At 35.3% G+C, this 124,412-nt stretch overlaps 10 protein-coding genes, 3 long non-coding RNA genes and 2 pseudogenes across 30 annotated transcripts in view; 9 read left to right on the top strand and 6 right to left on the bottom strand.

Annotated features, from left to right (window-relative positions):
* The window catches only part of LOC121236779 (EP1-like glycoprotein 2), a 1,645-nt gene extending 565 nt beyond the window's left edge, over nucleotides 1-1,080 (bottom strand). Inside the window, exon 1 of the mRNA XM_041133227.1 lies at nucleotides 1-1,080. This exon is cut by the window's left edge and continues 565 nt beyond it. Coding sequence (XP_040989161.1) covers nucleotides 1-1,020 — 1,020 coding nt within the window. The 5' untranslated portion in view covers nucleotides 1,021-1,080.
* Nucleotides 1,081-12,093: 11,013 nt separating this feature from the next.
* LOC121236780 (epidermis-specific secreted glycoprotein EP1-like) lies at nucleotides 12,094-13,648 on the top strand. The gene has a single exon (XM_041133228.1). The coding sequence runs from the start codon at nucleotides 12,115-12,117 to the stop codon at nucleotides 13,426-13,428; it is 1,314 nt and encodes a 437-aa protein (XP_040989162.1). The 5' UTR covers nucleotides 12,094-12,114; the 3' UTR covers nucleotides 13,429-13,648.
* A 10,895-nt stretch (nucleotides 13,649-24,543) lies between these two features.
* On the top strand, nucleotides 24,544-31,048 carry LOC121236781 (phosphoenolpyruvate carboxylase, housekeeping isozyme-like). Of its 3 annotated transcripts, none has more exons than XM_041133231.1 (11): nucleotides 24,544-24,713; nucleotides 25,021-25,208; nucleotides 25,752-26,143; nucleotides 26,424-26,508; nucleotides 26,851-27,073; nucleotides 27,333-27,436; nucleotides 27,558-27,645; nucleotides 28,175-28,329; nucleotides 28,779-29,777; nucleotides 29,877-30,263; nucleotides 30,395-31,048. In XM_041133231.1, exons 2-11 carry the CDS (start codon nucleotides 25,041-25,043, stop codon nucleotides 30,689-30,691), a joined length of 2,898 nt encoding a protein of 965 aa, XP_040989165.1. In that variant the 5' UTR covers nucleotides 24,544-24,713; nucleotides 25,021-25,040; the 3' UTR covers nucleotides 30,692-31,048. The 3 variants fall into 3 exon arrangements, with proteins under 3 accessions (XP_040989165.1, XP_040989166.1, XP_040989163.1); XM_041133232.1 differs by having other exon boundaries at nucleotides 24,614-24,713; nucleotides 24,862-25,208; XM_041133229.1 differs by having other exon boundaries at nucleotides 24,614-25,208.
* Nucleotides 31,049-37,406: 6,358 nt separating this feature from the next.
* LOC121236686 lies at nucleotides 37,407-40,338 on the top strand (annotated as a pseudogene).
* A 1,592-nt stretch (nucleotides 40,339-41,930) lies between these two features.
* On the top strand, nucleotides 41,931-52,652 carry LOC121236783 (ubiquitin-conjugating enzyme E2 36). 2 transcript variants are annotated; one of them, XM_041133234.1, is made up of 8 exons: nucleotides 41,931-42,100; nucleotides 42,390-42,417; nucleotides 42,599-42,685; nucleotides 43,518-43,576; nucleotides 51,408-51,449; nucleotides 51,545-51,618; nucleotides 52,151-52,327; nucleotides 52,360-52,652. In XM_041133234.1, the coding sequence occupies exons 1-8, from the start codon at nucleotides 42,065-42,067 to the stop codon at nucleotides 52,436-52,438; spliced, it is 582 nt and encodes a 193-aa protein (XP_040989168.1). In that variant the 5' UTR covers nucleotides 41,931-42,064; the 3' UTR covers nucleotides 52,439-52,652. The 2 variants fall into 2 exon arrangements, with proteins under 2 accessions (XP_040989168.1, XP_040989169.1); XM_041133235.1 differs by having other exon boundaries at nucleotides 41,935-42,100; nucleotides 52,151-52,248; nucleotides 52,370-52,652.
* On the bottom strand, nucleotides 43,699-60,567 carry LOC121236784. The gene is made up of 3 exons (XR_005934806.1): nucleotides 60,425-60,567; nucleotides 53,218-53,224; nucleotides 43,699-43,711 (listed from the first exon to the last, which is right to left on the bottom strand). It is a non-coding gene; the product is annotated as an uncharacterized LOC121236784 (long non-coding RNA).
* LOC121236782 (TPR repeat-containing thioredoxin TTL1-like) lies at nucleotides 56,547-60,431 on the bottom strand. 2 transcript variants are annotated; one of them, XR_005934805.1, is made up of 8 exons: nucleotides 59,470-60,431; nucleotides 58,690-58,885; nucleotides 58,407-58,591; nucleotides 57,991-58,324; nucleotides 57,703-57,907; nucleotides 57,499-57,605; nucleotides 57,022-57,371; nucleotides 56,547-56,888 (listed from the first exon to the last, which is right to left on the bottom strand). XR_005934805.1 is itself a non-coding variant. In XM_041133233.1 (7 exons), exons 1-7 carry the CDS (start codon nucleotides 60,405-60,407, stop codon nucleotides 57,219-57,221), a joined length of 2,118 nt encoding a protein of 705 aa, XP_040989167.1. In that variant the 5' UTR covers nucleotides 60,408-60,431; the 3' UTR covers nucleotides 56,547-57,218. The 2 variants fall into 2 exon arrangements, 1 of the variants encoding a protein (XP_040989167.1); XM_041133233.1 differs by having other exon boundaries at nucleotides 56,547-57,371.
* Nucleotides 60,568-70,113: 9,546 nt separating the features above from the next.
* On the bottom strand, nucleotides 70,114-73,761 carry LOC121236785 (probable beta-1,3-galactosyltransferase 14). The gene is given in 8 exon segments (XM_041133236.1): nucleotides 70,114-70,477; nucleotides 70,997-71,139; nucleotides 71,534-71,647; nucleotides 72,082-72,181; nucleotides 72,289-72,371; nucleotides 72,456-72,608; nucleotides 73,214-73,316; nucleotides 73,319-73,761. Coding segments are annotated over 8 exon segments (1,017 nt in total). The 5' UTR covers nucleotides 73,554-73,761; the 3' UTR covers nucleotides 70,114-70,391.
* Nucleotides 73,762-79,410: 5,649 nt separating this feature from the next.
* On the top strand, nucleotides 79,411-83,927 carry LOC121236786 (cold-responsive protein kinase 1-like). 7 transcript variants are annotated; one of them, XM_041133242.1, is made up of 8 exons: nucleotides 79,416-79,726; nucleotides 79,954-80,046; nucleotides 80,328-80,449; nucleotides 81,594-81,709; nucleotides 81,801-82,011; nucleotides 82,089-82,326; nucleotides 82,591-82,741; nucleotides 83,389-83,927. In XM_041133242.1, the coding sequence occupies exons 3-8, from the start codon at nucleotides 80,377-80,379 to the stop codon at nucleotides 83,782-83,784; spliced, it is 1,185 nt and encodes a 394-aa protein (XP_040989176.1). In that variant the 5' UTR covers nucleotides 79,416-79,726; nucleotides 79,954-80,046; nucleotides 80,328-80,376; the 3' UTR covers nucleotides 83,785-83,927. The 7 variants fall into 7 exon arrangements, with proteins under 7 accessions (XP_040989177.1, XP_040989176.1, XP_040989172.1 ...); XM_041133238.1 differs by having other exon boundaries at nucleotides 79,417-79,726; nucleotides 79,954-80,068; nucleotides 80,300-80,449; XM_041133241.1 differs by having other exon boundaries at nucleotides 79,417-79,726; nucleotides 79,954-80,068.
* Nucleotides 80,310-80,837, bottom strand: LOC121236790. Its single transcript, XR_005934809.1, has 2 exons — nucleotides 80,708-80,837; nucleotides 80,310-80,500 (listed from the first exon to the last, which is right to left on the bottom strand). It is a non-coding gene; the product is annotated as an uncharacterized LOC121236790 (long non-coding RNA).
* An 858-nt stretch (nucleotides 83,928-84,785) lies between the features above and the next one.
* Nucleotides 84,786-85,464, top strand: LOC121236789. The gene is made up of 2 exons (XR_005934808.1): nucleotides 84,786-85,267; nucleotides 85,363-85,464. It is a non-coding gene; the product is annotated as an uncharacterized LOC121236789 (long non-coding RNA).
* Nucleotides 85,465-86,188: 724 nt separating this feature from the next.
* Nucleotides 86,189-88,008, bottom strand: LOC121236788 (annotated as a pseudogene).
* A 2,073-nt stretch (nucleotides 88,009-90,081) lies between these two features.
* LOC121236792 (UBP1-associated protein 2C-like) lies at nucleotides 90,082-92,984 on the top strand. The gene is given in 4 exon segments (XM_041133244.1): nucleotides 90,082-90,850; nucleotides 90,853-91,506; nucleotides 92,601-92,637; nucleotides 92,744-92,984. Coding segments are annotated over 2 exon segments (1,305 nt in total). The 5' UTR covers nucleotides 90,082-90,198; the 3' UTR covers nucleotide 91,506; nucleotides 92,601-92,637; nucleotides 92,744-92,984.
* A 2,596-nt stretch (nucleotides 92,985-95,580) lies between these two features.
* On the top strand, nucleotides 95,581-101,493 carry LOC121236793. 8 transcript variants are annotated; one of them, XM_041133245.1, is made up of 7 exons: nucleotides 95,581-97,211; nucleotides 98,985-99,084; nucleotides 99,370-99,832; nucleotides 100,023-100,235; nucleotides 100,314-100,400; nucleotides 100,719-100,880; nucleotides 101,022-101,493. In XM_041133245.1, exons 2-6 carry the CDS (start codon nucleotides 98,992-98,994, stop codon nucleotides 100,736-100,738), a joined length of 876 nt encoding a protein of 291 aa, XP_040989179.1. In that variant the 5' UTR covers nucleotides 95,581-97,211; nucleotides 98,985-98,991; the 3' UTR covers nucleotides 100,739-100,880; nucleotides 101,022-101,493. The 8 variants fall into 8 exon arrangements, with proteins under 8 accessions (XP_040989179.1, XP_040989180.1, XP_040989183.1 ...); XM_041133246.1 differs by having other exon boundaries at nucleotides 101,055-101,493; XM_041133249.1 differs by having other exon boundaries at nucleotides 101,067-101,493.
* A 1,078-nt stretch (nucleotides 101,494-102,571) lies between these two features.
* On the top strand, nucleotides 102,572-106,527 carry LOC121236794 (malate dehydrogenase, mitochondrial-like). The gene is made up of 7 exons (XM_041133254.1): nucleotides 102,572-102,924; nucleotides 103,459-103,632; nucleotides 103,953-104,121; nucleotides 104,502-104,563; nucleotides 104,740-104,861; nucleotides 105,319-105,436; nucleotides 106,112-106,527. The coding sequence occupies exons 1-7, from the start codon at nucleotides 102,661-102,663 to the stop codon at nucleotides 106,250-106,252; spliced, it is 1,050 nt and encodes a 349-aa protein (XP_040989188.1). The 5' UTR covers nucleotides 102,572-102,660; the 3' UTR covers nucleotides 106,253-106,527.
* Nucleotides 106,528-124,412: the final 17,885 nt, after the last annotated feature.

The raw sequence follows: 124,412 nt of genomic DNA on the forward strand, positions 1-124,412 counted from the left end.
AAAGCTCTCTTCCCACCTTAAGATACGCACTTCGTTATAGTAAGTCATGGCCTTGAGATTACCATCAGAGCCAAGCCTCAAGAATGAATACGTTGCGTTGTAATTGCGCTGATTAAGAAAGATTTCTTGTCCATTGCCAATAGGACGTACTTGTAGGAGGCGACGCCGGCCAGCCGGTGGTGGTGGAGCATTAGTGTCTTGGTTTGTAGTAAGGACTAGCTGATAGCCGGTAGCGTTTTCATTCTCAGGCACTGCATCAAAAGTTACAGTACTCCCATAGTCACTGCCTATCCATCCCCCATATGTAAGAAGCTGACCCGAGTTGTTTAGAAACATGGTGAGCCCATTGTGGTCAAGAACAATACTATATGGCCCGTCCGAGGGGTCCATGTCGGATTTCCGGCTAACGAGCTTGTTCCGGCCGTTGATTCTTAGAGACTGTCCGATTAGAAGAGTATCAGTAGGATGATCGAAGCTTTGCCATATAAATCTTCCGTTCTTGTCGTGAAGCACCAAGTTCCCATTAGGGAGTAACTTGAAGCCAGTGACGCCCTTATTGGCGGTGTTGGTTTGCCACGCCACGCGTCCATCTACGTCGGCGAGCACCATGTTTCCGTCCCTCCCGAAAGAGAGTGTGGCGTTTTCGCGAACCGGATGGTTGCGGTTGGCATCCCAGACCCACCGCATTAAGCTTTCGTCGCGTGAAATACCTGCTCTAATGGCTAATATGTAGGCATCCGGGGTGGTGTTGTAGAAGCAGAGCCGGAAGGGGACGGTAAAGAAGCTGTAAACCTCAGTTTCAAATGTACGGTAGCTTGCGTCGTATTCGATAATATACCATCCAAACTCACCTTGGTTTATGATTTTGAAGGTTTGGTTTGCAGGGACTTGGCCATGAGTGGCGAAGGCCAAGAAGCCAATTATGAGCAAGAAGCGAATTAGGAGAAAGCGGGGAGAAAGAGTGGCCATCTTAGTCAATTTGTTACGATACTTTTGATCAGCTAGCATATATGCATGCATATATATATATATATATAAAGATTTAAGTGTAGTTGTTTTCTAAGAGGGTAGGTGTGTCTGATAAATATGAATTAATGCACGAGGAGACATTATTTCAATTAGCTGTCAGCAGCATGCAATATGGTACGTACGTACAGATCAGACCATTAATTTGCATCGGACCATGTCAATTTAAAGCTTATCCACCAAACTATATATTTATATATAGATTAGGTTGAGTTTGGTGATGAACATGAAAGTACTCGATCAAGTCCATGGCAATCAGGTTCAAAATTACGTGGAGTACGCACTCTTTTAAGTGGGATTCGAACTACTTAAAGCCGGCCTTATAATAATGTCATATAGTCTATAAAAATATAATTATAGCGAAAAACTAAAATAGATCTGAAATATTTAATATTCAATACGGTCTGGGCCTGGCGATCGCCTCCCAAACTTTTTAACAATTCGGCGCCATGAGCATTGAATGAGACTTACAGCTGATCCCTAATAATGTCAGAGAGTCCATTTTTATAACAAGCATCCCAGCCTACGTCAAGGGTCCATTTAGATATCTAGCACGCCAGCCTAGCTAGCTGTCATGTTTGAAACATTAAACTACGAATTCAACTTGTTTTTTCTTTTTCTTTTTTCTTTTTTCTTTTTTTTTTTTAGCTGAGCTTGTGTGAATTAGCACTTAGTAGGAATGGACCAATTAATTCAGTTCCCTTGTGGCAAGTGGACCAAGTGGGTGTCCAACATTTTACAAAAAGAAAAGCCGACACAAAACATGTGGGTGTCCAATGTTTTAGATTTTGAGATGGCTAGTCAGCCAGCCATCAAAAAAGGCTTGGCCGCCTGGGGACACGTATGATAAGGTGGATACAGCTAGCTATATATGGAAACAATCATATCCATTCCCGGCCCCCTCAATCTTCAAAGACGCCAAAACAGACCGTGTCACACATGACATTGCAGTACTGCTTCCCACCATCTTCCTACCTAGCTCGAGTCATTCTCACGTTATCCAGTTTTCAGTCAAACTCCACTATCCGTCGATCTTTACCATTTGAGCCTTATCTGAGGGCTGATCTTGTGATCTGCTATTATAGGATGAATGTTATATACCATATTTTTCTTATTATTAAATAATATTTTATTAGATGGATATTTATTATTTAATAATTATAAATTATCACATCTTATATAATAAAATAAAAATAAAATAATAGTGAGGTGTAAACAGTTTGTCTTATTTCCCGGACGTGAAGCATAATTAATGGGAATGTATATTGATGCTGATAAGTTTGGCTGTATCCTTTCCTTGCAAGTTGGGCTGCTTAAAGTTATCGTTCCTGGATAAGGTGTACGGTCCATTGAATTGACTGTACTATCCTTTACTGCACTGCCTTTACTTCAAACATTAGTCATTAAAAAAAAAAAAAATTTACAAAAATTAATATTGAACTGTTTTGACTGTTGAATTGAATGTCTAAAGTGACTGCGTCGGCTGCTTTAGCCATCATTAGAAGTATTGCTGTGGCTGAGACTGCTCGACCAAAAAGATTCGATCATTTATTTATTTTATAAATAACATCTCTTTAATTATACTCTTTTTTTATCGGTCTAATCCGGTTCAATCGATCCGGTTTAATTTTTTTTTAAATCAATTAATAAAAAAATTATTAAAAATATTAAATTAAATTAAGTGATTTATTAATATAAATTATGTAACGAACTTAATAAAAAAATATTTTATATGATTAATAATAATAAATTAGATAAAAATTATATTATTAATTTATATAATTAGTATATAATTAACTAATTGATATTATATATTAGTTAAATTATAGAATATTAACAAGTGTTAATATATTTAAAATTTTATATTGTTAATAGTGATAGGTTAGATGAAGATATATATAAAATATTGTTAAATTTATAGAATATTAACAAGTATTAATAATATTTAAAATTTTATATTGTTAATTGTACAATTATTATATAAATAATATATATAATATTTTTTTTATTCGGTCGGTCCAGTCCGGTCCGGTCTGAGAAATCTCCACTGCGGGACTGGACCGAAGACCGAAAGTTTTCTATTTATTAGATCGGACCATGCATTTTTTCAGTCCGATCCGGTCCAGACCAAATCAGTCGGTCTGGTCAATTTCTCCGGTCTGGACCGACCGGATTACACCCCTACTTATAAGAAATTCATGATTTTATAACCCAATGATTTCTTTTAGAATAATATCATGTACTTAACTCGTACTTTAACTCGGTTAGAGGTCGAGTGCTACAATTTATTCCTAGATTCTGATTAATTAATTGGCTTTTTAAGAAATCGTATCTTAATCTCTTCTAAATTTAGGGAAAATGGGTCCAACACTTCTTTGTTGGTACAGTGATTTAAAAAACAAAAAATATATCTAACCTCTATTCAAGTAGTTTATGTACCTGCAGACGATTTGACCGATCCTGCTCTAGCACTGCTTCCTAAGAGCAGCGTGTCTACCGATTTCACCATAGCGGCTTTTCGAAATTTTTATAGAAATATTCTCATTTTATTTTATTTTTATCGTTGTAATTTTTTTAAATTTTTATATAAAATATAATAAATAATTCGATTTTTTTAAATCTCAAAATTATAATAATATTAAAAAAATTATTATAATAAAATTTTATTTAATTTTAAACTTTCATTTAAAATTATTTCCCTTTATCTCGCTACCCATTTATATCTTAGACAATTATTTCTTGATCTTGAGTAGTGTCATGCACAAAAGTGCTGTCAAAGTTTTGATATATTTGGAATGTTTGACCGGGAAAAAAAAAATCGTAAAATCTCTTTAATTTGGGTCTTGAGACCCAAATCCTGATCTTGATTTAGTCAAACATTCTGGACAAATTTGACCAGTTTATATTAATTGAGGAAAATATTATTTTTTAGACAAAAACGCATCCACGATCGACCTGATCCGATAGGCCAGAAAATAAAATTTAAAATACCATTTACATCAAGAGTTCTGCACGACGTTGATCACAGTTCCCATTTCAAATCGGTGGGCTGAAAACGGGGAATGTCAGAAAAGCCTTGCCGTTATCATGATTCGTATCCAATCGACACTCCGTAATGGTTTGGATTGAGAATGAATTGGGAACGAATTGAGATGATTTGTAATTAATAAAATAAAAATTAAATTATTTCTTATATTTTATATAAAAATTTAAAAAAATTATTTAATAATTTAAAAAAATTAAATTATTTATTATATTTTATATATAAATTTTAAAAAGTTATAATAATGAGATGATATAAATTGAGATGAGATGAGTTAAAGTGTATTTTTAATACAAATGAGGCCTCAACTCATAACCATTTCATATAGGAAAATATTACTTTGTTCTTTCAACTTATTTCTCATTTTTACATTTCGTGCATTTTAATTTTTTTATTTAATAGTTTAAAAAGTGATTATTAATGTATTAATATTTTGTTATACTTTTTAAAAATAGTTTAAAATGATAAAAAATTTGAAAAAAATAAAAAAGTGATTTTAACCTAACGGTAAATTGCAACGGTCTACTCTAAGTGGTACAGTAGCATAGCTTTTTCATATATAGTAGAGAAATTATAGGACATTATTAAGTAATTATTATATAATTTTTAATATAATATTACTATTTTTAATATTTTTTAATTTAAAAATAAATAATACATAATTAAAAACTTGTGCAATAGGTCTGATGATGCATGTTTTTTATTGATATTGAACTATCTAAAACGTGTGTGTACGGTAGTACGTGGGATGTATGACAAGTGTTTTGTGAAAGGATTTTTCAATGCATTAACTACTATTTATCCTACATTTTACACTGATAATTTTTTTTACATTTTTTTTATAGGATGTAGGGTATGTATAGTGAATAATAATTTAAGAGAAAAATTATTCGTTTGTGAAATGGTTTGAGTGGTAGGTTTTTGAATAATAATAATAATATAAGAAATATCAGTGAGAGGGTTCCATCCACCGTGCAAGCAAGTCTTTGGTAATCTGAAATTTATGTTTTTTGAAAAAAAAATTAATGTTAGATACAGTCATTAGTTGTGCAAGCGTCGCACACTCCATCTAACAAAAAAGGTCCACTATTAAAAAATTAATTTTTTTATACAGGTCTCATATTTACTCATTTTTTTCAAAAACAGCACGCGATGCTTGCGCACTATATAATTATATCTAGCATTACTCTTCTATATTATTAATTATCAATATCTTTATTTAAAATTTGTAATTGATGAATATACAAGATTGAGTATAGCTCGACTAGCATGCTCTAGTAACAAAGAGGGGAATGAAATTGTGGATTATGATCCTCATAAGTGTGTCCAAATTTAATTTATGATATTAAAAGAAGTGAAGAAGTCGCTAAAATTAATCATAATAAATTATATATAGGTACGTTAAAAAGAATTAATGTGTTAGAGAATAATTACTTTATAGATACGGGAATTATAACGATACATTAATTTATATGATACATTAGATCTACTTAAATAAAATACTTTTACACAGCAGCCGTCCCTCCTCCCCCCTCAAAAAACTCAGACTAGAGGAGGAAAGTTGGAGCTTTGGCTCCTTCCTCCATCCTCCCTCATCCCCCATCTCTCTTCTCTCTAGTTTTCTTTTATTTTTGTATGGTTTTGTCTTTATTTTGTTTACAATAAGACAAAATACAGATCTGTTATTTTTCGGAGCTAGATGACCACCACACGCTCCTTCGCAAGATTGCCAAGGCGCCAGTCATTGAGATGGACGAAAAATCTCATCAAACGGAGTGGCGCATGAGCCACACATGGCCCAAAGTGCACGCATGACATCCACGCGCCACTCAAGAGGAGCCCTATCCCCGCCACACACGACTTTTCTAGGACCTAGGCCATTGGTTTATACAGACCTAACGTTCCGTCATACTTCCAGGATGGCACATGTCCCTCATGCGTCATCATAGTCTTGGTGTTTGCATTTTTTATTTCCTCTAAAATTGAAAATATGGGTCTACAACTTTCCAAGTTATAATTCGCTGTTTTCTTATATATCTTTTACGTTTTCTGTCATTTCCTTTGTTTCAGGTTAGAAAACAAACACTATCTCTTGAATTTTTGTCCATAGAGTGTATCATCTACTCCGTTTTAAACAGAGTGTAGGGTTGTTTAATTATGTCTTAGGACAAAATGTGGGATTTATTAAATCTGTCTTAGGACAGAGTGTCGTCTCTTAGACAGTTTGTCTGTAAAGAGTTACAACAATAGACTAGACCATGTCAGTCACAAAGAAATTTGTGTATTAGGGAGCCTTAAAAACAGTATTTTGTATGTCTCAAGTCAAAGTTGTAATATCTTGTTATGAATTAATGGAATTTGTTTTACTAAAAAAATTTTACATCCTAATATATCATATTAAATCATGTCAATTTATATATTTATTTTATAGAATTTCTTTACTGTTAATAATATAAATAATGATTTCGATATCAAAAGTTGTACTTGTATAAAATATAAGTAATGATTTCGATTTCCTACTAATATATGCAGATGATCAATAAGTTTGCATATATAATCGAGAGGTTAAAACATCTTTCCTTTATTACTTTAATAATTTGTTAGCAACAACACATTCCACCGTTTCACAAACTTCTTTTGTTGTGTTTTTTTTTTTTTTTTTTTTTTTACAATAAAATGATATTCTACATCTACTTAAATGATATTTATCCATCTTTAAGCAATGGAAAAAGTTAGGTAGACTGATAGTTCTACCAATAGAATGTACCAATTGGTACATAATTTATATTTTTTAAAAATATTAAAAAATACATAGAATTGATTTTATTTTAAGAAAAAATATATTAAATCATCTATTTTTTTATCATTTCATAATTTGACATTAAATGATAAGTTTACAAGTAAAATATAATAAATAATCTTCAATCATCTATTATCATATTATGAAATGATGAGAGAATAATGAGAAAATAGATGATGAGTAGCATTACTCTTTTCTTCAATATTAATTTTTTTTTTTAATTTTAAAAAAATAAAAAATTTATCAGTAAACCCGTCGATCTCACTAAAATCATCTTCAATTAAAGATTATGGCACCGTTTTCAAAAAAGAAGATTATGGCATCGAAGTTCATTAATAAAAGAAGCGATCCTGTACGAAAGTACCACGATGGACGTTCGTAATTCTCAATTTTCTGTACAATCTTAATTCCCCGATGTAAAAGCTTGAGAGAAACAGTATTTTCTATGTCCATGAGTTTTCTACGAGATTAAGGTCCGTTTGAATTATTGATGAGTTAGATATTTTTAAAAAAATTAAATAAAATATTGTTAGGATATTAATTTTTAATATTATTATTATTTTAAAATTTTAAAAAATTAAATTAAGATTTTAAAAAATTAAATTATTTATTATATTTTATATAAAAATTTAAAAAAATTATAATAATTAAATTACATGAGTTAAATGATTTCTCAAACGGAGCCTAAAACATAACTGTCCTGCTACAGCCAAGACAAAAGCCACCGATCGTCACCGAACATGCTATTATAATTATTTTTTTCATAATTATTTTTTTAAATATATTTTTTTAAACTCAAACATTATTTAAAAATATTTTCTTAAACATTAAGTAAATAAAAAAAAGGCACACCATCGGTGACTTTAGGATAAGCATTGTCCAAAAAAAATATATCCATTATTTTTTATTATTATTTTATAATGTGTCATTAGATGATAGATTTACAAGTAAAATATAATAAATAATTTTTAATCATTTAATGTTATATTATCATTTAAAAATACTTTCTAATTATTAAATAATATATATATGTGTGTGGATACTGCTAGCGGCTCCACTAGTTTATTTAAGTTTATTTTCTTCCATTTTCTTTTTAACATCTTTAGTCATTAAAAAAATATATATATATAATTTTACTAATAATCATCACCACTTATTATTAAATAAAATAATTAAAAAATAAATTTAAAAGACTCAACTAGCATTATCATGTATATATCCACTATTGGTAAATTTTGTTTACGAGTGTACCAGCATTAGTTTTTTTAAATACATAGGTAAAATCACATTTTGTAGAGACCGATTTTACATAATAAAAAAAATTCACACATTTGATTATGTATATCTGAGTTAAATAATAATAAAATATTTTTTTCTAAATTATTTTTTTATATATTTTATAATTAGCATCATTATAAATTCTATCATTTAGTATTTAGAATTTTTTTTTTTAAATTCTATTAGTTGGTGGAGAGAAAGGGAAGAAAGAGAAAAAATATAATAAAATAAGATTTAAAAAAGTTAACAATGCATCTTTATAAAAAGCATTCATAACTATTTAAATTAGATATGCATAATTAATACAAATAAGTATACGGATATACAATATTAGTGCCCTGACAAGGCTAATTAATGCGGGCGCTCTTTTTACGTCAAAAGCTGTAAACTAAAAACTTTTTATTTTAATAAACTGTTTTGATTATTGAATGTCGAAAGTGACTGCGTCGGCTGCTTTTGCTCAGTCCAGTTTGTATTAGAAATGGGTTGTGTTGATTTAAATAAAATATTATTTTTAATATTATTATTATTTTAAAATTTAAAAAAATTAAATTTTTTATTATATTTTATATAAAAATTTAAAAAAATTATAAATATAAGATGGAATGAGTTAAGAAGAGATCCGAAACCAACTAAGAGTGTTTTTTTTTTTTTTGAAATAAAAGTATTGATGTAGCGGAGAGTTGCTTGACAAAAAAAAAAATTCGATCATTTATTTAGTGTGGTGACCTCCGGTACAAATTTTATATTTTTTTATTCTTCTTTTTCATATTTCTTAAATAGTTTTAAAAAATAAAAAAAATATATCAATAATAACTTTCTTAATCATTAAATAAATTTTTTTAAAAGAAAAATTAAATACATAAACAGTTAAAATAAGGGACAAACTCACAGAGCATACCAACATTTTTCTTATTTTTTATAAATAGAAAATTTATATTCATTATCTTCATGTTATACATTATACATGATTTTTCTAATTTTTTTTTTCTTACCAAATTATAGTATGCGAATGATGAATGGAATAACTCAATTAATTTAAGAGGAATAAAATAAAATAAAATAAAAATATATATATAATGTATAGTGTGTTAGAGAATGAGTAACCAAACCTCTTCTAAATAATCTCTCTTTAATTATAATCTTTTTTATCTTGAACTCATGCACGTTACTAAAAACATTTTTTTAGCCTTTTGTTGTTTGATTGTGATCGGCTAGCAATATTAATATAGATTAATGTTAAAGTATGCAAATTTTGCACTCTTTATTTAAAAAAAAATAGTAGAATTCACTATAAAAATTATATCTATTTCAAATGAATTATAGATTTATTTAATTTTTTTTTAAATGAGTGCTATTTACATATTTGAAGACTACAATTTATTTCCTATTAATATATACAGATGATTTGTAAGTTTGCATATATAATTGTGAGGTTAAAAACATTTTTCCTTTATTACTTTAATAACTTGTAAGAATTTGTTAGCAACAACACATCTCCAATGTTTACAAACTTGTTTTGTTGTGTTTTTTTTTTTTTTTTGACAATAAAGTCACAAGAAAATATCCATTGAAAACAATTTATTCCACAAAGCTGTGGGTTCAAGATAGAATCAAGCTCGTACTCATGTTTTACGATGGCTGGCTACAAATGGCCAAGCTTATAAGAAAGTCATGATTTTATAACCCAATGATTTGTTTTAGAACAATATCATGTACTTAACTCATCCTTTAACTCAGTTTAGAGGTTGAGTGCTACAATTAATTCCTAGATTCTGATTAATTAATTGGCTTTTTAAGAAATCGTATCTTAATCTCTTCTTAATTTAGGGAAAATGGGTCCAACACTTTTTTGGTTGTATTAGTGATTTAAAAAATAAAAAACACACCAATATATGTTTGGATGTTGAGATGAGTTGAATTGAATTGTGAATAGTAATATTTTGTAAATTCCATTGAGATGAGTTTAACTTTTTATATTTAAATGAGTTTAACTTTTGAGTCGGGCTACTGAGAGTAGCTGCTCAATTTGACCTCTAGGCCAAATGTGTGTTTTTATTTTATTTTTTTCATATTTTTTTAACATATTTAAATAATTTTGAAAAAAAAAATCAATACACTAAAAATCATTTTCTTAATTATTAAGTAACAAAAAAATTAAATACACAAGCAGTCAAAGTGAGAGGGCAAACTAACATTTTCTTAACTTTTTAGGCTGAGATGAATTTAACTTTTTAGATTTAAATATATAAAATAGGTTGAAATGATTTTTTTTTTTAATTTTTAATTTTTATTGAAAGTTGAAAAAGTTTTGACTCTTATCAATAATTGATTTGAGATGAGTTGAGTTTGGTTCAACAATCAAACACCACCTATATTTTAGACAATTATTTTTTGATCTTAATTAGTGTCATGCACAAAAGTGTTGTCCGGGTTTTGATGTATTTGGAAGAAAAATGATATTTATTGTCATAAAGCGTACAAGTATCACATTTTTTTTAAAAAAAATTAATAAATATGAAATTTACATAAAAATAATAATTTTTTAATTATAATTTTTTTTTTTAAAGAAATGCACCACGCTATTAATTACTCGAGACCCAAATCCTGATCTGGATCTAGTCAAACATTCTGGACAAATTTGACACGTTTATATTAATTGAGAAAAATATTATTTTTTAATAGAAACATATCGCCATAAAATAAGATTTAAATATCATTTACATCAAGAGTGCACGGCGTTGATCCCAGTTGGCATCTCAAGTCGGTGGGCTGAATTAAACGATGTGGAATGTTAGAAAAGCCTAGTCGTACTTATCGTGATTCGTATTCAATGGACATTCAACAATAATATTATACACCGTCTTCTTATTTTATTTTTATATTATTACGACATATTTATTATTATTAAATTATAAAAAATTATTTAATGATAATAAATATATCACATATTACGTAATTAAATAAAAATATATATATTTGTACTGAGGTGCATCATGTATAGAATTTTCTTAATTTTTATAATAATAATAATAATAAAAGAAATATAAGTGAGAGGGTTTCACCCACCGTGCAAGCAAGTGTCAGCAATTCGACATTATTTTTTTTTGGGTTTTCGATTTTTGATTTTTTTTCAAAAATATAATTTGGTTTTTCAGAAACAATTTTCGAAATTTAGGAAGTGTTTTGAAAAACAAGAACGTTCTTGGGAACACTTAACAAACATATATAACTGAGCATTAGATAAATAACTTATTAACATTTATTCCATATTATTAGTTATTAGTATTTTCATTTAAAATATGTTACAAATGAATATAAAAGATTGAGCACAAAATATATATAGCTCGACTAGTATGTTCTCTGGTAACAATGAAGGGAATGAAACTGTGAATTCTAATCCTTATAAATGTGTCGTAATTTAATTTATAATATTGAAAGAGATGAATAGTTCGTGAAATTAATCATTATAGATGATATACACGTCCATTAAAAAGAAATAATGTATTAGAGAAGAAAGAAAAAACATTTCATAGAGATGAGAATTATAAAAAATATATATTTACTCATTTTTTCTTATAAAGAATATGCAATATTTACATACACTATATCATTTTTTTATATTTATTGTGACATGCAAATAGATTATTATGAGAGAATGATAATAATATGTACAATAATTTTATTATATACAATTACTTTTTATATATTTTTTATACACTTTATTGATATAGCGGAACTTAATATTTATTTTATATTAAAAAAAATATACACCAAATCAAATCATATAAAAATTACGTAAAAATAACTGTACTAAAATTTTAGTATAAAGGTTTTAAAATTTTGAATTCAAAAGTTTTATTTGTATAAAATATATATAGAGTTTAATGACCATATCACCCCGCCTCTTACTATAAATAGAGTCGTGCCTCTCTTCGAAAACATAAAAAGCCACCTTACCTGCAGAATGACAATGACCAAAATGCCTCTGCTTTCCCTCATTCTCTTCTCCCTCCTTTCCTTCATTGCCCAGGCTTCCGTTCCTTCAAATGCAACTTTCAAGTATGTTAACGAAGGAGAACTTGGGCCGTACATTGTCGAGTATGATGGAAACTACCGTGTTCTCCCCGTTTTCAATTCCCCCTTCCAACTCGCCTTCTACAACACCACCCCAAATGCCTTCACGCTCGCATTACGAATGGCCACCACTCGGTCGGAGTCGCTCTTCCGTTGGGTTTGGGAAGCCAACAGAGGCAACCCAGTTGGCGAAAACGCCACCCTGACTTTCGGCACCAACGGCAACCTCGTCTTGGCCGATGCCAATGGCCGTGTCGCTTGGCAGACCAACACGGCCAACAAAGGCGTGGTTGGCTTCAAGCTTTTGCCAAATGGAAACATGGTCCTCCACAACGCCAAGGGCAACTTTGTTTGGCAGAGTTTTGACCACCCAACGGACACTCTCTTGGTGGGTCAAACTCTCAGGGTCGGGGGTCCAACCAAACTCGTGAGCCGGGCTTCTGAAAGGGACAACAAAGACGGACGTTATAGCTTGGTGATGGAGACTAAAGGACTGTCATTATACTATAAGAGCAAGAACTCTCCGAGGCCAATTCTCTACTTCTCATCTTCCGACTGGTTTTTTGTTCAGGAGGGTTACCTGCAAAATGTGACAGTATATTCTTCCCCCGAAACAGATGAGGGTTATGCTTACGAGCTAGGCTTAAAGTACGAAGTAGCCAACTCCACAACCAGTGGGAATAGAATATTGGGTAGGACTAAATACAACGGCACTCTGTCTTTCATCCGTCTCGGAATTGATGGCAATCTTAGGTTCTATACCTACTATGACAAGGTGGATTATCGTGCTTGGGAAGTGACATACACTCTGTTTGATAGAGACTCGACCGAGAGTGAATGCCAATTGCCGGAGCGTTGTGGGAAGTTTGGTCTTTGCGAGGACAACCAATGTGTTGCCTGCCCATTGTCGAATGGGTTGCTGGGTTGGAGTAAGGATTGCAAGCCTGAGAAGCTGACATCTTGTCGGGTGAATGACTTTCACTATTACAAGGTTGGAGGCGTGGATCATTTCATGAGCAAATTCACCACCGGAGAAAGCGTGAGTGAAAAGGATTGCGGCAAGAAATGTTCGATGGACTGCAAATGCTTGGGCTATTTTTACCACAATAAGGATTCCAAATGTTGGATTGCTTATGATCTGAATACCCTAACGAAAGTCGCGAATTCTACACATGTAGGTTATATCAAGGTACCGAATCACTAAGAAGCTAGAACCCAGGAAGAAGATTCGTTAAAAGTTTCTGTGTTATTGCAAAGAATAAAGGGAAGAGTTGGGAAAGATCATCATGTTTTTTGCACTTCGTTTCATCTCCATTGTTCGAAGCTGATCTTGTTTCCCTTTCATGAGGCACATTCAAGATCGGCATTAAGAAAGTTGTATGTTGCAGTTCTCCATCGATGAAAAAATGAGGCTTGTTAATTAATATGGTTTGTTTATTATTATTATCATCTTAATTCAAATGAATTGAGATCACCGACAGACTTCCAAATTATAGTGGTGTCTTAAATAGTGAACTGATTGCAGAGAGGAATAACAGTTCTTAAACAAATGATACGTTATCGATATAAAAAAATGTTATTTTAGGACCTCTGCATTATACATTATTCACATATAATTTAATTTTAAAAAAATAAATTTAAATCTTATAAATCAAATCTATATACGTGATTTAATATTTAAATTATGTACATGTCATGCGAAAAGTTTTAAAATAGCATTGTGAATGGATATGTTTGATCGAGTTGCCTCAAAAGTCAGTGGGCTCTACAAGTCAGTCTATTTTTTTAAAAAATATAGGATTTATAACTGTTCCCACGTGACTCTGATATTTTAACTCCGAAAAAGGTCATTAATTAACAGCTTATTCATGTGATTTCTTACAAATTAAAAAAAGAAAAAGAAAAAAACCTCTTTAGACAAACAAACAAACGTTGGGATTCTAACTTTTCCCAGTCTGGAATTCTAATTATCTCTTCTGCGGCTCAAATACTTTCAAGAAAAACAATAATATGCGGCCCAATACTTACCGCTCAATTTATTTTAAATATATTGATATATTTTTTAATATTTTAAAAATATTTAAATGTATTAAAAAAATATAAATAAAAAAATTACAAAAACAACTAACAGTATAAACGAGCAGGCCCGCTCTACTTTCAAATGGCTAATGGTCAGATACATAATATATAATCGAAAAAGATTGTCAATTCAGACTTCATTTGGGAGTATTGTGCATAAAGTGTAATGAAATGAAACGGAGAGACTATTATATTTAGATGTTTTAAAATAAATGAATTGAAAGAAGAAAAAATAATTTGTTTTCTAATATAATAAAAGGAAATGAAAAGGAATATTTTTCTAATCATATTGTTCCACCTTTTTATAAATGAATCATGAAAAAGCTGTATTTATAACTGGTGAAATACGTAAGATATTATAATTAAGGGACCAGGTTACTCGAACCGAGGATTTTATGGAGGAAGTCATGTACAAGTGCAAATGCATTTATTTAATTATTTTTATACGTCTTTAAATATTTTTAAAAAATAAAAAAAAAATATCAATTCATTATTAGTTAATTTTTTAACTATTAAATAAAACTAAATAAAGAATTATCACTTTTATTGATTTTTTCGGTCAACTTTTATCCATCCATCTATGATTTTCCATTACAAAGTTATAAATAGCAGCTTTTGGCGACCTCGTGCTGTGCACCAGGAAGGATGCCAGCGATCCAGTCCCCCCCTCCCCAATATGGTGCGACAATAGTGGGCTGAATTATTTCCACTGCCATTATGGAAAGCGAGCGTCGATGTTACATGATCAGTACCAGCAAGTACACCACTAGGGAAGATAAACAAGTATATAAAGTGGGTTATATAATATTTATTGAATATGAAATATTCACTCGGAAAATATTTATAAGTGTTATAAGATCTACATTATGCATCTATTTCTCGATGGTAAGTTTTATATTATCAATAAAAACATGACTAAAATATTTTGAATCGGCAATTGGCAATATTTATCCTATGGGTGCAAACAAGTCGAGTTTGAACTATAACTGATATTTAAGCCTTGTTTGTTTAACTTTTTTTTTTATTAAAACTCGAGTTGAGTTCGAACTTTTCATCGAGTTGGATTTTATATTCACAAATAGCTCGATTAATATTCACAAATAGTTCGAGTTGGATTTAATATTCGAACTTGTTCATTAGCTGTTTCATTTAGATGTATTAGATTATTTATATTGTATTTTATAATTTTATCTAAAACTTTTGATAAACAGACTTTGGTTTTTTGCTAATATCTTTATGAAATTTATATATACATATATCAACAATTAGATTTATAAGAACTCAAGTAACATGTTTAATACTAAAAACATAATTTGTTCTAATCTCTCTTAATATTATAAATATTGTCATTATATCTATGTAGATAACACTATCATTAAAAACAATAACAATGAATTTATTTGAGTCGAGTAGAGTTTTATACAAATTATATTATTTAATAATTAATCATAATTTTAACTCATCAAAATAATGGATGGCTTTACTTCGCCATCAAAATAATGGGTAAAAGTGCAAACTCATAGCATTGGGCTAACAAAATGATAGCTAATTAATTTTTGGGCCTCATTGCTTGGATTTCTAGTTTGTTCATTTGTTCAAGGAAAGCGAGCAGCCGAGCATGGTGAAAGTCGGGTTGTATTTATCTCTTCTTTTCCCCGTTTGTATCAGACCATTGGTGTACGAAATAAAAAGGGGAAAAAAAAAAAAAAGAATTTACCAAAAGAAAGACAAGGGAGAGAACATTGGCCTATGAGATTTCCAAACACCATTGAATGCAACCTATAAATATCTCTTCTTTTCAAGGAATTGTAAATTTTGAAATGGTATCATATGATTGAAAGGTATATTTCCCTTGATGTAAATGAAGATGTATGGACCCGGGCCTTTGGCCCGAATTAGCAGCCATGGAACAATTATGGAATTTTTATAGTGTGCAAGCATCGTGTACTCCTTTTAAAAAATAGTTAGATTTTTTATTAAAAAAATATTTTTTATGTGGATCTTATATTTAACTATTTTTTTTAAATGAGTGCGCGAAAGTTATAGAATCTAATATTTTAAATATTATTGAGCGGTGCTACTCTGATGCCCAAGTAGCACCGTTCGGTGTTACGGTTAGTTGTAAAACTAGTTTTTTTTCTCATTTTTTATTCACATTTTTTTAATGTATTTAAATATTTTTAAAAAATAAAAAAATATATCAATATATTTAAAATTACTTTCTTATAAAATAAAAAAAAAATCCGAGTAATCAAACCGAGTGATATGGTTTGGCGGCATAATAGAGTTCGCCAATATTATTTCTCTTATAAAAAAGCCCTCGAAGTACTTTTGAAGAAGTCTTTGGAGACAGCCTCCTGCTCTGGGTTGGACTGTGGGCCCGGTTATGTGTAACATTTTTGCCGGTAATGGCCCAAAAGAAATGATGCGGACAAGCGACAACCTACGTACACCTGGTAACTGATATAATAGACTTTATCCACATGTCAGCAATAGCATAAATAAATACCTTTAAAGAGTCTCCTTTAGCATTTGCTAAGGAAGTTGTCTATTTTCAGTTTAGACGGTCATCTTTAGCGCATAGTGGATCTGCAACCACGCCTCCCATGACCAAATCCCAAAAAACAAACATTATTTTGCCCCTACTACCAACATATGTACTGTACTCTCTATAATTCAAATATCTGGATAAACTATATGTATATATACATATTGAATTTCATTTGTTCTGAGAAACCTGTGTTTAACTAGATGCTAATACCATGCACATTGACTTGTGTTTTATTTCTTTTTATTTGTTTTTTTTCAGTTTTGAATACAATAACGTCCTAATAATTAATTCATTGTGGTCATTTTTACTCTCAAGTCAAAGACCACAGTGCGAAATAAAGATTAAGTAATATTATTCATTATTATTTCATACATCACCTTTTCATCATGATCTTATGATATATACCGATACCTATCAGAAAATTATTTATTAATTTTTTAAAATATGTCAACCATTTTATACCACATTAAAATATGATGCTTAAAAGATGATTAATATATAGCATTTTCCAACTAACAACAAGAATAGACTTCCCATTGATCTCATCATGATGTGCATATATCTATATATCCGTTTTTTCTTCACTTAAATTAAATGCCGTGCGTCACGCGGCTGTGTGCATGTTCGTGCCTCTATAGGCTGCGATCATGCACACTGCAAACTAATTCACATGCACGCAAAGAGGAAAACCGAACAAAAAACAAAGTCACACTTGGAATATCAGTACTATATATATATATATATATAATTGAAATTAAGTCAAATATTATGACGTCCGTGATCCAACCACATGGGCGTCTTAATTAATATTCCTATGCAAAGGTTCCTTTCTCTTGTATATATCCAGCATGGAAGCCTGCCGTGAAAAAAATGGAAGCCTGCAAGATTCATGGCTTTTGAAAACCTGTAAGCTAGCTAGCTACTAGCTAGCTTAGCGGCATAAATCTTGCCCCCAAGCGATCAGACTTTCTCCCTCTCTCTCTCTATATATAATATATGTCTCTTTCAAAACTCAATCTATACCAATTACAAGGGTTTTAGCAGTTAACAAAATCTGGTAAAGATACGGTTTTTTAACTACTCTATTTGTAATAGAGGGTACTATTATATTGAAATTAAAGTTAATTTTAATAAAGTTGAATGCATGATTAGATTAATTAATTAAAAAATAAATTGTAAAAAATTGTAAATATATCATCCATCGATAGGGATGCTACCCGCACCATGGTACGGGGTAGCCCTCCTCCCGTCCCGCATGGGCCGGTGTGGGGTTTTCACTCCCAATCTATGTCTCGAGAGCGGGGGCAGACTCCCAATCCATTCACTCTGCTTATTTCAATAATAGATAACAATCTACTAGATCTAAAAAATTATTCTTAGGTTTAAAGTGATCAAAAATATATTTTTAGACCTAAATTATAAATTTTGATTTATAAAAATGATTATAATTTTAAAATTATGTAATTTTAAAATTTACTAATGTATATTTTGTGTAAGTTATCGTATAATAGGATATATTTTTTATAGATTATCTTCACAATACAAATCTCACACTTAAATAAGTACGAGGCTCTTGTATTACCTTATCAATCTATAAAAAGGTCACCATCATCCCATATAACTCAGGAGTGGTTTGGATTCAGATATGAGTTGAAATAAGTTGAGATGTTTTGTGAATAGTAGAATAAAAGTTGAATTATTTATTATACTTTTTGTGAAAATTTAAAAAAATTGTTTTGAGATTTAAAAAAATTGAATTATTTATTATATTTTATATACAAATTTAAAAAAATTATAATAATAATATAAGATAAGTTAAGATAATTTTAAAGATAAACGAGGCCTTAATATCCTCCCTCTTCCCAACGCTCTTTTGTGATGCAGTGAAAAAAAAAAAAAAAAAAAAAAGGCGCTCAGAAGCTTGATCATCGCATTGGCCTAACTTTGGCTCAAAGTTTGAAAAAAACAAAGAGAAAAAGACTTCATGATGTCGATGGAGGCTCCAGCTCAGATGCATGGCAATTTGCGTCATTGTGTGTGTCAAAACAGTCCTTAATATTTAATTTTTGCAGATAAGGACTGAATTTCTAATATCTCCAAAGTTTCATGCCGAACTAACTCCAGCTGATAAGTCATTTAAGATGAGTACTTATGCGCAGCACCTACCTCGAATTATATAGCTTATCACTTTCCTTATCAATTTATACGTCATAATAACTACATTAATATTTGGGGGGAGGGGTGGCAGCGGGGCCCCGTTCGCCCCGCCCCGCAGAGCAAGACACTTCGGGGGTGGGGGTGTTATGGCCCCAGCCGGATCCCGCCACGTCCTGCATCTAATTTTTATTATATATTAATATATTAATATATATTAAGTAAAATTTTTATTTAATATTTTATGTAAGTTGTAGTGCAGTAAGGTGACCCTTTTATAAATAAGAAATACTATTTTGCCCTCTCATTTGTATCGTTCCTTTTGACTGCTTGGTAAATTTTTATTTATTTTTTACTAAGTGATTAAGGAAATGATTTTAAGTGTATTGATATATTTTTTTAAAAAAAATATTTAAATGTATTAAAAAATATGAAAAGGAAAAAGGAAAAAAAAAATTTTACACTGGGCGGTACGCCTAACGGTCAACACTCTTTATAAATTGCGTTGACAATACGAGCTTCACACCTAAGTAATGTGAGACTCTTGTATTATAGTATAATTTACACAAAATATATAATAACAAATTAAAAAAGTACATAGTTTTTAAACTATAATGATATTTACAATTTAAGTCAAAAAATGTGTTTGATTACTTTTGAACTCATAAATAATTTTTAGACCTAATAGACTGTAATTTATTATTAAAATGGGCAGGGGCAACCCCACCCCAGCCCATGCGGAGCGGGAGGTAGGGATGGGGCTACCCACACCGTATGGTGGGATAGCACCCCTAATTAATATATAAAGTGTCGGATCCAATAGCATGCAAGTTGCAACTCATAAAGGTTTTAATGATATATAATAAGAGTATTATTATAATCACAAAAAAATTACATAGAAATAAATTTAAAAATTGACGTGATTTCATATAGTAATCTATTAGATCTACATTATAATTAAAGTAATTTTATAATCTGATGAACCACATCATGACATATCAATTTATCGGATTAATTTTGTATAATTTATTTGTGATTAGAGTGTTTCCTATAAAAAAGTATATGCAAAAAAGTGCAAAAATTTATTTTTTGTGGGATCTATTTTTTTTTGAAAAAAACGCTTGTACTGCTGTGCAAGATTTATGCATTTGAGATTTGTCCCTAATATTATTCTTTTAGAACCAGTTAAATTTCTCAAAATTTAAATGAAATGAATTTTAATATTGTTGATAAAATTATAACGCTATCACAATGTTGGATAGTTGAATCCTAATTACTACTATTGATATTAAAATTGAGGAGATCATGTCATAGGCGCTATTGCGCATGCATTGCCCATCTAATCAAGACAGTGATGTCCCCGACTGAAAAAAAAAAAAAAAAAAGGAAGAAGAAGAAGAAGAAGAAGATAGTAATGTGAGCTTTCTACCAAAAGAAAAAAAAAAAAAAAAAGAGTCGGTTTTGTGACTGACAGTAAAGAAAATAATAAATATTAATAATATAAGAAAATGTTCAATGCATCACATGAATAATTCACGTTTTTTAAATTATTTTACGTAGCTTTTATTTTTTAATTTTACAATATTCGGCCAGCCTGACAATGCCATTTCATTAAAAAATAGTCATTTTTTTTAACATGTTTGAGTTTTTCATATGATCTGAAATTTTGAATTTTTCATGATAATTACCGTCTTTCATTTTATAAATAATTATTAAATATTGCAAAATAATTATTTCTATATGATCATTATTTTTTTTTTGAATATATATATATGATCGTTATTAATCATGCTAATGGTATCCCAATATAAAAGGCCGAATTCCAAATTATATATATATATATATATATATATATATACACGTCATTGTCTAAAATGGACAGTACCTCAAATCATGCACATGGCATGAGTGGGTTACGTTCATGCGCGCCCATGGAATTAATCTAATTAATCATGTGCTACCATGTGTTGACTTTCTCAATCACATAGGTATGATTACGTAACACATAAATAATAGGCTATTATTTAATGCTTGCTCTTGAATAAGAACTAAAACCCAAATTTCAGTTCTATCGGGTGTTGGTTAATTGATCAAATTAGTTGTATAAGATGCCCACGAAATCATGTCGTCCCAACTACTTTAGGGGGAACATCATGTCGTACCAAAGAAGGTCTCTTATCCCACAACCTTAGGGGAAGATCATGTGTTAAACAACTCTTATGGGATTGGGGATAATTAAAGAATCAAGACACAGGGTCCAATGCATTAATGCTGCGAAACCTTCACATTTCTCTAGTAGAACTCGTCATGTGGCCTTGCTTTGAAGGTGAAATTGTAAAATCAGTGGGGCTACTTTATTTTTTATTTTATTGTTTTGAAATCAACTTCACTTCATTCATAAAAGATAATCAATCAATACATGGTTTTTCTAGATGAATACAGTTTTTAATCCAATCTGGACCATCTTCAAGCCACATGATCTCCTCTTCATAATTAAGTGCATGTCTAGCTAATCTGTGTGCTGCCATGTTTCCTTCTCTTGGGACATACTGAATTCTCCAGCTTGGTCTTCCACTTAGTATGTGCTTAATGTCTTCAATCGTCTAGTCATACTATGCCCAATTCTCTTCATGCTTCTCAACATCTTTGATGACTCACAAAGCATTACCTTCAAATATAAATCGATCCGGTGCGATTTGGTTCGGAGTGATGTATACCCTAACCTCATCTAACCCTACCTCAGAACAAAAAACCAAAGACCTCCATAAAGCATGAACTTCAGCAAGTATTGCACTTTTGACAAAAAATTTTGGCATACACAACGAGGCAATTAATTCCCCATCACTATCCCTTATTACAACTCCAACCCCCCATTTTCATATTCTCCACGTGAATAGCAGCATCTCAATTAACTTTATAAATTTTATTTACAGGTTTTTGCCATTTGGCTCTATTAATCGCACCTTCACTTGCACCAAAATTGCTAATTTTATCATTAGCTTGCATAAGTTCTTCTAATTCAAATCTAACAACAATTAATGAATCAGATTTTCACTTTGTCTCTTCGAATAGTAGATTGTATATTTGTCAACAACAATTATATAAATACGAATAACGTGTGTATTGACATAAAGTCTAGTTTCCAAATGAGATAATCAAGTTCTAAATCCCCTCCCCTATATTAAAAAATAATAATAATGTGATTTTTTGAATAAGACCAAAAAATACATGGATGATTACATCAGAAACTATACCACCAACAAAGATACATGGATGATTACATTCCGAATATTTGAGATAAAAGGATTTATTTACTTTTTTTGCCACCGAGAAAAATGTACAAAAGACTGTAAAATGATTTCTAAGCATCAAGGGAGAAAGAACAATAACAAAGAATAATTCTATTTTAAACCAGAAGTTATTTGATAATTTATAAAAATATTTTTACTTTAAAATATATTATATAAAAAATTATTTAAAATATTATACGTTCATTGTTACTCTAATTAACAAATTTTTCATTAGGCAAAAAAAAAAAAAGGGCAGCCACTCGTACTTAAAAGTGAGAGAGAGAGTATCGACAAACCGACTTTTCACACATAATTATTTTTCAAACCAAAGTTTGAACTTGAAAGATGGTGTATAGTTGATAGTCGGGAGTCGGGACAGAGAAAGGACAATTATTTGTACGGGAGAAAGAACCTAATAATAATAATAATAATTTATTTATATTTCAGGATGGACCCTGCATGTGGGCGCCCATAAGTCAGACGACTCGATTCGCATCAAATAAATAATAATATTCTTATCACTCTTTTATTATTTTTTTAATTTTTTTAAAAAAATAATGATAGCCCTACCTTAATTTACATTCTGAAATATCATTTTTATGATTTACAGTTTAGACATGATTATTAAGATCCATGGAAAATATAACAATCAGCTGAATATTAGCAGGCAAATTAATTGTGATCAAGTATGCAAATTATTCAAAGTGACAATTCAATATATAAATTGATAAAATGGTGGTAATTTAGGAATATATACATGTACACTACTCTCAAACTATTTAGAACTTTTTTTTTTTTTTTTTTGTAATTCTAAACTATTTATAACTTTATATAAAATTAAAGGTAGTTTTATAAAATTGAAAATAATTAACACGATTGATTGCATTGATTGATGGTAGAACATGCTGTAAAATAGTTGTAAATAAGTTATAGATGTATTATTACTCTATAGATTGATAGCGATGATAACAAAAAGTTGAGTTTACAAACATCAACATATTGAAATTATAAAACAAGGAACATCAAATTAACTCCCGAATGAGAAAAATAAATCAAATGGATGGAGTGCAATTCAAACAAGGGCATATTCCAAAAGTAAAGCATTTGATGATTCATGATAGTAGCTTTTTTGTTTTTTAATTTCTTTCATCAATAGCTTATGAAAACAATTCACAGGGGTTGGTGATGAGGATTTAATTACAACTAGATTGCCTTTTTTTTTTTTTTTTTAACAAGGAAAGAAACAACAAATTGATTGGTTGTTTATTTATTTATTTATTTTTGCTCATTTTATTCTTCAACCATTTTTTATTTTTAAATTTAATCCAACAATACGAGCTTATTTATTGCGCCCACCTGTTATTTTGTTTTCAACACTGCCCAATCCTGTCTCTCCAATAATGCCTAGCAATTTATAGTATATAACTTTGCACGTAGTAATGATAAATATGCAACACTTTGATCCAATTTACAACTCTATATCAAATAGAATATATTTACAACTTTATATATATATATAAAGAAGAGTTGTATAAGGTTTTTTATTTTATAAATTTGTCTCTCATTTAAAACAAAACTGTAAACGAATTAAAATGCTATTACTTTTTTATTTTTGATACATGTGGGAGGGAGATTTGATTTTTAGTTCTTTTAACGAAAAATTAAGATGATGCCAATTGATCCAAAGTACCTTAGCAGAGATGCTACTACTCTTATACAAAGGCTGGCCTTGGTTGAAGCCTACACCACTTGTTTTATAGTTTTTGTCCAAAATTTAAGATATATGATGAGAAATATGTAAAGATATCATATTAAAATATTTTAACATTTAATGATTTCGTATAAAATGCATAAAAATATACAAAATTCAAGCATAGATATACAAAGCTCAATCATGTTCAAGTATTTTTTTTAAAAAGATATATATAATATTCGACATAATAATGTTTATTTGTCTATAACCATAAATTTAATTAGCTGGATAATACTCTTTTTGGAACAATGGATAATACTTTGGTGGCGTTAGCAAAACAAATACAATCGTATTTTTCTAGGAAATCCCATCCCGCCTTGATTGCAGTTGTTCTTTCCCTGTGGAAGTCTTATAATTTACAGAATAATTCGACCGTCCAAGAATCTTTGTGAGCATATTCTCTTTCCGAGAAATCCCAAAGCAGAGAGGAGATTCATGGAAGCGAACACACAGAGAGAGGCCTAGTCTGGTTAGACACCTAGTCTGGTTAGACATCGACAAGGACAGGCTTTTACTTTCTATATAAAGTCGCATCCTCTGACCACTTGCATCTCAAAACTCTCTCTCTCTCTCTCGCTCTATCTCGCTCGCTCACTCACTCGGTCCCTGATCCAAGTTTTCGTCGTCTTCTTTTGTATCAAATCTCACTTGCCCAGATTCAGGTACTCCACCATAAACAACTCTGCCGGAATATTTATTTCTGGGTCCCTACGGAAATCACACTTATCTAGAAATTATCTGTTTTTCTTTTTATGTGTGTGTTATCATTCTCGTTTTACTGCATTGACTCTCCTTACACGTGGCCTTTAGCCATCAGATACTTGATTGCATTTCTCTTCTATTTTTATGGGTCACGATCAGAATCCGTGGCTTCTGGCGCTTGATTGAAACGGAGATTTCAGGCTCGCTTTTTTGGGTTTTTGCTTTCTGATTCTATTTGCACGTTTTTTCTTGGTTTTGTGATCAGAGGGTGATCCTGAGAGCGAGCAATGGCGAATCGGAATCTTGAGAAGCTGGCATCAATCGACGCGCAGCTTCGGCTTTTGGTTCCGGGGAAAGTGAGTGAGGATGACAAGCTGATTGAGTATGACGCTCTGCTATTGGATCGATTTCTGGATATTCTCCAAGATTTACATGGGGAGGACCTTAAGGAAACTGTAAGTGATTGATTTTGGCCTTTTTCGATTATTAGTTTATCAGTTTTAGAAGTTCACATTTCATTTTGATCAACGCACGTGAGGTCCAATTATTGAGTTTGCATTGAGAAGTGATAGTTTTTGAGTTTGCATTGAGGTCCAATATCTGCAGCAACATAATGTGGCAGTTTCAACTTTCAACGAGTCCCAAGTCATTATAAGAATCCATTATGTAAAGTAAAATATACATCAGGCTTTTCCAGTTCTGATTTGGTGTGGGGTCGAGGAGCTATTGTTTGTGTTGTCCGTGCTACTGCATATGATTCATTAATGTCACAAGTGGGTAGACCAAGGGCCGTTTAAGAGAGGGTCACACCGATTCTTGTATTTTATCTTTGACATGGAAAGATGGGTGCACGAGGATCTTTTTTTATTTTCTTCCCAAAATTTTAAGTAAACAGACTTGTTTTGTATTTTCAGTTTCTGTAATGAATTATAGCAATTAACCAACAGTGTTATTGATTCTCTCCTTCCTCTCTTTCTCTCTTACTAATATCTGTATAGGTTCAAGAGTGTTACGAGCTTTCTGCCGAATATGAAGGTAACCATGATCCTAAGAAGCTAGAAGAGCTTGGAAGTGTGTTGACAAGCTTGGATCCAGGGGACTCTATTGTTATTGCAAAGTCTTTCTCCCATATGCTTAACTTGGCCAACTTGGCCGAGGCGGTTCAGATTGCTTACCGCAGACGGAACAAGTTGAAAAAGGGAGATTTTGCTGATGAAAACTCTGCAACAACCGAATCAGACCTAGAAGAAACTCTCAAGAGACTGGTGGGGCAATTGAACAAGTCTCCACAAGAAGTTTTTGATGCTCTGAAGAACCAGACTGTGGATCTAGTCTTTACTGCACATCCTACGCAATCAGTTCGTCGGTCTTTACTTCAGAAGCATGGAAGGTTTGTCCACGAGTCATTATAGTAGTATAGTTTTGTGTCCATGAGTTACAACTAGATATTTTAACTTTTCCATCTCCCTCTGGGGTTCTATTTTAAGATATTGGGTGAGCATTCCAACATTCAAACTTCCTTACGTCCTTTAATTTACGTATGAATTCTTTATGAAAAGCCCTATGGTTTACGTCAGGGAAAGAGTACTGAACTTTGCATTCTTGTAGTACTTCTCTTTTTTTTTTTTTTTGTTTTTCCCTAATGTTTTCCCTTTTCTCTTTATGATTAGGATAAGGAATTGTTTGGCCCAATTGTATGCCAAAGACATTACCCCTGATGATAAGCAAGAGCTTGATGAGGCACTTCAAAGGGAGGTGAATATCAGCATCCTTTGAAATTGTTTACTTGCCATCATATTTTGGTGCTAGACATCATATTTTGCTATCACATTTTGCTGTTAGACATGGTTGCACACAATTTTTGGAAGATGGTCTCCGTAATTTACAGCAAACCAATTGATTGCCACATATGTTAATGCCGACAACATGTTAACTCCCTGAAGACTTAAGTTATGGAATGAATTTGAAGGTTAACATGGATTCACATCAGGAAGCTTTTCCACAAAACCGAAAAACAAAAGAAAAAAAGAAGCAAATATTGGCTTATTCAACTGTATTCTTAGTTTTCACTCAATTCTGCTATTTGACATCATGTAGATTCAAGCCGCATTTCGTACGGATGAGATCCGGAGGACCCCTCCGACTCCACAAGATGAGATGAGGGCAGGAATGAGCTACTTCCATGAAACAATCTGGAAGGGTGTTCCAAAGTTTCTACGCCGTGTTGACACAGCTTTGAAGAATCTAGGGATTAATGAACGAGTTCCTTACAATGCCCCACTTATTCAATTTTCATCTTGGATGGGTGGTGATCGTGATGGTAAGATTCTAATAAATTTAGTTCTTTGGGAAGGAGCAAAATGATGAACAGAACACCTTTCAACTATCAAATTTGGAATGGGTTTCAAATTAGTCAGTCTTTAATTACTTTTAATGGTATTAGTTGGAATAATGTTAAAGGACTGTTTTTTTCAATTTGGCAGGTCTAATTAGTTTATTTCAGTTGCAGAAGCTGGATTCTCTCTCTCCCTCTCCCTCTCTCTCTCAGTTTAGTGACCGTTTTAAAAAATTGGATGCAGGTAATCCTAGGGTGACTCCTGAGGTCACAAGGGATGTTTGCTTACTGGCCAGAATGATGGCTGCCAACTTGTACTATTCCCAAATAGAGGATCTTATGTTTGAGGTATTCTACTTCTTGCTATCATCTGTACAGAACTTCATTGCCTTGATTGGGTTACTGTTGCTTATTTATTGTTTACGTACTTGTAATCTGTACCAGCTAATATATGTTCATTCCCTTACAGTTGTCTATGTGGCGCTGCAGTGATGAGCTTCAAGTTCGTGCAGATGAACTCCACAGGTCTTCCAAGAAAGATGCAAAACACTACATAGGTAATCAATCTATGGTCGGGTGTGTTTTTTTCTTGTATATTTTGTATATATGATGCATCAGTTCAAGAAATATAGGTGTTTTCATGTATTTTCCATGTCTGTTAAATCGTAAATGCTGATTCTTTATTGAACTGTCTGTTAAGAGGTAGACTGCAATGCATGAGACCTTTTCTCCTGTCTTTCCTATAAATTCCTTCCATTTGTGGAAGCATAGTTCACTTGAGTGTTTCAATGTTAATTGCCAATCTGAAGCGTATACCAATTTCCTCACGTTTGATCCACAATGTTTCAGCTTTAGTAAAATGGAAGGAACAAATGCAAATAGTGGTTCCCACGATAATGTGCTTTCTAACCATGTCCCTATGATCCAGCTTATTCTTGTTTCAAGTTTATTTCTATCCCTTTGAGACACTCTTTGAAAAATGATTGTAAAACAGCCTTATTGTTAGTGGTAGTGTAGTGAATTTTCAATTAAGGGGCCTGAAATATTTTACTGTTATAGGACTCATTGACTTTTTGTGTAAAACAGAGTTTTGGAAACAAGTTCCTCCCAGTGAACCCTATCGTGTCATTCTTGGTGAAGTGAGGGATAGGCTTTATCAAACACGTGAACGCTCTCGCCATCTGTTAGCCAATGGGTACTCTGACATCCCAGAGGATGCAACTTTCACCAACGTTGAGCAGGTATTTTCCTATAATTGTGTTGCCATCTCAAGTCCTCTTAAACAACCCGGAGTTTAAGGCCCCGTTTGGATATAAGAAGTGTTTTATCTCATCTCATCTCATCATTACAACTTTTTCAAATTTTCACACAAAATATAATAAACAATTCAACTTTTTCAAATCTCAAAACAATAATAATATTAAAAAATAATATTCTAACAATATTTTATTCAATTTTCAACTTTCATCTCAACTCATTATCCAAAAGGCACCTAAATCTTTTATGATATCATCCTGTACTTAATTATTCTTGAGAAGTGAAGAAATGAAAGGAGATATATTAGGTGGATTTGGTACTGAAAATATTTGCTAATAATGCGGTACTCCTTGTGTATGAAGTTTCAAATTGCTTTTTCATGTATTTATTGTTCAATTGGTTTAGATACTGATCTAGTTCAAATTGCATGCAGTTTCTGGAACCTCTTGAGCTATGTTACAGATCACTCTGTGCATGCGGTGACCAGGCAATTGCTGATGGAAGCCTTCTTGACTTCTTGAGGCAAGTGTCAACTTTTGGATTGTCACTTGTGAGACTTGACATTAGGCAAGAGTCAGATCGTCATACTGATGTCATGGATGCCATTACCAAGCACCTGGGAATTGGGTCCTACCGAGACTGGTCAGAAGAAAGTCGACAGGAATGGCTTTTATCTGAACTCGGTGGCAAGCGCCCACTGTTTGGACCCGATCTTCCTAAAACTGAGGAAATCTGTGATGTTCTGGACACATTTCACGTCATAGCAGAACTTCCATCAGACAACTTTGGAGCATATATAATTTCAATGGCAACTGCACCATCTGATGTACTTGCAGTTGAGCTCCTGCAACGTGAATGCCATGTGAAGCAACCATTAAGAGTTGTTCCACTGTTTGAGAAGCTTGCAGACCTGGAGGCTGCTCCTGCTGCTTTAGTTCGGCTATTCTCAGTAGATTGGTATAGAAACCGAATTAATGGGAAACAAGAAGTTATGATCGGCTATTCAGATTCTGGTAAAGATGCAGGACGGTTCTCTGCAGCCTGGCAGTTATATAAGGCTCAAGAGGAGCTTATAAAGGTTGCCAAGCAATATGGTATAAAGCTAACTATGTTCCACGGTCGCGGCGGGACTGTTGGAAGAGGAGGTGGGCCCACCCATCTTGCCATATTGTCTCAACCTCCTGAAACCATTCATGGATCGCTCCGAGTTACTGTTCAAGGTGAAGTTATTGAGCGATCATTTGGAGAGGAGCACTTGTGTTTTAGAACGCTCCAGCGATTCACAGCTGCTACTTTGGAGCATGGTATGCACCCACCTGTTTCTCCTAAACCAGAATGGCGTGCATTGATGGATGAAATGGCCGTCATTGCTACAGAAGAATATCGTTCTATTGTTTTCAACGAACCCCGATTTGTCGAATATTTCCGCCTTGTAAGAATTCTGCACAGATAGCATCAATCTTATTTTCCTGTCAAGCTCGTTATAGACCATCTTTGACTTAATAACCATTGTCTATTTATATATACGTAGGCTACACCAGAGTTGGAATATGGTCGGATGAACATTGGAAGCCGTCCATCGAAGCGTAAGCCAAGCGGAGGTATTGAATCACTCCGTGCAATCCCATGGATTTTTGCCTGGACACAAACAAGGTTTCATCTTCCAGTGTGGCTAGGCTTTGGAGCGGCATTCAAACAAGTCATTCAGAAGGACATTAGGAACCTCCATATGCTGCAGGAGATGTACAATGCATGGCCTTTCTTCAGGGTCACCATTGATTTGGTCGAAATGGTGTTTGCCAAGGGAGATCCAGGAATTGCTGCTTTGTATGACAAGCTCCTTGTTTCAGAGGATCTCTGGAAATTTGGAGAGCGGTTGAGGGTCAATTATGAAGAAACTAAGAGGCTTCTCCTGCAGGTAAATAAATTTGGATAGAATATATTTACACATTTGAGTTTTGTTTACTAGACAATTACATTTCTCCCTATGAGACCTTCCAATGAATTGGTTATAACAAAAACTGAGTTTTCCTTTTCCTGTGCTCTTAGATTGCTGGACACAGGGATCTTCTTGAAGGGGACCCATACTTGAAGCAAAGACTCCGCCTTCGTGATTCCTACATTACTACCCTGAATGTATGCCAAGCCTACACATTGAAGAGAATCAGGGATCCGAACTATAATGTGCAGGTGCGGCCACACATCTCCAAGGAGATTATGGAGACAAGCAAAGCGGCTGACGAACTTGTGAAGCTGAACCCAACAAGCGAATATGCCCCTGGTTTAGAGGATACCCTCATATTGACCATGAAGGGTATTGCTGCAGGCTTGCAGAACACTGGTTAGACTAATGCAGTTCAGTGTTTTCATTTTGCTGTTTTTCTGGACAAAAAGTTTGCGTCGATCCATTAATTATATGCACCAGAGGCTGATGTTCTGTTATTATCCACATCACCATCCAAGTCTGCGTGGCCCCATGAGATGTGATCCAAGTTATTAGTAAAATATTATAAAGCTGTACTCGAATGCTACTAGAGCCAGCAGTTTTATTGTAGCTTTACTAGAGTTGAAGTCGATGGAACTTCATTTTATATGCTTTACTACAAAATGTCCTATGAGCATTGTGCTATATGTGTGTTTTCGGACAATAACATGGTTGTTTTTTTAAACTGGTATTCATAATAAGACACATACTCGTCTAAATTCCAGACGTGTGAATAAGATATAAGAAATGGCCATGATTGTTAGGAATAAGTGGAGCTAAGACTAACACGAAGTATAGTAGCGGAACTAAAACGAAAGAAATTGATGACAATCACACAGAAAGAACATCAAGAATTAAGTGGTTCGACTCAAAATGAGCCTACATCTACTGGTGGGGTCGGTATCGAAGATTTCACTATCAACAGAGATGGAGTACAGATCAATACAACAAAACTTCACAAGGAAGTTATCTCTCAAACTCTCTCTAGACTTCTCTCTCAAGAAAACACTAAACAAGAGCAAAAATGAATTCTAAAGTCCTTGGAAGAGAAGAGGCGCCGTTTGATATTTATAGAAAAAGTGAGAATTCACTTTTGTGAACATTGGCTCGAGCGAACGTCGAGCGAGTGTCAAGCGAACGTAGATATTCTGCACTTCGCTCAAACCAACAATTGTGCGAGAGTCGAGCGAAGCTCTCTGCTAGAACTCGCTCGAGCTGGGTGTCGAGCGAGGGTCGAGCGAAGCTCTCTGACTTGGATATTGCTCGAGCTGAATGTCGAGCGATACTTGAGCTTCTCGAGCGAATGTCGAGCGAAGCTCTCTGTCTGAATTCGCTCGAGCTGAGTGTCGAGCGAATGTTGAGCGAAGCTCTCTGTCTGACTTCGCTCGAGCTGAGTGAACCTCCGCTCGAGCGAACCTACGACACTTGCACTGTTCAATCAGAATTCAAGCCACCTCATAACAAATCTCCACCTTGGCTTGAACTCTGCCAAAACACAAAAAACCTCCGACCACAAAACCAATCCCCACCACCAAATCCCTTACGGGAATAATAAAATGCGAACACCAATCAAGTCCAAACAAAGTTTGAACTTGTATACTGCAACTGGCTTAGTCATCATATCTGCTGGATTCTCTGTAGTAGCAATCTTCAGAATCTGGATAGCACCCTCTATAACAATCTCTCTGAGAAAATGGTACCTGACATCAATGTGCTTTGTTCTTTCATGATACATTTGATTTTTGGTCAAATGTATTGCACTCTGACTGTCACAGAATACTGAGATCCCATCTTGTTGTAAACCCAAATCATTGACCAAGCTTTTCAACCAAATGGCCTCCTTAACAGCCTCTGCTGCTGCCATGTACTCTGCCTCGGTAGTTGATAAAGCAACAGTGGATTGCAGTGTTGCTTTCCAACTGATAGCTGACCCACACAGAGTGAAAACATAACCTGTCAATGATCTTCTTTTATCTAAGTCTCCAGCATAATCTGAATCAACAAAACCAGTAATTTTGGAACTGAGATCGACATCTCTATCAAATATTAACCCAAAGTTCAGGGTTCCCCTCAGATACCTGAGTATCCATTTCACAGCCTGCCAATGAGTCTTACCTGGGTTAGCCATATACCTGCTAACTACGCTCACTGCCTGTGAAATGTCTGGGCGGGTGCAAACCATTGCATACATGATGCTGCCAACTGCACTTGAATAAGGAACACTAGCCATGAACTGTTCCTCTTCAGTTGTCTGAGGAGATAGGCAAGCTGAAAGCTTAAAGTGCGTAGCAAGTGGTGTACTTACTGGTTTGGAATCAAACATCCCAAATCTCTAAAGCACTTTCTCAATATACTTTCCCTGGGACAAGTACAACTTTCCAGCTTTCCTATCTCTGAAGATTTCCATTCCCAAAATCTTCTTCGCAGCACCTAAGTCTTTCATTTCAAACTCATTTCTGAGTTGGGTCTTTAACAAACCTATGTCAGATATGCTTCTAGCAGCAATAAGCATATCATCAACATATAATAGCAAATAAATGAAAGACTTATCAGATAATTCCTTATGATAAACACAACTATCATAGTTACTTCTCAAATAACCATGATCAATCATAAAGGAATCAAACCGCTTATACCATTGCCTTGGCGACTGCTTCAAACCATATAAAGACTTCTTCAATCTGCACACATGATCTTCCTTGTTTTCAACAATGAATCCCTCTGGCTGATGCATGTAAATGGTCTCTTCAAGTTCACCATGTAAGAACGCTGTTTTAACATCAAGTTGTTGTAGCTCTAAGTCATACAATGCTACTAAAGCTAGTAGTAATCTGATCGAACTGTGTTTCACCACTGGAGAGAAGACTTCAGTGAAGTCGATGCCTTCTCTCTGACTGAAGCCGTTAGCAACTAAGCGTGCCTTGTACCTTGCATCTGTATCACCCTGGATTCCCTCTTTTCTTTTGAAAACCCATTTGCAGCCAACAATCTTTACCTTCTTTGGCAACAGACCAAATCCCATGTTTGGTTTTTGTGAAGAGACTCAATCTCTTCAGTCATAGCTGCGCACCACTGTGCAGATTCTACGCTCTTGACAGCTTCTGAATAACTGGAAGGTTCCTGACCAACAATATTCTCTGCCGTAGTAAGAGCATACATAACCATATCTGCATGAGCATACCTCTGAGGTGGTCTAATCTGCCTCCTCTGTCTACCAGTCGCTATACTGTAGTCTTGCTCACCTTGTGCGCCGCTACTTGAATCAGAATCATGCTCATCTTCAATAGCATGATCTTGGGCGCCGTTGGGCAGCCCTTGTGATGCTTCCACCTGAAACTCCACCTGCTTTCTAACATCCTGTTCTTGTCCTGTAGACTCAGAATTCTCCTTCCTCGGACTAAGCATGGATTTTTCATCAAAAGTGACATCCCTACTGATTACAAACTTGGGTGATTTAGGATCAGTACACCACAATCTGAATCCCTTCACCCCACTGGCATACCCAATGAATATGCCCTTCTTTGCCCTTGGCTCAAGTTTTCCATCATTAACATGGAAATATGCAGAACAACCAAAAACTTTCAAATTTGAATAATCAGCAGGAGTATCAGACCATACCTCATTCGGAGTCTTCAAACCAATCGCTGTGGCTGGAGAGCGATTGACCAAGTAACAGGCCGTGTTGATTGCTTCAGCCCAGAAATCCTTAGCCAAGCCTGCATTAGAAAGCATGCTGCGAGCTCTCTCCAAGAGGGTCCTGTTCATCCGTTCAGCTACCCCATTTTGCTGTGGAGTATGTCTAACTGTACGATGTCTGGCAATACCCTCATTTCTGCAGAATTCATCAAACTCACCTCCGCAGAACTCCATACCATTGTCAGTGCGAAGTCGCTTGATTTTCTTGCCCGTCTGATTTTCAATCAAAACTTTCCACTGTTTGAAGTTAACAAATACATCACTTTTCTGCTTCAAAAAGTAGACCCAAACCTTTCGTGAGAAATCATCAATGAACGTAAGCAAATATTGAGCTCCACCTTTTGACGGGACGGAAGATGGGCCCCAAAGATCAGAATGAATGTAGTCCACAGAACTTCTGGTTCTGTGAACCCCTGTAGAGAACTGAACCCTGCACTGTTTGCCAAACACACAGTGTTCACAGAAATCCAGTTTCCCTATCTTCTGATTACATAACAAACCCTGCTTACTCAGAATTGACATTCCCTTTTCACTCATATGACCCAAACGCATATGCCACAAACGAGTGACATCTGTATCTGGATCATCTGAGACTGACACTGCAGCTGCACCTGTCACTGTAGAGCCCTGAAGGAAATAAAGGCCATTTGTCTTATCTCCTTTCATCACAACCATAGAGCCCTTACTGACTCTGATAGCTCCACCTTCACCAGTGTACTTGTAGTCCAGAGAATCAAGAGTACCCAAATAAATAAGATTCTTTTTCAAATCTGGAATGTGTCGAACATTTGACAATGTCCGGACAATTCCATCAAACATCTTGATTCTGACTGAACCAATTCCAGCAATTTTGCAACCCATATTATTCCCTAACAAAACAGAACCTCCGTTGACCGATTCATAGTTAGTGAACCAGTCCCTCTTGGGACACATATGGAAAGTGCAAGTTGAGTCCATGACCCACTTGTCACTAAAGCGACTATTGGAGTCGCTTATTGCTAGAACAAGATCTAGGTCGTTAGACCTATCATCAGCAATACTAACGGCATTAGATGAACTAGTGCCGTCCTCTCTGTTTTTCAATTTTGGACACTCGTTTTTGTAGTGACCAAACTTATGGCAGTAATGACATTTGATGTTTTTCTTACTAACCGTTGTTTGTGAACTGCCCCTGGATTTTCCCTTATTCTTCTCTGAACCCCTGTCATTTGATCTACCCCTGCTTGAGGACCCCTTAACAAACAAGCCACTAGCTTGTTCATTAGTGTTCTTCACACTCAATTTATTCCTCAACTCTTTAGAATTCAAAGCAGACTTTACATCAACCAAGGAAATTGTATTTCTACCATACAACATGGAGTTCACAAAGTTCTCAAAAGATGTGAGTAATGAACATAAAATAATTAACGCTTGATCTTCTTCTTCAAGCTTAATATCTATATTCCTTAGATCCATAATGATTTTATTAAATTCATCTAGGTGTTCAGAAATAAGAGTACCTTCCTTCATTTTGAGAGTGTATAACCGTTGTTTCAAATACAACCGGTTGGTGAGAGATCTCTTCATGTACAGATTCTCAAGTGCCGACCAGAGACCAGTTGCAGTCTCCTCGTCAGCAACCTCTCTTAAAACTCCATCAGATAGTGACAAAAGAATAGTACTGTGTACCTTTTCTTCTTCTTCTTTCTAAGGAGCCGTAGAATCTTCAGATACCAACACTTCTAATACTTTTGACAAGCCCTGTTGTCGCAGTAAAGCCTTCATCTTGATGCGCCATAGACTGAAACTGTTCTGACGGTCAAATTTCTCCACTTCGAACTTAGCCATAGCCATCCCTCCAGATCCTGAGCCAAGCTCTGATACCAGTTTGTTGGGAATAAGTGTAGCTAAGACTAACACGAAGTATAATAGCGGAACTAAAACGAAAGAAATTGATGACAATCACACAGAAAGAACACCAATAATTAAGTGTTCGACTCAAAATGAGCCTACATCCACTGGTGGGGTCGGTATCGAAGATTTCACTATCAACAGAGATGGAGTACAGATCAATACAACAAAACTTCACAAGGAAGTTATCTCTCAAACTCTCTCTAGACTTCTCTCTCAAGAAAACACTAAACAAGAGCAAAAATGAATTCTGAAGTCCTTGGAAGAGAAGATGCGCCGTTTGATATTTATAGGAAAAGTGAGAATTCACTTTTGTGAACATTGGCTCGAGCGAACGTCGAGCGAGTGTCGAGCGAACGTAGATATTCTGTACTTCGCTTAAGCCAACAGTTGTGCGAGAGTCGAGCGAAGCTCTCTGCCAGAACTCGCTCGAGCTGGGTGTTGAGCGAGGGTCGAGCGAAGCTCTCTGACTTGGATATTGCTCGAGCTGAATGTCGAGCGATACTTGAGCGAAGCTCTCTGTCTGAATTCGCTCGAGCTGAATGTCGAGCGAATGTCGAGCGAAGCTCTCTGTCTGAATTCGCTCGAGCTGAGTGTCGAGCGAATGTTGAGCGAAGCTCTCTGTCTGACTTCGCTCGAGCTGAGTGAACATCCGCTCGAGCGAACCTACGACACTTGCACTGTTCAATCAGAATTCAAGCGACCTCATAACAATGATTGTTGGATTGTGGCACCAAGAAACGTACAGTTAGGGTCCCTTATATATATATATATACATATATTTGGGACTAATTACTCTGACCCGATTCACTTTCACCTCTTCGTTTTACCCTCCACTCGGGCCCAAAATCTAATGTAAGAAAAATAGAATATATATATATATTTATATTGCTTATAGGAATTAAACCAAGTACTTTTCGTTTTCTCCTTCGAGTACCATTCCAAACCACTTTTTTAACGTATTCCACGTGACCGTTAAAGTTAAAGGGGCAGCAGAAGATTGACATTTCGTGCAGGGCAAACATGAAGGTACGAGGAAGTCGTGATTGCTTGGAGGGCAAGCATTGGATGAAATTTCAGAGTTAGGTTTCCGTTTCAGTGTCTAGATTATAATGATGTTGCCTACAATGTTTTACATTTCGAAGTTGAATGTAAAACAATGTCTAGATGATAATGATGTTACCTACCATGTTTTACATTTCGAAGTTGAAATGTTTTTACATTTTGAAGTTGAAATGTCAATGTCATACTTAAATCAAAAGGTTCCCTGTTTTAAAATGGAATTCTTCAATGTCAACCAAAGACCACAACAAATGGAAGAAGTCTTTTCCGAGGCTAAACTCTGTTATAAAACACGTCGAGGGAAGAGCTGCAGAGGCAAGAAATCAACAAAAAATCTTTCGGTCAATCCAAAGCAAAAGCTAATTTCATCAATCCACAATCTTTATCATTTGATAGCAAAACCTAACTGTATTATTAAAGCTTTGGAAAATGTTGTCACGCAAAAGGTTGTCTGATCCATCAACAGTTTTGACTGCAGCAGCCTCTTTCGCTGCCACAGCGATGCTTATTCGAAGCATTGCCAATGATTTGATTCCAAATGGACTCCGAAGTTATTTCTCCTCCAGCATCGACAAATTTTCCCGAAAATTCTCTTCAAAACTGACCATCGTCATAGAGGAATTTCAAGGGCATTCGACAAACGAGATGTTTGTGGCAATTTATGCCTACTTGGGCACTAAAGTGACCCCATATATTCAAAGAATCAAAGCGAGCAAAGGTGAGAGGGACACGAAACTAGTGGTCACTGTGGATAGAGATGAAGAGATAGTTGATGTTTATGGAGATGTGCCATTAATTTGGACATTGGTTTGCAAGGAGGTTGAATCACCCGGTATCAGAAATCGGGGTGATCGGAAAGTGTCTCTATCTCTTCGATCTGAAGTGAGATCGTACGAGCTAAACTTCCATCAGAAACATAGAGAAATGGTACTGAATTCATATTTACCATACATTTGGATAGAGCCAAGGTCATTAAAGAAGAAAGCAAGGCTATAAAGCTTCACATAGTTGTTTATGGGCGCTGGGACTCGAGGGTGATTGATCTTGATCACCCAATATTGACAGAATCATCTCTTCTCATATTTTTAGATTACACAAAATCAGAGATTTCTTAATCTTAGGCAACTGTTACAATAGTATAGTTTCCTTATATGTAAATTTCCATAATTAGTTTCATTGTACACTTATATATTTTGTAAAGCAGAATACAAAAATTTATACTGAATTATTCAAACTCGTTTTCCCTCTTGCTTAACATGGTATCAGGCTAGGTTTTGTCTTTTTTTGGCATCACCATGGCTGAATCCTCCAACCCACCTCTCCCTTCCCTCCCTTCCCCTTGTCTTCTTCATCCCTCAGATTCACCAAGCTTAACCCTTGTCAATGGACTCCTAACCGGCGACAACTATCCCAAATGGCAAAAAGCCATGACCCGAGCCCTCAATGCCAAAAACAAACTTAGTTTTGTTGATGGCACTCTCAAAGCTCCTGAACCTAATACACCTGAATACACCCGATGGAACCAAACGAAGGATATGGTTCTTACCTGGATCCTCAATTCCATCAGCCCCTCTCTTGCCAATTCTCTTGAATATCACACCAACCCACGTGATGTTTGGGTGGACCTTTCCTCTCGTTTTTGTCATGGCAATAATGCCAGAATCTACCAACTCAAACGGACTCTATCTCTACTTCCTGATCCTATCATTTATCGTCGTCTTGTTGGTCGTCTCATTTACTTGACCATCGCTCGACCTGACATTGTTTATGCCGTCAACATTCTTAGTCAGTTTATGCATGCTCCTCGTGTTCCCCATATGACTGCTGCTACGCGTGTTCTCCGCTACATCAAAGGGAGCCCCGGCCAAGGCATTTTTTTCTCCTCTTCCAGTATCACTCAGGTTACAGCTTATACTGATTCTGATTGGGCCAGTTGCCCAACCACCCGTCGCTCCACCACAGGCTATTTCATCCAGCTCGGTACCAGTCCAATCTCGTGGCGCACAAAAAAACAGACTACTGTTGCTCGTTCTTCTGCTGAAGCTGAATACCGCGCTATGTCTGTCACCACCTGTGAACTCACCTGGCTAAAGCAACTTCTCACTGATCTTGGCATTCCTCATCCCGAGCCTTTCCATCTCTACTGTGATAATCAGTCTGCATTTCACATTGCTCACAATCCAGTGTTCCATGAACGTACCAAGCATATTGAGATCGATTGCCACATCATTCGCGACAAAATTCGCTCCGGCCTCCTTAAAGCAATTCACACTTCTTCACATGAGCAAATTGCAGATATCTTCATCAAAGCTTTAGGACAAGATCTTTTCCACCATTTCTCATGCAAGTTGGGCATTACGGATCTTCATGCGCCAACTTGAAGGGGAGTATTGACAGAATCATCTCTTCCCATATTTTTAGATTACACAAAATCAGGGATTTCTTAATCTTAGGCAACTGTTACAATAGTATAGTTTCCTTATATGTAAATTTCCATAATTAGTTTCATTGTACACTTATATATTTTGTAAAGCAGAATAAAAAAATATATACTGAATTATTCAAACTCGTTTTCCCTCTTGCTTAACACCAAATGATCTTCAAGACGCTTGCCATGGATTCAGAGCTTAAGATGACATTGATGGATGACTTGAAGAACTTTGTGGAGGGGAAGGAATTATATAAAAGAACTGGGAAAGCTTGGAGACGAGGGTACTTGTTGTATGGTCCTCCTGGCACTAGAAAGTCAAGCTTGATAGCAGCCATGGCTAATCACCTAAATTATGACATCTACGACTTGGATCTAACAGATGTCCAGTTCAATGCTGAGTTAAGATCGTTGTTACTCAGCATGTCGAATCGATCTATTCTTGTAATCTAGGATATTGATTGCAGTATCAATCTGCAGAACCGAGAATCTGAGAGTGAATCTGGTAAAGATAACAAAAATCCGGTGACACTTTCCGGACTCCTCAACTTGATAGATGGACTTTGGTCTTGCTGTGGTGAAGAAAGAATCGTTGTGTTCACGACCAATCACAAAGACAGGCTAGACCCTGCATTGTTGAGACCAGGACGCATGGACATGCACGTTCACATGTCATATTGCACCTTTTCTGCATTCAAGCAGTTAGCCTTCAACTATCATAGAATTTCCCAGCATCAGTTCTTTGAAGCAATTGAAGGGCTTATAGGGGAGGTTAAAGTCACCCCTGCAGAAGTTGCAGGTGAGCTGATGAAGAGCAAAGATGCTGAGTTTTCCCTCCAAGGCCTCATCGAGTTTCTTCAGAAGAAGAAAATCCAAACTGAATGAGCCTGAAACTAAAAAGGATATCAGCGAAGACCATAAGGAAGGCAGAGACAAGCCAGATGGTGAAGGGGAAAAGCTAAATTTAGCTCAAGGATGATGACGAAAATATATAGGAAAAAAACTAGGACTATTTAAACGGCCTCTTCCAATCATTTTAGCAAGAGAGGGAGGTTTCCATGGGTCATTGTATACGAAAATATGACTTATGAAAATAATTTTTTAAAATGTTTGTGAAATAATGAGAGAATCCTTCTTCCTCGAAGGGGGTTTGGTTTATCAATCTACCTCTTGAGAGCACTTGAAAGTGGTATAAAATGTGAATCCAACTTCTGAAAAACTCATGACAGTCTTTGGAAGACTGCCATTCCAAGGCAATGTTTTTCATTCCATTTGCATTTATTTACCTTGCCAACTTCTCTAAAGTCAGATCGCAGCTGGGATATAGAGGGTGCTACCTGCTGCTGCTGCATAGCGTCTTCATGAATTAAGCTAGCTGTATGTTGTTCATATGGTCTCTGGATACAATTGCTGAAATGGACAGGCAAGGGCAACAGTCTATTGACATCTGCTCTAGAATCTTAATTTTAAATGGGTTGTAAAATACTTGTAAGAATATTTATTCCAAGACAATAATTTACTGATCCCAAGACAAGAATCCATCAATTCAACAACCTCAAGGAAGGAAATATCCTAATGCCAAAGTCGGATGCCGGATCGTTGGTCAGCACCATAGATTCCGCGTTTAAGGTTACGATTTGACATGGAAAAGTTTAGGACTTCGGAGTTTGGAGGCAAGGTTTTGCTCCGGTTTGGATGGGAACTGAGATCAGCTATCTCACATAATTATTATAATTTTTTTAAATTTTTATATAAAATATAATAAATAATTCAATATTTTTAAATTTAAAAATAATAATATTATTATAATAATATTTTATTCAACACATTTAGAACTTAATTGAGATGAGTTATAATAGATTATTATTAATAAAAGCATGTGTCTAGTTTTGGTACGAGAAGGTCTGTCTTAGGTTGCATTTAATTGTAAGATTTAGCTGAATTTATTTTAATTTTAAGTTAAATCTAATATCTAAACATCCAACTTTTGAATTACTAAACTTATCTCAATTTAAAACCTCCTTACACAGGAGATCTATAATTTTTTTCAACTTAATACATCTTTATACGTAGAACCCATAACTTTTTTTAACTTTTCATAAAAAGTATTAACTCATTTTAACATTCAAATATAATTTAAACTCAGTTTAGATGGATTTCATATAATTCTCTCTACTATTAAACTCACTATTATTCATAAAAAATTAAACTTAACTTAACATTTAAACGCAACCTCGAAAAGGAAAAAAAGTGTTACGCTTGCGTTTGTGCGGTTTTAATATTCTATTCTTTATTTTTATAAGAATAATGAAGTATTTTATTTTCAAGTAAGAGTATAATAGAGTACACAGTTTATATCATTTAAATAATAAAATTTAATTGATTTACATTACGAATTAAATTATATCACTACGTAGATTTAAAAATAAAATACATAAAAATATTTTAAATTAAAAATTAATAAATCAGATTATAATATTTCATATTTATAATAAAGTAAAATTAACGCCTCAAGTCAGGACTGATGAGGATCGTGATTCGTAACGCCATTTCCTAAAGCATTTCTAAAACAACGACGCACGCACTCTCCGTCTCTCTGACTCTCTCTATCTCGACAGTAAACCCTTTGGCATTTGTGTGCTCTGTAATCGAACTCGACATGGCCAACAGCAATCTACCCAGAAGAATCATCAAGGTTTGTATCTCGATCTTCTCCTCGATTCCTCTCTCAGTTTCTTTGATCTCTCCATCTGCTTGGTACACCAGAAAACCACCGAAAGCTCTCTCTCTTTTCCTTCTGTTTTTGTTTCGTAAAATGAACGACTCCTTTAGACCGAGCTGTAATCTACGATTTCGTCGCTCTGGTTTTTTTTCTCGTTGCTTCCGATCTTCTTCTGCAACTGAACGGAGTTTTAGGGTTTCTCTGTTTGTTTTTGTATCTGATCGTCACTGTATTTGCTCATTTTCTTTTCTTGATCCAACAGGAAACGCAGCGCCTCCTGAGTGAACCAGGTAAGTACTTTCTCTTTCATTTTATAACTGCATCTGTTTATGTTTATCACTCTTGCGTTAAAGTCTGTTCTTTTAATTTTGTTTTACGTTTGAAAACTGTGAAAAAAAATCATAAACTAAATTCCCTTTTGAGGTAATGTAAGGGAAGGGTAACTATCTGAATTCTAATCTATGGTTTCAGCGCCAGGAATTAGTGCATCGCCATCGGAGGACAATATGCGATATTTTAATGTAATGATCCTTGGCCCAACACAGTCTCCGTATGAAGGTAATCAGCTGAACAGCATGCGATTTGGACTTCATAGTTATCTTGGTGTTGTATCTTGGTTGGCAGCGCATTCTTGAAGTTGTCTTAGTTCTTGAGATTGAATGCTGAGAGTATATGAAAGATTTCAATGTTTTTACGTTGTTTTGAGATGTCAAATATGCACCTTTGAATTGAAATATTTCTGGAATTCTATAAAGGTTTTATTTTTGAGGTAATATTTCTACTTTTGATATGAGCTAGTGGTTTTCAAAAACGATACTGGGGCCCTAATTTTTCATCTTCATTTAGAAATTCTAGCTCTATCTAACTATATATAGAGAATTATTTTTGGAAAACTTGTTTCGATGCTCATTTCTTAATCGTCTTAAACTTCAATTACTCTTGCTGGAAAATCTTAGTCATCATCTTAAAAATAGCCCATTATACTCATCAAGCATCCTTCTGCCATAAAAAAAGATCTCCCCCACATTCATTATTTCCTGTACTGCTCTTGTGGAGCAGGTTGTGACTCTCTCTCTCTCTCTCTGTATAAATGCTATTCCGGGTGGTTAAAAGAGACGATGGTTGCTTTTGAGTGATAATTTTCTGCTTGGTGGTAAATAGAAATGAGTAGTGGTGTGGTTTAGAAACGTTGATGATGATCTTTTATCCTGCCTATATGTTTCCTGAACTTTGCATGGTTGGACTTATCATTATCACGCCATTTGGAATGTCAATGAAAACAAAGGAAAAACAAGAATAGATGCAGTTCTTATCTTGTTACTCTGGGAGCCTCAAGTATTATTTACTTTTTTTTAAGACATGATGTGTTCTCATTTACTAAATCATGCAGGAGGAGTTTTCAAGTTGGAACTATTTTTGCCCGAAGAATATCCAATGGCTGCTCCCAAGGTAATTTGATTTGGGAGTCATTTCCATCTGGTGCTTTCTACCTTTATGGGAAGTAGACACTAGTTCAGTCTTCATCAGCCACAACCCTTTGAATTTTGACTTATAAAAAGAAATCATTTATGAAATGTTTCTGTTCTCATTGCACATTTGGCTGTTTCCTTTGGTCGAATATAAAGCACATTTTACCAATAAAAAAAAAATACAGATATTTTTGAGTATACAAAAAGCTAGAACCTTCTGTAAAGTGTAAGTAAATGATTATTGAGTATACAAGTACGATAAGATCCTGCATTGTAATATGCCCCTACAGACTTGAACAAAATTGACTTGACACGTATGTGAAAAATTTGCGTTACTTAAATGATGCTTGTACGAGCCTGGTGCTTTAAACAACACTGAGCTTTAAAACCATAATGTACACCATAGCTTAATTTGCTTAATAACGTGAATTACAAAATATCTGTATTTCACTCGCTCTATCTAGAAGTTATTGAACTAGGATGCCCTTAGATCTTGTATTTACAAAACTATTAATCGATATTCACATGATTTTTAAAACTTGAAAGCAAAGAGGGTATCTAGGATTGGAGGTTTTACCGTCTGTGGGGCTTTCTAGATTGTTTGGCATATATATTCAACATAAAAAACCGTTGGCTAGCTTATGTTGAAGAGCACAAGTCTAGGGCTTTCCTAAAGAAACAGGTTAGCCACTTACCCGAAAAGGGGAAAAACAGGTTAACCTGTTGCTGTCATTTTGACCTGTGATAGCTTTCTAGGCTCTGCACTCTAAACCCATCTGAAAAAAGAGGCAGGAAGATAGGAGCTGAGGGCAGCAGATTGTTTCCATATTTTTGGATGAGCTTGGGTTCGACGCAGCATTTGCTCGAATGCCTGACCGAGGAGCGCCTATCATCTTGGCATAGCACTATGAAATGCATATGCTTCTTACATGAATTATCCTTGTGCTTGTGTTACTGAGACGTGTTTCTTTCTTTTCCTCTATCTGATAACATCTTTACCTTGAAATGCACAATATGATATGATACATGATAAAGAAAGAATCTATGATTCAGATGGTGCTGCTTATGAACTAAGAACATTTTTTAAAGATGAACTATCTAGTGTTTCAAGACTGAATTTGGTACGGTTTGATTTGATAAGCTCACATAAGTTTTAAACCTTTTTTTTTTTAAAAAAAAGGAAGCTCACTTGGGGTTTTTTTTAAGAGGAAAAACCCTCCTGACTTCTAATAATTTTGAATTTTGGTTATTGTCTCACCCTTTCGCTTTAAATATTCCTTTCCTAAATGGGATCCCAAAATGATTAATGCACTGGGCAGGGGCTTATTCAGTTTATAGGCTCGATCTTGAGAAATGACTATGGTTTTTTGTGATGCTTAGAATTCTGTCTTGCTGAACATCTTTTAGATAATATTTTGTGAGTATGCCCATCTTGGTGCCGGTGACTGACATGTGCTATGGGATTGAATTAATGGGTGGCCTGGTTTGTTATGTGGTATAAAAGAAAATTACCGCTGTTGGAGTTTGTTGGTATCACTCAGGAGTCAGGGCTTGGATTGGTATTCTGTGTTCATGTACAGACTACAGTTTTGTGGTGGAATTGAGGTGCTTTATGGTTTCATTTCATGCAAAACAAACTCTAGGGACTAGGCCCATACAGATAGGGTTGGCAGACAGATTAGGTGAAGATTTGCATCCTAGAAGTCACTCCTTTGAGACTCATAGGCTGGACAGTGTATAATTTGTTTCCACTGCAGTGTATGTACTTGGTCTTTGATTGTCATACTTTATCTTCATATCCTTTTGTGTAGTCAGTAGGGGGCCCAGAGAAAATAAGGCTTAAGTAGGTTGACTGTCAGCATTACATCTTATAAGAACATGGATTGCCGTACCTCTAGCTCTAATTTAATAAAGTTGTTGCATGTCAATATATTTCTTCTTATTGTACCCTTTTCATATGTGGTCATGGGGTTTTTGCTGGTTGAGACCAGTGTTTGTTAGCCTAGAGTTTCCAGGATTTTATGAGTAGTAGTTTTGTGATGGGGTCGAGTAGGAATGTTGTTATTGATAAAAAATGTTTTGAGATTATGAAGACGAATGCAAGGTGGTGGAGAATCACCGAGAGCAGTTGTCACGCGGTGAATCACATCTTCATTGAGCAAGACTCCTTGGGGTGGGTGGGTGGGTGGCTGGCATGGTAGAGGAAGGTATAGTTTCAGAGGGCCCCTCTGTTTTCATCAGGTCGCATAGAATTGGTTCTCACGTGTTGGTGATTCAAAGATAACGCAACTCTTATGGGAGTTTCTTCTCCTTATTAGAGCTCGGTCAAGAGAAACGGCACGGCTTACTTGTGATTCCGGAAGGGAGGAAAGGTGTTGGTTGGAGGAATTTTGGTGAGTTGTTGAAGGAAAGTGCTGCAACTGCAACCGCAACCTCCTCTGTTTTGGGAAGGGATAACAGAGGGAACCACCCATGGACGCTGCCTCCTCCACTACCACAGGGGCATGGAGTTTTTTCTTCGTACAAGGAGGCTCTGTCTGGAGCTCCAAAACCTGCAGAGGGGTTAGGTCCTCTGGTGAAGACGCGGCCCTGTGAAGAAGCAAGTGTACGCAGGCCTTTGTCAAGGCCAAGTTTGGAAACTTTGTTACTGTCGTTGGTAGAGATGGAGAAGCAAGTGGGTGGGTTAATTCTAAATATGGGTGTATTAAAACGTTGCGTTGAGGAGGGACTTCAGAGGGAGAAGATTTTTGTGGGGGTCCAGGGTGAAGGCTTCGTTAACCTGTGTTTGAGTATGGGCTTAAGGGGAAGGGAACCGTTTCTGGTGGGCCTCATTTGCAAGCCAAGTCTATCTAGCAGCCCATCGATTTAGCTAAGCCCGTAGCTCAGGGCTCGAAGCCTGCTTGGAGACGCAGGGAAGCCCACGGAGCTAGCCCAGTGTCGTCGCTACCGTTGGTGGCAGGTCAGGCCTCGTCGGTGGAGGCAAGTTCAAAGGTGGCGGTGGCGGGCCCGCCGGTGAGTTCTATGCTACCTAAGGTGGTGTCGGCAGGTTGCAGAGTTGATGATCCGATTCTTAGTACTGCCGGAATCCTCGCATCGGCGACTCAAACGTCGGCATCCCTGAAACAGAACCCGACGACTCAAACGCCGGCAGCCACTGATACGCTTACTTTCACTATGGAAGCCCTCGATGAAGCCAGTGGCCCTGCGCAAGCCTCGTTGGAACACGGGGTCTTTGGTTCGCCTGAATCCTCACTGAAACAGAACCTCACGGTGTCCCTCGCGACGGTGACTCTAACGTTGGCAGCCACTGATATGCCAACCCATTCCACGGAAGTCCTCGATAAGGCCAGCGGCCTTGCGCAAGCTTCGTTGGAACACGGGGTGCTTTCGGAGGGGCCGCCACCTTCTGTGGTGGCATAGACTTTGCCGCCGGTATGTTCTGGCCTACTTCCCGAGCCTCTGGTGACAATTACTCTACCGGTGCCGTCTCATAATCATTTGTTGGATGTAGTTGAACTTTCGGGCCTAGCAGTGGCACAGGCAGAGACGCCAGCTCCTTTTGGGCTGTTTTCTGCTCCCCTAGCTGTGAAAACAGTAGCCATTGCGTCGGAAAAGGTGGTAGAAGAGTTCGGTTTTCTCGAAAATACTGTTTCTTTGGTTTTGTTTACGGCTAACAAGGATGGGGAGGATAAACCTACTCCACTCTATTCCTTTCATCCCAATGTGTCAGACTGGGTTATCCGGAGAGCTATGGACATTAAGCACATGGTAGGAATTTCTTATGGGGATTTTGAAGCTGAATTTATGGCCTTACTTACAGTCGTAGAGGCGGTGAATGCCCAAGCAAAGTCCGACCAATCCTTGGCTTCGGCCAAAAAAAGGGAAAGGGAACTCAAGAGGCTAGATTGGGCAATGAAAGAGGATGGAGGTGAGAAGAGCTCTACTCGGGAGCGTAGTAAGGGGAGGGGGAAAATGGTTGTCCCATGAAGCCAAAAATAATTTCATGGAATGTGAGGGGGCTGCATGATCCTAATAAGCAGCTCCAAGTTAGAAATTTACTTCGCCAGTGGAAAGGGGACATCATATGCTTACAAGAGACTAAATTGGAAGTTATTACTAGACAAGTAATTCGCAGTGTATGGAGAGGACAACATATTGGGTGGTCCTACCTACCATCAAAAGGTGCTTCCGGGGGAGTTTTAATTATGTTTGACACAAGGGTGGTGGAAAGGGTGGAGGAGTGTGTGGGTGATTTCTCGATGTCATGCTCTTTTGTGAACATAGAAGACGGCTTTAAGTGGGCTTTTGCAGGGGTTTATGGCCCTAATCTTGATTCAGAGAGAAGATTTTTGTGGAAAGAACTAGCGGGAGTCATTAGTTGGTGGGAGCTACCGAGTTGCATAGGGGGTGACTTTAATACTTCTCGCTTTCCAAGCGAGAGGTCGGGATCTTCTCGCATCACTCCAGCCACGAGAGATTTCTCTGATTTTATTTCAGAACAGGAGCTCATGGACATTCCATTATCATGAGGCACTTTTACCTGGTCCAACAATCGTGACTGCCCATCATGGTCGAGCACTGATAGATTTTTGCTAACACCCGATTGGGAGTCACACTTTCCGGATGTGGCTTAAAGAAGATTACCCTGTTTATGTTTTGATCACTTCCCTATCATTTTAGATTGTGGAGGCATCCATGGGGGTAGAAGGTATTTTAAATTTGAACATATGTGGCTTAAAACTGATGGTTTTGTAGACAGGGTCAGACATTGGTGGACTTCCTATAGTTTCCAAGGCTCTTCAAGTTTCATTATGGCTAAAAAGTTGAAAGCGCTGAAATAGGACCTGAAGCAGTGAAATGAACAAGTTTTTGGCAATATGCTTCGGCAAAAGTGCTCTCTTTTAGAGGAATTACAGGGTTTGGAAGGTGAGGAGGAGGCTAGATCCCTTTCTGATCTTGACAAAATCCGTAAGAACCAGGTAGTTGCTGATCTTGAAAGGGTTACTTTGATGGAGGAGATTTTATGGAGACAAAAATCAAGGGTACTCTAGCTTAAGGAGGGGGACAAATGCACGAAATTCTTCCACAGGATGGCTAATTCTCACAGGAGGAATAATGCTATTGATACACTGATAGTAGATGGGACAGCTTCTTCAGATCAGACGGTTATCAAAAATCACATTTAACAATACTATCAACAATTATCATCAGAAGAGCATAATTGGAGACCGAGAGTGGATGGGTTGCCTTTTACCACTTTAGATTAGCACAATGCAGGGTGGTTAGAAAGGCCTTTTACAGAAGAGGAAGTGGGCAATGTTATCAGAAGTATGGCAAGTGATAAGGCTCTCGGTCCGGATGGATTTACCCTGGGTTTCTTTCAAGTTTATTGGGAGGTGGTCAAGGAAGATATTATGCAAGTCTTTCTTGAATTTCATTCTAATGCTAGATTTGAAAAGAGCCTCAATGCCACATATTTAGCCCTCATCCCTAAAAAGGTGGGATCTAGGGATGTGAGGGACTATCTCCCCATTAGTCTCGTGAACGAGATGTACAAGATTATTTCCAAAGTGTTAGCAAATAGACTAAGCTCGGTGGTGGAAAAACTAATCTCGAAGCCGCAAAATGTGTTTGTCAAAGGTAGACAAATCCTTGACTTGGTTCTTATTGCAAATGAAGTATTGGATGGTCGACTTAAGTCTAGAGAGCCTGGGCTACTTTGCAAGTTAGACATGGAGAAAGCTTATGATCATGTCAACTAGAAGTTCCTTCTTTATTTACTTGAAAGAAGTGGTTTTAGGGGGAAATGGCAGAAATGGGTAGAATTTTGTATCACTTTAGCTCGTTTCAAATGGCTCTCCGGTGGGTTTCTTCAACTCCTCTCGGGGCCTGAGACAAGGAGATCCGCTCTCCCCTCTACTTTTTTTATTTGTCATGGAAGCTCTCAGCAAGATGATTGAGGGGATGGTGGATGGTGGGTTACTCCATGGTTTTTCGGTAGGGAATGGTGATCTTAACATTTCTCATTTGTTATTTGCTGATGACACTTATTTTTTGTGGTGCACACCTCGGTCAAGTCCAATACTTGAGGGCGTTACTCCTTTGCTTTGCGGTCGTGTCAGGATTGAGCATTAACCTCGCTAAGTCGAAAATAGTGCCAGTGGGGGCCGCCCCCGAAGTGGAGATTTTTGCTTCTACCTTGGGTTGTAAGATATCTTCGCTTCCTATGAATTATCTTGGTTTACCGTTGGGTGCCTCTTTTAAATCTGAGAGAATTTGGAATGATGTAGTCGAAAGGGTGGAGTGCAGATTGGCTGCTTGGAAGAGGCTTTACTTGTCGAAAGGTGGTAGGTTGACTTTGATTAAAAGCACTCTTTATAACTTACCTACCTATTTCTTGTCTTTGTTCTCGCTTCCCACAAAGGTGGCTAATAGAATTGAGAAATTACAAAGGGATTTCTTATGGAGGGGATTGGGGGAAGAGTTCAAATTCCCCTTGGTTAATTGGTCTACAGTTTGTACCCCAATTTCTGGGGGAGGTTTGGGGATTCGTCACTTGCTGAAATTCAATCAAGCTCTCTTGGGTAAGTGGTTGTGGAGGTATCAAAATGAAAGGGAGGCTTTTTGGAGGGCGGTCATAGATTCTCAATTTGGGGAAGCTTGGGGAGGATGGTGTTCGAATGAGGTATGAGGCACTTATGGAGTGGGTTTATGGAAAAAACATTAGGAGTCTTTGGGGGACATTCCGAGAACATGAATATTTTGTTGTAGGCGATGGTTCGCGTGTCCCTTTTTGGTTTGATATATGGTGTGGTAACCATTGTCTACGAGATACTTTCCCTGCCATCTTTGCACTTGCAAGAGTTAAGGAGGCATCGATTGCCTTTCTTCATTCTTCAGCAAATGGCACCCCTCAATGAAATATTGACTTCATTAGGGCAGCCCATGATTGGGAATTGGAGTCTTTTATAGAGTTCTTTGCGGCTTTATATTCTGCAAGTATTCCAGGGGGCTCCGGTGATAAGTTACATTGGAATCATTCTAAGAAAGGTATCTTCTCAGTCAGTTCTTTTTATCAAAAGCTTACGAACTCCGGTTTGTCTATATTCCCGTGGAAGAGTATATGGAAGACGAAAGCTCCTTCAAAAGCAGCCTTCTTTGTCTGGACAGCGTCTTTGGACAAGATTCTCACCATAGATAATTTGAGGAAACGATGAGTCATTATCCTAGATTGGTGTTGTATGTTAAGAAGTAGGGAGAGTCTGTTGATCATCTGCTTTTACACTGTGAGGTGGTTAAGGCTGTATGGGATGATGTCTTCTCAAGAGTCGGACTGTCTTGGGTTATGCCTTGGAGATTGGTGGATTTCCTCGCAAGCTGGACAGGACTTCACGGAGATTCTCAGGTAGCAGCAATTTGGAGATTGGTACCAATATGCTTGTGTTGGTGCATTTGGAGGGAGATAAATGCTAGATGTTTTGATGATCAAGAGAGAACAAGGGATGAGCTTAAATTTTCTTTTTTAAGACATTGTTCTTAAGAGGGGGGGGCTATAGTTTGTAACGGACGTAGTGTCCATGATCTTCTTCTTTCTATTGTTTCCTCTAGCTAGGCTTGTTTTCATGTATACTTCCTGTGTACCTGGGCTATGCCTATTTCTGTGAATATATTCTCTTTGATTACCGATAAAAAAAAAAAATATGTGGTCATGGTTACTGCTGTACATTTGTTTCTGTGATGCTTTCAAGTTTCCATGTTTTCCACTTCTGTGCCTTCACTACTTAAGTGTTTAAACATATTTCATGCAACAGGTCCGATTTCTCACTAAGATATATCATCCCAACATTGACAAGGTAGGCTATACTTTATATTACATTTTTACTCATTTTAGGTGGAAGAAGAAATTATTATATCTTTTGCCTCTTATGGAATAAGTTTCTCAATGCAGCTTGGAAGGATATGCCTTGATATTCTGAAGGACAAATGGAGCCCTGCTCTCCAAATACGAACTGTACTTTTGAGGTATAGATAGCTATGATCTTATCACAATTATCAGAAAGAGTTCTGATTTACTTGTGTTATTTCCGTGGGAATAGCTTAAAAAAAAAAAAAAAAAAAGTCTTTTGGCAGGTCTAGTTTTAAATGAACGGCAAAAGATGATGAAATTGAAAATACATTTAAAGATAGGGGGAACATATGAATATGGATAATTTCCTTTTCTACCATCAGGCAGCCACTAGGGGTGGTGTAGTGGTCTTGGGGTGAACCATATGAACCGGACGTCCTGAGTTCGAAACTCCACATTCACACTTTTGGGGCCATTAGACTAGGGGAATTTCGCGTTGAGTTATCTGATGTGAACAGGAAACTTTTTTGCCAAGGAGCTGTGCATCCTTGGGATTATTTGAGGCTTTGTTCCCCTATACTTGGTGCCAATAAAAAAAAGAAAAGAAACCATTGGGGGATACGGTTTGTATTATATTTTAGCACGTGTTTATGGGAAAAAAATGGAACCAATAATTATTTAGTTTGTTGGCATTGTTTTACTCGTTAGCATTCAAGCACTTCTGAGTGCTCCAAACCCCGATGATCCACTTTCTGAGAACATTGCTAAGCATTGGAAAACAAATGAGGCTGAAGCTGTTGAAACGGGTAATGTTGTTGGTCTCCACTTGGTTTCTTCAAAGATAAGTTTATATTGTAACACCAATTCAGGGAGTCAAATTACTATCTCTCTCCTTCACTGTGTTCTGTTACCCATTGATCCCTGCAGCAAAGGAGTGGACTCGTTTATATGCAAGCGGTGCCTGATGACACGGTGGAAAATCTTTGCTCCCCCTGAATAATAGTATGAAGAAATGTATGCTACTGACTGTTGAATTTAGATGGAAATTTGGAACAATTGATCTTCAAACAATTGGAGTTGCTGGTTAATTGCTTCCTGTTGATGGTTAATTGCTTCTCTCTCACGGAAGCCTTGTGAAACTTGTATGATATATTTGGCCATCAATTTGGCGAAATGTTTTATATATATATATATATATAATATATGTATCCCTAGCAATTTGCTATGGCCGATTATTTTTGCCCTTTCTAAAAGCCTGTAGCTCTGACCCACCGGTGCTACAAAGGCATGACTGATCTTGAATTAAGCTCCATCTGCAGTTTATACTTTTCTGTTGATTCTAATGTCTCCCTCATCTTAAAAAATAAAAGACGAACTTACGGAAATGGCGGTTTCGGTTATTTCATAAAGGATAATAATAAAATAACTACCCCTTTACAATTTCTCTCTTTCATAAGACGTATGAGGATATCAAATTTTGGCATGGCTTGCTGGTTGCTCTTATTGGCTTAACCCACCCCCCGCCCAACACGAGCAAAAAACAAAACAAAACAAAACAAAAAAACAAAAAATCCGAAAAAGAACGAAGTTTATGTCAATCATTGCTGTTATCGCCTACCCAGCAACCAACTCTCGGCGGGCGGATAAAGGGTATTGCTATTAATGACCTCGCCCTACATGGCCTAAAGAATATGAGTGTGCATAAAATCGACAAAAGCAAAATTCCAATATCTCCTTTGTATTGTAGCCCAAATCATTCGCTTCCAAAGTTGCACTCCCTACCTAACTTCCTGCCTGAAGCCATTTCTTCTACAGAAAACGCCATGATAGTTCCCCCCCCACACAAAAAAAAACTCTTTCAAAAAGCATTAGGAGACACTCTGAGTCGGATGCCATGAAACCAATAGTTTCATGCAGCAATGAAACCCTTTCCAAAGCCATTTTCCCTTCAACCCCACCGCTCTTTCTATAATAATTACAAGCTATAGTGTCTTTGAGCATTTAGAGCAATAGGTCATTAGTAAACCAAACTCCGACTAGTTTCACCCACCAATACTTGTTATAAGGAAAATGCAATCCGTAGCACAAGTCTTTACACATCTACGTTATGAATGACAAAACAATTATGCTAGATACAATCGGCTATGCAGAATCGAGACGCAACCGGTTAACATGTCAGCATCTATCTCGAAAGAAGAAAAGAAGTCATCCCATCGTCTCCTCCATCTCAAAAACAATCTCATCTTCCATCTCAAAAGAAGTCCTCCCATCATCTCCATCTCCATCTATTGGGCCCTCTCCCTCCCTCCCTCCCTCCATTTCCATCTCCATCTCCGTGGGACCTCTTCCCTCTCTCCCTATCCATTTTCTTTTCTTCTCCCTCTTCCTTTCCACATTGTACCCTAAATCCATCCATCTCCATCTCTATATCACCTGCGTTTTTTGCTTTTGGGTGTCCATGGAAAAGCTTTTGGACTTTGTTTTCTCTGTTTTTGATATTGGCATTAACTCTGACTTTGGCCTCTTGAACACGAGAACTTGGAATCTGGGAGAAGATTTTAACAAAGCAATCGGGAGCTTGGAGATGGGCTCAATTGGGACGATTTTTCTTTTGGAAATACTCCATGTTTGAATGAGATTTTGGTACTTCTTAATGCTATGGTTACAGTAATTAAAAAAAAAAAAACACAGCATATTTTTTGGCCGAGTAGCAAAGATTTTTTTACAACCCTAGCAAGTGATTTCCAACATGATGGAGCTGATTTTCTGGTGGGTGTTTGTTTATAAGGAGAGGGAAATGAAATGGATGGAGAGAGAGAGAGAGAGAGAGAGAGAGAGAGAGAGAGGTTGGAGGAGAAAGGAGAGGGAATGAAATCAGAGTTGCTTTGTTTGAACGCATCCCATTTGTTTTTCCATAAGAGTTGCTTGTCGTAAAAATAAATCAAGCGATGGATTTCATTGGAATGCCATCGTTTTGGATCATCACCGCTTTATGTGTCCTGTTACATTTATGCAATGGCGCTGTAAATGATGAGGCATTTGTTCATGACTCGGATTCCAAAACAAAATTAGCTGATTCCAGATTTAATGGAGGATATTTTCTGGCTCCATGGCTCTAGATCCGAGTTAGAAGAAGAAGAAGAAGAAAATGCAAAGATGAAGGACTCTGCTTGGGAGGGAGGCTCGAAGGACGCTGAAGAAACATCAGAGGGAAGTTCGTGTGGATTTGTGGGAAGACAAAGGGAGGAAGACGACGAAAATGAAGAAAAAGATGAAGAGGAGGTGGTGGGTCCAAGGACAGAGTGGGCTACGAGGAGAGAAAGTTCGGTGCGTATAAACGGCACGATTTCTTACCACGTAGGCAATGTTTACCCGACGGTTTCTCCAACCAGTTGTATTTAGTATTTTTCATGACAAAATACTTCCGTTTTACACTTCTTGCTTATAATTACTACTTTTAATATGTTGACGTAAAGAGTATCAAAGTTTTATCGTCACCTCTTACCTTAAAAGAAAAGAACACCATTGACACCACAAAATTAATGCAAACAATGTAGTAAGTATGCGAAAAACAAAAATGGCAGAAACATAAAACGCCATTAACCTAAAGAAAGAACCTCAATAACCAGGCCTGAGGTCAAGTGTCCCCGAGACAAAGAAACAGAGCCACAGTAAGCAAAAAACGACAGGTCTTTGCTTGGATAGATAAATGTCCTGTGGTTCCTGGTCAACAACGGCTATATACCAGTCAACAGACTTTATTAGCCCTACACCAACATTTCTTTTTTTATCTATTTTATGTACACCGTACTAACTGTAGCATAGAGTACGGTACCTTACCCTATCCCACGATTCCCACCACCATCCATCACTTCGCATTGGATCTCCTGTCACCTCTGCAACTGCATCTTTCTCTGTTCCTTGCTCCTTACTTTTCTTTTCTTTTTTATCTTTTTATTGACGTGTGGCCCACGTGAGCAGCAAGTTGCTATCTGTTTGACACGCACATACGTGTGGTGCAAAAACATAAAATTAGGAATCCCTATGAGAGCATTCCCAGCCGATTCCCAAAGATACATTTTCCTATAATATGAGGGATTTCGTTAAAAATCTCCCCTCCATCCGATTCCCAATGGTACATTTTCCTATAATATGAGGGATTTAAATAATTACAAAAATATAAAAAAATTAATTTTAAAAATATTATCATACCAGCAAAAAAATTATTTAAATTTTTGTTTAAAATATTCACTAGTAACACTTCAAAACATAAGAAAAAATATTGAGTGGTTAAATTTGTAAATAAAAGTGAGAAAAAAATAATAAAAAAAGAATAGAGAATAAAATGTAGGAATTTTTTAAAATATGAGTAAAATTTAGAAAAATATTTTAGGAAATGCAAATTTTATCTAAATTATAGAAAATTTTAAAGAAAACCGGATGAAAAAGCTCTAAACACTTTGTTCTTTAGCAAATAATCTAATATAAAGTATAGGGGATTGAGTTGGGGGACTCTAATCCAACATCACCCACTTTTTTAGGTCCCTCCTCAATCAACTACGTCATACAATTCTACCCATCACCCGATTTTAAGGTCCACAAAATGGGGCGGTCACCGTCTCCAAAATCACCAGCCAATCAAGTCACACGTATTAGCACCGACCGATTGCACTTTTCTTCTGAGCTTTCTTAATTAATTAAGATACTTCTCTGAGTCTGTATACTTAAATGCCCCCACATGTGAACATCAGCCACCTCACAGCACAGGGATCTCTCTCTCTCTCTCTCTCTCTCTCTCTCTGCCCCCACACTTCAAATCCTCTAATATAATCTTTTTGTAATATAAATTAAATTTTTAGCAAAAAACAAACAGTCAACCTCAAAGAAAAGAGCAATGAATTGTGTCAACAACCAAGTCCGACCTTTAATAAGAAAAAAACAACCAACGTTTGAAGAAACACACTCTTGGCAAAGACCAAGTCGGGTATTTTCCCACTTCCTCACCGTTTTTCCAGAATGCTCCCTACTGAAGGAAAGCTAGAGAGCATTCGGCCATTTGCAGCTCGAATTACAGTGAGCTTGAGAGAATATATTGATGCAGTAATTGTAGGGGAAAAAATGGGAATTTTTTTATTCATGAAATGATTTATAAAGACAATAAACAAAATATAATACCAACATATTCATCCTTCTTTCACTAACCCAAGAATCCTCTGGACATCCAATCTCCTTCATGGCTTCCAATTTCTTTGTATATATATCACCACATATACATGTACATAGATCCTCTTCTACCAGCCAGCCAGTCACCTCTCTCTCTCTCTCTCTCTCTCTCTCCCTCTCTCTCCCTCCCTAAGTGTAGCTAGAGAGCAAATTTAACTAAATGGTACATACTTCTCAACATTGTCTCAGCGAAAGTGGCAGGGGATACAAGACCGAGGCTGGCCTACATGAAAATGAAGTAAAAAGAAGTTCCAAAAAGGAAAGGATGGAAATTACTGGGAGGAAGAACAATGGAACCAGAGAGCAATGAGGAATGAATGAATAAATGAAAACTGCAAAAGGAACTAAGCTACTACCTCTCTGGGTTCCCCTGGCATCGGCTGCTAATGAGATTATTTGTGTTTCTGATTATGTCACAGGAATCTGGTAAACCATTTATGGTGGGAGGACAGATTGAAAGGGCCGTAGCGGATTTCCCACCAAACCCTGGGTTTGGGCAGCAAGAAGAAAATGCAAAATGGGCAGAGAAGCATCACCGTACAGACATTGAGTTCTAAATGCCGTAATGCCTCACCGAGTGTTCCAACACATCACGAGTTGGGCACACAATCTCCTTAACTCGGCTACCATTTTTGTAAATCTTGAATGTTGGTACAATCCTCACATTCTCAGTGCTTGCAACTTCTGGGCTCTTTTCAACATCCACCTATGAACAGACACCAGAAAATGCACGTCAAAATTTCCTCCTTTATCATTCGACTTCCAAGCAGAGTTTTGAGCAGAAGATTTCATTGAAATGCCACATTACCAATCAAGTAGGTGAGTCAATTTACCTTCAGGAAATTAATGGAAGGGTAGCGGCCGCAAAGTGTGTCCATGAAAGGAGATATTTGCTTGCTTTGCAGATCAGAGGCAGATTTGAAATAGACAACAGACACGCCTGCAAATTTAGAATTTAAGAACATCACATGGTATTTCGGACGAGAATGCTTAAAAGATGTTTCTGTTCTTTATACATCCTAGATGAGAAGGGTAACCTGGTAAAGATATTGCAGCTCTAAACTGCTCAAGACCCAAAACTTCTTCCACTTCACCGCCAAACTTCATATTATAAACCTCTTCCCCACGGGATTTCTTCAACGCAACTTGAGCATGGAAAAGTGATTCTGCAACTTCATTGTCATCCGGAAGTTCCCTCCTCAAGACCTCATAATCTCGTACTGCTTCCACCCACTTTTCCAACTGTAATCCGTAATATGCAAATGCGTAAACAATTCCATAAATACCAATTAAAGGATATCGAACGGTGAAGTTGGGCCAATTACCTTGATGTTTGAGGCAGCCCTCCGAAGAAGGGCCTTTGTGTAATTGGGTTGAATACTTAAGGCTTGGTCACAATTTTCGACCGATTTTTCCAACAGCCCGAGCTTAAACAAACAAGCTGCCTTATTGCAATAAAGAACAGAGTTGGAAGGGTCAAGCTTGAGACCCTCCTCATATGCTGAGCAAGCTTCGGTGAACCTCTCAGATTTAAAGAGATCATTGCCCCTTGCACGAGCTCTTGCCACCAACCTAACATTGCTATGCAGCACTGCAACTTCAACATTCCGAGGATCAACCTGTGCAGCCTTCTCAGTAGCTGCTACAGCATTCTCAAACCTGCAATACATCATCCATTCTTACTCATCCACAAAACCCTTTGCCCTCTAATATATGAGGAAAATTAAATTTCTGAACTCACCTTCCCAATGCCATCTCGATCTGACCACGGACAAAATATAGATAAGCCTCAGAAAGCATCCCAAAGAATCTACTCTGTGAGCAGGAGGGGGTACATGGTTCTATTTTGGGAATATTTAATATGCTTGATTCTGCAACATCAATTTGTTGTAGCTTCAAAAGGGCCTCCGCCCTACACATAAAGAGCTGTAAATTCAATTTGAACCAGTTCAGCCATTTATTAATGTGGGCTGCACCAATCTCTTAAACCATGCTAAAGAAATTTTTTACAAATGGGCTTTTACCTGTGGAGAAAAGTCAGCTCCAGCAGCGATTGTAGCATCAACTTCCCTCAGAGCACTTTTCCAATCATTAATCCTCCGAGCATCAGTGCATTTTCTCAAGTGCTTCTCCACTGTCTGCAACTTCTGCAGCTCCATTGGATCTGGCTGCACTCCTGGAATACAAAGGTGCCTCCTGGCATTCTCAACCTGCCCTAACCTGTGAATAATTTAAGTTAAACGGGTATGGCCTAAAATTTGTATGAACAAAAATTAGTTTGCACAATGCCAATCAAAAAAACTTGAATAAACCAGCAAAATTCTAAAATAAAAGGCATTGTGCATTGGCTACCACAGAGAGATAGGTCCCAGTTATATAGGCAATATTAGAACAATCCATTGTCTTGAAACGCAAATATGTTAGGATATTTTACATTGCTTAAAATTTACTTTAGAAGCACAAAGTAGAAATTATCTAATCCAAAGAACGGACTGAATTTCTGGACACTACACAATAAATAAAATCATGGGATTTTCCAAATAAAAAATCACAAAGAACCCATTAATGAAAATAGTCAATTACCAGATTCAAACAAGGTAACTCCAAGCAACTTATCTGCTAACAAAATCAGAACCGACACGCTAAAACAAAACGATCAACGACGGAAGCAAAAACCAACCTAATGCAAATCGCATTCGCATCAGAAAACACCCTAGATCTAACAACATAAGAACAACCCACCGATGCCCACAAAAACCAATCAATCAAAGAAGGCAAAGAACACAACTTGAAACATAACCCACCTAAGAAAAAGAGATGCCAACCGCTGGTGAGCCCTCCCATAATTAGGATCCAACTTCACCGCCTCCTCGCACTCTGTCAACGCCTCTCCTAGCCTCCCTAAAGCCGTCAATGCTGCCGCCCGGTTGCTCCGGTATGCTGCATTGCCCGGCGAAAGCGCAATTGCCCGATCGTACAAGTTCAATGCCTCCCCAAAATGACCACTCTTGTATTGTTCATTCCCAGCCCTCTTCACCTCCTCCGGATCCACACCTACAACTGATCTCCGCCCGTAGTCTCCGCCACCGCTTGACCTCAAATTAGTGGCGTTGATATTTGAGGGCTCTTTGGGGGCGACACCGCCCCGCATTATGCTCCCGTGGCCGTAATTGCCCGACCCGGTACCTAAAACGTCGGCTCTCGAGCTCCGGTTTGGAGTCATGCCTGTCTTGAGGACCTTCCCTGACGGGCAAATGTTGCCAGTGGGAAGGACATTCAGTGCCGGTGAATTCACGGAGCTTTGTGTTTGTGTATGGGTCTGACCCGGGTATTTTATCGTTTGGGTCGCACCAGAATCGGATCTAGTGTAGAGCGATTTGAAATTCCGAGCATTTACGCCGGATCGGATGCTGTCGCCGGCCGTAGGACTGCTCTCGCCAGAGCCAGAAAGCTCGCCGGAGTGGTTGTTGGGACCAGAATCGGATCTTTTTCCAACCGGATTATGCCCATTTCGTCCGGATACCGATCCGGAGGAGCTGGAGCTACTGGTCGTGGTTGTGGTGGTGGCGGTCAGCCCACTGCCTGCAGGTCCGGCGTACCGGGTTCGGAGAGGCGAGACTGGGGAGCCCAGATCAAGCTCTCTGAAATCGGGCTTGTTCGCCTCGAAACTCAGTGAATCCCGGAACCGTTCGTCGAGCGTTTCGAGCCCTAGCTCCGAAATGGTCTTCCCGGGATGCGACATTTTCCCACTAAGCAAACAAAATGAAAACTTTCTTATGTTTTTCCTTCTTCGAAAACTTAACTCTCTTTCTTAGCAATGCGTGAGAATGGACGTACAGAGACACCGAGTTAGAAGAAGAAGTCTTGAAGTGAAGGGAGAGGAAAGAGAGAAAGAGACGAGGATCTCGTGATACAAAAGAAGAAAGCAAAGAATGAATGTGAGACGACTAGAAATCTTTAAAAATTGCCTGTGTGAATTTAGAGAGATTTACCAGAGGGAGAAAGAGAAGAAAGGAGAAGGGAAGAAAGGAAAGAGAAAATCTTTTTAATTTGTTCCCTATTCTTTCTCTCGTCTACACCTGCTACTGCAGCCTTCACGAGACAGACAGGTTTCACTTCTCTCTCGCTCAAAATCTCCTCACTTTGTTTATTATTTCTCTCCCACCATCTCTCCTCCTCCACATTCTTCCTCCACAGTTTACCTTTATTTGTTTGCTCCTACTTTCATATTTTTTCATGCATTGCCATCAAATTTTCCCAATAACGCATTAATGGTAATTGCATTAAATCGTTGTCATCTTGCATATATAAAGCTGTATATATGTGTATTAATATTATAAGATGCCAGGAATCTTTTATTTATTTTATACCAGTTTAGAAGGTTACCCAATTCTCTGTGTTCCCTCTAGTCTCTTGTTTACTACTTATTCTCGTTGAATATTTCCACAACAATGAATTTTCCCTCAATTGGGTAATGCATCCATGAAAGGGATTTTGGAGTTTCAAATCATATCAAAATTACTCATAATTTTCATGGGCTATCTTCTATTTCTTAATCAAATTATCAAAATGGTTACTTTCTCATTCATGATTTCACTTTTTTCACAAATTTTCTCATTTTTTAAGATTTGATTGTGTTTGAGAAACTGATAAGTTCGACATTTTCTGTTATTTTCACAAATTTGTAGATAGACCCATTTGTCATGCAAAAGCTTCCAAAAAAAAAAGAAAAAGGAAAAGAAAAAGAAAAGGAAAAGTCTTTTCCTCTATGGATCCTCCCCCTCCTTGTTTCTTTCTGCACTCTCTAGCAAATATAACGTGTATTTACATCCTCAAATAAATGAGTTTCTTCACCACGTGGCAGTCATACAGATCGGCCTCACACGTGTCACAATTAGGGAGATAACAGATCCGAATAGCGTCAATAAAAACAGTTTGGCTGCGGGGCTTGTTAGTATGATCGATCAGAATCATAACTCTTACGTGTGAGTGGTTCACACCCTATTGTTTTCTCCCAGTTTTGCCTAAAGATTCCTGTACTTCTTTATTTCCAGATTTTTTACCTTCTCACGCAACGCAAGCCAGGGAAAACTCAAGATTTGAGGACCTCCTATACCTATGAAATTACTTTAGTGTCCCTAAGATGTCATCTTAATTACGACGACGACTTTCTATAAGCCCAAGAACGTGAGAGATGTGGCATTGTGGTGGATAAGGATGGGATTGAGGGGTTGTTTTGTTTGGAGAGGAGTGTCTCGACACAAGTAGCTGGCCATGTGCAGGAGGGAGTGGCGTGCCAGCTGGCCCATTCAGCAAACAAAACCTCCTTACTAGGACCTAAAAGGTGGCGTCCAGCTAAGCAAATGACGGCGTCACTATGACTCCCGCTATTCTCTACTCTTTTGGGTGCGTCACGTTATGAGTGAAGTAACGGGCGTTAACGGGGATGGTGACAACCGAGGAGAGACGAGGCGAGTGGTGGCAGAGAAGGGGATAATGATGACCAGGCAATCCAAATCAAGCCAGGTAGATGAAAATTGATTTATTACAAAAATATTTTCCCCGTATTTTGATATTAAAAAAATTCATTTACAAGTCTCTCTTTGTATCCCAAGGATTCTTTGGATTTATAAAATTTTACATCTCATTTTATTTTATTATTATAATTTTATTAAATTTTTACATAAAATAAAATAAAAGATTAAACTTTTTAAAATTTTAAAATAATAATAATATTTTAATTAATTTTTAACTTTTATTTATAACCATCTCATTTCGTTTCACTGTCCAAATCAATTCTAATAATATTTATATTTTAAATTATTAATAATTATGATAAATTTGATAATAAATTTTTATTTTATTTTTTTGATACATTTAGGAATGGGGTTTCGAACTCTAGATTTTTATTTTGAAGATTAAAAATTATGTCAATCAGACCATATACTTTTGACAATTTAGAAAGGTCTTGAATAGTATAGGTTGGTTTAAGAAATAAAATAATCTGCAGCGGTAATTAATATTTTTGAGAATTTTCAGGACAATGTTTTTCATGTGTACAGCATTAATTAGTAATGGATGCATCTGGATCCAATATGTTGTAGCTTGTTGTCGACTTGTTCTTGTAGTTAATTGGAGGTTGTCATGTGCCGCCTTCTTTGTTCTTTTGGCGTTGTATTTGTACAGCTTCTTTATTGCAATTAAATCCATTCATCTACCCTTGAAAAAACAAGCAAGCATCTGAATCTGAATAATTTTATGAATTTACAAAATAAATATAATGATTGCACCCCAAGAAAAAAAAAAAATTATTAATTATTAAGCTTGCCTGTGTTTGAGACCAAATCAAACATACATCACGACTCAAAAACAATACACAAACTTAGGAGCTTAGGATAATTAATGTAATTAATACATTATTATAAGTTAATAATACCTATAATTAATCAGTAATTTTGTGTGCAACCAAACCCTTAACTCTAACGATGAAAAATGATTAAATGCTTTCATATCGAGATGATTAGTGTGTTACTTCGGGAAAAAAAAAACTTGTCACGTCGTATTATTTAATTTCTTTATGAAAAAATTTATTTATCATCTCAACTTTTATCATCTTTACATCATCTTATGATGTGATATTAAATGATAAGTTTATAAATAAAATTTAATAAATAATTTATAATTACTTAATGTCAGATCATAAAATGATAGAAGTTAAAATAATGAATAATATTACTCTTCTTTGCTTGCTTGTAGCTGACGTTCAGCATCGCTGATTCTCCGAAGAAAATATTAATAAATATATGGAAATAAGAAGACCAACGTCATGATCCTTATTGAGTTGAGCAGTATTTTCTTGAAACCCAATTTTCAGTGCTTAGCTTTTAGATAAAAATAAATTTTATATAATTTTTTTTAAGTGAGATAAGATACAAAATTCTCATCTCATTTTATCTTATTCTTATAATTTTTTTAAATTTTTGTACAAAATATAATAAAAAATTTAAATTTTTAAAAATTTAAAATAATAATATTATTAAAATAATAATATTATTATTAAAAAATAATATTTTAAACTTTTATCTAAAAACAAAAATTCTTACATCACTATCTAAATTGGGTTTCAAGATAAGTAGTGCTCAACTCAATAAGGATCATGTTAATAGTTCCTAATATGAAGGCTCACGGCCTGCATCTTTAATTGGCTGCCGATCACTTAATTCATTATGCAAAAAATCTGGTTGGTTAATTTCCGGGTGTATGTATAATTAATAGTATGATAAATTAGATACTTACCAGGAAAAAAAAAAAAAAAAGTATAATAATTCAGTATGAGATATTAATGGGTTCCAGAATTATTTTTCCTCAAAGCATTTCATCTTTTTAGGGGAAGCTTCACTGTACTACCCACAGAGATGCATCCTGTGGGGGCTTTTCTCATGTCTAATATATTTTCGTACATAAATTACATGTAGGATATATATGTCATGAGAAATTATATTTGTATTTTAGAGTCCATTATTAAAAAAAAAATTGAATAAATTTTGAGACTCACTTAAAAAAAAAAAAAAAAAATTATTATTATATAGCCGGCCACCAACTTTGGAATATTGGGTTCACTTCACCCACCCCAGCCATCACTAAATTTTTGTGAGGGGCCTTTATATTTTTATACAAGCTGTATCAGAATTAGGTGCTCTTGTTGCCCTTTATGACACTTTGTACAGTCAGAACCATGTAATCATGCCTTTGGATTATGAATCTTTAAGTTTTTTTATCTGAATTTTAAAAATGTAAGAGGTAGATGAATACCTCTTGCAATTTGTATTAAACTTCAAAGTTATTCAAGAGATCCATACAGATAATAGTGATAAATGAGACAATACAATACAGTTAATTTCCTTGTAGGGTAGTATTTGCAATTTAGAAGGATCTGAGTTCCCATTAGGGATCGAGTGACAAGGAAGTGTAGCCGCAACTAAGAACGTCTCGGACTTTGGAACCTCAACAGTGTAATAGCACAGTAAAAAAAAAGAGTGTAAGAGTACGGTTACATATATAAATCCTAATCATGGGGGTCAGAATTTGCATGTTCATCGCATGAGAGTAATGTTTTAGAAAGAAGGGATGAAGAGATGGATTTTCGTCATGGTCAGTCAAAAGCTTGTTTATCTATATTTTTCTGCACCTTACTTTATTGGCAAAATGCAGATCCAACCCTATAAAGTTTAACTTTGTGTTGCGAGTTTTGGGCCATTCTAATTGAAATTGTCGTGGAAACTGGCAGTGCAGAGCCAAAAAAGGAGCTCAATGCAGCATCTCTCTCTCTCTCTCTCTCTCCCAAGAATAATGTTCGTGGATAAGGGACTTCGTCCTAGAGTTGCAAGGGCACGTGATGGTCTTGTGGGGGAAGGACTTTGGCAGTGTGGAATCCTTTTCTAGAACTCTGTATCTGTCTAACTGGCATTTCCATTTCTCTCATCTCCTATCCACCTTTTTTTTTTTTTTTTTTTTTTTTTTTTTTTTTTTTTTTTATATTGAAATTAGGCCTTATCATTGCGCTGTTTCTGGAAGTTCTATAAATTTTTCAATGTCCAATTGATTGCTAAGCACTACCATCATGCCATGCTCTTGTTTTCCTTTCAATTATATTGACACGAAAGCTTCTTCTGCAAAAAATGTTGACTTTGTGTTACCATTTGCAAGCTTCCTGTCTTGTCCACCACATAATATTCAATATGGGAGAGAATCCACATGGCAATGATAAAAGAATTAGGAACATGTGTTGCACATGTAGGACATAGTAAATAAATTTTTGATCAACGGTGCTGATCAAATTGAGCCATCTCGATCATTATTTAATAGGAACATACAAGAGTGGAAGCAAGAATAGTTGAGACCTTACTTAAAAGCACACCAATTTAAATGCATGCATAAAAGAAGATGAAGAAGGTATATAAATTATATGAGGGTGGAGAGAACCTCCGATTTCCGGGAAGCTCGAGTGCCATGTGAGTGATATAATCCAAGACTACTAGAAACCAGAATGTCTGCATGTGAGGATCCTCAAGTTGTAAGAGTAAGGATAAAAAAAAGGTTGTATGAGTACGGATCGCATAATTTTAGGAATTTTCAGACACAATGATCGCAAGTGTCAGTCATCAGAACCATTTCAAGGATCAGTTGATAGATTGGTTTGTTTCACAAAGAAAGCAAGACAGCTCACATTTTAGGCTTTGATATCTCAACACTCGAGCAAAGGAACGCATCAATGAAAAACAAAATCATATATTTAAGACTACAGATTATCTCAGTTATTTTCAAATATCTTGCATGCTTGGCAAACCAGAAAAAGCTCAAGAAAAAATATGATTATATATATATATATATATGTAGACTGGATGACATTACCATAACCAAGGGCACCTTGGATTCCTGCCCTGACAGCGAAAGAGTTTCGATGAGTTCCTCTCATGGCTGCGCTGTTATTTTGTCCTGTGCTTATACGGTTTAGTCATTGTTTTCACTCGTTATAAGGTTTCCTTATCTTCTTTCGATCTTTGTCATTTCTTTATTAATCTTTCTTTCAAGAGGTTTTTGCTGAGTTTCTCGACAACCAAACAGCCATATATATACATATTCCTTCCTCTTATATACAGTGCATGAGCTACAAGGAGTCCGGAATCAAGAGTTAAAAAGTGACGCTTCTAGTTTGTACAGCCAATGATGAATGAAGATTAGTAAGGGAAATTCAAATATTAATAGAGTAGAGAAAATCAAAACGAAATACGTATATTCTATTCAAGGCGGTGCACGTTTGGCAGGATCTTTACGTTGACACTTCATTCCATTTTAGTGTTGTAGACCCGTGACGGTGCATGATTTGTGTGAGATTCCTTGCTCATGTGTTGTGGACCTTTGGCTGCATATTGCTGTAACTTTCTCAGAAGGTGGTTTATTTTCATTGTATCCATTTCGTATTTTGATCATTTTATATGAACAGCCCGACAACATAATGGCAGGGCCGCTCATCTCTAAGAGAATCGATAAGAGATGGCGAGTTCCTTAGTAAAATAATGTGAAACATGTGTTAGATAGAAAAGGATTTCACAAAAATAAATTCATAAAATGATGTGACTTATTAGAATATTTTAAATCTACTTTATAATAAAATTAGTAACTATACAATCTGATATGACATACCACATCAAATAATGTCAGTTTGTGAGTTTATTATCATATAATCACTTTGTAACTAAAGTATTTCTCTAAGTGAAAACCCACAAAATTTAAAATTTTGCTCAACTTACTGTACATGGTTAGCAAATAAAGCATACCGGCCAGGAACCGCTATTATCAGACTTCGTAATATGGAACTGGCAGAGTTTATACATCTGTGTCTGCGAAAAAGGAGTATATACTCAGTATTTGGTCATTGAAAGAAAAGAGGAGCTCCAGGGGCATCTGATGGCCATTGAGTTAGGAGGTCAGACAATCATATTGGAGACTTTCTGCAATTTAAAGCGTGAACAAATTTAGAAAGCCTCCCTCTCTGTGTCGTTGAAATGCTCAAAGTTTTGACCCCTTGCAGAGACCATGCATGTAATGAAGTGGAGACCACTAAGATCAGTGGTTCTTTTACAATCACGTTTGTATTTCATTGACTCCACAGAATCTTATCAATGATGGTTTTAGAAACATCTTACTTTCGGGATTTTATAGCCAGAGGGCATCAGTTGCTTTCTGCAGACACCAAAAACACAAGACCTGAAAATTAGCAAAGCAAATGTAACTAAAAGTAAGTTCGAGAATTGAGTAATCCTCTCTAGACTTCCTGTTCTTATCTTTATTTCCCCCCTCTTGGCATTGTTTGTAGTTTTTATAACAATGCTTATGACAATGGATTACACATTAAAATGGCCCTAGTCAATTATAATTTTCAGAAGTGCTGAAGTTTAGTATGGGTTGTATCTGACCCAAGCTCTGCATTTTTGTTGGTATATGTCTGTTTCTCAGAAAATATACAGTACTTGAAGGTCGCTACATTAAAGTCTAGCAACAAACTTGGCTCCCAAGGCAATCTAAATATACAAGGCATCCTCCAACGAACTGGTTTTCCTGTACTGCTCCTAATCTTTGGTCCTCCTCGCATTAATGGCTCTCTTTCATTTGGGTTTGCTTTCTTTCGGAAAATCCTAGAAGAAAATGCAGATCCACCCTGACTGACTACCTGTTGATCTAATGCATTGGTTCCCAATATAATAGAGTCGAACCTAAAATGCGTGCTCCAACCTGCACAAGCAAGCTATTATTATCACTATTTATGTATTTTGGATAAGCTTTTTCAGATACTTTATATGATAATTTCCCAATAGAATTGTGAGAATCTCCACCAAACAGAAGACAAGTGTCACATTAGAATTTGAAATGATTTTCGTATGGTCATAATCCTCAGCTGAAAAGCCTCTTGACCCCAACATTTTTCTCCGACAACAATGTTATGTTCCCTAATGATTGGGTAGAAAATATTACTCGATAGGTCCTGCATGATTGCTTTTTGATGGACAAATCAAAGGAGCTATAATTATAGAGAGGCCCTTTTTCCCTTGAGCAGCACTCTTTCACTCAACTAGTCCACTAATGATTTGGAAATAACTAGAATATCATTCAGCTCCTTTGGAGTTGAAAACTTCACTTCAACTACATTCTTCTCAAACACTCCAAAGATAAATATTCAAAGATGATTAGCTTTGATTCCAAAGTACGTCCAATCCTTTTTTGATAACTTTTCATCATGACGATCTGGATTCATTATCCTTTCTCTTATTTTTTTCTTTTTTTATTATCCATGGCATGGATCCCTCACATCTGAACTTGTCCTGAATTTGCTTATTGCCCATCTAACAGTCCAAAGAATTTTCATGCAGATTGATCAATTCAGAAGTCACCCCACATTCAAAATTTTCTGATATATCTTGAATTTAGTTACTAGAACCATAGTTGGATCAAAATTCTTGTTACTATTTTAAAGTTTGCAAAACCAGAATAAAAGATAAAAGATAAAACTCATAGGACATGGGTTTTTACATGTCTGTTCCAGAAGCTGCCAATTCACAAATCTAATGCAGAGTAGTATGAAACGAAAAAGTGTTTTCCTTTCCCATTCGCTTGGGAAAGCATCAAATGATGATCTTCAATTAAAAACAGCAAGAGAAAAGAGAAAGAAGAGAAAAAAATTATTGTAGCAGTTCCATGTTTTAAATGCATCATGTCTGTTGGGGACCATGAAATGGCGGTTGGGAAGCATAGCAGATATGGATCCTAAGAATGTCAACCGTATGCATCTAACGAATTTGGGCATATTACATAAAAATAATTACAGGCAAGCATACCAACCGCATACATTGGCATATCAGGATATGATGCATATATAGTGAAATGGAAGCATTCATGAACTGTCGGAATATGGGCACCCATAACATGGAAATCAAAATGGATAAGACACGGAGTCACATTTTCACATGGGGCTCAAGCCTCAGAGTAGCCCCTTTCTCTAAACTTCTGAGTCTTATGCTCATCAGTCATCCCAAGGAAAGTTGAGCTGTGTTTGGATTGAGTCCCCCCCAAAAAAAGGGAACTTGGAACATGTTTTGTTGTGTTTTCAGAAAAATATTAACAAAAACATTTTCAGAGCATAAAGAAAAGGCACAAAAAAAAAAAAAAAGATAATCTGCTATGGCATTCGTCTGATCAATCTTCTTATGTGCATTGGCTACTTAGCTCAACTACAAAAAACCCGTAGCATGGTGCTTGAAACATTGAAATAATTTGTTTGCATTTTTCCATAGTCAATATAATTTTCTCCGACCAACTAACAAGCGTTACACTTTACACCTAAAACTACACACACACATTACACCCTCCAATTACCATTGATATCTAACAAAGCCTTTTGGGCTTTTGTTAAAACCTGACGGTTGAGATTGTATTATCTATTTCACAGTTTTTTAACATCTCAAGATTTGGCACTATAAAGGCACTATCACCAATTCCATTGAAGGATAGTTTTTATATTTTTGCGGTCTGTCTAAGATTAGTGGGGCCCACATGTGTTCAGGAAAACCTTCTTGTATATAAATAACTGTTGGACTTTCTCAAAAAATAAGAATAAAAATAACTGTTGGTCCAGCCTCATTTAACTATATTTATGTAAGCTATACACCGAAATTGAGAAATATAGTATATCAACTTCTTGAGAGCAAAGATATATATATATATCTATCTTAATGTTAGAAACCTCTCCAAGGCAGGGCCCTTCGGGCCCACCACTGTAGAGTAAACTCCGATCCTGTGCATCGCACCCTCGGGAGAACAAAGATAATATTAATCACAACAAAAACAACACTTTAACAGCAGAGTGTTATGGAAGCTGATGCAAGCTACATAAATTTTAAAAGAATGATATTTGATTTAAATAAATGAGAGTTTACAGGGGTCATCGAATCTCTAATGCTACCTGTCTACACTATAACTTTGACTCTCACGGAAGATTAGGTCTAAAGCCGTATAGTACAAAATTCTATTTTCTTTTACCATCTAGCAAGGATAGATTACAAAACCAAAGATAAATAAATAAATAAAAATGTGGAAAGAACAACATCCAGTACCGCAGCAAGACCTTGCAGGAGCAAGCAATTCTTCAAACTACCTCCTCAGTTTACGGGTGCTAGTCATCAGATGCCAGAGTTGGGCTCTTTGAGCAGCTTTCCTTTTGATGAAGTTCTAGTAGTTTCTTTTCCGGATTACAGAGCCCTGCATGAAAAGCGATATCATGAATAATACTATCCTCCTCATTCTCGTGAATTCTCTGATGTTTTCTACAGCATGTGAAAATATGAAACTAAGATTGATCTTGTACCAAAGGCTCGTGCCTTTATTGTTGTTACATTTTATCAAGAACAAGGTCACTCAAATTTTTTCTAATCGTCCTTTGCAATGACTCCAACTTTCTGTAATGATTACTTTTGTTCTTACTACTATTATAACCACTATCAACTGCGTGCCAAAGGATAGGTGCCTCAAAAGCGACCAATTTTATCTCCATCAGAATCCAAATCCTCGGTATACTGTTATTTATTATAGTCAGTTAGTCAGCCTGCATCAGGTGGACATGTTTGAGGGATCTACACAAATCATGAAATTTGAGCGTCTGCAGTTAAATTTAAAGTGGCAGTGAGGAAATGATATAGACTACAAGAATAAAACCTTGACCTTGGCTTTTCTTCTTCAATAGTAAATTCTATTGTTTATTTGGAAAGGGGGAAAACCAACCTGAACACTTGGGAATATCCCAGACGGCAATAGATGTTTGTGTACACTCTGGTTCACACAGTGCTTTATTGTTCTCGAGGTTGACATTCATTGCAAGCATCCATGCCCCAATTGTAACATCCTCATTGCTGAACATCCTAAAACTGTAACATTGAACAAGATGGAGAAAGCAATATACAATAGATGTTTGTGTACACTCTGGTTCACACAGTGCTTTATTGTTCTCGAGGTTGACATTCATTGCAAGCATCCATGCCCCAATTGTAACATCCTCATTGCTGAACATCCTAAAACTGTAACATTGAACAAGATGGAGAAAGCAATATACAAGGTAGAGATTTTTTTTTATCGGTAAACAAAATTTTATTGATCATATACAGGAGCCCAAGTATACGAGATATATACAAGAGCAATGCCCAAGCGCGCAACACTAGTTTAGTTTTTTCTTTTTTTGTGAATAATGGTATACAGGAGAACTTTAAGGAATGGGAAAGGCCTGTCATTATATGGGAGTATCAGAAACTGATCAAAACTTACCTGTTGTTTCTAAGAGCAACCAAGCTCGCAACAACATCGGCAGAGAGTGCATATATGGGGCCATAAGCATGAAGAAAGTACTCCATACCAAGCAAATAGGATAGTGGTTCATACCTGCATTAAGTTAACTGATTTGACAAGATCCATATTTGATAACAAGAAAATAAATACAAGGTACTAGCAGATGCAGCATGTATAATTTACACAGAAGATGCAAGTTATGTATCATTGCAGATATAGCCTCTTCAATTTAAATCATATAATTTCAAAGGTATGCCTAATACAGAAAGTAATACAGAAAGATCGAAGATCTGCATCATTAAGATAATGTCATAAGATTTTTGCACATCCACTTTCTTATATGCAGCAGCATAATGTAGTTACTATTGCAATTGATCACTCTTGCCCCGTGTGTGTGGTATTTCCGTAAATGAGCAGCAAGATATTAGGAGGACAAGAAAGAGGGGTTGACAATCTCCCAGACATGAGGTCAAAATGCAGCCAAATGTAATCACTCATGGACCTCAAACGAAGAAAACAGGACTAACCATTTGAGTTTAGGGTCAGTGAAAACAGGGCCCTTTTTCATGCACCCAATGTACGTCTGAGAATGAGTGCGTTCTTTTGCCAAGAGAAGTGAGAGGCGATCTGAAAATTAATCAAGTGATTAAACAAATGCAGAAAAAATCCATAAAAGAAAATCCCAGAAAGAAAGCATATAAATATATTTGGATAAGCCTTATTAAGCCAGTCACCTGGCCTCAAATATATGTCATCGTCCGCTTTAACATAAAACTCAGAATCAAAAAGTGCATATGCAGCTTTAAAGAAAGCTAACCTGCAATGAAAAAAGAGGGTTTTGATTTCACACTAATCAACTAAAACCATAGGCGATATCCATTATATTATTGTTTGCACTAACGTTTTGTATGGAAGCTTACTATACTCCTCTTCAACATCCAATAGCACGAAATCATCATATTCTTCTACCTCCTTCTTAAGCGCTAACATCTTCCATTTATCATTGGTTCTACCAATGATAAACCTGAAAGCCAAACCAGTTGCTTCTTCTAAGCTGCAAGCCATAATCCAATCCATAAACTGATTAAAATAAACGACCAATGTTACTGACAGCTGAAATAGATGATAAGTATTAACTTCAATTGAAGCCCATTAATATTTACGGCTCCAAAATCGAGTAAGCAAAAGCAGCAAGAAAAAAAATGTCATATTAACATGATTCATTGTGAAACAAAAGAGCACAGATCATTAAGAGCGTCGAACAAGAACGAGCACACTGCATGCGGCTTAATACAAAATGTTGCTTCTGAAAATTTAATTTGGATCCTCGGATAAAAGAATGTTTTCTATCTCAACAAAAGATACGGATATTTATTCATTTATGCTCCTTTCCAATAACACTGCAAAAATTAAAATTTGCCTCATAGAAGCATAACAAATTATTCACTCATTCTAAATAGTCATAGGTCTCTTCATGCTTTGCTGCCCATCCATCCTTCATTGCCCCATAATTTTATACTAACAGTTCTAATTTTACTTTTTTGAATTTAAAAAGATCATGGAATTTTTCTGTATTTTAAAACATGTGTCCCTACACGTACAGATGATTTTGAATACTTAAAATTTAAAAACTGATATCAGAGGAATAAAAGACAATACCGCTTAAGCCCCTGACGATCGGACGGCATCCAAGTCTGGAGCAAGGACCGCCTGCGACCCACTGATCCGAACCCAGTCTGAATGCCAACGAACCCCATCACCTGTGCCTCTTCGGATCCCCATCACCAATCCCGTTGTCAATCCTACCGCCACCGCCTCTCTCCCAAACCACTCGGACAGACTCTGGTTCGGCGTTAGAGCATCTGTACGACACGCTGCTCGAGCTGAGGATCGCCGCGATGCCAAATACGAACCCGGATATACCGATCAGGAGGCAGGAGGCGAGAATGAGGACCCTCCATCTGCGCGGGGACGGCGATGTGCGATGTTGATAAGGCATGCTGGTATTGAGAGAGAGAATAAACCCTGGACTAGAAGAGGTGTGGGTCTAGTTTCATGGCAAAGCAAATGATCGAATCAGTTTATCGGAGAATAGAAGCTTGGAATCATACTCCGGTTACCGGCAGTGGCAGCTAACAGTATGCATCTTTGGATCCGGATCCTCCGCCCGAAACTTTATTTGGATCGGGTCTGTTCTCAATAATCGACGCTAGTGCTACTGTTTACACATAGATAAGATAACCAAGATAACCATATATCAACATAAAAATTTTAAAAATCAAATCAATATATCTCGAAAACGAAAATTAAAAATTTTATCTATACTTATTTTACACACATAACCTACTGATGTGTCAGTGCTATTGAAATAGTGAAAATTCTAAAATTTGAGTTAAAAATTTGATATTAATGAAACATATATTCAATATGTATAATATTATGAATGTACATATAACACTATTTAAACAAAAATAAAAATTATTAATATTACATCATTTTTGTACAACAGCTCGGTAAAACATTAATTTTTGAGAAATGTTTTGGATTCCCGAATTTGAGATTTAAAAAGTGTCCTGAATGATTTTTTTTTTTACTTAGTGATTAGAAAGTGTTTTTTTTTTTTAAATGTTTATGATGATTAAAAAAATACATGAAAAAAGAAAAGTAAGAAAGTGAAATATACTTTTTGGGACACCTATTTGAAACATTTTTTTGGTAAGTGTAGTGCTGCTTTTAATATTTTTTTAAAAAAAAATTGACCTTTTCTTTTAATTCAATGTGTTTAAATTCAAAAACTCTATTTTTATGAAATAATTATAAATAATTGTAACGGTATCACTTCTCATTTTATTTTTAAATAGATATGCATGCAAATAGGATGTTTATTTTGTGCCAAACTTCAAAAACTACATAAATTTATTATATACAATCATTTTTACGTGTTCTTTGTGCACTTTATTAATGTGATTGGCTGTATCAATTTTTTTAATACACGATCAATTACATCAGTAGAGTGCGCAAAGAATACGCAAAATTGACTGCACATAATTTTTTTAAAAAACTACAATACTATCCTCGCAATTTCTTTTTAACAAAACTTCATCAAAATTTTTTATTAAATTATATTAAAATGGTTAATATATTAAAAAACTACCTAGAATTATCCTAAAAGGTCTAATATAAAATAAGATATTAATTATGATTTGGAAATATAAAATAAGATATCAATTACAGGTCCTATTTGATGGTTTCCTTTAATAGTCAGGCCTATTTACCAAAATGGAACGAGGTAGAACTTGATATACTATTGACTGCTTGGCTTCATGTTTTCCATATGGCATGAAAAATAATAGTTTAAGGGATTGAAAAATAAAGAGAAAGATGCACATTTGATGACATAGTTTTACCGTCATCCTAGATTTGCATCTCTTTGCTCACAACTAATTTTAAATTTTGGAAGAGTAAAGTAATAAAAATGTGACCGATTCTGTTTTGGATCGGCGGAAATTCATACCATTAGATCGTTTTAATAGTATCATAAACTCCTGAAAGAAAAACTTCATCCTCGTAAATTTACTACTTTGATCACATTAAATTTTCACATCCTTGACATGTTTAGTATGAACTTACAAGTTTATAATTTTTTTTTTTTCATTTTAAAAAATTTAAGTGGGGTCATGTAAAATTAACGTTTTCTTCTTCTTTAGCGTGTCCTTCCTTAATAAATTTGGAGTGTTAGTATTTTTAATAATATTTTTCTTTCCATTGGTTTTAGTTGCCGTTGGTTAACGGGCTTGTCTTCATTTAACCGTTTGTTATGGCTTTTAATTTACTTTATTGTTTTTTACTGTTAAGCCCTTGTTACATCCTGGACGTCGGCTTCGTCCATTTGTTATGTGTGTGTGTTTATTTGATTTTGGCCTCTTGGATCTACAAGAGGGATAGAAAAGAAAAATCAAAGGAAGCTTACCGTATAGCATTAATAGTGCTTTGAGATATTTTTTTTTTTTAGAATTTTTCAGATAAAAGAGATGTGTTTTTTTGATGGAGTTTTGAGTTCAACTACTTGTGCAGAATTGGTTCGGACTATACGACGATCCGTTTGGCTGTTATATCTTGCATGAGTCAAGTAAAAAAAGTTATGCTGTACCAGTTAATTTTAGACTTTGTACATTACAAAAAGCTTGAATCTCTTTAAAGAGAGCGATATTTCCATGCCTCAATCCAAACTACTGGTTTCGTTTGAATATTAATTTTATTATAATTTTTATTACATTATTGTGTATTTCGCTAACAATTTTAAGGAGATTTCAGATGGAGCCTACAATCAAAAAATGCACATAAAGCATTAGAGATATCAATAAACCCTATTCAATATGTTGAAGGGTGGTGGACAGATTTCGGTGCCAATAAGCATATCTGCTATGATAAAAGTTTGTGTAAAAATTATACTCCATTTGAAGTAGAGAAAGAAATTATACTCGGTGATTCTAGTAAAATCAAGGTTGTTGGGAGTGGTGAGATTGAATTGAAATTCACCTCTGGGTGTATATTGACGCTTGAAGATGTGTTTTATACACCGTATATGAGAAAAAATTTGTTGTCAAATTTTTTACTCAACAAAGTAGGTTTCAAACAAACTATTGAATCCGATAATTTTGTTATAACAAAAAATGAAGTTTTTGTGGGCACTAACTATGTTTGTGATGATATGTTTAAATTGAATGTTGAGAATAAAACATCGAATGTTTGTGTTTACTTCTTTAGATTTTTGGCATGCACGTTTATGTCATATCAATATTATATATGTTGCTATCATGAGTAGTTTAGGATTAATTCCCAAACTGATAAAAGATTTTTAAAAATGTGAAGTTTGCAATCAAGTAAAAATAATACGTTAATTAAGTTGATGAATGTTATGCTTATTAATTCAGACATTCCTTCAAGAATTTAGAAAAAATAATTTTTTTGAAACTAGTTCTTTTACTTCTCTAGAAAGTGAAGAGATTTGAATTAAAGAGGAGTAAGAGAGCTAGAATTGAAAAAGATTTTGGTCCCGACTATTATATTTACAATATTGCGGAAAATTTAAAGAATTTATAAGAAGATTTAGCATCATCTGATTCTGTATTTTGGAAAGAGGTCGTGGATAATGAGATGAATTCACTAATTTCTAACAAAACTTGAAAATTAGATGAATTACCTCCGGGTTGCAAATCCAAACGGTGTAAATGGGTCCTTAGAACAAAATTTAGACCAGATGGAACAGTTGAAAAATTTAAGGTCAGACTAGTTGCAAAATGTTTTAAACAAAAAGCCGGCCTTTATTTTTTGACACTTTTCTCCAGTTACAAGAATAATATCCATTAGATTATTGATTGTCATTGCAGCAATTTATAATTTAATGATTCATCAAATGGATGTTAAAACAAATTTTTTAATAGGGACTTAGATGAAGAAATTTATATGGATCAACTCGAAGGTTTTGTAGAGCCTGGGCAAGGAAGCAAAGTGTATAAGTTGACAAAATCTCTATATGGCTTAAAACAGACCCTTAAACAATGGCATGCGAAATTTGACTCCTACATGATTGAAAATGGCTATAAGTCAAATGAAAGTGATAAATGTATTTATCATAAATTTTGAAAAAATTCACATGTTATTATTAGCTTATATGTTGATGATTTATTGATATTTGGTTCTAATTTGCATATTATAGGCGAAACAAAAAGCATGCTTTGTAACCATTTTGTTATGAAAGATCTTAGTGGGGCTAATTTTATTTTGGGTATGAAAATTAACAAACTGTGATGGTATTTTTCTTAATCAATCGCATTACGTAGAAAAATTATTGAAGAAATATAATTATATTGGATGCAAGCATGTTGTTACTCCTTTTGATTTTAGTGTTCATCTATTTTCTATAGAAAATGACAATGATGTGATTAATCAAGTGGAATATGCTAGCATAATTGAGAGTGTACATTATGCGACTAATTGTACTAGACCTAACATTAGTTATGCGGTAGGAGTACTTAGTAAATTTACTACCAAGCCTGGAAGAGATCATTGGTATGCAATGAATCGGATAATGAAATATTTATCCGGTACAAAATATTATGGCTTGTTTTATAAAAGGTATCCTATTGTACTTGAAGGTTTTAGTGATGCTGATTGGAATACCTTGTCAGTGATTCTCTTTCAACTATTGGTTATGTTTTTACCTTGAGTGGTAGTTCTGTATGTTGGAAGTCTAAAAAACAACGATTATTTCTAACTCAACAATGAAAAATGGTGCCATAATGTGCTGGTTAATAAAGCTCGTGTCAACATCTGGGTTATTGTGTGTGAATAATAATTTTTTATTTCTCTTAAGTAATCATAGTTTAAGTTTGAGACTACTACTAATTCTGAAGTAAAAGTTTTTATTTCACTAAGTGAGGGTTTAAAGTAAAGTATACCTTCATGATGCATAATAATTCTTCATTGTCTAGAAGTATCTCTTATATAAATATATATATATATATATATATTATTATTAAAAATTGTGAGGGAAATGTTAGTATTTTTAATAATATTTTTCTTTCCGTTGGTTTTAGTAGTCGTTGTCTTCATTTAGCCATTTGTTATGGCCTTTTAATTTACTTTATTGTTTTTGATCGTTAAGCCCTCGTTACATCCTGGACATTGTGTGTGTGTTTGTTAATACTTTGTTTGGCCTCTTGAATGTACGAGAGAGACAGAAAAGAAAAATCAAAGGAAGCGTATTGTATAATATTAAGAGTGCTTTGAGATATTTTTTTGTTTTTTGAGAATTTTTCAAACAAAAGAGAGGTGTTCTTTTAGTGGACCTTTGAGTTTAACCACTTGTGCATAGTTGATTCGAACTATACAACGATCAATTAGGCTGTTGTATTTTAGAAAAATCAAGTTAAAAAGAGTTTTGTTGCACCGATTAATTTGAAATTTTGTACACTGCAGAGGGTTTGAATCTCCTTAAAGAGAGTGATATTTCCGTACCTCAGTCTAAACTGATTTCGTTTGAATATTAATTTTATTATAATTTTTATTATATTATTATGTATTTCACTAACATAAAGTCCTATCACCTCTCTATCGTCCACCTTCTCTTCTCCTGTCACTACCCCACCTCTAACTTTCCACCCTTTCTTACTTTGAAACGATCCCAAATGAGGAATGGAAATTATGGAATGGTATCTTTAATGGTAATCAAAAGAGATCAAAAGTCCATTTCTGAAAACCAAGTCAATGAGTCGTTTTGATACTTGTCAAAAGTGGTTCCAATAGAATTGCTATTGTCCATAATTCAATTCAATGGTTTCTCTTTTCAAAATGAAAATACACTAAATTTCCATGACTTTGACGATGGTTCCAATAGAATTGCTACTGTCAATAATTCAATTCAATGGTTTGTCTTTTCGAAATGAAAATACACCAAAGAAAAGAAAAATAAATCCATGCGATGGGACATAAATTTGGCATACCACGTCTTAAAAATATAATATAAATAATTAAATTTATTTAGACGCATTAGTTTAAACTTGTAATGATTCTGCTTACATCAAAGTAAAAATTCTGAATTCGAAAAAAAAGAGAGACAGTTATTACATAGTGTGTAAGCATCCATCCTATCTCCATGACTAGAGCAGCAGGCGAGTTAACAAGGGAATATTGCCTGTAAATTCTTTTGACATATATTTTTTAGGCCTCCTTTAGATAGATAAAATGATATAAAATGAGAAGAAATCATTTTGTAATCCAAATAGGGTGTTCGGCTCTTCTTGACTTTTAGGCAGTCCATTAATTAATTTAGAAGCAAAGGTTAATGATTTGTGGATTGTATTGACAATTTCTTGCCGTTGCAGTTGGTTTTACTTAACATGGAGTGGAAACTTTTCTGCGGTCTATAATTTTGGTCAAGACTGAATTTCGACTCCTATGTATGTGTAATGTGTTCACAAACTCTCATGTTCATGATTCATCATCGAAGATTAGAGAGGCAACGCGAAGTTTACACCTTCTGTCCTCAACAAGCCAAGCCACATGTGTTTTCCTGAAAAAACCAGAAACTACAAGCCTCCCATTCTAAATCACGGCAAACTCAACCATCTCTCAGCTCTCAATTACGTTGCTGGAAGGACAGTTACCAAGGTAAGCTTCTTCACTTGCAATGAATTCTCAGTGAGAACCTTCTCTGTTATTTAGCGAGAAAGTGCCCTTTTTAGCAGTTTCCTTTTCGTTTTCCCCCGAGATATGAGAAATGAGTAAGACTATACAAGGTGAAATTCCCCCCCCCCCCCCCCCCCCCTCCCCCCCCCCCCTTTTTTTTTGGTTTTCTTTCAAAGATTTAGAATTTGAGTTTCCTTCGTTTTTCTCAGCAACCAAAACAAGCGATCGTTTATGGTCATTCTTATTCTGTTTCCTGCTTCTCTCTGTTCATTGCGGCATGCCGACATCTAAACCCTATGCTGGTATCTACTTTTGCCGGTCTTTGTAAGTTCCTCATGTTTGATAAGCTATTATGGGTGTGTCATGGTTTAGATCACATATAGTTTGCTGGATTTATTACTGTTACGAAGGGTGCAATCCAGGGTTGAAGTAGAGGAAAACCTTCTTCGAGTTCAGTTGCGGACTCATGATCAAAATAAAACATCTCTCTCTCTCTCTCTCTAGATGATTCAAAGAAACTGAAATTATATGTAGTTATTATGGGCTTGGTGACAGGTTTGCTTTCAATTGTTTACCTTGACAGGGCTGGGGTTTGATTGATTGTGAGCATTGATAAACACAAGAAGTTGGTGATGAATTGTTTCTGTTTCTGTTCTAGTAAAAAAGGGGCTTCCTTGGGTAAACAAGCAACTGAAGGTGATGAAGGTACATGTTTTAACTACTTTATTCTTTTATCAGCTTAGATTCGAAAACAGCCTCGTTTGTTTTCAGAAAACATCTCATCTCATCTCATCTTATCTCATTTAATTATTACAACTTTTTCAACTTTTAATACAAAATAAAATAATCAATTCAACTTTTTCAAATCCTAAAACAAAAATAATATTAAAAAATATATTCTAACAATATTTTATTCAACTTTTTAACTTTAATCTCATCTCATCTCATCTCATCTCCGAAAACAAATGAGCCTTTCCCCCATAGCGAGCTACTATGAAGATACTCCATTCGCACTATCCTCCAATTACCTGTAGAAAACTTAACGTCTTAACAATCCCAGACCCGTCAACAAGATCATATAACCTGTGTTCCTTATTGGACCTGGATTTTGGCTGTCTAGTAGGTTTGGAATTGCAGCTGTGATTTTTACTTCAAATAATTCTTGTTGGGATACTGGATGAATAGGATTATGTTTTTTGGTTTTTTCTTGTTTTATGCCTTAATGTACCTTGTTAATGAAGAGATTTTTGTGTAATTTGTTACAAAAAAAACACCTTCCTCTCTCCTAGGGGGAAGTTAAGGGGTTGTTTGAAAGATGGGATGGTTTCATCTCATCCCATCACATCTCATCTCATTTCATTTTCTTCCCAAACATGATTCAAATACTTTTCAATTTCAACTCTTCAATTTTTTTATCTGATTATTACAACTTTCCCAAACTTCCTAACAAAATATAAAAAACAATTCAACATTTTCAAATCACAAAACAAAAGTAATAATAAAAAATTATATTATAACAATATTTTAGTTTTATAATACTTTTTTATTCAATTTTTTCTCTCTCCTTTCTCAAAACCCCATAAAACATCATAACTCAAACTATGTCATTACTATTCACAAACTATTTCACTACTATTTACAAATTTCTCATCTCATCTCATTCCCCAAGCATCCCCTAAGCCTTCCTTTTAAATGCTTAAAAATCTATATTTCTTATACCATGTATGTGAGACTGTAACCATCTTTTGTGTTCTTTGGAGCATGAGAATAGATTTACTCAAAACAGACACCTGTTGGACATCCTACCAATGCTTGAATGCTAAAGCTTCTTTTGTTTCCATGTCTACAGAGCTTTCAGGCATCAAGAATATTAACTTGTACACTTACAAGGAATTGCGGGTTGCAACCGATAATTTCAGTCTAGCAAAAAAAATCGGGGAGGGAGGATTTGGTTTGGTTTATAAGGTGATTGCACATTATATATTTCTATATAGTTTAAGGAATACTTGGTCATCCACTTCATTATTTCTTTTCCAAAATTATTGTAATTGAACAGGGAAGGCTAAAAAATGGCTGTGTGGCTGCTATAAAGGTATTGTCAGCTGGCTCAAAGCAAGGGGTGCGGGAGTTCTTGACAGAAATAAAGGTGATCTCAGAAGTGGAGCATGAGAACCTGGTCAAGTTGTATGGTTGCTGTGTGGAAGGAAACCACAGGATTTTGGTATATGGCTATCTCGAGAATAACAGCCTTGCACAAACACTTCTTGGTAATTCAATTGTTTATTCTTCGTAGGAATCCATTAATTGTACATGTTATGACTTAGTCTCCCTTTCTACTTTTTAGGTGGAGGCCACAGTAGCATCCAATTCAGTTGGCAAACACGGCATACAATTTGTGTTGGTGTTGCTCGGGGGCTTGCATATCTTCATGGAGACGTCCACCCTCATGTTATTCATAGAGACATCAAAGCGAGTAATGTTCTCCTTGATAAAGACCTGACGCCCAAAATTTCAGATTTTGGTCTTGCAAAGTTCATTCCACCTAACCTGACCCATATTAGTACACATGTAGCTGGAACAGCGTGAGTATGTTGATTGGAGTTCTAAACTCTTCATGTTCAATTTCACATTCTGCCTCAACTATATATTGCTTGGCTATGCCAACCTACCTATGAGAAATTGTTGACATAAAAAGGTTTTTTTACTCGTTCAACCCTCAAAACAAGTTATTTGTTTCAAAGTGGCAAGTTTTTTTTCTTGGATTTCTCGCTTCGTCTCTCACCAAATTTATCCACTTTCATTAGATGATGTTTATAAGATCAAGTGGCCTTGTTTGGTTTCTTTAGAGGTTATCTGGCACCTGAATATGCAATGCGTGGTCAAGTGACAAGGAAATCGGATGTTTATAGCTTTGGTGTTCTGCTCTTAGAAATTGTTAGTGGGAGGTGCAACACAAACAGGCGGTTACCAGCTGAAGAACAATATCTACTGGAAAGGGTAAGGACTTGAGCCTTTTTTTTTTTTTTCCTCCCAATATAAAGAAGTCTTAAAGGATAAATTGGTAGCCTTATGAATGAGATCTGTCTAATAGGAGTGTTGGATGAGGACCCACTCTATCAACTATTCCTTTAGTGTTTTTAAGAATGAACTTGTTCTTTGGTAAGTTTATATTGTTTTACCTAGTAGTAGAAGTTCTAAATGGAAGTTTTATGCAATGCTTTCATTAGGGTAAGTCCAAAAGGGTTGGAAACCAATTCACATCCTTTTGTGTCACTAAAAGCTGTTTCAAAACTATAGAAAGCAATTATAGTTACTCTTAAGCTCTCTGTTAGGTATCTAGATTACTGTTGGTCTTTAAGTTGCTGTCGGTTAAACAGGAAATGGGGCATCATGATTAAAGTGTTAGCTCATCGTGTCATGACTAAGAGGACAAATCAGGAAAGGCACCATTTTTTGCCAAGGAAGGAAGGGTAAATAATGGTTTAATTGGTTTCATATCTTCCAAGTTCTAGTGGAAAGCACTGCTTTGATCGATTAATTTATTAGAAAAATTACCGCGCATATGGGAGAAAGAAATAAAGGGAAAAAGAATATGAGGCAGTGTTGAGAGCATGCCCAACTTATTAAAGACAGTTGTATTGCAGGCATGGGAACTGCATAAGAAGGGGGAGCTGCCGAGATTGGTGGACACGTCACTGAATGAGGAGTCCAACGTTGAGGAGGCTTGCAGCTTTCTGAAGATTGGTCTTCTTTGCACCCAAGACATGCCAAAGCTCCGACCATCCATGTCCACTGTTGTGAGAATGCTACTGGGCGAAATACATGTAAATGATGAGGAGATAACAAAACCAGGCATACTTTCTCAGTTCTTGGATTCAGAAGACATCAGAGTCCAGGAATATAAGGCCAAAATGAAGAATACATCTTGTGCAACATCTTCACGTTTAGGGAAGCTGGATAATTCATCTTCATCATCAGAAGACATGACCGCCTCTGTTGCTACCATGACCTTCGCTTCAATATATGACCGAAGCAAATAAGTAGAGTAGAAGTTTTGTTAGGCATTGTTTGGAAAGTGCTTTCAGGCTTCTTGTCTTGATTTATTTTGAGCTAAAATCATTATAAATGTTACTTTCTAAACAAATTAAAGTACTTTCAAAGTTCCAACTGAGCAAATTTCTTCGTGTGACTTCCAGTTGGGTAAATCTAACATCAACTGCATTATTTTCCTTCTTTATTTCTGAGCAACTGAAGTGGTCTTGGGGCAAGGAATTTCTGTTTTTTACATTGGCATTCATTATGAAGTGCGGAGTGATAGGGATCGTGGGTATGGAAGTATTCAGAGCAATTATTTTTTTCATCATCCCCATAAAAATTGTCAAATTGTTTCACGATGATAATCATAAAAAATTGAATTTTATGGAATGATCCTATTGAAGATTTGTATGGAGTTAGGAAGCCTTGTACAGAAATGAGGAACCTGGTTAGCTGCTTGAGTTATGGAAGAGTGAGCTAAGTGTGGCCGGTATAACCTACAGTTCTGGAAGCAGACATAATTGTGCAAGCGCAACAACTATAAGCATAATGTAATATAACAAACGATAAGATGGAAAATAAATTAATGTAACCACAGTGGTAAGCACTGTGAAAGACAATTATACAAATATCACCAAATGTGATGTCTATTCTTACATTTTAGCATACATATTGAACATTTTTGGCATTAGGATCAAGAGTTTTTGACGAAGGGTGGCTCTACGGCCCCCGCTGGGGGCTCCCGCTAATTTATTTTTGTTTTTTTTTTTTTTTTTGCTTTTTTTACACTTGTTTTTTTAACATTTTTAAATATTTTTTTTAAAAAATCACAACATTATTAAAAAAATACTTACTTAATCACTAAATAAAAAATAAAAAATAAAAAAAACCCAATGACAGCCCCCAGCAAGAGCTACCAGGGGGAAGAGTAGCTTTTTTCTTTTGATAAAGAAAAATTCTTCTCATTAGTCACTATTCACCATCCCACACGCCATACCTTATGAAAAACACCCCCGCGCCTTATGAAAAAGCTATATGTGTGGGGTGTAGGAGTGAATAGTATCTAATGTATAATATTTCTCTTTGATAAAACATTAATTGTTCTTCCAGTTCCAGTGGTAAACTTCACTATTTTATTGGTGAGCAGAGGGGAAAAGCTTGGATGTTGTTTTCTTGTTCTGAAATCATTTTATGTCATCGTAGAAAGTGATGAAGTTTCCTGGAATAACTTGTATGTTTAATTAAGCCCCAGGGCCTATGTCCCGTGGAAAGCACTTAAGTTGCTGCAATCTTTTTTACACCTATCCAATACTCTTTAGATATTATGGTAATTATTTCCTCATTACTAAGGTTTCTTTATTACTCTTCCATTCGTGCTTAGAATCAAGTGGAGTGCACTCTGAAGAGTATAAAGTTTCTTCAAAGAAAGATAAGAAAAGAAGGCTCAAGACACCAGCCAGGTTATGGCTTTGGAAAATTTTTATAATGGTATGCCACTGCGCTTATCATATCTTATCTCATGCTTCTGGCTTAGTGTCTAGACATTTATTTTTCTGAAAGGAGATTTCTTTAATTTCTCTTAGAGCACAAGTATCCTACGGAAGAAATGAAGTCCCAGCTTGCAGAGCAGATAGGATTGACAGAAAAGCAAATATCTGGATGGTTTTGCCACAGGAGGTTAAAAGACAAAAAAATCTTTGAGAGATGAAGCTTGTCCTAGTGGACGACAAGATCATTCAAGTGGTGTTGTTCAGGATCGCGGCAGCGGGCTTGGACAGGATTCATGGGGCAGCACAACACATGGAGATTACAGGAACGATGATCCTAGGGAAGTTAAAAGTCAAAGGCTCTATCGCAATGATTATCGGGCTGCAGGTTTCACCTATAAGCATAGGAGTCATTATACAGGAACTGTTAGTTGCACAGACAATACATCTTCAGAAAGTAGCTCATCTTCACAAGATAGGTTGTTTTCCCAAGCTGAGGATCCAGATGATAGGGAAGATTCTAGATACCTAACACGCAATGGCAACATTACGCCTATAAACACAAATAGTGCAAAAATCAAGGGATATAAGCCATCAGGATACTTCAAAGTGAAGGGCGAAATTGAAAATGCTGCTATCACTGCTGTTAAGATGCAATTGGGGGGTCGTTATCGAGAGGATGGTCCACCGCTTGGTGTGGAATTTCACCCAGTTCCTCCTGGTGCATTTGAGTCTCCAAATTCAGTTTGTGGTAAGTTGTGATGCATGTATTTCTGTATGAGAAAAAAACTCCTAATGAAGTTTTAAGGCAACTGATCCTGTAAGAGTAGAATGAATTTCTTTAATGTTGTTAGATTTTGCTTCTTAATTTTATAGTTCTTGTGCAGTTTTCATAATTTCTTTCGTGTGCATGGGAAAAGATTATTGGTATTTTTTTCTTATTTCAATTCAATGTAGTTTTTGTCTGTAGGCAAATGATAATGAGCAAGCAAGAAGAAGAAAAAGTACTAGAAAAAATGAAATCTTGCAATACAAAATGAAAAAAAGAGAGCACTCTATACCCAATAATGAAACTCAACATCAACGCAAAATTGCTCCATTTCTGTGACTCTTGAAGGCCTTGATGTCTTAGAAACCCATTTGCACTCAAACTGCGCTGTCCTTCCTCAAATATCATGCACCTGGTCCTCCCTTGCTCTCCTCCATACTATAAAACACTCAAATGGGTACCTGAACAAACTCAAATAATGCATGAACATCCAATAACGAGGTATGTTTTCCTTTGATATGAAATACCCAGAAAATAGAAAGGAGCCCAATAGCCCTGAAATCACAGAGGTACCCATGATGAAGTTTGGCAGTAGAGCACTAAAACAAGCTACAAAAGAATTAGACATCAAGAGAACCATCCAAACCACCAGAAAAGGAATCCATAGATCTCCCTCCTTAAACCAACAAGCCAGTACAATGGGGTTGTGTAGAGAAGACCAACCATTAAAAGGAAAGGGAGAAAGACGAGGGTGTTTGCGATCACATAAGAAGATACTCTGTAAGTTCTAGTTGAAGTCTCATTCATCAAAATTCTTCTCTCTTCCAAGAAAATTGGTAGGCCTTCGGTTGTGGAAGATAGCATGAAGGTGAGGGGCTGAAGGCCAAAAAACCCAATTCTGGTTTGTAAGGCCACTTGCCCTTGCTCATTGCCAGCACTCATAAATATTGTCCCCATTACAAAATCTCTGTCCTAGTATCAGAACCTCCTTAAATCAAGCTTTTTGGATGAACAGGAGCTTTGCTTCTTCATCTTTAGAGTATTCTTTCTTCCTTATTTGATGATCTTCATCCTTGTTTTTTTGGCCATTTGTTTCTTCAGATATACTTCGGTTGCTGAGTCTCTGAGGTTTTAATGACTACGCTTTCTATGACCTCAATAGCGAATTCAAGCACACTAACATGTGGTGGAATGAAATGGCCAGTCAACCTAAACCTCTCTTCTAGAAGGCTCAATGATCCGTTATGCATGACAAATCCATTTGCAAGCAAAACAATGCGATCAAACAATCCGTTTCCAGGTGAACCTAACATTGACTGAGCAGGGTTAGTGTTGGTTGCCTCACCATCTCTAAGGCACTGTTTGGATGGTAAAAATGTTTCATTTTATCTATCTCATCATTATAACTTTTTAAAAATTTCACACAAAATATAATAAACAATTCAATATTTTCAATTTTCAAAACAATAACAATAATAAAAAATAATATTCTAACAATATTTTATTTAATTTTTAACTTTTATCTTAACTTACTATCCAAACCACACCTAACTCACAGTTTAACAATTAATTAGGTTGGAAATTGCTATGGTGACCTATATTTTAGGAGATTTTCATGCTCTCAAACGCTCAAAATGGTTATATCATGGTACTTCAAAGACCACTTAAAATTAAATAAAATATTATAAAGTTAAAAAATTATTTAATATTTTGTTTATTTTAAATTTGTAAAAATTGTACTATTTTTTATGTTTTATTTAAAAATTTGTAATGATTAGATAATAATTAAATGAAAAATTTTAAAATTAAAAATTAAAAAATATTTTATATTTAAGTAATCATTATGAAAGAAATTATGAGATCTCATCTATCTTCTCCAAACATAACCTTAGACAAATATACGGAACGATTTTCGAATTTTTATATTTTTTTCAAACCGGCCCAACCCAATTGTTTTGCAGCCGTTTTTGTTTACGTAGATGACTCTTCACTCTTGTGATATGATTTGAAGCCCTAAGTTAAAAAAGTTTCCCAACTGTTTTCAAGAGAATGAGCATATTAAAATTGTCCCTTTGATCAAATTCCATTAATTCATAACAGAAATTGCTGACTTGGATCTTATTTGCCCCATCATAATAAGTCATACACAGACACTACATAGTTTACTTAAAAATAAAACTTAAAAAAAATATAAACTCAACATAACACGTAAGAATAAATTCTACAACATTAAATTAATACAAAATTATGAAAGTTAAAAAAAAAATCTTCTAAATCTGAAAATAAAAAACCATAAAAATGAGAAATCACAAACTAAGTTTCTTTTGAAAAAAAGTAAATTAGTTTCCTGTATACCAGGGTGGGCGGTGGGCCACTGCATCTGACCCTTTGGGCCCCTACTTGGGATAGACTGGGGTCGTGTGGGTGAATGTCTGCACGCATTTGGGCACTAGGGGATGGGAACCAGACTAGGCCCTAGCCTGTCCGAGGTTTATCCCGTTTGCCCGACCCAAATTATATATATATATATATAAACCAATGTTTTTAACAAAATAATGTTCTTTTAAAGATAACTCTTCAAAATATTGTCGTTTTACATTATTTTTTTTTGTAAAATTCTCACTCCTCTCTCTCTCTCTCTCTCTCCATATTGACGTTGACCCTGGACCCTAACCTTAGGTCTCTCTCTTAGTGGGTTGGTTTTGGTTTTTGTTTTTATATAGGTTTTGGGCGGTAGAGGGTTTTGTTTTGGCGTGGGTGGGCGGGAGGACGGTTGTAGGAGCCAACCCGCCCTCTAGCATCCAAATGGGGGCACTCGCTCATAGAGGCAAGGTTGAGGCTTGGGGGCCAAACTCTCTCCCCTATTCATGAGGGGGTAGGGCCCATCCGAAGGAGCAAGTAGCACCCCTATTTGCAAATTAGAGCTCAATGAATATAACATTTTAAGGAAAAAAAAATTCACAGGCAATCATATACATTAGCCATTTGTTACAAGTTCACATTTTTTCCCTATCAATCCATCGTTGCATCATTTCATACTAAATTCTTGATAGCGGAACTCAATTTTTTTGGCTAATTGTTTAAAAAAGAGAAGGAAAAATAGTAATAGCCGGTAGGATGACTATGTACTTTTTAATTTTTGAAACTTTGGATAGGACACGTAAAATTTCTTAATTTTTAACTTTAGGCTCCGTTTGAATATTAAACTTAGTTGAGTTGAGATGATAAAATATTGTTAAAATATATTTTTTAATGTTATTATTATTTTGAGATTTGAAAAAATTATAATAATAAGTTGAAATGAATTTGAGATCCAAACATACCTAATTTTTTCTTTTAAAAAAAGAAATCTAAGAGCACTCATAATGGATAATTCATCCTATCTTTTAAAATACATCACCAAAATTTACTTTTTCTATTTTACATACTGACTTTTACAATATGTCATACATCAGCTTATCTATTTTTTCTTCATGTCATTTAAATATTATACTTTTTAATATTTTTTATTCATTTCAAATATTTTCTCTAACTATCAATAATATCTTCATATACTTTAATATTTACAATATCTCCTCACATACAATCTCATATCATTATATTCTATTTTAAATCAAACTAAAAATTGATTCAAAATATAACCAAAAAAAAAAAAAATTATGTCTTATTTTAAATTACTTATAAAAAAGAAGAAAAAATTAAGAAATCTAGTTCCAGTTTTCAAGACACTTTCGTGGGGCCGAAAGGGAATTAGAATAAAGGGAAAAAAGAAATTCAGAGAGAGAAATAATTAAAAATATTTTACATGTATGAACAGTAATTTATAAATATAGCTGAATTACTATAGTTCTTGAAAAATAAAGATGATTTACAACATCCATCGGATTCTTATTTTGATCAATATTCTTTATATTTTAAAAAAAATTGTATTTTAAAACATCAATTGGAGTGCTCTAACAACTAGTGGACCTAACTCATTTTACAGCACCTCTTTCCACAACGGCCCAACCCAATCTCGAACCTTATAAGAGCGACAACTTACCCTCACACGTAAATGCTGTGCGTTACCTCACAGCCCTCACTCACCCTACAGTTGATTTTAGGGTTAGGGTTTAGCCTCAGAGTCTGGAGATTCTTCTTCCGCTGCTTCACTCTCTCATCCAATGGACCCAACAAAGAAGCGTAAGCTGGAAGAGAACGGCGTCTCCGCCGAAATCGATCCGTCTCTCTCGATACTGACCCCAGAAGACGTCCGAAAAATCGTCGACCGTATCGACAAGGACAAGCTCATCAATATCGTGGCGGCCGCCGCGGTCCGCCACTTGGACGTCCTCGAAGGCGTCCGAGCCCTCGCCGACTCCGACGTCTCACAGCGCAAGCTCTTCGTCCGCGGCCTCGGCTGGGACACCAATACGGATGGCCTCCGCAGCCTTTTCTCCTCCTATGGCGAGATCGAGGAGGCCGTCGTCATTCTCGACAAGCAGACCGGCAAGTCCAAGGGCTATGGCTTCGTCACTTTCAAGCACGTTGACGGCGCGCTCCTCGCTCTCAAGGAGCCCAGCAAGCGGATCGATGGTCGCGTGACCGTTACGCAGCTCGCGGCGGCGGGGAACTCTGGTAACAACGCGAATGCGAACGCCGCCGATGTAACGATGCGGAAAATCTACGTATGGGAGGTGCCGCACGAAATGTCTCCGGATAAGCTGTTGTCCCACTTCAGTTCATACGGGGAGATCGAAGAGGGGCCTTTGGGGTTCGACAGGTTCACTGGGAAGTCGAAGGGTTTCGCGCTGTTTGTGTATAAGACGGCCGAGGGGCGCAGGCGGCCTTGTCAAATCCGGTGAAGATGATAGACGGGAGGCAGTTGAATTGTAAATTGGCGAACGTGGATGGGAAGAAAGGGAAGCAAGGGGGGCCGCCCGGCCAGGCCGGGCCTGATGGGGTTCAGGGCCCGATTTCAGGTACTGGGAATGAGGGGATGGGGATGGGTATGGGAATGGGTATGACGCAGGGTTCGATTCCAGGGTCGCAGTACGGCGGACCAGGATCAATCGGCACGTACGGAGCGTATACTGGTGCGCCACCTATGGGGAATCATCCATTGAACTCGTCCTCGTTGGGTGGACCGGGGTTATCGGCTGTTAATAACCAGGCTCCATCGTCTTTTGGTGGGACTGCTGGGTACGGCGCTGGACTGGGTGGGCCGTATGGTGGGTATGGCGGCATTGGTGGGACTAGTGGGGGATTGGGCGGTGCTGCTGCTGCTGTGGGTGGATCCTCTGCATTGTATAGATTGGCGCCAAGTTCGGTGGGAATGCCCTCTGGTGGGTATCCAGAGAGTGCGCATTATGGCCTCTCGTCATCGGCTGGGTATCCAAGTCAGCTCCTCCAGCCAGCGGGTAACTCCCCGGTGCCAAGGGTTCCGCCTGGTGGTGGAGCAATGTACCCTAATGTACCGCCTTATTTTTGAGGTAATTTATTATCTGTTAATTGGTTCTTTCCTGTTTTTACTATCTGCTGTGCTGGTATTCATATGTGCTTTGAATGACTTGGTGCCATGCTTTGTTTTTTGCCTGATTTTCTTTTTGTATTATTGCGTCTTGTGACTTGTAATGGGTGTTTGCGTGCTTTGCATTTTGTTTGTGGGTTTTTGTATGTTCTGGTTTGTTTATTGGGATTTCGTTGTGAGTATATGTGTGTCGCTTTTGTGTCTTTGTGCGTTTGTTTGTTTTCTATACTTTTGGAAAGCTCGCCATTTGTCAAAATGTCATTTTGGTATTAAGTATCTGTTGTAATATTGGAGTGATGAGGCATTTTTTAATATTGATTTATGTGATTCTGTCTGTTATGGTTGTTTTTGACTTTGTATGCGTTCTTGCAATCTTTTTTGGGTGATGATTAATTATATTTGTTCATTTATAAATGCAATCTAATCTGCATGATCAAAATGATGGTGGTGTGTAATGAAGATGTTTAGGCAGCTTATTGGGCTTTTGGATAACAATGTACTGCAAATTGCATGGAGGAATTGAGTTTTCATCTTGCTTTGTGCGTGTAATTCTGCCCATTTAAAATGTGCCTTAATAAAATTGCATATATTAGGGCGAGGGCAAGCAGGGTGTATGTTGGGTGGGGTTTCTGGGTCAACGGGTTTTCTATCAGCCATAGTGCTCTGTTTAATAAGTATCCATTATTGTCATGGCACATGCACAAATGTGAATGGCAACTTTTTAGTTTCCTTGGCATGTTCATAAAACCTTTTGAATAATTACACTTTCTGGTTCTAATTATGTGTTGATTCAAATGAATCTAATTATGGATATCTGTTCTTTTGCTGATAACTTGGTGCTAACTTAACATGTTTTTTTCTTTTTAAATTTCCAGTTATACACGTGATGCGCTTCCCTTATTTTTCCAGCATCATGATTCAATGAATGATTTATTATATGCCTTTTTTTTTTTTGTGATTTTATGATTCCTGATGCTTTGTTTGCCTGGTACTTTTCTTTAAGATGTCATGCGCTCTGTATCACCCCATCTTTGTTTTTGTCTGTGGTTAGGAAAGACATATGAGCCGTTTCTTTTACTGGTGCCCCAAGAAGGTATAATATTTGTTTTTTGTTCACTTTGAGTTAGAATGTAATGATCCCTGCTTGGCATGATGGATGTGGAATCATGTATTGAGTTGTCAATGAATGTTTGGTTCAGGTGTATGACAGCTTATTCGGCGCTGATGCTTTATGTGGTTCTGGTGTTTCGTGATTGCAGAGTTTGATGAATGTATTAGCTGTTCGTTCCTTTACAGCCTCTTCATCTGCACCTTTTGTACTGTGGTTATTTTCTGAGTGTTTGTAGTAAAAGCATCCGAGTTAGACTAGTTATGTACTTCTATCAGGAAGCATTGTCTGGGTTTTTTAATTAATGATATAGTTTTAGTAATATACTGAAATTATGCTTTGTCCTCCTTGTCCTTATAATACTTATATCTTCAATCAGGCCTCCTTTTCCCATGAATAACATTTCTTGATTACCTATAAAAAAGTACTTATATCTTCAATTAGGCTCTACAATGCTTATAAATCCTACTAAAATATGTTTTAATGGATGCATTGTGTGTATATGATGATAACATATAAATAAAACGCGTGTGGTGTGTTTCGTTGTGAAGAAGTCTGTGGATGATGGTCCTACTATCTGTTTTGATGAAATAGGATCTGTTGTATGGTAGTGATCTTCCTCGTGGGGATTTCAGTGCTCCTTCTACAAGCTGTTTTGGCCGTACTATATTGAACGATGGTGTCTGCTGTCTCTCTTGGGGTTTTTCTTTTATCTCTGCAACTATCCTTGAAGTGCTTTATTTTTCCTTATTTACGTTGCTTTTGGTGGAATACAGTTTGTTTGGGTCTGTTACCCTTTAGTTGTTGTTCAATCACCTTGTGGGATCTGCAAGCTCATTATATATGACAGTGGTTAGTAGTTCTATGCACTTGTGCTATTGATTGTAAAGTTATACCATGCTAGATGAAGGTTGCCTGTTTCTGTTACCTTTTTATTGGATTTATCAATCATTGACTGTCCAACGTGGGGATAGTTGATGCTTGTTTAGTGAATGTTGTGACCTGATAAGAGTCTAGTTTTACGATTTGGTTCTGTGATTACCTAGACCAGTCTTGTGATTTGGTTCTGGATAGCATTGTGATTTCAGGCCTCGAGTCAACTCTTCCTCAAATTAATCTGCTTTGACATGCATGCTTACGGACTTGTGGTCTGAGCAGTGGCAAATTGATTTTAACTTTGTAACTAGACCTGTCTGTGCCATTTATTTTTTTCATATTTTGTTTTTGCCTGAATCCTCTCCTTTTGTACATGTAAATAGTTTTGACTTGGGGCTGTAATCTAGCCGAGTTGAGCTGGCCTTTGTCTACCAAGCTCGGCTCGACTCAAAAAACTTGAGTTCGAGATTTTTATTTAACCTTTGTCTTTGCTCGACTTAGTAAGCTAAACTCTCAATTCGAGCTCGAGCTCGGCTCAAGTTGTTTATTTATTTTTATTTTTTGAATAAGATCTAATAATTAATAAATTAGATAAATAAAAATCTAATATTGAATTTGTACAACTAACAAGTAGAACTTCTATTGAATTATAAGATTTTAAAAATTTATAAATAATTAATACGTAGTTAATCGATATTTATCCATAATAGCAATATATTACATGCCTACATAAATTATTAATATATACACAAAATATGATAGCATTTATCTATTTTATATATGGTTCTCACATACTAGTATATGAAATTATTAAATATTATCGACTAATTATTGTACAAATTATAAAATATAGTTATGAAGCATATTCAATATATATGCATAAGTTCTTATAAAAATATATATAGATGCATAAATAATTAGGTTACATATTATATATTTAATTATAAAAGTGCTATGCTTATATTATTAGCTAATACATACATATATGTAAATGTATATGTATATATTTGTCAATATATAAATGAGCTAGCTTTAATCGAGTGGAGCTACAGAGTTGATTCGGGCATAAATTAGCCTTAGCCGAGTCGAGTTTAGTCGGGTCTGTGTCATTTATTAATCGAGCGGGTATTTGCTTTCACAATCGAGTTTTTTTTTTTTCACGAGTCGAGTTTGATTCGAGTTTAACCAGACGTGTACCAAGCGGGCTATCGAATAGACTAGTTCATTATAGTCTAGTTTTGAGTAGGGTGCTACCTGGACCAGGGAGCAGTTTGGGTCCCAATCCCATCCCCCCCCCTCCTTCAGATGTCGAGGGCGAATTGGGCCCTGCCGCCCACCCCTAGTTTTGAGGTCAAAAGGAGGAGCACTTTGCCTTCCAGCTAAGTGACATTACCAAGATACTTATTACGCGCCAGAATGGAGCTTAGTGACATATACCTGGATTTGCACCTAGGACTTTCTTTTGATTAAGTTATACATTGTTCTGGCCGGTGGGAGTCACATACCTGGATTTTTATTTCCTAGCGGTGGGTCTGAAGGTTCTTGCATTAGTGAGTTTCTATATTGAATTTGTCTCAGTTTGGATTTTAAGCATTTGCCAAGTTTGGATTATCTTCCATTTGTGTCGCACTCTTGAAATCTGTTTTCTATAACTTGCCGAGGTCATTGGCAGAGGAAGTGTTGGCTGCTATTCATACATGATCTCACGGTACTGAACCATGCTAACCATATGCTAGAAACTTTCTGTTCATACCAAAAACCATATAATGATTGCATAATGACTTTTTCCCACCTTTGTTATTTTTCTTATTAAAAAAACAACCCTCTCCTTGTAGTTGGCTGACCCAATTGGTAAAGTTGTATGGAACATACTTAAATATAAACTTGTAGTTGGTTCCAATTCCCACCTTTTCTTGGTGCTTAAGATTTTGAGCTCATAACCTGCCTCGGATTTGCCAAAACTTGCCTGAGTTACTAACATTTTGCGAGTCGTGAACTGATTTTGTCAAGAGACAGACCACGACTGAGGTGCTTCTTAGAGTAATGGTGTGATTTTGACGCCGCTGTCTTACGATCAATAATTTGTTACTGTTTATGCTTTTATTATTTAACAGGTAGAGGAGAAACATTACCCCTTTGAATTTGTTACCGTTGTGCTAATTTTTATTGAATATCTGAACTTGTTGACCCCTATTATATGGGCATTTGACCTTAGTGCAATTAAACACATCCATAATCTTCGTTAATTTTATTTTTGCAAAAGAAGTACGTAATAGACTGAACTTGCTTAGTATTTCATGGTAGATATCATTGCGTTTAAACTCTTTAGGACATTGCCGAGGTATACCATGGCAATCTGTGACATGGAACGTGTTGACACAAAAGTAGTTTCTGTTTCTTAATTTTTTTGGTCTTTTTTATAAGTTTTGCGTTTCTTAGTTGTTTCTTCCATTTCTTGTTCTTCTGTTTGGTGTGTCAATTGTGTCGGTCTTTTGGGCGGGGGTGTGAGGCAAACAAGAGAGGCTTAGGTGCCCGTGGAGTCTGGCCTGGCAATTGATCAGAGACGAGGCTGGATGGATGACCGAATATCTATTGCTAGAAAATGGAGAAAGTTAAGACTGTCGATGCATGGGGCTTGAAATATGATTCTATTGAAGTTTCTTCGAATGAAGCTTGCAAAGCTGCAAGTCCCTAGAACCAACAAGAGTGACTGCACAGTCGGAACATGTGCCCACGCATGCCGTTTAGGTAGACCATTGATTACACATGTATTGAAACGGACATCTGCTATTTTTTGCTTTTTCAACAAAACCCTTTCAGATAAAGTTTACATCAATAAAGGCCGTAGAGTTTTGAGCGTAGATGCAGCATTCCAAGAATCAATACCCATCCGAAAGCCCGATCACAAAAAGGGTATATGCCTAGTGATAGTTACGTTTTACAGTTTTTTTTTTTTAACTTCTCAATAATGTCACAGCCTCTGTTTTTGTAAAATCGTTACGATAATGTAAGGGGATTCTGCACTTTTGAATTATTATTATTATTATTATTATTTATTTATTATATTCATAATAACAGAATGATTGAAATGGATAGGGTAAATTATTAGTTACAGTACTTTAGGCAAGAAAACTGGTAACTGTAAATATTACCGTTAAATGTTATAAGATCCACATGATAATTCTGTTAAAAAAAAGTGTTGCTTGATTCGGTCAGATACATGCAGTTAATTAGTAGCAAAGGGAATAGCATCTGGAGTGGTGCTGCACGTATATATAATTATGCATAATATTATAGATACAAAATGTCAGTTCATTTTATCAGTATTTTTTTAATTTTAATTTTAAATTTTAACTATTTTCGATGACACATCAAATTATATAAATAAAATTATAACGGCAAATAACATTTTACCAATGATATTTAAGTTTCGTACGAATAAATAATGAAATGGATTCGGAGAAAACGAAAAAAAGGGGACGGAAATGACGCCAGTCCTAATCCACCTTCCGAGTTTGACTTGATGTCTACTTCTCTCAGAGTTACTAACCCACTCTATAACCGTAAAAAAACCTGGCCTACGGAACTCATCACTCACCAGTCCTTGCTAAAAAAAAAAAAAAGAGCTTTATTAAGTTCGCTGGTTGCACTCACCGACGATCACTGGCTGCAACAGGCTACCGGTAATCGGCTCCTCCTTTCTCTTTATCATCTTCTTTACGTTTTCTGCGCTGAATTTATTAGGGCTTTTTTTTTTGTTTCCTCTCAGTTCGTAGGGTTTATGCTTTAATATATACTGTTAAATTATGCTGTGACTAAGTCCGTGGAAATTTGAAGTCATATATTGATTTTTTTTATCGTTCATGTTAAGAACTCTTTGGAAACACAGCGAAACGTGGGTACAAGCCCGGAGCCTCGAGTTTTAAGTTATCTGTATACGCATATATACGTGTATGTCTGTATGTATATCTGATTGTATGTATGCATGTGTATTCACGCACGTACCATGTGTTTTATATGGTCTCTATTTTCACTTCTAACTCTGGGTTTTTTTGCTGATGGGATCACAGTGTGCGTTAGGCGTTGGGATTAATTTGATTTGACTATTAGGGAATATGTGATTATAATTAATTTCCGAGATTCCAAAATCCCATGCTTTGTAAATGGGTACCAAATTGGCAACTTGAGTTCTAGGCGAAGCTTGAAAATTATTTTGAAAGTTATTTACTGCTCATGGGTTCGACCCCTATCTGGCGTGTCGGTTTTTTCGAGCTTTTCTCACCCTTTAATTTCTGTTTACCTGTAAAAAAAGAACGTTAATTACTGCTCATGCTCACAGCTTTAATCGTGAAAAAAGTAAAACTCGAGTACGTAAATATATGGCCTGCCTACTGCCAAAAGTTTGAAACTTCTTTATGAGGGTTGATCCGTCGATTTGAATCTTGATATAACAAGGATTTGAATGTAAAACAAGAGAGGTTTTTTATTGCATACTTCCATTGTGGCTTTGAAATGCTATTTTATACAGAAAAGGGGGATTTTTCCTGAAGAATTTCTCTTCCAAGAATTTTGATGTCAGTGCTCCATCGTTTGATGATGGAAAAGAGAGTATATTATCTTTTTAAGTGTTTTTCTTATCATTCTTAGCTTGTTCTGATTGCTTCCGCACTTGTTATTTTTTTGTCTGCTTCTTCCCCGTTTTATGAGCTGATATCATGATGTCTCTTTTTCTGAAATCCGCAACCAATTCTTCGAGATTTATTGTGGAAGTATATGTTGCCTTTGATATGCACTTTCTGCTGTATATTAATACTATATGCTGCGTACCGTCAGGTGCATCAGATTTTTAACGTGGGTTTGCTCCTGTTTAATTAATTGTGCGATATACACTGCATTCCTTTTAATATTGCTTCACTTATTTTGGTGCAAATAACTTACAATAGTCCATTTTTTTTCTGCCGCTTCCCTTATCAAAAGAAATTGGTTTCTGCTGCTTCCATTATTACTAGCATCTTGGCCTTAGCTCCATGGAAAAAATATACTAACTGTTAAAATGAGGAAGAATTGAAATTTAGATCAAAACTGTTTCTACGGATGATAAGTACTGAAAAAAGGACGAGGAGAGGAACCCACACTCTAGGATCCCCGTAAAAAACTTTTATTTATTCCGTTAGTTGGCCTTTGTATGACTCCTTTCCACCTAATTATATTTTGAACATATTGCACTAGATTAGTCCTAAATGCCTATTTCTGCATCATGAGGAATCTGGAAAATCTTCTTGTTCTGCACATCTTTTTTCAGTTTTTAAGAAATGTTCTATTTAAGTAGTCGTTTTATGGGAGACGAACTTCCATACAGTTTATTTGAAAGTCTGCACCTAAGGTTTATCATCATGGAATAAGAATAATTCCTTGGACCTCTTACGAGCTTTAACATATCTACAACATTGTTCCAGAATCATCATGGATCTGGAACATAAACGTATAACCTGGGTCGGAGGTATTTTCCAGAAGCTTGAAGATATGTGCCAAGAGGTGGATAATATTGTGAGCCAGGTATCTTTAATTTTATATGCTCTGTCCATAAAATCGTCCCTTTCTTTTTTAGTGCCCATTAATTGAACCTATCATAATACAGGCATTTGTTTCCCATTTTCACTGAATATTGTTGGGCAGGCATGTTTGTGAGAAAGTATACTCTTTGTTAGAGACACATAATCTGGTTCAACTGATCTTAACAAAAGAAAAGGATTGAATTGAGGGCAATCTTCAAAGTTAAATTGCAGCTAAGTTTTTTACTTCAGCAGACATTTCCTCTCATAAACTTGATTTTCTGTGTAGGATGCAATAAATTATGTTGAAAACCAGTTGCACAGTATGGGTGGCAGTGTGAAGAAGTTCTGTTCTGATGTTGTCGAAGATGTACTTCCTCCTTTAGTGGATCCCATAAAGCGTGAAGCACAAGCTGTGGTTCTGAAAAGCAATGCTGCAATCAGTACCTATTTGCAGTCAATGATAGGTGATGAGAAAAAACATGGAGAGGCTGTCATGAAGCAGTCACATGTGGAGCCCAATGCAGATGATCATGTCAAGAACCTGCTGCCAGTAAATCAAATTATTCCAACTTCTGTACATTCCCTTGAGGAGGCAGAGACTGTCTTGCCTTTGCAAAAGGTTGATGATATTTTGATGGATGAAAACCCAAATGTGAATGCTGAAGAAAACGCCACTGAGGAGTCCACCGCTGAGATGTTGGAGTTTTTTTCTCCAGGTGATAAAGAACCCTTTGATGCATCATTGTCCGGTGAGTTCAATGTATGTAGTCATGAAAATTCATCTAGAGTCCTCTCTGAGGTTTCACCTGCATCCTTCATTTCATTGTGTGGAGTTCCAATCCCCACCAAAAAGGGGAACAATTACTGATAGCTTCACCGATGTCAGTGAGAGTGTTTCTGATGTCTCGAGTATTATTCCTTCTAAATTACCTTTTTCAGTCGTATCTGGTGAGGAAATTATTGCCGAGATGAGACTCGTGTGCCCCGGAAGTTCCCTCTTAGCGGAGTCTTGTAATAATCCTGGGGATTGTATTTGTCATAGTTTCAACAAGCTCCACTCTTCTACACCAACCCCAATTATCTCCTCTGAGAACGAGGCGCATGAGCCAGGGCTTGCTTCCTCCAGCAGTGTCCTACCATCAGATTCCATTGGTTGGTATTTTTCCTTCTTACATTGTAAGTTGTTTTTTTTATTCCCCGTTACAGTTGGAATCACTTAATATTTTGCAGAGGAAGACACTTCCAGTTCTAAGAAAATTCTCTCTGTGACTGAATCATCTGGAAATAGGCATATTCACATCTGGGAGTCTTCTCAAGGTGAGACTTTGATGTGCTCTTTTCCTTCCCTCAACCCTTCCGTTAGTTGGGTTTATTTTTTCTCGTTTGTTTTTTTTATCGTTTAGTCACACATGCCTGTGTGTGACCTTACCTTTCATCCCATTCTCATGGGAGGAGTTGGTGCCATTTGAGCAAGAGCTCATAAGCCTTTTTGCCGATGCTATGTGGTTGTTTTAATTATAAATCTAATGATGGTGTTAATGATTGCTGAAGGAACTGATAATATGGGAATTATAGCCGATGATCCCTGCATCTATGATGTGTTTTGGTGTCAACTGATCAGTTATACTAATAAAGGTTTTACAGGACATTCATAGGACATGAACAATGATATTAATGATCCGGGCATGGAAACCATTGAATTGCGTGATGAGGTGAGTCTCGATGAAAGCTGTGTCATCGTAGAACCTAGTGAACTTTATACTCTCTCGCCGAACCCGCAAGCTCAGATCATTCAGGGTACTCTCTTCTCTCTCCTTGTCTTTTTTTTTTTTTTCGTTTTTTAAATTTCATCATGAAAGTTCGGCAACGGATTCTTCTTTTTTTCCTCTGAAACCCCCCCCCCCCCAAAAAAAAAAAAAAAAGAAAAAGAAAATTCAGAAAATGATTCAAGATGCATTTGCTTCAAAAAAGAGAGTGGCACAGGAATATGAACTGCTAGCTTTTTGGCATGGAGAGGTCGATATGGGCTCTAGCAAAAACAGAACAGAATCTATCCCTGCCAATCCCTTGGATATGAACAATTTGCAAGTAAAGCAGGAATGCGATTCCGACTGGGAGCTTCTGTAGGTAAACAAGAAACCTGTGCATATAGCTGCCATTGGACTGCTTAGAGAGCCCCCTCCTGGACTTGCTTATGAACGTGTTGGAGATTGCCCACTTTGCGTAAATAATCATTGTGGAAGTTCCATCTTCAAGATTGCTAATGAACGTGTTGGAGACTGGCCACTGTGCGGATAGTTATGATGAGTGATTTAGCTCTTAAAGATTGAATGGTAAAATCTCCATTAGTAATTCTACCCTTTTGCTAATTAATAATAAGAAAGATATCAGTAATGGCGGATGTTGCTCTTATTGTTACTAGAAATGTTCATCATCTCTTTAAAGCCTGTCATTAGAATCCAAATGTACGGGATTTTTAGAGTATTAGTAGTGGACTCACAAAGTTTGGCCAAAATTTGATCACAGAATTCACTTTTATAAATTTAGCTAGTCACTTTTCAACAATACTAAATAATACTCTATAAATCTATCATTATTTTATTAAGATATTTATTTTGACATTTTTATTTATTTTAATTTTAATTATAATTTGAATATTTATTCGAAAATAATACATTAATTTTTAACATTAATATTAGATTTTAAAAGAAAATATTGGCATCAACTGCAATATGATGTCACGTTATTGAAATGATGACTGATAGAGACTGGTCGCTTTCTATAGTTGAGTTTGAGATTTGGGTGCTTTGTGCTTTGAGGTAAAGAAGAATTTTCTATTGTGAGCTAGTGTAAAACGAATAGCACGCGGGATAGAAAATTTTTTATGTCAAAATAATATTTGACTAACAATTTAGACTACAGATTTGGTTAGTGAAAATTATCAAAGTTAAAAATATTATAATTTTGTTGAGTTTATTATAGTAAATTTTTATGCAATTTAGTTAAATTTTAACCAAAATATAACTTTGTTGAGTCTATTATCAGTGCTCTTCCTCTTCAAAGTGAAAAATCTGACTCTTTGTTCTTAATCATATACGCTGGTGTATAAAATTTATTTAAAGTTGACCTCATCAATTGGAAATAAAAATATATATGGTATTTTAACCAATTATTTTTTCCTTTGCCAAAAAATACATGATCGCGACCAAGCTTTGTGTAGGGGTCTAACTTCGATCAGATGTGCTGACCAAACTAAAAATTATGCTATGGACGAAAAGGTTTGTTTTGTATTTGTGAAAATATTTATGTTAGTATTTTATTAAGTAATGTTATAAAAATGGTCTATTTGTTGAATCGTACCATTTTTATTTATATATTTACTTTTTTTTATAATATTTTATGTAATTATATTTTAAATAAAAAATATTTTTATAAAATATCTTATAAAAATAACGTAATTTTACAAAAATACCGTCCAGCGCAAGGACGGACTCCTCGAGAGACTCAAATAGTGAAATCCCACGCCACTTCCTAGGCCATCGTTTCCTCAGCCTCAGCTCTCTCTCTCTCGTGAAAAATGAGGCCTTCGATGTTCAGATCCGTACAATCTGCCATAGCCAGAAGCAGCGCAAGCTCCTCTTCTCGCATCCCATGCCGTAACTACTCTGTCGATTCCGGTCCCGAGCGCAAGGTCGCCGTCCTTGGCGCCGCCGGCGGGATCGGGCAGCCCCTGGCTTTGCTAATGAAGATGAACCCTCTCGTCTCCAAGCTCGCCCTCTACGATATCGCCGGTACCCCAGGTGTCGCCGCTGATGTCAGCCACATCAACACCAGATCCGAGGTCTACACGCGCACACTTATCTCTCTCTCTCTGGCTTTCATCGATGTTTGTCGTTGATTTGACTATGATATTTGTTTTCATTTCCGGGGCTCATCCTTGTCTCAGATTTTGATCAGACTTTGTATTCGTGTTTTCGTGTGTGAGAGAGTATTTGGAAATAGGCCTCCCATGTATTTCATGTAAAACTGTATTCTAAATTGGGCTGGTATTGACAGTTGTGGGTAGAATTAACGGTAGAGCCACTGTATTTGTAGAAGGATACATGGAGGTGTCCATGTACATCTGCCTCTGTCGATTTTCTTTCTTTCCTTTTTTTATGTTCAACTCAATTAATTTTTCCATATTGTTAGACACGCAGAAGGGAAGAGAAAAGCCTGAGTTGACTATCAATTTTTTATCAATTGTTGACTATTTGGTTCTTTCGGTTTCCACCTCCTTTTAATTTTGGATTGTTTGTGTATATAAGTATTTATACTTTATAGACTATGGCACTAGGTCTATCTCAATGAGTTTATCTCTGTGCCTTTGTTTTAGGTGGCTGGGTACGCGGGTGAAGATCAGCTGGGTAAAGCTTTGGAGGGATCGGATGTTGTTATCATCCCGGCCGGTGTGCCCAGAAAGCCTGGTATGACCCGTGACGATCTCTTCAATATTAATGCAGGCATCGTCAAATCTCTCTGCACTGCCATCGCAAAGTACTGCCCTAACGTGAGTCTCTGTATATATTCTCTGCTCTTTTCAATTTATTTTTCAAAATTGGTATTTGGCTTTGAAAATAATTGCTTTCAATTGAGTCTTTGAAAAGAGACGGAAACCTGTTCATATTTGGCACTCAACTTCTTAAAAAATCAACACTTTTTATGATGCAACATTGAGTGAATATTATGTAGATCCTGGCGCCTTTTGTGTTCTAGAAGGCATTGAAATATCCTGCATGGTAAATTTTTTCTATTTATTGTTTTCTCTGTTGTGGGCTTCTGATGACATGTTTTTTCCATGATTGTTTGGTGAATGTTTTGTGGGATCAGGCTCTAGTTAACATGATAAGCAACCCTGTGAACTCAACGGTTCCTATTGCTGCTGAGGTTTTCAAGAAAGCAGGAACATATGATGAGAAGAGGTTGTTTGGTGTGACTACCCTTGATGTGGTTAGGGCTAAGACATTCTATGCTGGAAAGGCAAACCTGAATGTTGCAGGTATGTCAATGGCCTACTACTGGAAATAGTCCTTTTAGTTTGTAGTAACTCTATGTTTGGTTTCTAAAATAATACATATCAATGAAAGGATGACTAATTTACAGTGTATTTTCTTTCTGGTTTTGTAAACAATTAGAACACAATCGAACAAGGCAAGATGCTTTTATAGGCTCAGATGCTTATATAAAGCTCGGATCAATTGAGAATTTCATTTTCTAGTGGGTCTTAAACATGATATTTGATATTTAATAGTTGAGTTCTGGCTCTTAATTTCTTGTCTTTCAATTTTTTTCCCTACTCGCAAAGGTGCCACAATGTTCAAGGAAAAGTCATTGTAGACAATTTTCAGGTTGAACTGAGTTTTGTGCATTTGTTTGCAGAGGTTAACGTACCAGTTGTTGGTGGCCATGCTGGTATAACTATTCTCCCACTATTTTCTCAAGTAATTCTTTTGCCCCTCAACCTCCTATCATGATCTCTCATATTGAGCTGTATCTCATTGAATATAATGTAGTATTGCTTTCCTACTCATAAAAAGGTATTGTTTTCATGTAAAATATAGTTCGCTTCCCTCTTGTTGATGAGGACTTGGCTAATTCAGAGTTGTATGCTTGATAGGCCACACCCAAAGCAAATTTTTCAGATGAAGATATCAAGGCTCTTACAAAGAGAACTCAGGATGGAGGCACTGAAGTTGTGGAAGCAAAGGCTGGAAAGGGATCTGCAACATTGTCAATGGCGTAAGTAGGCATTTTCTGTTGATACATTAATACTCAGGTTTATTTCTCAAACACCGTGAGATTCCTCCTTGGAAATTATGGCCACTCGACTTTTTAGATTAACGTGAAGGGAATATATTGATACATAAAATATTGACAGAAACTGTGACAGTTTCAACTCTCAGATCATATCATTTTGGATGTCAATTACTATGGATGGATACTTTTGGAACACGTTCATATAAATCTTTTTCATGGGTAAATGGATGCAAGAATTTGGATTCTGGTTCTAGGATCTGTATCCTATGAGATTTTTTACTTCATTTGGCCAGAATATATGCATTGTGTCCCACTTGTCGTTCCCAATCTTTTCGTTGTTTCCTGATTTTGTAATTCCATCACATATACCTGTTATTTTTGTTGTATTGGAGAGATAAAAGGAAACTCTTTTTCTGAACTAATTGCCCATTTCTTGTAGCTATGCTGGAGCCTTATTTGCTGATGCTTGCCTGAAGGGACTTAATGGGGTTCCAGATGTAGTGGAATGTTCATTTGTTCAATCAACAGTCACTGAGCTTCCTTTCTTTGCTTCTAAGGTGATTGGCCCGAACTCATTTGATGATTTTTGCAGAAAGATCTTTGCTTAATATGTCTTAGCTTTTTTTTTTTAGTATGTCGCGCACTTGTCATGAGTTTTTTGACCTTTGATTTCTAACTTATGTTGCTTGTTAGTGCAATGGCGCTGTTCATGGTTGATTAGATTATTATTGCTGTGATCAAATTTTTTTTGGGCATATAGTTGTTCTTGTATTAGGGCATATAGTTGTTCTTGTATTTGTATCGGGCTTTGCCTTATTCTTTGATCAATAAATTTTGTTAACTTGTCAAATTTATTTATTTATTTATTTATTTTTTTGGGAGGGGGGTGGTGTGGGGTGGTAATAAGCAGTGTGTTGGTTGAATTGTAGACTCGAAACGGACTCATTTTACTTGGAAAAAAGTTACAAAAACCACCACTTTCGAGTGATATCAACTTCTGAGGACTGAGCTGCTTCCTGATTATGATCTCCCACCTTTTATTGAGTTATGAAGATCCCGCTTTTTGTTTGTTGGAAATCAGTCACTAATATAATGCCACATGAATGGCTGATAAGTCATTCACATGTACATTATTTGGCCAGCATAATGTTTGTATCTTGGGCTAGTTGATAATGGAAATGATATTCTTGCTTTACCGGTCATCAGTACTAAAACCGTTTTCCATTTTGCAGGTGCGGCTTGGAAAGAATGGCGTGGAAGAGGTTCTGGAGCTGGGACACCTCTCTGACTATGAAAAAGAAAACTTAAAAGCCCTGAAACCTGAACTCGAGGCATCTATCGAGAAGGGAATCAAGTTTGCCAGCCAGATTTAGATGAGTAATATTTTATGGCCGGCGTAGTCTTTCTGCCCACTCTTGAGAGAGACCTAAATTTTGCCCTTTCGTTTTCGTTACCAATGTTGTATTTGTACGTTGCTCCAAGTGGCACCGGCCTTGCTGTTATGCCAGGCATTTTATAAAGCAATGATTCCGCAATAATTCCCAGTGGCATGTTAAGGGAGAGATAGCTTTGAACTTTATACGATTAGGTGGGCGTGATTTATTTCATCCAAATCATTTTATCAAATCATTCTGTAATTCGCGGTGATCGATCGATCTGCTGTCGATTATTAACATTTTTGGTTTCCGGAGTATATTGGGACTATTGCAGCCCTGTGAGTTCCATCTTTGGAGATTATCTTGTATCAGTTGGATCAATGGAGTAATTTGAAAACATGCACATAGCTGGTTGAACTTGCTCTTGGATTCTTGGTTCCGGGACTGTAGTGTCTACCGGACAGCTTGCTGAACCATTCGAACGAGTCTATGCCAAAAACCTTAGCCTTGAGCTCGCGGATAGAAACCAGGAAATGCCAACGGAAATCTGTCAATAACTCTCACTCACGGGGTGGTACTTAAATTGTAAATCTCTAAGGTATCAGTTTGATTAATTTTCTGATAAAAATACTTTCTGTAATTTGGAAAGGGATAAGATTTTGATTTTTTAGAATTCGTATCCTAAGATATAGAGTGTGAGAGAAATATACATAAACTAGCTCCATAACATTAATGATTACTCAATAAATATTAGGAGATTAATTTGATGTGTCTATCTCTATCCCACTCTAGACTTTAAAGTTTTAATGAAATCTTTAGAGAACTTAAATCAGATATAATATGTAGAGTTACTGTTGTAATGTTGAGGCCTACATTGCTCCCGAGTAGTATTTAATAAAGTGACACTTATACGTATCTCTCTTCGAATTATAGAAATTGTTTGATCCATAAAGATTGAAGAAAACCTAATAACATAAGGTATTTTAAACGTAGCTGATACATGTAAAATATGAAAACACATTTTATCGACCCATTTGGTGCCTCTTACTCGTCTTGTGGCAATGAACATTTGCTACACAAAATGGTTTCCTGTTCATTATAACATACATCTAATCTTATCATACAAAATGGTTGGAGAGTAGAACCATGGTAGGAGGCAAACAACGATGGAACCACCAAGTTCATGTAGGTCATAGTCATACACCTTAAATACTCCGAACAGAAAAGCTGGCATTTCATATCGCAGCTGTAAAGCAAAAGAAAGCTCCTTCAATGGTCCTCCTACACCGGACAATATATGCTATCACAGAATCAGAGAGAATTGTACAGTTGCGTATCAACTTGCATCTGCCATCTTTTTTAAAACTTCCGCACAATAATAATAATAATAATAATTAGTAGTTACTCCAATCGAGTAGTGTTATATATAGTCATAAAATACATAAATATTGTACAATCATTTTGAAGAAGAATAAAATCTATTATAAAAAAATTAATTTTTTTCATGTGAATCTCGTATTTATTTTTTTTAAAATGATTATACAACACTAAATTCATATCTGTAACTATCATTTTCAAAAGATAATGCTTCCTACCTCAACTTGATCCTTTGAATTTGAGCTCATGTTTTGCACACGATTAAACTGACGTGTGGATTATATTTGTGTAATATTTAATTAAATATAATATAATATAAAGTTAATATTCAACTTCAATATCTCTATTATGATGATATGTAAAATCACCATCTATCTAAAATTTTAAATTGATGAAAAATATAAAATTAATTATTTATATTATATTATTAACCCTCTAAAGAAATTATCATTCAAAAATTCCTAACAAAATAGCAGACTATCTAACCATTATAATTTTCTTAAATTTTCACAAAAAAAAAATAATTTAATTTTTCAAATCTTAAAATAAAAAATATATTATAATAATATTTTATTTAATTTTCAACTTTTATCCTAACTCATCTCTTCTTATCTATCTATAAAACCAAACAGGCGTGTTTACGAGCTGAAGAGGATCCAGAATTGTTAAAAGCTACTTGATCCACCCACGTTATCATTTATCATTCATTGATCACCCCATCATCATCCCTCTTCCCTCCATCGGATTCCAACAACTTTTAATTTGCTCTCCTCCCCGAATTCTGATAATACTTGATTCGCCTTGGTCGCTCTCTTCTCTTTCTCCACAGCATGATCACCGATCCATTGCTCATTATCCTTCGCCATAGAAACAGTCAAACCACCAAAAGGCTTCGAATTTGAACCAACTTCCGAATTGACCCTAATGCACTTCCACCTCTATCAACCACACACCTTGAAGCTTCTTCATTAAGCCTCTCACTTGGTCAAGCTCACCCACTAGCCTCCTCCTAAACTCTCTGATCTCACTCTTCGACCTCGAACGTCCCACATTCTGGCAAGCCATTCCCATTTGCAAGCTCACGGAAGTTCTGTGCAATTAGTGGCGGAAGATTCTGGCCTGAGGAGTAGTCCGACGACACCGCATCGAACCTCCACGGCGGCTGAGAGAAGTTGTAATTTCGGTGGAGGTGGATAGGGCTTGGGAGAGGGACAACTGGGGGCACAATTGGAATTCTTGGGTTTCTTGTGGTTCTTTCGGCTATATATATCCTGTTGCTCTCCTCCCAATTGCCCTTCTTCTCTCTTGCTTCCTCACCGCTTAACAGCCCCGAAGCCATACACGTAGAAAGCTATTTTTCAAAAAAAAAAAAAAAAAAAACTCTAATTTGAACACAAACCCAGAAAACTGAATCGGATTAAAGTTAGAGCTTCTAATAGTTGACATAGATCAACTAAGAAAACCCAAATTTTGGTGGATGATTTTGAAACCCTAGGATATAGGGTTCGGACCGGGGGCTTGGAAATGCTTAGTGAGAGTATCAGGTTGAGAAAAATACTTCAACCACAAATTAAGGATTATACAAAATCTGGTTGAGAATAATACTTTAACCACAAATTAAGGATTATACAAAATCAACTCATAATTTTTTTTTTAAGTAATTCTAGTTGAAATGTAACACAAACCTAATATATATCATGTTTGTGTTATTTATTTATTTATTTTTAAATGATACTGAAAAACCAAACCATTTTATGTTAATAGTGTTTGGCGAAATGGTGTTCCAATTCCCGATCCGTCACAGCATTCCTTGTGAAGACTAGTTTGAGCTGATCTTCATGCAGCTCTTAGGAACTGAAATATCAAACAAACCACATATTGACATGTACAGATTGCCAGCCAGAGTGTATATATATATGCTGTGACAATGTATATGGCAGACACGGATTGTGTACAGTACTTTGGGCTTTGCATTCAGCTCTTAAGAATTGAAATCATGATGTCAAATAAACCACAGACGTCGCATCATATACATGCCTTTGATAACATGCACCCAATGTATACATGATATGTGTGTGTGATGCCACGAATTGGTGAACAACGATCGAAGTAGCCGATGATATTCCTAGTCTAGTGATCTAGTACTCTAGCTTTCCACAAATTCATACCAGTCCAATCAAAGCCCACGTATGGGAGTCGCTGGCCATGAAACAAATAAAGCATATGCGACGTTGAAAGGCAGGTACATCGATCTAGCTAATATCCCATGTAATATTCCTAATTCGTCCAGGCCAGGCTCTTCATGCACCTCTAGTTTTGCAGCCGAGCGCCTTATAAATAAGATTTATATATCGCCCCAGCGTCGATTAATTGTCACCACACACACACACACATGTACATGAAGGGAGACGGCTTAAACAAATTTCGAAACTAGTAGGCCAGTCGATCGATCTGATCATTGGTCTATATCAACATATCTTTGGGTTCCTAAGATCAGCTTCTTTTGGCAAGTAATCAAAATTCTTGGACCATACTGCAAGCAGATGTTGACACTGTATGAACTCTTATAATTTAGACCATATATATATAATCATCGGCGGTGATCATGATAACTAGGAAATGTGCAGAGAGATCAGTTTTGCTTGTGCGGCATGCGAAATGAGTCGTCTTCATGACTCTTCCAATCAATACCAAATGAAAGCAAAAGGGCTGAAAGCAGTCGAACATCATTTGCTAAGCACTGATCATCATCTCACATCTTGTCACAAGTGATCACATTAACGTATGCTAGCTAACTATATATGAATCGGAATCATGCATATATATTCCATATTCTGCTCCTCCACGAGCACGTTTACATCGTTTACATGATTAGAGCTATAATTCTTCTGGAAAAAAAAATAGAGTCGTGCCTTATATATCATGACTAGAGGCTAGAGCTATAATTGATCTCGATCATGAACACGCAAGGCAGTAATTCCAGTTTTCACATTTTTCTGAACTACGTCATAATTCAGTCCCCGGAGAGATCCATAACATATCTTGTTAGTCATGCATTAGCATATATAAAAACGGCGATCGACATGCTGTAAGCTGTCGCCACTCGGTTTATCCATCAGTGATTGCAGCCATGCACGCACAATGCAACATACCCATCTATATATGATTAGCGAATCCAGCATGCAATTGCGCCAAGCAGTGACATTGCAGATCATGATATCATGTTTCTCTGGTACTCTTTTTAAGTGTTACTGGCATATTGGACGTACAAAGCCCTTACGATCGATCGATGTTGTCCGAAAAATAGCAATTTTAGGCACACTTTCGGATATTTCATCACCACACCGCGCGCCCACACACTTGCACGCCTCTCTCTCTCTCTGATTAAGTGAGAAAACTACAGTTGTTCTTTTTGGGACAAGTGGGGATACACCATCACATTTCCAGTAGATCCGCACCCAATTAAAAGTGCGTCAATCATGTGATGTTGACGCGATGATCTAATAAGATAGACCAAGTTAACAGTAAAGGGTTCATTTGTTTCCCCGTAAAATGGAGCAGAAAATGGCTTATCCATTCGCAATAAAACGTAATGGCCTGAGAACTAAATTATTGTTTCCTTTAACGTTACAATCTGCTCTCTTAACATTTTTCTTGCACACGATCTGTTTTTCATACCTCTCTTCCCCATTAGCGTCACATGATGCAGCCTAGCTGCATGCATGTCCTATACCCAGCCACCGAATTCAGCAGACTCTCTCTCTCTCTCTCTCTCTCTCTCTCTCTCTCTCTCTCGTTGACAAACATTATTGACAACAGAATTCTGTTGACACGAACTCGATTGGTTTGGATCTTGATTTTGATCATGATCCAGAGGTGTCGAAAGGAAAGCAAGCCATGCAGGTTCTTCCAATATTGTAATTTCATCTGATCAACTAATTCCGACAGGGAAAAATAAAATAAAAATAAACGTAAACTTAAAAAAGAAAAAGACACTGTTGTCAATAAATTATGCTAGTGTACTTATGATAAGTTGTCCGAAAAGCTTGGGAAAATTACATATAATATCAGCAATTAATTAGCTAGAAAACTTAGTAAGGACCAACTTTTTGCAAATGACTTTTTATGAAGATCATATGATGAAGATGGAAGGTTTGATGAAGTTTTGATATACGAAGATTGGCTGTAAAGACATTAATTTATGGCTGTGGCTGCTAATGCTAGCTAACGTTAAAAAGCTTTAATTTTCAGAACCTCTTTGTGGTCGGCATGCAATTAATTAATTCTCTTTTTTGACGGTTCAAAATGAGTGATCCCAAAAGTCAACTACGTACATTAAACTTTATTAATTTTTACGATGATCTTAAACTATAGCCATAATATTTTTAAATGGGGTTTGGAAAGCATTTAATGCAAATGTTCAAGACGGATTGACATTTGCTGGTAGTAGTTTAAGATGAACGTAGAACATGAATTGAATATTGATCTGATCCAGATCATCAGACATTAATTATAAATATATATATATATATACATATATAATTCATATTATCGTACAGGTCGGTTTGGAATATAATATACATGGCTACAATAATCCCTACATGTATTAATCATACAACTTCACAGATTGCAACATTACACCAATGGAGCAATATATTCCAAAGGACAAAAACTGCTCGCATTGATTGCAACATCAACATCATTAACACGCGTAAACAAGAATGTGCCCCACCAGCAGCTAGCTGGAATCTGGATAACTATGATCATATATATATATATATATATATATATATATATATCAAAAACGATAGAAATAAACATAAAATCACCGAAAATTGCCAGGCTGTTTTTGAACTTTTAATTTTGTTGCTGTAACGATCGTCGATATCTGATCAGGATGGAAATTATTACCTTGGATCGAACTCATCATGAATTGACGACCACGTGCGCGCCAAGAGTTTTTCTTTGATACAACTCATGTACTATATATAATAACAATGTCTTTATTTGAGTTCTCATGACGTTGCATGTAGGGTAAAAGAAAATATTAATTTATAAAAGAATTTTGTATTTTGAATTTCTTTTATCACTACAATGAGTTTTACTGCAATTTTAACACACACACATATAGATCATGTGCAATTCCATACATATATATATATATATATATATATATATATATGGGAGTACTCTTTAGTTGTTTTCCTAACAATTAATTAATGCCCATGCCATGCCTTACAAAACCGTTCGTGATCATGGGAATTTCCCATTCACGTACGCAAGTTGTTATTCCCCAATATTGTGAATTATTCCACTTTTAGGTGATTGTTATCAAAACAGGTTAATTCACTTGAATATAATAATAATAATAATAATAATATGGATTTTATCAAAATTACGTGAGTCTACATTAAAAAAAAAAACCCGGAATTTATCAACGTAACTAGGTTTGCATTTACTTAAATAAACAAGGACACCGAGGTGAGTACAAATGTAGTACTTTATGATGATCAGTTATCACATGTTTTCATTTCTGTTTTTTTAGATAAGTGCATGACAAAATGTTTTTGATAAGTAGTATTAATCACGTGTTCATGAACCTGTAGTAGTAGTAGTATTAGTACGTAGTAGTAGTAGCAGCAGTATTCCGTTTTGCAGTGAATTTCAATTAATATCTTTATTTTTTATTTTTTACAAGTAGTACTGATCACTGTGATGTTTTGGAAATTAAGTTTACTCTAAGTCTTAAGCATTGGATCATCACACATATATATATATATATATATATATATACACAATATTGGACAATATGATAAAGTAAATATATACTTGCACTATAAGAAAACTACTTATTTGTGGCCAGTTAATTTTAATAAAATGATTATTTACAGTTAAAATGAGTCTGTTTTGATCACAAATAATTTTTTTACCACAATTAAATGACTATAAAAATCTATTTTTTTTGTAGTATTGCCATATTCTACCAATTAAGAAAGTACTGCTAAAATGGTTCCATGAGTTTCACCGTCTTGGCTTGATCAGCTTTAAATACCAGTAAGAAGAAGAAGAAGAAGCGGCTAGCAGTTGAAAAGGAGAGATCGTCTTTTTGCAGCCTTCTTGTTGTATTTATAAAATTTACTTCGGACTGATCATCGTCTTGGATCACGAGCCTACAACATGTCTGAGGAAGAAAGGACGGTACCTGATCAGCGGCCTGTTTCACAGTTGTACTATCAAAAATATAAACACACAACACATTACATTACTTTACACAATAATATTTTAAAATAATGTATATTTTTATAAAATAACTTATAAAATTAATATTATTTTATAAAAATATTCTTATTTTATAATATGTATTGTGAAATATGTTGTAAAATGTGTTGTGTAGATATTACTACTCATTTATATAATGAAATTTAATTTATGGCCTATATATATATATATATATTTGGTTATCTTTTCCAAAAGGAATACCTCAAATTTAGTCCTTAGTTTTAACTAACTGCACAAAAATATTAAGGATCTAAACTGTAAAAAATAAAAATAAAAAATTCCTAAGATTAATAAAAAGGTAAAGACGGATGAATATCGGAATGTTTCCATTGTTTAACACTTGACACCTTCAACGTTAGGATATTGGTTCTTCACTTTTCAACACCGAAACAAGTAATGTCGACATCATGATCATAGCCATTAGCTAGTTTTGCTTTCGAGCAATCCTTAATCTTTTACTCAACTTTGAAACCAATAATATATATATATATATATATGTGTGTGTGTGGGGTAATTACCATTATATATATATATGATCTATATATAATGGGGTAACCTGAGATTAGAAGCCTAAGTTTGAGTATTTCATTTCCCCAGAAAAGTGCTGCACCAGCAAAGAAGAACATCATCCTCAGCAGACAGCAGTATACCAATCATTTTGTGGGCCCTCCCTCACATGCATGCATGCCCTAAAAAAAACAGTTTTTACTTTCTTAAGCCCATTTTATGAATCATAAGCTCTCTGGCCCTCAACACTCCCTTCCATTTCTCCCCACCTACCCAACCCAAATGATAATAATGTTATCATAATGGTAATAATCAACTGATCTGTCCCAATTATCAACTGCCACGTGAAGCAAATGTTACGGTTGTGGGGGTATTCATGTATTAATGTTTACTGCTGACTACATGACACCAACTGTAAAGTGAAAGGAAAACAAGGGAATAGGACAGTACTCTAAATTTTTTAAAGTTCTAATGTAGCAGGAGCTTATTACTGCAGCGACTACTTTGCTTTCTCTTTTTCTCTTTCTTATATCTGAAAACGATAGGTGGAGAGGGGGCGAATAATGGATAGGGACTACACCATGCATTGTCACACAAAACTCCTACCTTTTTGCCAGAACCCCACACGTAAAACGAGAGAGAGAGAGAGAGAGAGAGAGTGTTTTGAATCTTTTGATGAAGTTCTATTGTGTTGTATCATGCATGTAACTACACCAAGAAGACTAGTGAATATCATATCAATATATATCCAAGAGGAACCGTTTCCAATTGCCATATAACTTTATCTGCTAACAAAGTCAAAGGAAATAATATTCACTGACCCCTCTCGGATTTTTATGAAGTGATGATTGAATCCGGCACCTCGGCATTTTCTTTCTTTTGAGCTACTGAAATCCAAATTGTTTAAAAATATATAAAGGATTAAATTTACATTTTTCATCATTTTGAATTTTTGACATGGATGGTAATTTCATACGATATTAAAGTATGATTAATTATACTTCTTTCAATCTGCTTAATTTTTGAGGTGAGTACAAAGTGGTTAAGCATTGTTTTATTTCTTGTTCCTTTAATCATGTTTATAGGGAAGGAAATAAGAATGCTCATCTACTTGCCTGTAATGCTTGGAGAGTTGAGAATATTCAAATGCAATGCGATTGTATTTCAGAATTTATTTTTTAAGTTATTTGGCTTGATCAATGTCTCTAATCGTCTTTTCTAATGAAATGAATGGGCGATTTCTTATAAAAAAAAAAAATTTTGAGATAAGTAGATTTGAATTTGAATTTTTTGTATTTTCTTTCTGATCATCTTGATCCGTAGTCCATCATAATAGCCATAAATTCAGGCTTGGAAATAATACCAAATAGTACTAGTGGGCCAGTGGCTCCAAGATGATCATCGAGAAATATATAAATAATGCTCTAACTAGAATATTAATGCCTTTCAGCAGGGTTGGTTGATTATATTTTCACTTCCCGAATGGATTGTAAATGGGACGATCATGTGCTTCGGGGTAGGTTTAGATTTAGAGTGGTCTTATCGTTGGGTGTGAGTCGTGCGACCACTGGTCCATTTCTTTTTTTTTTTTTTTTTTTTTTTTTCTAAGAATGTGTTTGGATGTTGAAGTGAGTTGATTTGAGTTGAATTGAGATGATAAAATATTGTTAGAATATTATTTTTTAATATTATTATTTTAAAATTTGAAAAAGTTGAATTGTTTATTATATTTTGTATTGAAATTTGAAAAAGTTGTAATGATAAGTTGAGATGAATTAAGAGTAGTTTAGTAACCAAACGTACTAAATATTTTTAAAAAATACACAAGTTTATTAATAATAATTTTTAAAATATTTAGAAAAAAAAATTAAATATACTAGCAGTCAAACGTTAAGATATAAAATAAATAATAAAATTTACATCTTTCAATCAGCTTAAACTTTTGAGACAAGTGGTGATTTCACATGGTATCAGAGCAGAGGTCCTGAGTTCGAACCCTAACTTTACACTCTATTTCATTTAATTAAATATTTCACGTGTCAGACAACCCATTGATGGAGAGTCTGACCCACATGTGAATGAGAGTGTTAATATATAAAATAAATAATAAAATTTACATCTTCCTATCAGTTTAAATTTTTGAAACAAGTGGTGATTTTACAAAACCTATAGACAAGAGTTGTAAGCTGTCCGTCCAGACTAATTTATATGAATAATATTAGGTACAAGTCTCAAATAGACAAACATCATACAAGTTTTTTTGTAAAAAAAAATAGGTCTCACTGATAAATAATAGTGGAATAGTTTTTTTTTTAATACCTTTTTAGGTGGGCTTCACTTTTTTTACAATGACTTGTATGAAACTTGTCTATTTAAAATTTGTACGAATAATTTCTCGCTCTACATCTACGGATCTTGTTTGTGGCAAATCGATACCATATGAGCGATCTTCGTGTAAATTTTATCATCTTTCGATCATACTAATTGATATCTTATAATTTTTTTTAAAAAAATATTCATTTAAATAATTAATCTACGAAATTTTATAAAATTCGTAACATGATTAGACATACGAATGAAAATAATAAAAGTAACGAGTCTAATGACCAAGAAAAGCATTAATCAGCGAAGAAATTTGGTCATGATCTGTTACAACTTTCAAGAATCTACTCCCTCCAATAAAAATCCAAATATTGTCTTTACACGGGTTGTTTTAAGAAATTAGTGTTGTATTTTCTTAGAGTGTTATTTTATTTTTTCATCAATAAAAGTGATAGTATTTTCAAATAAAACTCTCTTTTGGACATCAGGGTAATCATATAGTTGCAGAGGAATTGTACCGTTGTTGAGTGCAAATAAATATATAAAACTACTTATTTATCTCAGAGATTTAAGCATAGTTTATTTTCACAATTATTCTCAACACAACGTGGAGTTTTCTAAAACTTTGTGGATTTGAGTGACTATGGATTGGTCAAGGGGTGAGTGAGGCTAGTGGTACTCAGTTTGAGAATATTAGGTCCTCGTTTGCAGGCCAGGCCAGTGCTGAGTATGAAAAGGAATTTCCCGATAATTTCCAATCCAATCCGAAACCTAATCGCGATAGGCTTATGAAAGATATTAGCAAAGAATATTGTACCAACTCAGAGGGACCAAGCCTAGTAATTGGAAAGACCCAGAAAATGAGCTCTACCAGGACAGTAACATGCCCCTCAAAACTTAATTTATGATTAATCCCATTATTTTCTGGAATATCAGGAGTATGGACACTTCTTAGGCGTGGACAATAGTTTTTTTAAACTATGGATTTGCCGAATTATGGATCTAATCATGAAAGTGTCCACAATTTCTAATAAGGATGTTGATATCTTACACATATTGGAAATCCCGGCTTTACCTCCTAGAACTAAGAAAGTTTGTATAGTGAGATGGACTCAGCCTCCTCAGGATTGGGTCAAACTTAATACTGATGGGAGTAGTTTTGGTAATCATGTGCCTTCAGGAGCTGGGGGTGTTATTCGTGATAATTGTGGAAGGTTACTTGCAGCCTACTCTGTGTTCTTGGACCAGGGCTCTAATAATTCTGCTGAAATGCTTAGCCTGCTGGAAGGGGTCCGTAGGTGCTATCACTTGGGTTTTGTTTAGGTTGAAATTGAGACTAATTCTCAATTGTTGTTTAATTGGCTCACCAAAGGTGGTTGTAATATCTAGTATTTAGAGGAGTTTTGGAACGAGTTACATGGTTATCTTGATTACATGAAATATAGAGTGCATCATGTTTTTCGTGAAGGTAATGTTGTAGCTAATTTTCTTGTTAAAGGGGAGCTGAGGGTGTAAATTCAGACTAGTCTGGTGAGCTGCTTAGTTGCCTCAGAGGTCTTCTTTGTATGGACCGAATTAGTTTACCTTATTTGTGGACCTTGTAATGGTTCCCCTAGTAAGTTGCTCATGGTTTAATTAGCTTATTCATTCTTATTTGCATGTATTTTTTCTCACTTGCAAGTTCCTTTTTCTTGTCTAAGGTTGTTTATTTTGTTTTGACCTGTATTGTTTTGTTATTTTATGTTGTTTTTTGGATGGTTTAGTTTACGATGCTTGGGTTATGGTTTTTTGACTACTTGTATCTTCTAGGTATCTTGTTATAACTACGATTTTCCTTCGTTACAAGTGAAGGCAGTCAATAAAATTAGAATACCGTCCTCTTTCAAAAAAAAACTCTCAATACATCTCATTTCATCTTATCTCATCTAATTATTACAATTTTTATAAGTTCTCACACAAAATTAAATAAACAATTCAACTTTTTCAAATAAAAAAAATATTATTAAAAAAATATATTCTAACAATATTTTATTCAACTTTTAATTTTAATTTCAACTCATCTTATCTATGAAAATAAAGGATGCCTTAGAATAAAAATAGTACTATGCCTATAATTTTATGTATGATTTTACGGACTTAAAAATATTATTTTATTAAAAATTTTGTAATTCATTATCTCTACACATTATACATTATATTTATATTTATTTATTATTTTATTTTATTCTTTTTAAATTAATTGAGTTATTATATTCATTATCTATACATTATATATTTGATAAAAAACAAAAATTATGTATAATTATAATACGAGAATATGAATAGATTTTTTTTAAAATAATTAAAATGAAGCTGCGGCTTGCGACCCATTGTAGATCCGTATGGGCAACAGGTTATGCTTTGAGTTGCACAACTTGCTAGGCTTGTCAACTTGGTTAATTATCAAACGAGAATACCAGTTGAATCGATAAAAGTGATAATTGGTTGAATTTTTAATTTTTTAATTTTAATTTTTTTATTTAATTATTTAGGAAGTGAATATTAATAAATTAATATATTTTTTTATTTTTTAAAAATATTTAAAATTTTGTAAAGAATAATTAAAAATGAAAAAAAAAGATTTGCACTCATTGGTACACTTTCTTGGTTAAGGCTACGTTTGATTCTCAACTTTAGTTGAGCTCAGTTGAGTTCAATCTAACTTTAAACTGAGTCTAGCATCTAAACACCCAACTCTCAAATTATTAAATTTATCCAAACTCAAAACCTTCTTATACATGAGATCCATAATATTTTTTAACTTAAAACATCTTTATATGTAAGACCCACAATCTTTTTTAATTTTTTATAAAAAATATTAAATTCATCTTAACATCTAAACACATTTTAAACTCAGTTTAGATGAGCCATACATAACTCCTTCCACTACTCAACTCACTATTATTCATAAATAACTCAACTCAGTTGAATTCAGTTCAACATTCAAATGCACCTAAATATCGATCCCAATAGGACTGTCCATTATCAAAAGCACATCACCACTGTTATGAAAAAAAAAAAAAGATAATATTTAGGCTGCGTTTGAATGTTAAATTGAGTTGAGTTGAACTGAATTGATATGATAAAATATTGTTAGAATTTTATTTTTTAATATTATTATTATTTTAAGGTTTAACAAAATTGAATTATTTATTATATTTTATATTAAAATTTAAAAAAATTATAATGATAAATTAAGATAAATTTGTTAGCCAAACGTTAAATTTTTTATATTTATATATATTGAATAAAATATACCATATAAATAGTTCATCTCGTTTATATTATATTGTTGATGCGACGTTCTTCATTGAATTTTCTATTATTTTTCTTTCTGAATTTTCGATGATATCACCTCCTCTTTTTTAATATTTTTACATTTAAATTTCAATATGAAGATGATTTTTTTAAATTTTCCCGAAAAAAAAAAAGTGATCCTCTGATAAATAACGACAACAACAACTCCATGGTACTGCACGTGACAAATAATTAAATTTCGCAGTTCATACTTTCTCTACCCAGCTTGATCTGTTTATGACTGACCTTTCGTACTATTTCTTTTTATTAATTCTATATACGCATTTTCAGTGTCCATTGACATGATATTCCATTTCCTTCCCGTGAATGGCTACCGTTAGTTTCTTTAATTTATTTAACAGATAAATTTTATTTCAGAATAACTCATCATGTGCTGGGATCTTGTTTGTTTCATGGGAAAATAGAAAATATCATCCCATGCTAGCACCCCTTGCTTTGCCGGCATGTTCGGCAACAAGTACTCTCTGAGATTCTAATTATTTTGATCAATTCGAATTCACTTATAAATTATGTACCATCATAATGGAAAGCTCAAGTCATATAGTTTATACTTTAAAATTATTAGTCAATGATATAATTAGAGTTTAGTGATTGGAATATTATAAAGAGTAAAAACTTCTCATTATCAAATAATATAGGACACAGACCACTTATTAGAGCATTCTCATTAGGTTTCCTATAATTTAACTAAAAAGTACATTCTCTAAAAGTTTTTCCTAAATTTTACTCATCTTTCAAAAACCTTCTACATCTCATTCCCTATCTATTCCCTATTCTATTAAAATAATATTTATTTATTCTTTCTTTATTACTTTTTTCTCTTACTTTCATTTACAAATTTAACTACTCAATATTTTTTCTTATGTTTTGAACTATTAGTTTAGTGAATATTTTAAATCACATTTTAATTATTTTTAATATTTTTAAAATTATTATTTTTTATATTTTCGTAGTTATTTAAATTATTTTTAAAACTATAACAAATGTGAGTATTTTTTTTTTTTTAAATCAAACTACGGAACAAATGTGAGTATTGTATATGATTGGAAGAAGAATTAATTTAATTGAAATAAATAAAATATTGATAAAAGTGATTTAAGAGATAAATAGTAGTTCACCATATTTGGAGAACTACTATTCATTTCTTAAATCTTTTTTCTAAAACAAGGATCAGGATAGAGGGAGATTTTGAGAGCATTTCTTAAATTTTTTTTCAAATTATAAGAAAAAAAAAAAAGTTATAAGAAACCCAATAGAAATGCTCTCTACTTATCAAAATGGAGTAGCAAGTTAAGCATTTTCTCATATTCTCGTACTAAAAAAAATAAGTTGAGAAATGCGAAATATAGACACACCACTTAGCTGTGGATTTTATTATATTTGACATGTTCTTTGCAACAAAATTCAAGCAATTAATCAAAAGTTGTTAGGCAGCCGCAACATTTCAATTCAGTTTAATTAATATTGTTTCTTAATTTCATGGGTCGACGTTGTCTTGTCTATTTCCATCGCATTTTATAAATAAAAAATAGTAAATTGTTAAGCGTGGGTTCGCATAGGGATGAAATCCGCATTATACAGGGCGGGGTGGGCCCTTCCCAGCACCACGCCCATCCCTAGGTAAGCACATGATTAAGGGTGCGTTTAGTTATCAAATTCACTTCAACTCATCATTACAACTTTTTCAAATCTCAATATAAAATATAATAAACAATTTAACTTTTTTAAATTTTAAAATAATAATAATATTAAAAAATAATATTCTAACAATATTTTATCATCACAACTCAACTCAACTCAACTCACTTCAACATCCACATACACCCTAACTAGTTAGCCCACTTAAATATCTACTTAGCAAACTCTTCTATTGTTATCTCCCAACTTAATGCATTAAGGGTGTGTTTGGATGTTGAAGTGAGTTGAGTTAAGTTGAGTTGTGATGATAAAATATTGTTAGAATATTATTTTTTAATATTATTATTATTTTAAAATTTGAAAAAGTTGAATTGTTTATTATATTTTGTATTGAAATTTAAAAAAATTGTAATGATGAGTTGAGATGAGTTGAGGTAAATTTGATAACCAAACGCACCCTAAATATAATTAATTTGTAATCTATTTCACAATTGATCGATGTGATGGTATTATTTACTAGAAAATTATTATTTTGCTTTTTGGAGTTTAAGTTTTTCATTGAATTTAAATTTCAAGTTTTGCCTTCCATTTTAGTTTACATAAAATTATAAAAAGAAGATCTATTCCTGCACCAATTCATTGTGCTTTTTTTTAAAGTCTCGTTTAGATAGTAAGATGAGATGATTTTAAATAAAAATTAAAATTTAAATAAAATATAGTTAGAATATTATTATTATTTTAAAATTTAAAAAAAATAAATTATTTATTATATTTTATATAAAAATTTAAAAAAATTATAATAATAAGATAAAATAAAAAAAAAATTATTTTTATATTCAAACATAAGCTAAGTCAGTCACGTGTCCTTTCCAAATTGAAGGGTGTTGGGTAGCTTTCTCAAACAATAAAAAAGAAAACTAGGTGGGACATTATGCCAGGATGTTCAGAGTACTCCTGGCCCGTCCTGGGTCACGAAATTGACGATAATCTTCATTTTTCTTTTATTATTTCACATTTTCCAAAAGATCTTTATTGTCGTGGTTGTGGAGGAAAAAAAGAAAAACAGTTTCCAAAAGATCATTATATTTTTAAGATTTTGTTTTTTGGGGCAAGACCAGGCCGTGTGTAGAGCTGTTTCTCGTATATAATATGGTACTGACAAAAACAGAAAGGTTAGAAACCTGCAGCACCATTGTTGCAAGCAAAATGAAAGGAAAAGAAGTAGAACTTTCAGACACCATTGTCCAAAACCTGCAAATTGAAAATGTTCCCGATGGACGAAGACTTGATGAGAAAAATGAGGCCTGGCTGCTGAAGAATTGGCTTCTGGCCTCATAGCGTACATGCTAGACAGACAGAATTTGATTATGACCTGCATAAAGTTTACGTGCGCGGTGCGTCCCTAGCCAAGGAAAAGGACGTCGTTCAAAAGTTGTGTGGACTTTTAATTTATTATATCAACTTTATTAAAAACAAAAATCATTTAAAATAATTACAGACTTATAAGAGAGAATAAATGCTATGAAGATTTATTGTTTGACATGTTTATTAAGCCTCTCAGAGCAAGTTGATCAAGACATGCAGACTGTTGAAATAAAGACAATGGCTTGCTGTTCTCACACTAATTTATATATGTTTGTCAATATCACCTATAGATTTGTATATTATTGATTGGCTGCATCGAGAAAAGTTTATCAATCAAAACAAGCCAAAGAAGTTGTTGATTGGATCCTAATTAATCAAGGAAATTATACGCATGTTATTATTTTTTCTTAAATTTTATTATTTTTAATTACAGTTATGGACTTGGTGTATCCTAAATAATTTTGATATATTCACCGCTAAATAAATAACTACTTTAAAATGTATTGCATCAATAATTTTCAACATATCTGCCACTTAGAGCAAAACATAATATGTAAAATAGTGTTTAACGGTACTTTAATTGAGATTTAGGCTTCGTTTGTATGTTGAATTGAGTTGAATTCTCTATGAATAGTAGTAAGTTGATATGTTAAAGTGAGTTCTATAGGGTCTACCTAAGATGCAAGAGTTTAGATATGTTTGAATGTTAAAATGAATTTAGAAATATTTATGAGAAGTTGAAAATGATTGTGAGTCTCATGTGTAAAGAGATATTGAGTTGAAAAAGGTTATAGGTCACACGTGTAAAGAAGTTTTGAGTTGAGATAAATTTAGTGATTTAAAAGTTAGGTATTTAGATATTAGAAAATGTCTAAATTTAAACTAAATTCAATTGAGTTGAGTGCAGTTGAGAAACCAAACGAGTCCTGATATACTAATATATATACTAAGCCTTTGTAGTTAAGTCATATATTAATGAATAATCATAAGATTACTATCTTATTACTATCAATCTATTACTATTTTTGTATTTGATTTTTTTTAATTTTTAATTTTACTTAATGATTAAGGGAGTGAATATTAATAAAATTATATATATTTTTAATTTTTTCTTAGTAATTAAGGATATTAAAAAAATAAAAATAATAAAAAAAAATTTAAAATATATTTGAGTAGTAATAAGTAGTAACCCAATCACTGCCTTATAAACTCACATGTTTTGTGCCCAAGCAATTACTTTCACGTCCGCAGCATATTTTTACGTAAATTAATCGAGGCACGTCGTTCTCGTTACAATATGAAAAAGTTTGCG

The sequence above is a fragment of the Juglans microcarpa x Juglans regia genome, chromosome 6S, assembly GCF_004785595.1.
Source record: "Juglans microcarpa x Juglans regia isolate MS1-56 chromosome 6S, Jm3101_v1.0, whole genome shotgun sequence".
NCBI lineage: Eukaryota > Viridiplantae > Streptophyta > Magnoliopsida > Fagales > Juglandaceae > Juglans > Juglans microcarpa x Juglans regia.

Coding starts and splice junctions, on each gene's coding strand:
- LOC121236780 (XM_041133228.1), top strand. CDS start 12,115: ATGACAATGACCAAAATGCCTCTGCTTTCCCTCATTCTCTTCTCCCTC.
- LOC121236781 (XM_041133231.1), top strand. CDS start 25,041: ATGGCGAATCGGAATCTTGAGAAGCTGGCATCAATCGACGCGCAGCTT. Junction 27,074..27,332: donor GATGGGTGGTGATCGTGATG/GTAAGATTCTAA, acceptor AATTGGATGCAG/GTAATCCTAGGGTGACTCCT. Junction 27,646..28,174: donor AGATGCAAAACACTACATAG/GTAATCAATCTA, acceptor TGTGTAAAACAG/AGTTTTGGAAACAAGTTCCT.
- LOC121236783 (XM_041133234.1), top strand. CDS start 42,065: ATGGCCAACAGCAATCTACCCAGAAGAATCATCAAG. Junction 42,101..42,389: donor TACCCAGAAGAATCATCAAG/GTTTGTATCTCG, acceptor TTGATCCAACAG/GAAACGCAGCGCCTCCTGAG. Junction 51,619..52,150: donor ATACGAACTGTACTTTTGAG/GTATAGATAGCT, acceptor TTTACTCGTTAG/CATTCAAGCACTTCTGAGTG.
- LOC121236782 (XM_041133233.1), bottom strand. CDS start 60,407: ATGTCGCATCCCGGGAAGACCATTTCGGAGCTAGGGCTCGAAACGCTC. Junction 57,908..57,990: donor GGGCTGCCTCAAACATCAAG/GTAATTGGCCCA, acceptor TACGGATTACAG/TTGGAAAAGTGGGTGGAAGC. Junction 57,606..57,702: donor AGCTGCAATATCTTTACCAG/GTTACCCTTCTC, acceptor CTAAATTTGCAG/GCGTGTCTGTTGTCTATTTC.
- LOC121236786 (XM_041133242.1), top strand. CDS start 80,377: ATGAATTGTTTCTGTTTCTGTTCTAGTAAAAAAGGGGCTTCCTTGGGT. Junction 80,450..81,593: donor AGCAACTGAAGGTGATGAAG/GTACATGTTTTA, acceptor CCATGTCTACAG/AGCTTTCAGGCATCAAGAAT. Junction 81,710..81,800: donor GATTTGGTTTGGTTTATAAG/GTGATTGCACAT, acceptor GTAATTGAACAG/GGAAGGCTAAAAAATGGCTG.
- LOC121236793 (XM_041133245.1), top strand. CDS start 98,992: ATGGATCTGGAACATAAACGTATAACCTGGGTCGGAGGTATTTTCCAG. Junction 99,085..99,369: donor TGGATAATATTGTGAGCCAG/GTATCTTTAATT, acceptor TTTTCTGTGTAG/GATGCAATAAATTATGTTGA. Junction 99,833..100,022: donor CTTTGATGCATCATTGTCCG/GTGAGTTCAATG, acceptor TACCTTTTTCAG/TCGTATCTGGTGAGGAAATT.
- LOC121236794 (XM_041133254.1), top strand. CDS start 102,661: ATGAGGCCTTCGATGTTCAGATCCGTACAATCTGCCATAGCCAGAAGC. Junction 104,122..104,501: donor GGCAAACCTGAATGTTGCAG/GTATGTCAATGG, acceptor ATTTGTTTGCAG/AGGTTAACGTACCAGTTGTT. Junction 104,564..104,739: donor TTCTCCCACTATTTTCTCAA/GTAATTCTTTTG, acceptor TATGCTTGATAG/GCCACACCCAAAGCAAATTT.